Below are 105,801 nucleotides of genomic sequence, written 5' to 3'. Positions count from 1 at the left end.
TGCGGCTTCAGCTAAGAGGATTTTGCAAACTTTGGCACATAGCCATTAGAGTTCTATACTGGCTATGATGCTGAAATTTGGCATACTAGCTCAACTTTTGCTGCTAAACACGATAAAATTATTACTGGCTATGACAAAACAATATTTCGGTCGCAATTTTGTATCAAAGTAGCTTGAAAAACGCGTCGCATAAAATTTATGCCAAACTTTGCCCATATATAACTCAAGACCAAAAACCAATAGTAACTGGTGCTTTGCCCTTTACACCAAACATCTACATGACTTTGCATTGCTGCAATATCATGGTCAAAGCATATGTATTTGTGGAAATATTCACACCCACATATGATGAAAAACTTAAAAAAAACACATTTTACCTATTTTTAGGTCAAATTTCTCAAAGGGTACTCCTAAAATATATTAATTCTGATATAATTAGAAAGAGCACATTTTTCTCTACAAGGATCATTGGGTTTTTTTTTTTTGGAGTCTCTCAGTTTAAGAAATGAGAAATGCCACTGAACATGGTGTTATTTATTAATACGCAATGAATGGTAACTGCACCATTCAAACCCTTGCGTTGGTCCACGGTGGTTATACCACAACCAGTTCCCTAAGAATTGGTATTATAATCCTGTTAAGAATTGTAATAATGCTGTCTTTCGAGAATTGGCAGCCCCATCGCCTAGGAGCCATGGCCGATAGCCGTGCAAGGCGAGCCTCAGGCGGTCTCTTTATCGCAGGTTCCGAAGCCTGAGGGTGGGTGTCTTTGCCTAGGATCCCAAGCCTAATATTGGGTATCTTTTGTTGGTTCCCAAGCCATAATGTTCAGTCTAAGTGGTCTGGAATTGTTGCTGAATTTGCAACATAATCGGTTCAGAGAAGCTGTATTGTCGGCCCATTGCTGTTGCAGCTGGTGCTGGAATTATTGCAATTATTGACTGCTCGGGAATCCAGCATGTATCATTTCTCACAGGCCAGTGAAAGAAGCTAGCTGGTCCATGAGGATGCATAAAATTTATTAATGCATCATGCTCGTCGACTGAAATTTCAGAAATATTTCCAATCCACCAGTTCCTATCGTAAATGCAGGCAATGTATTGCCCTGGCTGGAGGTTTGCAATTGGCACAAAAGGCATTTCTGATCTGACAGATCTATCTACATGGGCAATGAAAGATGATGGGTCATTTGACACCCTTGAAATGCGAATCTTTTTGTCATCAATTGGCACAAACTGGTGATTTTCTCTTGTTCCAGCAATTGTATGTCCATCTTTGAACCTTTCCTCTTGAACTACCCATATTTCGTCAATTTTTTCTTTTGGAAAAAAACTTGATTCCATGCAGTTGCTCGTTGCAAAAGTTGAATAAATCCACCGGGGTCAGTATTTGGTTTTCAGTTGGGCGTTGAAGACTGACACAAGCTGCCAACCTCTTTGCTGTCCCTCCAATCCCATCACAGGGCGACTTTCCATGATTGGTACCAAAAAAATTCCATTCAGCGCTGATACTGAAATCAGCATTGTGGTGGCACAAGTTGAGAAAAATTTTGAAATTTTTGTACTGGGCTGCAGAACCATCGCTGAAATATTGTTTTGTCATAGCCGGTAATAATTTTATCGTGTTAAGCAGCAAAAGTTGAGCTAGTATGACAAATTTCAGCATCATAGCCAGTATAGAACTCTAATGGCTATGTGCCAAAGTTTGCAAAATCCTCTTAGCTGAAGCCGCAGGCTTGGTGGAACCTCCAGTGAAAGGTCAACAGTGCCCAAAGTATTTGAGATCTGGCCCTAAAAATTTACAGAACCTCTTTTCAAACATACATGTACATCCTTATAAATTTTCAGCAAAATCGGAGAAGGTCGAGTGGGGACGATTTTTAAAACTGGTCCACTTGATGTGGAATGACCCTATATATAATTAAACCTCTCAACCCATGTAAATTTTTATAAATGATCTAAATAAGTGAACTGGAGATAAACTAATCAAATTTGCAGATGATGCAAAGCTAGGAGGGACAGCTAACACTAGAGAAGAAAGAGAAAGGATTCAAAAGGATCTAGATAAGCTTGAACAATGGGCAAGATTCTACGTTTGGGTAAGAAAAACTAAAATTACATCTACAGAATGGAAGTAATAGAACTAAGCAACAGCACGTGTGAAAAAGACTTGGGTATACTAATAGATCACAGACTGCACAGGAGTCGTGATGCAGCAGAAAAAAGGGCAAACACAGTTATAGGATGTATTAAGAGAAGCATAGAGTCTAGATCACATGAAGTTATTATCCCCCTCTACTCCTCCTTGGTCAGGCCTCATCTGGAATAATGTGTCCAGTTCTGGGCACCACATTTTAAAAAAATGACCCTGAAAAACTGGAGCAAGCTCAGAGAGGAGCTACGAGGATGGTGAGCGGACTGCAAAGTATGTCCTACGAGGAACAGTTACAGGATCTGGCAATATTTAGGTTGCAAAAAAGAAGGCAAAGAGGAGACTTAACAGCTGTCTACAAATATCTGAAGGGCTGTCAGTGTAGAAGGATCATCATTCTCATTTGCACATGGAAACACGAGAAGCAATGGAATGAAACTGAAAGAAGATATAGATTAGATATTACCAAAACGTTTTGACATTGAGTGTGATCAATGAGTGGAACAGGCGGCCACGAGAGGTGGTGTGTTCTCCTTCAGTGAAAGTCTTCAAACAGAGGCTGGACAGACATCTGTCTGAGATGGTTTAGTGGATCCTGCATTGAGCCGGGGGTTGGACATAACCCTGTAGGTACCTCCCAACTCATAACATTCTATGAAATGAGCAGTCACCATAATCAATTAAACTGGATCCACATCAGGGACTTACAGCACAGACGTCATCAATGTGCTGATATGGGAATGTCTCGGCTGGAATGCGTTCATTTACTATAATGGGGGCATCACACTGGCTGGTGCATAGTACAAGGGACATTGTGTGCTCAGTCTGACCTGGGAGTAATGTTGTCTATACTGAGTTGCTCTTCATACACCGGGAGCAATGATCGCATACACTTGTCATGACTGTTTTCTACACTCAGCCGAACACTTGTCTATACCAAGCTCTCCTCATACATACACATTTAATTACATCTTCCCACCTACTTGTTTTTGTATCTACTCTACCTCCACCCTCCACTGGATTTATCAAGCCAAAGCTGTCAGTTGAAAAGGGGAGGGTGTACATCAGTGTTTCCCTAACTCCAGTTCTCACGGACCCTGTTGTGAATTCTGTTCTCGAGCTCCCTCCTGTGGTTATGAATGGTACTTCGGCGAGTTCTGTTCATGGACTCCCTCTGGTGGCTGTGAGTGGAGCTGCTGGTTCTGAGATTCATTCTCCAGCTGATCTCGTTGAGGCCTTGGCTGGCTGCTCTATTTAACTCCACTCAGATCGTTACTTGATGCCAGCTGTCAATGTCCTAGTACTGGTTCAGTTCTCTTGGATCTTTCAGATGACCTAGCTTTTGCTGAAATAGACAAGTCCTTGCTAGCTTATTTGTTACCACTGTGTTTTTGTCCAGCTTTCTATTATGAGTTTATCTTGTTAGCTGGAAGCTCTGGGATGCAGAGTGGCACCACCGCGCCGTGAGTCGGTGCGGTGGTTTCTTTTGCACACTCTGCGTGGTTTTTTGTTAGTTTTTTATGCTGACCGCAAAGATACCTTTTCTATCCTCAGTCTGTTTAGTTAAGTCTGGCCTCCTATGCTGAAACCTGTTTCATTCCTGTGTTTGTGACTTCCATCTTAACTCACAGTCAATATATGTGGGGGCTGCCTATTTCTTTGGGGAATTTCTCTGAGGCAAGCTAGGCTGTATTTTCTATCTTTAGGGGTAGTTAGCTCTTAGGCTGTGAAGAGGCGTCTAGGCAGAGTCAGGAACGCTCCACGGCTATTTCTAGTTGTTGATAGGATTAGAGGCTGCGGTCAGCAGAGCTCCCACTTCCCAGAGCTCGTCCTGTATTGCTAGTTTGCTCATCTGGTCATTTCTTGTGCTCCTAACCACCAGTTCTATCATAACAGGACCCCACGGGTCATGTTTTCAGGATTTCCGTAGTGTTGCACAGGTGAGACAATTCCTGATGCCTTGATGATACTTCCACTACTTGCACAATACTAAAGAAATCCTGAAAACATGACTTGTGGGGTCCGTGAGGACTGGAGTTTGGGAAACACTGGTGTACATCGATGGAAAGTAAGCAGGGCAAAAGGTGTAGTTGTACTGATCTTCCCTCATACAGCCATCAGAAAGGTCATCTACACCTTGCTCCCATCATACAACCGTGAGAAAGATCATCTATATTGAGGACTACTATACTGCGATTTCCTCATACACCGATCAGAAAAGTTGTGTATACTGAGCTTCCTTTCATACGCCTGACGGAAAGGTCCCCCTTGCCATGCACCCCTCATATACTTGTTAGGTTGCCAGTACAGAGCTGGCTTCATATACCTACTAGAAAGGTTTTCAACAGCAAGCTCCCCTCATGCATCAGAAAGATGTTCAATACCGTGCTCCCCTCATATTTGTCAGGTCGTCTATACCATGTTCCCCTCATACATCCATCAGAAAGATAGTGTACACAGTTCTCAAAGACCAGTCATTTCTTCTATATAAAACTCCATTCAAACACCCATCAAAAAGGACATCTACAGCAAGATCTTCTCCCACAACCATCAGAAAGATTTTCTATACCAAACTCCAATCATATGCCATCCAAAAGGTCATCTCCACTGAGCTCCCATAATTAGAGATGTGTGAACCCGAACTTAAAAGTTCTGGGTTCGTACTGGACATTTAGTGCCCGGTGCTAAACTCCAAACACATAACTTCTCCCGAATGTCCGATTTAATGTTCGGAGTTTTCGAGGAAGTCTGGGGACGAGAGATTTTTTCCAGATCCAAAGTTCGGGTCTTCATTGTTTTCAATGGGGTTCAGGTGCAGTTTTGGTACCTGAACCGAACTTTGGACTAAAGTTTAGGTCAGGTACCAGAACCCAAACTCCACCGATCCGCTCAGAGCTACCTATAATACACACGTCAGACAAGTCTATACTTGCTCCTTTCATTCACCCAGCAGAAAAGTCATGTATATTGACTCGTACAACAGTCAGCAAGGTCATCTAAACCAAGCCCTGTAATACTCCCGTCAGAAAGGTCGTCTATACCGCACTCTCTTCATACAAGAATCAGGAAGGTGGTATGAGGGCGGACGGTCGGCGACTGGCCGATTGTTTTTCAGAGGTATACACGATAGGTCTGGGTTGTGTAGGTTCCACTCTTACTTCATATTACAAGGAACTCACTGAAAAGGACATCAAATACCTCTAAAAAAAAGAAAGCCACAGGAAAAAGTGTCCTCCATAAGATGCAGCACAGGTGCAAAATACTGGTGAACAAGCACTCGCAGCCCGACCATCTCTGGAGGTGAGCTGAATTTTGTCGTTGCTGATGAATTTATTTTTTGCTTGTCGGCCCAACTGATCTCATGGTATGGATGTCACTAATAATCTATAAGTTGACATGGTGCACTTGACGTATCTGTGTGACCTGTGCCGTGTACTAGCCTCATCTGTGCACTTCTAATATTCGGCAGTAAGTTTCTGGTGTGAAGAAACCCATAGTCTCGTCTCTGCCAGGCGTTGGTATTGCTTGTGAAATAAGTGAGTCCAGTTCTGTTGTGGAGCTGTATGGGGCGGGTCTGGTTGTGTGGTGGAGAGCTGTATGTAATGGGTCCGATTCTGTGGTGGAGAGCTGTACAGGGCGGGTCTGGTTGTGTAGTGGAGAGCTGTACGGGGCGGGTCCGGTTGTGTGGCGGAGCTGTACAGGGCGGGTCCGGTTGGGTGGTGGACAGCTGTACGCGGTGGGTCCCGTTGTGTGATGGTCCGGTTGTGTGGCGGAGCTGTACGGGGCGGGTCCGGTTGTGTAGAGTGTAGCTGTACGGGGCGGGTCCGGTTGTCTGGTGGAGCTGTAAGGGGCGGGTCCGGTTTTGTGGCGGAGCTGTACCTGTCGGGTCCAGTTGTTTGGCGGAGCTATACAGGGCGGGTCCAGTTGTGTGGCGGAGCTGTACGGGGCGGGTCCGGTTTTGGGGCGGGTCCGGTTGTGTGGTGGAGCTGTACCTGTCGGCTCCGGTTGTGTGGCGGAGCTATACAGGGCAGGTCCGGTTGTGTGGCGGAGCTGTATGGGGCGGGTCCAGTTGTGTGGCAGAGTTGCATGGGGCGTGTCTGGTTGCGTGGGTGGAGCTGTATAGGGCGGGTCCAGGTGTGTGGCGGAGTTGTACGGGGCGTATCCGGTTGTCATGGGTGGAGCTGTACCTTGTGGGGTCCGGTTGTGTGGCGGGGTTGTACGGGGCGGGTCCGGTTGTGTGGCGGAGTTGTACGGGGCGGGTCCGGTTGTGTGGCGGAGTTGTATGGGGCGGGTCTGGTTGTGTGGCGGAGTTGTACGGGGCGGGTCCGGTTGTGTGGCGGAGCTGTACCTGGCGGGTCCGGTTGTGTGGCGGAGTTGTATGGGGCGGGTCCGGTTGTGTGGCGGAGCTGTACCTGGCGGGTCCGGTTGTGTGGCGGGGTTGTACGGGGCGGGTCCGGTTGTGTGGCGGAGCTGTACCTGGCGGGTCCGGTTGTGTGGCAGAGTTGTATGGGGCGGGTCCGGTTGTGTGGCGGAGCTGTACCTGGCGGGTCCGGTTGTGTGGCAGAGTTGTATGGGGCGGGTCTGGTTGTGTGGCGGAGTTGTATGGGGCGGGTCCGGTTGTGTGGCGGAGCTGTACCTGGCGGGTCCGGTTGTGTGGCGGGGTTGTACGGGGCGGGTCCGGTTGTGTGGCGGAGCTGTACCTGGCGGGTCCGGTTGTGTGGCGGAGTTGTATGGGGCGGGTCCGGTTGTGTGGCGGGGTTGTACGGGGCGGGTCCGGTTGTGTGGGATGGAGCTGTACCTGGCGGGTCCGGTTGTGTGGCGGAGTTGTACGGGGCGGGTCCGGTTGTGTGGCGGAGTTGTACGGGGCGGGTCCGGTTGTGTGGGATGGAGCTGTACCTGGCGGGTCCGGTTGTGTGGCGGAGTTGTACGGGGCGGGTCCGGTTGTGTGGCGGAGCTGTACGGGGCGGGTCTGGTTGTGTGGCGGAGCTGTACGTGGCGGGTATGGTTGTGCGGCGGAGCTGTACGGGGCGGGTCCGGTTGTGTGGCGGAGTTGTACGGGGCGGGTCCGGTTGTGTGGCGGAGTTGTACGGGGCGGGTCCGGTTGTGTGGGATGGAGCTGTACGGGGCGGGTCTGGTTGTGTGGCGGAGCTGTACGTGGCGGGTATGGTTGTGCGGCGGAGCTGTACGGGGCGGGTCCGGTTGTGTGGCGGAGTTGTACGGGGCGGGTCCGGTTGTGTGGCGGAGTTGTACGGGGCGGGTCCGGTTGTGTGGGATGGAGCTGTACGGGGCGGGTCCGGTTGTGTGGCGGAGCTGTATGTGGCGGGTATGGTTGTGCGGCGGAGTTGTATGTGGCGGGTCCGGTTGTGTGGCGGAGTTGTATGGGGCGGGTCCGGTTGTGTGGCGGAGCTGTACCTGGCGGGTCCGGTTGTGTGGCGGGGTTGTACGGGGCGGGTCCGGTTGTGTGGCGGAGCTGTACCTGGCGGGTCCGGTTGTGTGGCGGAGTTGTATGGGGCGGGTCCGGTTGTGTGGCGGAGCTGTACCTGGCGGGTCCGGTTGTGTGGCAGGGTTGTACGGGGCGGGTCCGGTTGTGTGGCGGAGCTGTACCTGGCGGGTCTGGTTGTGTGGCGGAGTTGTACGGGGCGGGTCCGGTTGTGTGGGATGGAGCTGTACGGGGCGGGTCCGGTTGTGTGGCGGAGCTGTATGTGGCGGGTATGGTTGTGCGGCGGAGCTGTACGGGGTGGTTATGAGTTGGGATCTGACAGGAAAATGTGCCTATAACGTGACATTTTCAAAACAGTGTTAAAACAAAAAACACATAATGAAGCCACATCACTTGGAGCAGAAACTTTTTATAGAATACAATGTTATGAGCTTGCAGGTGTTTCTCGTGGATTTTGGCACAGAAGTTTTGCAGCTTCTGATCTAAAATATTGCCGCACTCACCTGCAGCCTGAGAGCCCGCTGCCCCCGCCCTTATAGTTGTCCCCCCGCGCAGGTATTTGGTTTAGCCCTTGTTTACCCCCGCGCAGGTATTTGGTTTTCTCCCCACCCTTATAATTGGTTGATCCCTAGTGTGAACCATCACTCTGGCATCCATCATGCTTTGCGGCATGTTCGCCGCCGTTTTTCTGAAGACCCTATGTTAGCTCTATGTCCGGGTCATAGGTCACAGCAGCATCACATGACTTCACCTCGTTTTTATTTTTCCTTGCCAGAAACAAAAATGGCGACCGGACAATCGTGAACACCTACAGCATATCTTTTGCCAGTGTGTGCCCCCTAAGTAGCCAGTCAATGTAAAGAAATATCGGTGCACGTGACCTGTGGTAGAGGCGGAGTCATCGGCAGCAATGAAGTAAGCGGTGAAATGACAAAATGTGTCAATTATTCAGCTCAATATACTGTATACCCCTATATACAGCTCTCTGTATACTGTATACCCCTATATACAGCTGTATTATACTGTATACCCCTATATAAATATCTATATACCCCATATATACAGCTCTCAATATACTGTATACCCCTATATAAATATCTCAATATACTGTATGCCACATATATACAGCTGTATTATAGTTTATACCCCTATATACAGCTCTCTATATACTGTATACCCCTATATACAGCTGTATTATAATGAATGTATACCCCTATATAAATCTATATACTGTATACCCCTATATACAGCTGTATCATACTGTCTACCCCTATATACAGCTGTATTATACTGTATACCCCTATATACAGATCTCTATATACTGTATACCCTTATATACAGCTGTATTATACTGTATACCCCTATGTACAGGTCTCTATATACTGTATACCCCTATATACAGCTGTATTATAATGAATGTATACCCCTATATAAATCTATATACTGTATACCCCTATATACAGCTGTATCATACTGTCTACCCCTATATACAGCTGTATTATACTGTATACCCCTATATACAGATCTCTATATACTGTATACCCTTATATACAGCTGTATTATACTGTATACCCCTATGTACAGGTCTCTATATACTGTATACCCCTATATACAGCTGTATTATAATGAATGTATACCCCTATATAAATCTATATACTGTATACCCCTATATACAGCTGTATTATACTGTCTACCCCTATATACAGATCTCTATATACTGTATACCCTTATATACAGCTGTATTATACTGTATACCCCTATGTACAGGTCTCTATATACTGTATACCCCTATATACAGCTGTATTATAATGAATGTATACCCCTATATAAATCTATATACTGTATACCCCTATATACAGCTGTATTATACTGTCTACCCCTATATACAGATCTCTATATACTGTATACCCTTATATACAGCTGTATTATACTGTATACCCCTATGTACAGGTCTCTATATACTGTATACCCCTATGTACAGCTGTATTATATTGTATATCCCTATATAAATCTCTATATACCCCATATATAAATCTATATATACTGTATACCCCATATATACAGCTCTCTATATACTGTATAACCCTATATACAGTTGTATTACACTATGTACCCCTATATACAGCTCTCTATATACTGTATACCCCTATATATAGCTGTATTATACTGTCTACCCCTATATACAGCTGTATTATACTGTATACCCCTATATACAGATCTCTATATACTGTATACCCTTATATACAGCTGTATTATACTGTATACCCCTATGTACAGGTCTCTATATACTGTATACCCCTATGTACAGCTGTATTATACTATATACCCCATATATAAATCTCTATATATACTGTATACCCCATATATACAGCTCTCTATATACTGTATAACCCTATATACAGTTGTATTACACTATGTACCCCTATATACAGCTCTCTATATACTGTATACCCCTATATACAGCTGTATTATACTGTATAACCCTATACAGATCTCTGTATACCCCTATATACAGCTGTATTATACTGTATACCCCTATGTACAGCTCTCTATATACTGTATACCCCTATATATAGCTGTATTATACTGTATATCCCTATATACAGGTCTCTATATACTGTATACCCCTATATACAGCTGTATTATACTGTATACCCCTATATAAATCTCTATATACCCCATATATACAGCTCTCTATATACTGTATACCCCTATATACAGCTCTCTATATACTTTATAACCCTATATACAGTTGTATTATACTATGTACCCCTATATTCAGCTGTCTATATACTGTATACCTCTATATACAGGTCTCTATATACTGTATACCCCTATATACAGCTGTATTATACTGTATACCTCTATGTACAGCTCTCTATATACTGTATACCCCTATATACAGTGGGGCAAAAAAGTATTTAGTCAGTCAGCAATAGTGCAAGTTCCACCACTTAAAAAGATGAGAGGCGTCTGTAATTTACATCATAGGTAGACCTCAACTATGGGAGACAAACTGAGAAAAAAAAATCCAGAAAATCACATTGTCTGTTTTTTTATCATTTTATTTGCATATTATGGTGGAAAATAAGTATTTGGTCAGAAACAAAATTTCATCTCAATACTTTGTAATATATCCTTTGTTGGCAATGACAGAGGTCAAACGTTTTCTGTAAGTCTTCACAAGGTTGCCACACACTGTTGTTGGTATGTTGGCCCATTCCTCCATGCAGATCTCCTCTAGAGCAGTGATGTTTTTGGCTTTTCGCTTGGCAACACGGACTTTCAACTCCCTCCAAAGGTTTTCTATAGGGTTGAGATCTGGAGACTGGCTAGGCCACTCCAGGACCTTGAAATGCTTCTTACAAAGCCACTCCTTCGTTGCCCTGGCGGTGTGCTTTGGATCATTGTCATGTTGAAAGACCCAGCCACATTTCATCTTCAATGCCCTTGCTGATGGAAGGAGGTTTGCACTCAAAATCTCACGATACATGGCCCCATTCATTCTTTCATGTACCCGGATCAGTCGTCCTGGCCCCTTTGCAGAGAAACAGCCCCAAAGCATGATGTTTCCACCACCATGCTTTACAGTAGGTATGGTGTTTGATGGATGCAACTCAGTATTCTTTTTCCTCCAAACACGACAAGTTGTGTTTCTACCAAACAGTTCCAGTTTGGTTTCATCAGACCATAGGACATTCTCCCAAAACTCCTCTGGATCATCCAAATGCTCTCTAGCAAACTTCAGACGGGCCCGGACATGTACTGGCTTAAGCAGTGGGACACGTCTGGCACTGCAGGATCTGAGTCCATGGTGGCGTAGTGTGTTACTTATGGTAGGCCTTGTTACATTGGTCCCAGCTCTCTGCAGTTCATTCACTAGGTCCCCCCGCGTGGTTCTGGGATTTTTGCTCACCGTTCTTGTGATCATTCTGACCCCACGGGGTGGGATTTTGCGTGGAGCCCCAGATCGAGGGAGATTATCAGTGGTCTTGAATGTCTTCCATTTTCTAATTATTGCTCCCACTGTTGATTTCTTCACTCCAAGCTGGTTGGCTATTGCAGATTCAGTCTTCCCAGCCTGGTGCAGGGCTACAATTTTGTTTCTGGTGTCCTTTGACAGCTCTTTGGTCTTCACCATAGTGGAGTTTGGAGTCAGACTGTTTGAGGGTGTGCACATGTGTCTTTTTATACTGATAACAAGTTTAAACAGGTGCCATTACTACAGGTAATGAGTGGAGGAAAGAGGAGACTCTTAAAGAAGAAGTTACAGGTCTGTAGGAGCCAGAAATCTTGATTGTTTGTTTCTGACCAAATACTTATTTTCTACCATAATATGCAAATAAAATGATAAAAAAACAGACAATGTGATTTTCTGGATTTTTTTGTCTGTTTGTCTCCCATAGTTGAGGTCTACCTATGATGTAAATTACAGACGCCTCTCATCTTTTTAAGTGGTGGAACTTGCACTATTGCTGACTGACTAAATACTTTTTTGCCCCACTGTATAGCTGTATTATACTGTATATCCCTATATACAGGTCTCTATGTACTGTATACCCCTATATACAGCTCTCTATATACTGTATAACCCTATATAGAGTTGTATTATACTGTATACACCTATATACAGCTCTCTATATACTGTATACTTCTATACACCGCTGTATATACAGTTTTGCTCATAAGTTTACATACCCCGGCACAGTTTTTGCTTTCTTGGCCTTTTTCAGAGAATATGATTGATAACAGCAAAACTTTTCCTCCACTCGTGGTTAGTGGTTGGGTGAAGCCATTTATTGTCATCTACTGTGTTTTCTCTTTTTAAATCATAATGACATCCCAAAACATCCAAATGACCTTGATTAAAAGTTCTCATACCCTGATGATTTTGGCCTGATAACATCAGGGGCTCTGTAAAAACAAAACCACGGTTAGGTAGAACAACAAAAATTTCATCCACAACTGCCAGGAAAATAGTTTGGGATGCAAAGATAAACCCACAAATAACATCAGCTGAAATACAGGACTCTCTGAAAACTAGCGGTGTGGGTGTTTCAAGATGCACAATAAGGAGGCACTTGGGCTGCATGGTTGAATCGCCAGAAGAAAGCCATTACTGTGCAAATGCCACAAAGTATGTCACCTACAATATGCAAAACAGCACAGAGACAAGCCTCAAAACCTCTGGAACAAGGTAATTTGGAGTGATGAGACCAAAATGGAATTTTTGGGCCAAAACCATAAACGTTACATTTGGAGAGAGGTCAACAAGGCCTATGATGAAAGGAACACCATTCCTACTGTAAAGCATGGAGGTGGATCGCAGATGTTTTGGGGATGTGTGAGCTACAAAGGCACGGGAAACTTGGTCAAAGTTGAAGGAAAGTTGAATGCAGCACATTATCAGCAAATACTGAAGGCAAATTTGCACTCATCAGCCCGGAAGCTGCACATGGGACGTACTTGGACGTTCCGACATGACAACAATCCAAAACACAAGGGCAAGTCAACCTGTCATTGGCTGCAGCAGAACAAAGTGAAGGTCCTGGAGTGGCCATCTCAGTCTCCTGACCTCAATATCATTGAGCCACTCTGGGGAGATCTCAAGCGCGCAGTTCATGCTAGACAGCCCAGGAATTTACAGGAACTGGAGGCTTTTTGCCAAGAAGAGTGGGCAGCTTTACCATCTGAGAAAATAAAGAACCTCATCCACAACTACCACAAAAGACTTCAAGTTGTCATTGGTGTTAGAGGGGGCAATACACGGTATTAAGAAATGCGGTATGTGAACTTTTGATCAGGGTCATTTGGATGTTTTGGGTTGTCATTATGATTTAAAAAGAGAAAACACAGTAGTCTGACAATAAATGGCTTCACCTGACCACTAACCATGAGTGGGGAAAAAGCTTTGGCGTTATCATTCATATTCTTGGAAAAAAAAAGCCAAGAAAGCAACAATTCTACCTGGGTATGTAAACTTTTGAGCACAACTGTATATACTGTATACCACTATATACAGCTGCATACACTGTAGTAATGTGCTTTGTGCCCTCTTCCAGGCTGAATATTGAGGGGCTGCTGGTGCACTTCCCCTATGAGTACATCTATCCGGAGCAGTACTCCTATATGCTGGAGCTGAAGAGGACCCTTGATGCCAAGGTGATGCGGGGGAGGGGTGTTCTTGGTGGCAGAGATCGCAGGTAGTGATGATGATGATGGTGGCATTACTGACATGTGTAGTGATGACGATGATTTGCATCTCTTTTGTTTTTCTTCCGTTTTTTTCCTTTTATTCTCCTTTATCGTTCATTGAGAGTTTAGATTATGAGCAGCTCTGGGGATAATGATGATTTCTGTGCGGAGCTGCCGAGTAAATATATAATAAATAACGGCTGATCCAGGATCATGTGATGGGGGCACACACTTATCCTGTGTTTTTCCTGCAGGGTCATGGGGTCCTGGAGATGCCATCGGGGACTGGCAAGACGGTGTCACTGCTGTCACTGATTGTGGCCTATCAAAGAGTTAGTGTCTGTATTGTACTCTGCGTGTGTGATAGGTACCGGGCCCTCCTCGTCCCTCTGTGTGTATGATAGGTAATGGGCCCTCCTCATCTCTCTGTGTTTATAATAGGTACTGGGCCCTCCTCATCTCTCTGAATGCACTATATACTGAGCACATCATAGGTACTGGGCCCTCTTTGTCCCTCTGCGTGTATGATATGTACCGGGCCCTCCTCGTCCCTCTGTGGTCACTGTATACTGAGTGTATGATAGATATTGGTCCTTTCCTCATCCTTCTGTACGCACCTTATACTGACTGCATGATGGGTACTGGGCCCTCTTCATCCCTCTGTGTGCACTGTATACTGTGTGTATGATAGATATTGGTCCTTTCCTCATCCTTCTGTACGCACCTTATACTGACTGCATGATGGGTACTGGGCCCTCCTCATCCCTCTGTGTGCACTGTATACTGTGTGTGTGATAGATATTAGTCCTTTCCTCATCCTTCTGTACGCACCTTATACTGACTGCATGATGGGTACTGGGCCCTCTTCATCCCTCTGTGTGCACTGTATACTGTGTGTATGATAGATATTGGTCCTTTCCTCATCCTTATGTACGCACCTTATACTGACTGCATGATGGGTACTGGGCCCTCCTCATCCCTCTGTGTGCACTGTATACTGTGTGTGTGATAGATATTAGTCCTTTCCTCATCCTTCTGTACGCACCTTATACTAACTGCATGATGGGTACTGGGCCCTCCTCATCCCTCTGTGGTCACTGTATACTGAGTGTATGATAGATATTGGTCCTTTCCTCATCCTTCTGTATGCATCTTATAATGAGTGCATGATGGGTACCGGGCCCTCCTCATCCTTCTGTAACAAGGATGGGGCCCTTGTTTTTGCCTGTTTTCTTAATATCTGATTTTATTTTCCAGACGTATCCTTTGGAAGTGACCAAGCTGGTCTACTGCTCACGGACCGTCCCAGAGATTGAGAAGGTGAGGTCCGGCGGTGGCCGTCATGCCTGGGCAATGTTGGTCGTCTCACTCATGACATGGTCACCACTTGCAGGTGGTGGAGGAGCTCCGGAAGCTGACGGACTACATACAGGCCCAGACAGGGGAGAAGCTGAATTTCTTGGCTTTGGCTCTGAGCTCCAGACGTAATTTGTGTGTGAACCCGGAGGTGGGTGTTCGCTCCTGGTGCTTCCGGCCGCTCTCTCCTCGTTATTCCCGTTTCTTCTCTTTATAGGTCAGCGCTCTCCGGTTTGGCAAAGAGATTGATGGTCGTTGCCACAGCCTCACGGCTTCCTTTGTGAGGGCACAGAAGCAGCGAGACCCCAACGTCCCCTCCTGCCGCTTCTATGAGGTAATGTAGAGGTTGGATGAGGCCGGGGTTTGGGTTGGCTGGAGCTGAAGTCTTGGCTCTTGCTCAGGACGTTTACTCTTCCTTGTGCGCAGGAGTTTGATGCGATTGGCAGGGAGTCTCCACTTCCCCCCGGGATTTACAATCTTGATGACCTCCGGACTCTGGGGAGGCAGCGGGGGTGGTGTCCATACTACCTGGCCCGCCATGCTGTGAGTATGTGGCTCTGGGGGTCCCGTACAGCCCCTCCGGGCCGCTGCTTATCCTGCCTGTCTTCCCTCAGCTGTCTCAGTGCAATGTCATCGTGTACAGTTATCATTACCTTCTGGATCCCAAAATCGCCGATCAGGTGTCCCGGGAGCTGGCCAAGAAATCTGTGGTTGTTTTTGATGAGGCTCATAACATTGGTGAGTTGGATCTTCTTGTTTATCCCCCTCATTGTGATTCTCACTAAACCTTCCTGTCTCCTCCGTAGATAATGTCTGCATCGACTCCATGAGCGTCACCATCACACGCCGGACCCTGGAGCGCTGCCAGAACAACATCGACACCCTGAACACTGCCATCCAAAAGTGAGCGATCGGGTCACAATGCAAGCCGTGAGGGGAGTAAATGGGAAAGTGGGTGAGGTGGGCGGTCATAGTGGGGAGAACGAGGCAACGGAGGAGGGTAATGGGGGATCACTGAGGGGTCTCTCTGAGTCTCAGATTTACTTTTAGGATTAAAGAAACTGATGAGCAGAAACTGAAACAAGAATACGCCCGGTTGGTGGAGGGTCTGCGCGAGGCCACGGTCGCCCGTGAGACGGATGTTTATCTGTCGAATCCTGTACTGCCGGATGAGATCCTGCAAGGTGAGACGGGTGGGGGTGACTATATACCCCTGTATACGGTGGTATGCATGGTGGTGCGGGGTCCACACTTCCTGCAGATCTATATTTTCAATGTGAGGTCACCCTCATTTCTCTGGCAGAGGCCGTCCCCGGTTGTATCCGCAATGCCCTGCACTTCCTGGGCTTCCTGCGGCGTCTAATTGGCTATGTCAAGTCTCGTCTGCGTTCGGGACATGTGACCCAGGAGGGGCCGGCCGCCTTCCTGCGTGACCTTTATGAGAAAGTCTGCATTGAACGGAAACCGATGAGGTGAGTAGGTCTGTTGTGTCATGATGTTTGAGATCGGACATCAGGCCGTTCCTCTGTCCCTGACCCTCTGCTGCACGTTTCCTCCCACGTTACTGCATCCTCCCGCGTGTTCCCCCGTCCTCCCGCGTGTTCCCCCGTCCTCCCGCGTGTTCCCCTGTCCTCCCGCGTGTTCCCCTGTCCTCCCGCGTGTTCCCCTGTCCTCCCGCGTGTTCCCCTGTCCTCCCGCGTGTTCCCCTGTCCTCCCGCGTGTTCCCCTGTCCTCCCGCGTGTTCCCCCGTCCCCCCACGTGTTCGCGTGTCCCCCCACGTGTTTTTGTGTCCTCCCAAGTGTCTCCGCATCCTCGTTCCCACAATCGCCTGTCTCTGATGCTGTAGGTTCTGCGCGGAGCGGCTGCGCTCTCTCACACGGACGCTGGAGATTGCAGACATCACGGACCTGTCTCCTCTCACCCTCATCACTAACTTTGCCACACTCGTCAGCACGTACACCAAGGGTGAGAGTCCTGGTTCCAGTCCATCCCCCAATATTTGCCTCGTCCGTGCCCCTCTCACTTGGACCTTTGTCCCCCCAGGTTTTATGATCATCATTGAGCCATTTGAAGACCGGACGCCAACTATCAGTAACCCCGTGTTACACTTCAGGTGACCCCCGCCTGTTGCCTCCTATTACCGGTCATCTGACGGGGGGTGTACAGTTGTCACGACTCGGGGGCACCAGTGGGCTGTGGTGGGGTATTGTATGTCTTCTGGCTGCTCCTCTTCCCTGATCCTTGGGTCTGAGCTTCCTCTCCCGGCCCCCTGTACGGCCTGGAGCCTCCGTGGTCTCGTCACACTGTGGGTGATATCTCACAAGTTCCATCTTTTCGCCCACAGCTGCCTGGACTCATCGCTCGCTATAAAGCCGGTGTTCCAGAGGTTTCAGTCGGTCATCATCACATCCGGGGTACGAGGCGCTCAGCTTTCTCGCTCTGCTCCGCACCCCAGCATATGCGCGTGGCCTCACCCCTAACTCCTGTCTCCCCCAGACTCTCTCCCCACTGGACATCTACCCTAAAATCCTGGACTTCCGGCCTGTAACCATGGCAACGTTCACTATGACACTGGCCCGGGTCTGCCTGTGTCCGATGGTAAGAAGTGCGTCATGTGGTCAGATGATGGGGCCCCGCCAGGAAGGGCGGTAACCATGGCCATGATAGTGGAAACCTCTGTGCCATCTCCGCAGGTTGTCGCCCGAGGAAACGACCAAGTTGCCATGAGCTCCAAGTTTGAGACGAGGGAAGATCTGGGTAAGAGATCGTGTCCTGTATCTCCATGGTTCTCTCTGCGCCACGTGACTGACCTCTGACCCCACAGCCGTCATGCGGAATTATGGGAACCTTCTCCTGGAGATGTCCGCTGTGGTCCCTGATGGGATAGTGGGATTTTTCACCAGTTACCAGTATATGGAGAACATTGTGGCCTCATGGTATGAGCAGGTAGGTGCCTTCTAATGTGAGGGGTCAGGAGACGCGCCTCGTGGCAGTGGCAACACCCCCGTGGTCAGCGAAGACCTCTCACCATTATCGCCATCCACCGTGTCCCACTAGGGAATCCTGGAGAACATCCAGAGGAACAAGCTGATCTTCATAGAAACCCAGGATGGGGCTGAAACCAGTGTGGCCCTGGAGAAGTATCAGGAGGTGAGGCCGGGGCTGGGACAGGGCCCAACGCTCCAAAGGAGACTGACTTCTCACCTTCATTTATAATTCCAGGCCTGTGAGAACGGACGGGGAGCCATCTTACTGTCTGTCGCTCGGGGAAAAGTGTCTGAAGGAATTGATTTTGGTGAGTGGTAGATGGGTGTCATGTGATCAGTACCTCCGTATTACGTCGCATGACCAAGGCCCTCCATATTATGTCATGTGACTGGGGGGCCTCCATATTACGTGACATTACCGGGGGGACTTCTATATTACGTCACGTAACCAGGGGCCTCCGTATTACGTCACATGACCAGGACCCTCCATATTACATCATGTGACTGGGGGGCCTCCATATGATGTCATGTGACCTGTGACCTCCATATTACATCACATGAGCGTGAGCCCCGTAATATGTCACGTGGCCTGGGAGACCCCGTATTACGTCACGTGTTCAGGTTCCTCCTTATTACGTCACATGACTGACGGCCTTTGTGATACGTCATGTGACTGAGGCCTTCTTATTATGTCTCCTGATCAGTCTGTATTACATCCTGGTGACCCTGTGTCTGCTCCTCCCCAACAGTCCACCATTATGGCCGAGCTGTGATCATGTTCGGGGTCCCGTACGTGTACACCCAGAGCCGGATCCTGAAGGTGCGTGCTCGGACCCTGCGGCTGATGGCGCCTCCTCTCGCAGTGTAACGTCTCCTCTCCTCCTCCAGGCTCGTCTCCAGTTCCTACGAGACCAGTTCCACCTGCGGGAGAATGATTTCCTGACGTTCGATGCGATGAGACACGCGGCGCAGTGCGTCGGCCGAGCGATCCGCGGGAAGACTGACTACGGGATCATGCTGTTTGCTGATAAGGTGATGTGATCCCTCCCTGCTGGTGACTGATCCGCTACATGTGATATAGGTGCTGACAAGACAGGCTCCGCCCTGGTGTACATGTGATATAGCTGCTGACAGGACAGGCTTCGCCCTGGTGTACATGTGATATAGCTGCTGACAGGACAGGCTGCGCCCTGGTGTACATGTGATATAGCTGCTGACAGGACAGGCTCCGCCCTGGTGTACATGTGATATAGCTGCTGACAGGACAGGCTCCGCCCTGGTGTACATGTGATATAGCTGCTGACAGGACAGGCTCCGCCCTGGTGTACATGTGACGATCTGTGTCTCCCTCACAGAGGTATGCACGCTCCGATAAGAAGGGAAAGCTTCCGCTGTGGATTCAGGAACATCTGACAGACGCCAACCTGAACCTGACGGTGGACGAGTGCATTCATCTCTCCCGACACTTCCTGAGGGAAATGGCGCAACCATTCCGCAGGGCAAGTTCGTTTTCCTGCAGCTCCTCCTAAATCGCAGCCATCAGCTGAGAACTGATCACATGATGTTTGGCCTCGTATGTCTTATTAATGGCCGGGCGGAGAGAAGTCCTGTCCCCAGACAGCCCACAGTGACCCGGTCTTCAGGACTCAGCCAGACTCCTCTTCTCATGTCCCATGTCCTCTGCTCATGTCCTCTATGTTCATGTCTCCTTTGTCTCTGCTCATGTTCTCTGTCTCTTCTCATGTCTCCTCTGTGTCCTCTGCTCATGTCCCGTGTCCTCTGCTCATGTCCCTTGTCCTCTGCCTCTGCTCATGTCCTCTGTTTCTGCACGTCTCCTTTGTCTCTGCTCATGTTCTCTGCCATCTGCTCATGTCCCGTGTCCTCTGCTCGTGTCCCGTGTCCTCTGTTCATGTCCCGTGTCCTCTGCTCATGCCCTGTGTCCTCTGCTCATGTCCCGTGTCCTCTGTTCATGTCCCGTGTCCTCTGCTCATGTCCCGTGTCCTCTGCTCATGACCCGTGTCCTCTGCTCATGACCCGTGTCCTCTGCTCGTGTCCCGTGTCCTCTGCTCGTGTCCTGTGTCCTCTGCTCCTGACACGTGTCCTCTGCTCGTGTCCCGAGTCCTATGTCACCTGCCTCTGCTCATGTCCTCTTTCTGTTCATGTCTCCTCTGTCTCTTCTCATGTCCTCTACCATCTGCTCATGTTCTCTGTCTCTGCTTTTGTTCTCTGCCTCTGCTGATGTCCTCTGTTTCTGTTCATGTCTCCTCTGTCTCTTCTCATGTCCTCTGCCATCTGCTCATGTTCTCTGTCTCTGCTGATTTTCTCTGTTTTTGCTCATGTCTCCTCTGTCTCTGCTCATGTTCTGTCTCTGTTCATGTCTCCTCTGTCTCTGCTCATGTTCCGTGTCCTCTTTCTGCTCATGTCTCCTTTGTCTTTGCTCATGTCCTCTGCCACCTGCTCATGTCCTCTGCCACCTGCTCATGTCCTCCGACACCTGCTCATGTCTTCCGTTCATGTCTCCTCTGTCTCTGCTCGTGTCCTCTGCCCTCTGCTCATGTTCTCTGTCTCTTCTGTAGGAGGACCAGCTCGGCTTGTCTCTGTTGACGCTGGAGCAGCTGCAGTCTGAGGACATGCTGCAGAAGATCCAGGAGATCGCTCATCAGGTGTGACCTCCGCAGACGTGACCTGGATGTGAGGGTCCTCGGCTGCCAGCCCTCAGGTTGTCCTCCAGTCCTGACTTGTGTCCAGGATGTGACCTGTGGGCAATGGTCTCTGTGGGGGTCTCTGTATAGGTTTTTACATATAGAATAAATTACTACATTTCGCACCGGTGCTGCACGTATCATTACTGGGAAGCTTATGATTGGTGCAATCTGTGTGTGACCGATCGTGTCCGACCCCAGGAGTGAAGACGTCACCACCGATCCCACCCCGTCCCTCTGTCACTCTACATTTTTCTATCTCTCTGACCCCGTGATATGTTCGGATGTATTTATTATTGATCCCTTCTGCACTCAGTGCACTATTACTAAAATTCTGATTAGTGCGGCACTATTACTGACACTTCCTATTAGTGCAGCACTATGACTGACCCTTCTCATTAGTTCGGTACTATTACCAACACTTCTCATTAGTGTGGCACTATTACTGACACTTCTCATTAGAGCAGCGCTATTACTGACCCTTCTCATTAGAGCAGCACTGTTACTGACCCTTCTCATTAGAGCAGCGCTATTGCTGACTCTTATTAATGCAGCACTATTACTGACTCTTCTCATTAGTGCGGCACTATTACCAACACTTCTCATTAGTGCGGCACTATTACCAACACTTCTCATTAGTGTGGCACTATTACTGACTCTTCTCATTAGTGCAGCACTATTACCAACACTACTCATTAGTGCAGCACTATTACTGACTCTTCTCAGTGCAGCACTATTACTGACTGTTCTCATTAGTATGGCACTAATACCGACACTTCTCATTAGTGCGGCACTATTACTGACTCTTCTCATTAGTGCAGCACTATTACTGACCCTTCTCATTAGTGCGGCACTGTTACTGACTCTTCTCATTAGTGTGGCACTATTACTGACTCATTAGTGCGGCACTATTACTGACTTCTCATTATTGCAGCACTGTTACTGACTCCTCATTAGTGCAGCACTATTACTGACTCATTAGTGCGGCACTATTACTGACTTCTCATTAGTGCGGCACTATTACTGACTCGATAGTGCGGCACTATTACTGACTTCTCATTAGTGCAGCACTGTTACTGACTCTTCTCATTAGTGCGGCACCATTACTGACTCTTCTCATTAGTGCAGCACTATTACTGACTCTTCTCATTAGTGCGGCACCATTACTGACTCTTCTCAGTAGTGCGGCACCATTGCTGACTCTTCTCAGTAGTGCAGCACTGTTACTGACTCTTCTCATTAGTGCGGCACCATTACTGACTCTTCTCATTAGTGTGGCACCATTGCTGACTCTTCTCAGTAGTGCAGCACTGTTACTGACTCTTTTCATTAGTGCAGCACTATTACTGACTCTTCTCATTAGTGTGGCACTGTTACTAACTCTTCTCATTAGTGCAGCACTATTACTGACTCATTAGTGCGGCACTATTACTGACTTCTCATTAGTGCGGCACTATCACTGACTCTTCTCATTAGTGCGGCACTATTACTGACTTTTCTCTCATTAGTGCAGCTCTATTACTGACTTCCATTTAGTGCTACACTTCTTAATACTGTGACGCCTCTCACTAGTGCAGCACTTTTCTTCCTTTTGGAGAAAGCAGTGGTTCATGGGGTTGCAATGTCCAATAGGTGGCAGTAGAGAGCCGCGTCCTCCTCCTTCCTACGATCCGCACCCCCAATAGTCCAGCGATCGTCACTTATCCGACGCTTCTCATTACTCCAAGGTTTCATTGTTGCTAAGATGTTTATTAGCGGCGGACTTCTTACTGCGGTGACTTCTGATCATCGACTCCTCTCACTGGTGCTAGTTTCTAATTGCACTACGCTTCTCCAGTGTGTGACACTTCTCACCAGTGCCACGCTGGTCATTACTGGAATGCTTCTCATTGCTGTCCATCAGCGTGACACTTGTTACTAACAATTCCAATTAGTGCCTGCCTTTTCAGTATTGGGATGTTTTTCACCTTTGTGACTCTTACTTGTTAATGCGACTATCCACTTGTCATCAGCGTGACATTATGGCCCATCAGCTCGATAACATCAAGAGTGACACAGGGATGAACATCAAGCAACTGAAAGAAGCCATGGAAAACACAGAAGCAAATGGTACGGTAAATGGCATAAAGTGTGTACAAGGGTCAGACATGACTGAATGGAAAGAATCGGAGTCAATTTAGAGGCACCGATTCTGGAAGCAAGTTCTGGACAGAAAGTCTCCTTCCCCTTCTGGCAGCTGTGGGATCTAGAGTACTGAAGATATATTAGAAGGCAGCCATTTAGAAAGATATTTCTAAATGCTGTCCAGTCAACGGAGGTCAAGATGTGTTACCCTAAACACTGAGCAGGTGGAGGTGAACTGAGCATGTGGGTCCTCTAACACTTGGCTCTTTAGGAAGACATGTCTGAGCTTGCGTGACCCCAGCACTTGGCTCAGAATAAAGGGAACCTGTCACCCCCAAAATGGCTGGTGAGGTAAGCTCACCATCATCAGGGGCTTATCTACAGCATTCTGTAATGCTGTAGATAAGCCCCCGATGTTACCTGAGAGGAGAAAGAGAGGTTATATTATACTCACCAGGACTCTGCTCATTAGGAGGACTTGTCTGGGCATGCGTGTTCATCGAGTCTCAGCTTATTAGGTGGACAAGACTGAGCATGTTTGTCCTTCAGGACTCTGCTCATTAGGAGGACTTGTCTGAGCATCTATGTTCACCAGGACTCGGCTCATTAGGACTTGTCTGAACATGTGTGTTCACCAGGACTCTGCTCATTAGGAGCATTTGTCTGAGCATGTGTGTCCACCAGGACTCGGCTCATTAGGACTTGTCTGAACATGTGTGTTCACCAGGACTCTGCTCATTAGGAGCATTTGTCTGAGCATGTGTGTCCACCAGGACTCAGCTTATTAGGTGGACGAGACTGAGCATGTGTGTCCTCCAGCACTCAGCTTATTAGGCTATGTGCACACGTCCGGAAAGTATGCAGAAATTTCCTGAGAAAATCCTGAGGTTTTCCACAGGAATTCTGCATGCGTTTTTATCACGTATTTTCTGTGCGGATTTTGCGAGTTTTTTTCCGGAGGTTCCCAATGCAATAATATAGTGGGAAATCCGCTTAAAATCCGCAAAATTAATGAACATGCTGCGTATTTTTCTGCATGCGTTTTTTTTTGCGGAAAAAAATGCAACGTGCACAAAAAATTGCGGAAACCATTAAACATGATGGGATGCTTAATGTATGCGTTTTTATGCGTTTTTGCCGCGGAAAGCCGCCGAAAAAAACGCGCAAAATCAGCGAATAATCCGGAGCGTGTGCACATACCTTTAGGATGACTTGTCTGAGCATGTGTGTTCACCAGGACTCGGCTCATTAGGAGGACTTGTCTGAGCAGGTGTGTTCACCAGGATTCGGCTCATTAGGAGGACTTGTCTGAGCATGTATTTTCACTAGGACTTGCCTCATTAGGTGGACATGACTGAGCATGTGTGTTCTCCAGCATTTAGCTTGTTAGGAGGACTTGTCTGAGCATGTGTGTCCTACAGGACTCGGCTCATTAGGAGGACTTTAAATTTAATTTATGGGATAAAATAACTAAAACTTGGGATGTACATATGTAATCACCCCTTTTGTGATGAGGCCCCTAAAATGTTATTGTGCAAGCAAATGCCTTTTTAATTCCATGCTTAGTGACAGGATGTCCCCATGTGTGTAATGTAAGTGTCACATGTCTGTCAGTATATACACTTAACCTTATCTGAAAGGCCACAGAGGCTGCAACACCATTACCAAGAGGCACCACTAACCAAACACCACCATGAAGACCAAGCAGATCTCCAAACAACACCATGGAGACCAAGGAGATCTCCAAACAACACCATGGAGATCTCCAAACAAAGCCATGGAGACCAAGGAGATCTCCAAACAACACCATGGAAACCAAGGAGATCTCCAAACAACACCAGGAAGAACAAGGAGATCTCAAAACAACACCACGAGGACCAACGAGATCTCCAAACAACACCATGGAGACCAAGGAGATCTCCAAGCAACACCAGGAAGAACATGGAGATCTCAAAACAACACCATGAAAACCAAGGAGATCTCCAAACACCACCATAGAGACAAAAGAGATCTCCAAACAAGTCAGGGACAAAGTTGTTGAGAAGAACAAGTCAGGGTTGGTCTATACAGAAATCTCCCAATCTCTGATGAACCCCCCATGCACCATCAAATCCATCATCATCAAATGGAAAGAACATGGTACCACAACAAATCCAAGAGAGGGCAGCCACCAAAACTCTCATCTTGGGCAAGGAGGGCATTAATCAGAGGGGCAGCATAGAGACCAGAAGTGACCCCGAAGGAGCTGCAGAGTTCCCAGCAGAGACTGGAGTATTTGTCAATACGACCACAATAAGCCGTACACTCCACAGAGGTGGCCTTTATGGAAGAATGGCCAGAAAAAAAAGTATTTAATTACACACAAAAATTGTAAGGCTCGTTTTGAGTTTGCTAAAAGAGATGAGATAAACTACTCAAATGTATGGAGGAAGGTGCTGTGATCAGATGAGACCAGAATTGAACTTTTTGGCCACCAAGGTAAACGCTATGTCTGGCTCCATAGAAAACCACCCTTCTACTGGCATGTGAGTGGTTTTCTACGGTTTCTAGAGCCTTTTCTATTTTTGCTGACTGGACTGTGCAAGGTTCTGGAACAGGTGTGATTAGAGGGGTAAGGTAAATATTGGGCATCAATGGCTCTAACATTTAGCACCGCAGTGTAATGAATAATCATCTCGTCAATCAATGTTACGCAATAAAAGAGTGAAATCTTTTCTGCAGTATGTGGTGTATATTGTGTGGGCTGTCACTGGTTGGCACCCACCGGACACTAAATACTTGGCAGAGTCAGGAGTCTAAATTAAGCCCCAAGCAGACAGATACAGATTGCAGGACTTAGAAGGAGGATCACAGCTGAAGGCTGAAGTGCAAGCTCAGTGCCCCCCACATGCCCGACCCGTACCCCCCCAGCCATCCGAACCTCAGACACATTCACAGGATAAATCTGCACTGGTGAAACAGCAAAAAGTTCAGAGGTCGGGTCTGTGTGCGGCCTCCGCCGGTGTGTAGGGTGGTGAGCCATGTAATGTAATATGGTCTATGGGACTCCATTATAATTTACAAGCTGGCGAGCCTCCAGAAGAGTCCACAGAGAAGAAGGATCAGGGTAAGCTGGAAGATCACAGATGAATTAACAGCACGATGCCAGGCGGGGTCAAACCTGCAGGATAGTGTCATGGATGAGCAGGAGAGCGACAAAATATTCCAACGTCATAAAGCTGTAAAGGCATCACCTCAGGAAAGGATGAGAAGATTCACTATGAGGAATGCATGGTTGTCTCCGGAAACTACATGTCTCCTTTACTGTAAGAGCAGTAAATCTGCGGAGTAGTCACCTTAAGACCTACAGTGTAAACGTTTGGGCATATATATACATATTTTCATCTTTTACATTTTAAAAATTACATAAAAGAAAAATGGGCCGATGCAAACGTTTGTGCACCCTGCATAGTAGCTCCCCCTTTTGCAGGTATCACAGCTTGTAAACGCTTTTCGTAGCCAGACAAGTCTTTGAATTCTTGTTGGAGGGATTTTCATCCGTTCTTCCATGGAAAATTCTTCTAGTTCTGTGAGATTCCTGGGTCATCTTGCTTCCTCTGCTATTTTGAGGTCTGGCCACAGATTTTCAATGATGTTCAGATCAGGGGACTGTGAGGGTCATTGTAATGCCTGCAGCTTGCACCTTTTGAGGTTGTCTATTGTGGATTTTGATGTGTGTTTAGGATTATTATCCATTTGTAGAAGCCATCCTGTTTTCACCTTCAGCTTTTTTACAGATGGTGTTATGTTTGCATCAAGAATTTGTTGAAATTTTATTTAATCCATTCTTCATTCTATCCGTGAAATGTTCCCTGTGCCATTGGCTACAACACAACCCCAAGGCATGATTGATCCCCAGGCTTAATGGTTGGCGAGATTATCTTTTTCTGAAATTCTGTGCCATTTTTCTCCACACATACCTTTGATCATTGTGGCCAAAGAGTTATATTTTAACCTCATCAGTCCACAGGACTTGATTCCAAAATGCATACAAGAAGAAACTCCGTGTGCACTGCTATAGACCGGTGCAGAGACTAGGTACCCAAACCATGAAGTGCAATATGAAAAAAGTCTCCCTTAAGGGGTCATCTCCTTCACTGATGAAAGCCCGTTGTGGGGCTGAAACGTTTCCAGTGCTACCTCTAATAATAAATCTACAAAATATACTGAATTTGAGTGCGAGACTTTTTTCATATTGATTCCAAAATGCATCAGGCTTATTTAAATGTTCTTTTGCATACTTGTGACCCTGAATTTTATGGTGAGGACGCAGGAGAGGTTTTCTTCTGATGACTCTTTTATAAAGGCCGTATTTGTGCAGGTGTCTCTGAAAAGTTGAACAATGTACCATAACTCCAGAGTCTGCTAAATCTTTCTGAAAGTCTTTTGCAGTCAAGTAGGGGTGCTGATTTGCCTCTCTAGCAATCCGACAAGCAGCCTTAAAGGGAACCTGTCACCCCCCTCAGGCGTTTGTAACTAAAAGAGCCACCTTGTGCAGCACAAATGCTGCATTCTGACAAGGTGGCTCTTTTAGTTATGATGCCTGCACACGCTGAAATAATCACTTATAAAATGTGCCACCTCTTACCCTGAAATCGCCAGGGAGGCGGGTCTTACCTTCCTAATCAGACGCAGCACAGCCATCACTCCAGACCTGTGCACGCCGGGCGCTGCCTCCTCAGCATTGTTTGAATCTGTCCCGGAGCCTGCACTGTGTTGTTAACCCTTCGGCATGCGCAGTGAGCGCTGCCCATCCTCTGTCCTCATTTGCAGTCTAGCTGACTGCGCCTGTGCGGCCGCCCTGCCAGACATCCCGCCCCGCAGTGTCTTCTGATTTATTCACACTTCTTATAGCCTTCTGCTTTGGGGGCCTCCACCATTTTCATTTTCAGAGTGCTAGGCAGCTGCTTAGAAGATTCCATGGCTACTGTTTTTTGGCACAAGGTTAGAGGAGGCTGGGTTTTTATAAAGCTGAGAAATTTGCATCACCTGGCCTTTCCTAGCAATGACAAGACATAACCTTAACAGTCTAATTAATGTCTGAAATCTTGGTCAAAGTTATCTGAGCACACAAGTCTCCAAAAGTGCAGAAACTTTTGCATTGACCCATTTTCCTTCATTTTTTTAAGTGGGAAAAAAAAATATATATAATTTTTTTTGTCTAAAATACAAAGGAAATGTGTCATTTTTAACTTCAGCCCTTTTAGAGATTTAATCTTCAAGTTGCTTAGCTCTTCACAATAACAGTAATTTTGACCCGGGGTGTCAAAACTTTTACATGCCACTGTATCTATATAGTGGAGGATGAGGGGATTAATTAATAAACTGTGGTGTGAATGTAAAATAATACAAGAGTGACCTTTCCTATTGGGGAAATGAAGGTTTTTGACTATAGAAAAGTACAAGTCTTCTTTACTGTTAGAGCAAGGATGTTTCCGGGCGCTTCCTTCAAAGGATCCTTAACCCAATTTGGAATAAGAGGATTATATAGCCTAAGAACCAAGTATCTCTGATGTTGAATCAGATGATATTCTATTGGCTAAGTAAAATGCTAAATTTTATAAAAGAAAAAAACTTGTAAAAACTAAAAACACAACGCTTTTCGCCCATGTAGGCCTTCATCAGGTGTATAATAAAATTATTTTGGTGTAAGCTATTTATACCCCATTTTCATTGCTAATGGGTGCGGTTGTACTAACTGAGGAACCAATTGCTATCTATCAAACTCTTTAGTAGTTAGAATACCTATATTATAACTTCATCCCCAAGAAAATAATGTTGTACACATATATTATATAACATCACTCCTCATTCACCCCTATCCCAGGGTTAACCCCTTAACGACCGCCGATACGCCTTTTAACGGCGGCCGCTAAGGGTACTTAAACCACAGCGCCGTTAATTAACGGCGCTGTGGAAAAAGTGAATAGCGCCCCCCAGAGTCGGATTTTCTCTGGGGTCTCGGTTGCCGAGGGTAGCCGAGACCCCAGAGAACATGATTCGGGGGGTTTTTACCGACCCCCGAGTTGCGATCGCCGGTAATTAACCGTTTACCGGCGGTCGCAACAAAAAAAAAACAAAACGCGATTTGCCGTTTAATTTCTCTGTCCTCCGATGTGATCGCACATCGGAGGACAGAGAAATGTGGTCCCCGATGGCCCCCAATAGCCCCCCCGATACTTACCTACCTCCCCCGGTGCTCCTCGTGGCTCCCGATGGGCGCCGCCATCTTTTTTCCGGGAAAAAATGGCGGGCGCACGCGCAGTGCGCCCGCCGCCCGGCACCCGGAAGATCTTTGGGGTCTCGGCTGCCGGGGGTAGCCGAGACCCCAAAGAACATGATCGGGGTCGGTTTGCACCGACCCCTGTTTTGCGATCGCCGGTAATTAACAGTTTACCGGTGACCGCAAAAAAAAAAAAAAAAAAAAAAGCGATCTGTAATTCTCTGTCCTCTGATGTGATAGCACATCAGAGGACAGAGAAATAGGGGGATTCGGGGACCCTATAATACTCACCCGGTGTCCCTGGGTCCTCCTGTGTCTTCTCTTGCCGGCCGGCTTCTTCGTCGGGAAAGAAAATGGCGGGCGCATGCGCAGTGCGCCCGCCATCTGCTGCCATCTGCCGGCCGGCAGGAGAAGACGAGTTGGGGCTAAAATTAGGGTTAGGGTTAGAGTTAGGGTTAGAGTTAGGGTTAGGGCTAAATTTAGGGTTAGGGCTAGGGTTAGGGTTAGGCTACTTTCACACTAGCGTTTTTTGGCTTCCGTCGCAATGCGTCGTTGGAGAAAAAACGCATCCTGCAAAAGTGCTTGCAGGATGCGTTTTTTCTCCATTGGTTTGCATTAGCGACGCATTGCGACGGATTGCCAAATGTCGCATCCGTCGTGCGACGGATGCGTCGTGCGACGGATGCGTCGTGCGACGGATGCGTCGTGCGACGGATGCGTCGTGCGACGGATGCGTCGTGCTTTGGCGAACCGTCGGCACAAAAAAAGCTACATGTAACTTTTTTGTGCGACGTGTCCGCCATTTCCGACCGCGCATGCATGGCCGGAACTCCGCCCCCGCCTCCCCGCACCTCACAATGGGGCAGCAGATGCGTTGAAAAAACAGCATCCGCTGCACCCGTTGTGCGGCGCTTACAACGCTAGCGTCGGTACGTCGGCCCGACACACTGCGATGGGCTGAGTACGACGCTAGTGTGAAAGTAGCCTTAGGCTTCTTTCACACTTGCGTCGGTACGGGGAGGTCGCAATGCGTCGGCCCGATGTACCGACGCACGTTGTGAAAATTGTGCACAACGTGGGCAGCGGATGCAGTTTTTCAACGCATCCGCTGCCCAGTCTATGTCCTGGGGAGGAGGGGGCAGAGTTACGGCCACGCATGCGCGGAAATGGCGGACGCGACGTACAAAAAAAAGGTAAAAAAGTCAAATGGTACTCCCTCCCATCTGAGCTCTGCCGTGCGCCCAAACAGTGGTTTACCCCCACATATGGGGCATCAGCGTACTCAGGATAAATTGGACAACAACTTTTGGGGTCCAATTTCTCCTGTTACCCTTGTGAAAATAAAAACTTGGGGGCTAAAAATCTTTTTTGTTGGAAAAAAAAATATTTTTTTATTTTCACTACTCTGCATTATAAACTTCTGTGAAGCACTTGAGCTTTCAAAGTTCTCACTACATATCTAGATAAGTTCCTTAGGGGGTCTAGTTTCCAAAATTTGGTCACTTGTGGGGGTTTCTACTGTTTAGGTACATCAGGGGCTCTGCAAACGCAACATAACACCCACAGACAATTCTATCAAAGTCTGAATTCCAAAATGGCGCTCCTTCTCTTCCGAGCTCTGCCGTGTGCCAAAACAGTGGTTTACCCCCACATATGGGGTACCAGAATACTCAGGACAAATTGGAGAACAAATATTGGCATCCAATTTCTCTTGTTACCTTTGTGAAAATAAAAATTTGGAGGCTAAAAAAATCTTTTTTGTGGGGAAAAAAAAATATTTTTTATTTTCACTACTCTGCATTATAAACTTCTGTGAAGCACTTGGGCATTCAAAGTTCTCACCACATATCTAGATAAGTTCCTTGGGGGGTCTATTTTCCAAAATGGGGTCACTTGTTGGGGGTTTCTACTGTTTAGGTACATTAGGGGTCTGCAAACGCAACATAACGCCCGCAGACAATTCTGTCAAAGTCTGCATTCCAAAATGGCGCTCCTTCCCTTCCGAGCTCTGCCGTGCGCCCAAACAGTGGTTTACCCCCACATATGGGGTACCAGCATACTCAGGACAAATTGGACAACAACTTTTGGGGTCCAATTTCTCTTGTTACCCTTGTGAAAATAAAAACTTGGGGGCTAAAAAAATCTTTATTGTTAAAAAATATATATTTTTTATTTTCACGACTCTGCATTATAAACTTATGTGATGCACTTGGGCATTCAAAGTTCTCACTACACATCTAGATAAGTTCCTTGGGGGGTCTAGTTTCCAAAATGGGGTCACTTTTGGGGGGTTTCTACTGTTTAGGCACATCAGGGGCTCTCCAAACGCGACATGGCGTCCGATCTCAATTCCAGTCAATTTTGCATTGAAAAGTCAAATGGCGCTCCTTTGCTTCCGAGCTCAGCCATGCGCCCAAACAGTGGTTTACCCCCACATATGGGGTGTCGGCGTACTCAAGACAAATTGTACAACAACTTCTGGGGTCCATTTTCTCCTGTTACCCTTGGTAAAATAAAAATTTGGAGGCAAAAAGATCATTTTTGTAGAAAAAATGCGATTTTTTTATTTTTATTTTCACGGCTCTACGTTATAAACTTCTGTGAAGCACCTGGGGGTTTAAAGTGCTCACCACACATCTAGATAAGTTCCTTAAGGGGTCTAGTTTCCAAAATGGTGTCATATGTGGGGGGTCTCCACTGTTTAGGCACATCAGCGGCTCTCCAAACGTGACATGGCGTCCGATCTCAATTCCAGCTAATTCTACATTGAAAAAGTAAAACGACACTCCTTCTCTTCCAAGCTCTGCGGTGCGCCCAAACAGTGGTTTACCCCCATATATGGGGTATCGACGTACTCAGGAGAAATTGCACAACAACTTTTGTGGTCAAATTTCTCCTGTTACCCTTGTGAAAATAAAAATTTGGGGGCAAAAAGATCATTTTTGTAGAAAAAATGAGATTTTTTATTTTCACGGCTCTACGTTATAAACTTCTGTGAAGCACTTGGGGGTTCAAAGTGCTCACCACACATCTAGATAAGTTCCTTGGGGGGGTCTAGTTTCCAAAATGGTGTCACTTGTGGGGGGTTTCCACTGTTTAGGCACATTAGGGGCTCTCCAAACGCGACATGGCATCCGATCTCAATTCCAGCCAATTCTGCATTGAAACAGTCAAACGGTGCTCCTTCACTTCCAAGCTCTGCGGTGCGCCCAAACAGTGGTTTACCTCCACATATGGGGAATCGGCGTACTCAGGAAAAATTGCACAACAAAATTTGTGGTTAAATTTCTGTTTTTACACTTGTGAAAATTAAAAAAAATGGTTCTGAAGTAAAATGTTTGCAAAAAAAAGTTAAATGTTCATTTTTTTCTTCCACATTGTTTTAGTTCCTGTGAAGTACGTAAAGGGTTAATAAACTTCTTGAATGTGGTTTTGAGCAGCTTGAGGGGTGCAGTTTTTAGAATGGTGTCACACTTGGTTATTTTCTATCATATAGACCCCTCAAAATCACTTCAAAGGTGATGTGGTCCCTAAAAAAAAACATGGTGTTGTAAAAATGAGAAATTGCTGGTCAACTTTTAACCCTTATAACTCCCTAACAAAAAAAAAATTGTTTCCAAAATTGTGCTGATGTAAAGTAGACATGTGAGAAATGTTATTTATTAACTATTTTTTGTGACATATCTCTCTGATTTAAGGGCATAAAAATACAAAGTTTGAAAATTGCAAAATTTTAAAAATTTTCGCCATATTTCCATTTTTTTCATAAATAATCGCAAGTAATATCGAATAAATGTTACCACTAACTTGAAGTACAACATGTCACGAAAAAACAATCTCAGAATCAGCGGGATCCGATAAAGCGTTCCAGAGTTATAACCTCATAAAGTGACACTGGTCAGAATTGTAAAAATTGGCTCGGTCATTAAGTACCAAATTGGCTCTGTCACTAAGGGGTTAAAACAATATGTCTGTAAAATCTAGGTAATCTTACATGTCAATATACATGTTCACAAAATAACCTGCACCTGTACATATGCCTGATTAAACACCTCTCTTAGGGTATGTGTCCACGTTCAGGTTTGCTTCGGGATTTGGTCAGGATTTTATGCAGGTAAAATCCTGACCAAAACTGCACCTGAGGTCACTGGCAGGTCACCTGCGGTGTACCTGCGTGTTTTGCTCATTGTAGCAACATGCTGCATTCTGAAAAAACGCAACACATGTGCGTTTTCGCGGCAAAAACGCATGCATTTTTTAACGCATAGTGGAGTCGGGATTTCATGAAATCCCATCCACTATGCTGTAACATCTGGACGCTGCGTTTTTGACGCTGCGGAAAAACGCAGCGTCAAAAACGCAGCGTTTCCTGAACGTGGACACATACCCTAAGGGTATGTTTCCACGGTCAGGAAACGCTGCTTGTTTGACGCTGCGCAGAGCTGCAGCGTCAAACAAGCAGCGTCCAGATGTTCCAGCATAGTGGAGGGGATTTTATGAAATCCCGTCTCCACTATGCGTGGAAACCCGCACGCGGCGGCCCTGCGACTACGGACATGCTGCGCGTCTTTTCAGATCGCAGCATGTCCGTACACCTTGCGGGGACGCAGCGTCCCCGCAAGGCATATCACAGGGCGCTATGGGAGAGAACGATCATCCCGGATGTGAAGAGTTAACACATCCGGCATGATCGCGTCCCAGAAAGGGGGCGGGGCTTAGCGCCGAGCAGCTTCGCCGCTGCGGCGATACCGCCGGCCATGCTGACAGTGGAAACATACCCTTAGGGTATGTGTCCACGTTCAGGATTGCATCAGGATTTGGTCAGGATTTTTCATCAGTATTTGTAAGCCAAAACCAGGAGTGGGTGATAAATGCAGAAGTGGAGCATATGTTTCTATTATACTTTTCCTCTAATTGTTCCACTCCTGGTTATGGCTTACAAAAACTGATGAAAAATCCTGACCAAATCCTGATGCAATCCTGAACGTGGACACATACCCTTAGGGTATGTCTCCACGTTCAGGTTTGCATCAGGATTTGGTCAGGATTTTACTCAGGTAAAATCCTGACCAAATCTGCACCTGAGGTCACTGGCAGGTCACGTGCGGTGTCCTTGCGTTGTTTCAGCATTGTAAGGACATGCTGCGTTCTGAAAAGACGCACCGCATGTCCGTTTCCGCGGGTGTGCCGCATGCGTCTTTTAATGCATAGTGGAGACGGGATTTCATAAAATCCCCTCCACTATGCTGTAACATCTGGACGCTGCGTGTTTGATGCTGCGGCTCAACGCAGCGTCAAACACACGGCTCAACGCAGCGTCAAACACGCAGCGTTTCCTGAACGTGGAAACATACCCTAAAGGTACCTTCACACGAAACGACTTTGTAACGATATCTCTAGCGATCCGTGACGTTGCAGCGTCCTGGCTAGCGATATCGTTTAGTTTGACACGCAGCAGCGATCAGGATCCTGCTGTGATGTCGCTGAATAAAGTTCAGAACTTTATTTGGTCGTCCGATCGCCGTGTATCGTTGTGTTTGACAGCAAAAGCAACGATACCAGCGATATTTTACACTGGTAACCAGGGTAAACATCGGGTTACTAAGCGCAGGGCCGCGCTTAGTAACCCGATGTTTACCCTGGTTACCAGTGTAAAATGTAAAAAAAAACAAACAGTACATACTTACATTCGCGTCCCCCGCCGTCTGCTTCCCACACTGACTGAGCGCCGCAAAGTGAAAGTGAAAGCACAGCACAGCGGTGACGTCACCGCTGTGCCCTGCTACTGCCGGCGCTCAGTCAGTCAGTCAGTCAGTGCAGGAAGCGGACGCCGGGGGACGCGAATGTAAGTATGTACTGTTTGTTTTTTTTACATTTTACGCTGGTAACCAGGGTAAACATCGGGTTACTAAGCGCGGCCCTGCGCTTAGCAACCCGATGTTTACCCTGGTTACCCGGGGACCTCGGCATCGTTGGTCGCTGGAGAGCGGTCTGTGTGACAGCTCTCCAGCGATCAAACAGCGACGCTGCAGCGATCGGCATCGTTGTCGCTATCGCTGCAGCGTCGTTTCGTGTGAAGGTACCTTAAGTGTAAGCGGTAAACTGGAAGAACTGCAGGCACTAATGATAATAAAGAAAAAAAAATCAAATAATTTTTTTTTTTTTTTTTTTTTTTTTTTTTTTTTTAACACCCGGACCATTTTCCTTTTTTGCGTTTTCGTTTTTTGCTCCCTGTCTTCCCAGAACCATAACTTTTTATATTTTTTTTGGTCAATATGGCCATGTGAGGGCATTTTTTTTGCAGGACGAGTTGCACTGTTGAACGACCCCATTGGTTTTAACATATTGTGTACTGGAAAACAGGAAAAAAATTCCAAGTGCGCTAAGGCGTTGATCCAGGGAACTAGTCTGATTGCCTTATGTGGAGTCGGGAAGGAATTTTTTTCCCCATGGTGGAGTTACTCTTTGCCACATGGGTTTTTTTTGCCTTCCTCTGGATCAACATGTTAGGGCATGTTAGGTTAGGCTATGGGTTGAACTAGATGGACTTACAGTCTTCCTTCAACCTTAATAACTATGTAACTATGAAATTGCAAAAAAAAGTGCAATTTCACAGTAGTTTTTTTTGTGTTTTGTTTTTTTACCATGTTCACTAAGTGCTAAAACTGACCTGCCATTATGGTTCTCCAGGTCATTACAAGTTCATAGACACCTAACATGTCTAGGTTCTTTTTTATTTTAGTGATGAAAAAAAAAAAATCCAAACTTTGGTAAAAAAAAAGCCATCATTTTCTGAGACCTGTAGTGTCTCCATTTTTCATGATTTGGGGCTGATTGATGGCTTATTTTTAACATGCCAAGCTGACGTTTTTAATGATACCATTTTGGTGCAGATACGATCTTTTGATCGGCCGTTATTACATTTTATTGCAATGTAGCAACGACCAAAGAAACGTAATTCTGGCGTTTTTTTTTTTTTTTTTTTGTTACGCCGTTTAGTGATCAGGTTAACTCTTTTTTTCTTTATATATATATATATATATATATATATATATATATATATATATATATATATATATACACACTCACTGGCCACTTTATTAGGTACACCTGTCCAACTTCTTGTTAACACTTAATTTCTAATCAGCCAATCACATGGCGGCAACTCAGTGCATTTAGGCATGTAGACATGGTCAAGACAATCTCCTGCAGTTCAAACCGAGCATCAGTATGGGGAAGAAAGGTGATTTGAGTGCCTTTGAACGTGGCATGGTTGTTGGTGCCAGAAGGGCTGGTCTGAGTATTTCAGAAACTGCTGATCTACTGGGATTTTCACGCACAACCATCTCTAGGGTTTACAGAGAATGGTCCGAAAAAGAAAAAAAATCCAGTGAGCGGCAGTTCTGTGGGCGGAAATGCCTTGTTGATGCCAGAGGTCAGAGGAGAATGGGCAGACTGGTTCGAGCTGATAGAAAGGCAACAGTGACTCCAATCGCCACCCGTTACAACCAAGGTAGGCCTAAGAGCATCTCTGAACGCACAGTGCGTCGAACTTTGAGGCAGATGGGCTACAGCAGCAGAAGACCACACCGGGTACCACTCCTTTCAGCTAAGAACAGGAAACTGAGGCTACAATTTGTACAAGCTCATCGAAATTGGACAGTAGAAGATTGGAAAAACGTTGCTTGGTCTGATGAGTCTCGATTTCTGCTGCGACATTCGGATGGTAGGGTCAGAATTTGGCGTAAACAACATGAAAGCATGGATCCATCCTGCCTTGTATGGAGCATCTTTGGGATGTGCAGCCGACAAATCTGCGGCAACTGTGTGATGCCATCATGTCAATATGGACCAAAATCTCTGAGGAATGCTTCCAGCACCTTGTTGAATCTATGCCACGAAGAATTGAGGCAGTTCTGAAGGCAAAAGGGGGTCCAACCCGTTACTAGCATGGTGTACCTAATAAAGTGGCCGGTGAGTGTATATGTATATATATATATATATATATATATATATATATATATATATATATATATATATATATATATATATATATATATATATATATATATATATACAGTTAGGTCCATATATATTTGGACAGAGACATCATTTTTCTAATTTTGGTCATAGACATTACCACAATGAATTTTAAACAAAACAATTCAGATGCAGTTGAAGTTCAGACTTTCAGCTTTCATTTGAGGGTATCCACATTAAAATTGGATGAAGGGTTTAGGAGTTTCAGCTCCTTAACATGTGCCACCCTGTTTTTAAAGGGACCAGAAGTAATTGGACAGATTCAATAATTTTAAATAAAATGTTCATTTTTAATACTTGGTTGAAAACCCTTTGTTGGCAATGACTGCCGGAAGTCTTGAACTCCTTTTTGATGCTCTGCCAGGCCTTCACTGCGGTGGTTTTCAGTTGCTGTTTGTTTGTGGGCCTTTCTGTCTGAAGTTTAGTCTTTAACAAGTGAAATGCATGCTCAATTTGGTTGAGATCAGGTGACTGACTTGGCCATTCAAGAATATTCCACTTCTTTGCTTTAATAAACTCCTGAGTTGCTTTGGCTTTATGTTTTGGGTCATTGTCCATCCGTAGTATGAAACAACGACCAATCAGTTTGGCTGCATTTGGCTGGATCTGAGCACACAGTATGGCTCTGAATACCTCAGAATTCATTCGGCTGCTTCTGTCCTGTGTCACATCATCAATAAACACTAGTGACCCAGTGCCACTGGCAGCCATGCATGCCCAAGCCATCACACTGCCTCCGCCGTGTTTTACAGATGATGTGGTATGCTTTGGATCATGAGCTGTACCACACCTTTGCCATGCTTTTCTCTTTCCATCATTCTGGTAGAGGTTGATCTTGGTTTCATCTGTCCAAAGAATGTTCTTCCAGAACTGTGCTGGCTTTTTTAGATGTTTTTTAGCAAAGTCCAGTCTAGCCTTTTTATTCTTGATGCTTATGAGTGGCTTGCACCGTGCAGTGAACCCTCTGTATTTACTTTCATGCAGTCTTCTCTTTATGGTAGATTTAGATATTGATACGCCGACCTCCGGGAGAGTGTTGGTCACTTGGTTGGCTGTTGTGAAGAGGTTTCTCTTCACCATGGAGATTATTCTGCGATCATCCACCACTGTTGTCTTCCGTGGGCGCTCAGGTCTTTTTGCATTGATGAGTTCACCAGTGCTTTCTTTCTTTCTCAGGATGTACCAAACTGTAGATTTTGCCACTCCTAATATTGTAGCAATTTCTCGGATGGGTTTTTTTCTGTTTTCGCAGCTTAAGGATGGCTTGTTTCACCTGCATGGAGAGCTCCTTTGACCGCATGTTTACTTCACAGCAAAACCTTCCAAATGCAAGCACCACACCTCAAATCATCTCCAGGCCTTTTATCTGCTTAATTGAGAATGACATAACAAAGGGATTGCCCACACCTGTCCATGAAATAGCCTTGGAGTCAATTGTCCAATTACTTTTGGTCCCTTTAAAAACAGGGTGGCATATGTTAAGGAGCTGAAACTCCTAAACCTTTCATCCAATTTTAATGTGGATACCCTCAAATGAAAGCTGAAAGTCTAAACTTCAACTGCATCTGAATGGTTTTGTATAAAATTCATTGTGGTAATGTCTATAACCAAAATTAGAAAAATATATATATATTTTTTTTTTTTTTTTTTTTTTTTTTACTTTTTGGCATGCTTCAGTAGTCTCTATGGGAAACTAGAAACTGCAGTTGTCCAATCGGCTCTGCTACATACAGGCGATGATCAAATCGCCTGTGTGTAGCAGAAATGCTCACTAAAGTCAGCGTCACACTAGCGAGTTTTACGGACGTATGAGAGGTGCAGAATATACAGATTGCATACGGTACAATGATTCTCTATGTCCCAGCTCCTATCTGCCGTATTTTACTGATCCGTATTATACGGTCTTGTACGGCCGTAGAAAATCGCAGCATGCTGCGTTTGTCACCGTATTGCGCAAAAAAAATCGCCAATGAAAGTCTATGGGGGCGAGAAAAATACGGATTACACACTGACCAGCAGTGTAACTTGCGAGAAATACGCAGCGGTGTTCTATAGAAATGCCGGTAATTCAATTGCCGGCTTTTTCTTTCTCCTTCACAAACCCGACATGATATAAGACATGGTTTACATACAGTAAACCATCTCATATCCCCTTTTTTTGCATATTCCACACTACTAATGTTAGTAGTGTTTATGTGCACAATTTGGGCGCTGTAGCTTGTAAAATAAAGGGTTAAATAGGGGGAAAAATTGGCGTGGGCTCCCACGCAATTTTCTCCGCCAGAGTGGTAAAGCCAGTGACTGAGGGCAGATATTAATAGCCTAGAGAGGGTCCATGGTTATTGGACCCCCCTGGCTAAAAACATCTGCCCCCAGCCACCCCAGAAAAGGCACATCTGGAAGATGCACCTATTCTGGCACTTGGCCACTCTCTTCCCACTCCCGTGTAGTGGTGGGATATGGGGTAATGAAGGGTTAATGTCACCTTGCTATTGTAAGGTGACATTAAGCCAGATTAATAATGGAGAGGCGTCAATTATGACACCTATCCATTATTAATCCAATAATACGAAATGGTTAATAAAACGCACATTATTTAAAAGTATTTTAATGAAATAAAGACACAGGGTGTTTTAATATTTTATTATACTGGTAATCCACCTGAAGACCCTCGTCCTGTAAAAAAGGTAAAATAAAAAATCAACAAGATCCCATACCTTCCGTCGTTCAGTCAGTCCCACGATGTAAATCCATCTGAAGGGGTTAAATCATTTTACAGCCAGGAGCTGTGCTAATGCAGTCGCTCCTGTCTGTAAAATGTTGTGAATGAATGGAGTGCAGGGGAATGTCCTGTAGTTACCTTGAGTCGCGGTGATGCGCCCTCTGCTGGATGTCCTCATATGAACTCGAGCCTGGGAAAAGTTCCCACCTCTTGAGGATTGTTTTTTCAGGCAATCATCCTGTGTGAGAGTGAGATTGCGTTGATACGCTGCATTTACTAATGATTTTGGATACCTTTTTTCTTTAAACCTGGAAAGTAAAACCTGTGATTGTTGTACATAGTCTGTATTGGACGTACAGTTACGTCTAGTACGATGGAATTGACTAGATGGAATATTCATCTTCCATTTGAAGTAGCGTGAACTTAAAAAATCCAAATAGCCATTAGTGTCGACTGGTTTAAAATATCCATATCGCCGATCAGATCCAAAATACTGTGATAATATCAAATATTATCGACGTTATATAGATGGTCTGTTCCTCATCTGGTGTGGTACAGAACAGGAGACTTCCCTCTTTTTTGAAGAACTCAACACCAACAATTAGGGGCTCTCATTCACTGCAAACATTTCCAAGGAAAGTATTATCTTCCTGGATTTAGACCTATACCATGAAGATAATAACATTTTTTATCTTTATTATCATTAGTGCCTGCAGTTCTTCCAGTTGACCGCTTGCACCAAGAGGAGAGAGGTGTTTAATCAGACATATCTACAGGTGCAGGGTTTTTTGTGAACATGTATATTGACGTGTGATTGCCTAGATTTTACAGACATATTGTTTTAACTCTAGGATAGGTTTTAACTCTGGGATAGGGATGTTATATAATATGTGTGTACAGCATTATTTTCTTGGGAATGAAGTTATAATATACGTATTCTAACTGCTAAAGAGTTTGATAGATAGCCATTAGCAATGAAAATGGGGTATAAATAGCTTACAACAAAATCATTTTATTATACACCTTATGAATGCCTACATGGGCGAAACGCGTTGTGTTTTTTTAATAAGTTTTTATTTTCTTTTATTAAATTTTGCATTTTACTTAGCCAATAAAATATGATCCGATTCAACATCAGAGATACATGGTTCTTAGGATATATAGCCCTCTTATTCCACATTGGGTTAAGGGTCCTCTGAAGGAAGCGCTCTGAAACATCCTTGTCACAGATCCTCCGTGCTGTCACTAATTTGTCACGTAACCGCTCTCGGCACGTGACTTGAGGTTGTGCCTGCAAGGGTAAATCTATCTCCCCTCTCTCAGCCCAGCATTCAACCTCTGTCCCATGCTGTAATGGGAGCATAAATCACACACCGACCCAGGCCACACACCTGCTTATACGATGAGGCGATGAGTCCCGGAAATATTAATAATACTGTCTACCACTCATACGGATCATACAGTTTAAGGCTATGGGTTCTTTTAAAACATTCAAGGTTCAACTTGTTAAAGTTTTATGCTTTAATACAAAAAGTACAGTGCTTACAGTAAGGAAAAAGATATAAAAATATGGTAATAAAAAGACATACAGGTATGCAAAACAGTATAAAATAAACAGGAGAAAACTTACAGAAAATAGCTAACTTTGTAGCCTGCTTTCTGCTCCCTGAGGGAGGGATGAATATAGACTTGAAAACATCAGCTTCCCAGGCTGCCCTCACATTTGAACACGATTCTATGTATACAGGCCTAATTTATAGATTTACTCTGGAGGTCAGATTTCTAGACCAGCCCCTCAGGTTAATATCATAATTGCTTGTTTTTGATTGGACCGCGGCCGCTCCCCCAATGAATATATTATTTGCTCTCAGATTCCCTGTGTAAAAGTTCTCACAGATAGATAGTGGCAGGCTGTAATTGACATCTCTCTTCAAAGAGCTAGGAGGTGTCAAAAGTTTCCCTTTTTTTTTTCTTGGTTCCCAGCACGACCCCAGGCAAGATTGGAGACAAGAGGTCTGCTGTCTCATGATAATACATATTAACATCTGGGTGAGACCTGCAGCCTCCAGGACAGATTTCAAAGCATTACTAGTCACACAATAAACCTATACATAGTTCACTGCACATATATACACATATTTCACCACACCTCCCTCCTTATGAACGTGCATGGGGGTTGACTTAGAGGTTAGCTCCCGAGCACGTATCTGGTTCTGCCCCACCTTGGCGAGATAGGCCATCAGCATTGCCATGATCCCTTCTTATGCTGAATTGTGACATCATATTGCTGCAATATTAGACTCCATCTAAGCAATTTCCCATTGTCCCCAACTACTCTGTGGAGCCAACTCAATGGGTTATGATCTGTGATCACAGTGAAGTTGCGCCCATAGAGGTATGGTTGCAGCTTCTGCAGAGCCCACACAATTGCCAAACAATCCTTCTCAATGGTGGCATAAGCCACTTCTCTGGGCAGGAGTTTCCTGCTTAGGTACAGAATTGGGTGCTCCTCACCTTGATGGTTCTCCTGGCTGAGAACAGCACGTAGCCCATAGGTACTGGCGTCTGTCTGCACTACAAACCGGTGAGTGAAATCTGGGGCCTGAAGGACGGGTGAACTAACCAATGCCGACTTTAGGGCAGAAAATTATTCCTCACACTGAGGACTCCAGGAGACAATTTTGGGAAGTTTCTTCCTGGTCAGATCAGTTAACGGTTTGGCCAGAGCACTGTAGTTTGGTACAAACCTCCTATAGTAGCCAGCCATACCCAGGAAGGACAGTACCTGCTTATTGGTTCGTGGGGTGGACCAGGCTGTAATGGCTTTTACCTTCCCTGGCTCAGGTTTTAGCAGTCCTCCCCCCACCCGGTGTCCTAGGTATTGTACTTCCCGCATGGCTACCTGACACTTCCCTGGCTTAACAGTAAGACCTGCAGTTTTAAGCCTTTGCAACACCTGAGAAAGATGTACGAGGTGTTCCTCCCAAGAATTACTAAAAATGGCTATGTCATCGAGATAAGCGATGGCAAAACCATGACATCCTTCCAATAAGCGATTGACCAACCTCTGGAAGATGGCAGGGGCATTATTCATACCAAAGGGCATCACCAGAAACTCAAACAGCCCGAATGGCGTTATAAAGACAGTCCTCTCCTGAGCTTCTCTGGTCAGGGGTATCTGCCAATATCCCTTACTTAGGTCCATGATGGTGAGGTACGATGCTTTAGCTAGCTGCTCTAACAGCTCGTCTATCCTCGGCATGGGGTAGACCTCACATGTAGTCAGTACATTCGATTTCCTGCAGTCTACACAGAACTGGGTAGTATGGTCCTTTTTCGGGACAAGAACCACAGGCGAGGCTCATGCACTCTGGGATTTTTGTATTACCCTGAGGTGTAGCATCTCCTCTACCTGTTCTCTCATGTGTGCCTTCACCTCTGCTGACACCCGGTATGCAGACTGCTGTACTGGGGGATTAGTACCAGTTTCCACATAGTGAGTTGCTAAGTGTGTCCTCCCAGGCTCCCCTGTGAAGACTTCGGTAAACTCGCTGAGCGCCCCCATCAGCTCAGACCGCTGACTGTGGGATAGCTCAGGGTTAAACTCTGCTGACTCCAGGGACTCCATGTACTGAGTACCAGCCCCCACATCTAGTAACAGATCAGCCCCCCCCCGTTCAGGCAGGCTACAGACAGGTAAGACACAGGTCTCGCTGTCATAATGAGCCTTCAACATATTTGCATGAAATACCTTCTGACGCTTTGCATGCTCATCTAGTGTCACCACATAGTTAATATCATTTAGCCGCTTGTGTACAGTGTATGGTCCCTCCCATGCGGCCTGCAATTTATTCTGTAACATAGGGACCAACACCCAACCCTTCTGCCCCTCCTCATAGGCCCTCAGTCTGGCATTACGGTCGTACCAGACCTTCTGGTTGATTTGGGCCTGGGTCACGTTCTCATGGGCCAGGTTGCTCAGTTTTTGCATTCTCTCTCTGAGCCGCAGTACATATTCGACCACTAAGACGCCCATAGTTTTGGGGTTGTCCTCCCAACAGTCCGTAATCAAATCAAGTGGCCCCCTGACCCTCCTCCCATAAACCAGTTCAAAGGGGGTGAATCCTGTAGACGCCTGGGGTACCTCTCTGTTGGCAAACAACAGATGGGGGAGGTACTGCTCCCAGTCTCTCCCTTCAGTCTCCACCAGCATTTACAGCATTTGTTTTAATGTTCCGTTAAAATGCTCACAGAGTCCATTGGTTTGGGGGTGGTAGGCGCTGCCCACAAAATGCCGCACTTATGTTTTCTCGCAGAGGCTTTCCATCAGACTGGACATGAACTAGGTTCCCTGATCGGTCAACATCTCCCTGGGGAAACCCACACAAGAGAAGACAGTCAGTAAAGCATCCGCCACTTTGTCTGCTCAGATGGAGGACAGTGCCACAGCTTCCGGGTATCGTGTAGCATAGTCCACCACTGTGAGGATGTACTTTTTGCCAGAGCTGCTAGGGATTGCAAGTGGCCCTATGATATCCACAGCCACTCGCTGGAAAGGCTCATCGATCACAGGCAGTGATATCAATGGAGCTTTCTGTATATTCCCAGACTTTCCAACTCTCTGACAAACTACATATGATCGACAGTAATTGGCAATATCTGTCCCCATCTTGGTCCAATAGAAGTTATGTGTCAAGCGAGCTTTAGTCTTTTGTATTCCAAGGTGTCCGGCCAGAGGAATTTCATGAGCAATTCACAATAATTGTTCCCTAAATGGATAAGGAACGACCAGCCGCTTTTCACAGTCCCAAGATTCTGTAGTGTCCGTGGGGAGTGTGTCCTTATACAGTCTGCCCTGGTCCCAGTATACTCTCTCTTTGTCAGAAGCAGCAGAGGGTCGGTCTGCAAGACATCTGAGCTCCCCCAGACTGACATCTGTCCGCAGGGCCTCCTGGAAGCTGTCAGTCTGCAGGCGCTGGCCTAGTGTGAATGCCAGGCCCTGGTCTGAAGCGGAGTCTTCAGTGTCTGTTATCAGGGACCTTGTTGGGTCTGCCATGTGAGGAGGCTCTGGGGCCACAGCATGGGCCTGAGTCTGAGCCACAGCCTGACACCGGGTCATAGCTGCCACATAATTACAGTCCTGTGCATTGGGACATTTTCCCTCCTCGCACGGGATCTCAGGTGGGTCACTTGCTTCCACCTTCTCTGTAGCATTTACTTGCAAGGGAGGAACATAGTGGGACACCATCCAACCCAGGTCCGTGCCTAGCAACACATTGGTGGGAATAGCCTCTGATACTCCCACTTCTCTCCATCCCTTCCCTACTCCCCAGTCCAGGTACACACGGGCCATGGGCACGGCAGGGCTGACCCCTCCAATCCCGGTTATAGACACAGTTTTTCCTGGTATGATATCGGCAGGGGTTATCATGGCTGGACGCAACAGGGTCACCTCATCCCCAGTGTCCCTGAGACCAATGCTGACTTTATTGCCAACAGTGACAGATTGACAGTTCTCATTAGCCCTCGCATCAGAGCCGGCCACAAAGAGGACAGACGGTGGGGACACCGACGGCTTTGTGGTTGTAGTTGGGTGTTTCTCCTTATCAGGGCAGACAGCGCTAACATGTCCCACTTTGTTGCAGGAGAAGCACCGGCGTGCATTACCTAGAAAATGTCTATTCCCCGGGACCCCATAGGAGGTGGGCTTGGACAGCACTGGTGATCGGCCGGCAGAGGGAGAAGGGTCCCCGTTTGGCTTACCTCCCTTCCAGCTGCAGCCTGTCGGTACTGTAGAATAAGCTGCATGCGCAGATTGGGATCACTTGTTCCCAGCTGTTGTAAGTCCATTTGTAAAGTACAGTCCATAGGCTCCTCAGCACTGGCACTTCCATCAGATACCTCCGGTGCAAGAGCTGGCATTGCTCGATCTCTCTGAGATGAACTCTCTCCTTGCCCAGATGTCCCAGCACTTTGCTCCATGTCCTGCTCGACCAATGTGCGTATTGGCAGTTTCTTGGATTTGTCAGCTGTCTCTATTCCTCTCTGCTCACAGAGGTTGGTCAGAGCCTCTTTGCTCTGCTTCTTGTACTGGGCTGCCATATCGATGAACAACCTTTGCCAAATAAAAGATAGCAAAGAAAAACGGGGAGGGGAAACTGTTTGCAAGTATATCTAAGTAAGCACTGAGTTGAACCTTGTAGAACTGGTGCACTCCTTGCAAGGATACCAATTCTTTAGTAAAGGGAATAATTGCTTAAACTATGCACTAATGCTCTAATAGAAATAATTCTATCCCACCGCTCTGCCAATTGTCACGGATCCCTCTCTGTGCTCTCACTAATATGTCACGTAACCACTCTCGGCACGTGACTTGGGGTTGTGCCTGCAAGGGTAAATCTATTCTAAGCCCAGCATTCAACCTCTGTCCTATGCTGTAATGGGAACATAAATCACACACCAACCCAGGCCACACACCCGCTCATACACGCTGCCACCACTCACCGAACACACGGGCGATGAGTCCCGGAAATATTAATAATACTGTCTACCACTCATACGGATCATACAGTTTAAGGCTATAGATTCTTTTAGAACATTCAAGGTTCAGCTTGTTAAAGTTTTATGCTTTAAAGCAAAAAGTACAGTGCTTACAGTAAGGAAAAATATATAAAAATACAGTAATAAAAATACATACAGGTATGCAAAACAGTATAAAATAAACAGGAGAAAACTTACAGAAAATAGCTAACTTTGTAGTCTGCCTTCTGCTCCCTCAGGGGGGGTTGAATGTAGACTGAAACACATCAGCTTCCTAGGCTGCCCTCACATGTGAACACGATTCTATGTATACAGGCCTAATTTACTCTGGAGGTCAGATTTCTAGACCCTCAGGTTAATATCATTATTGCTGTTTTTTTATTGGACCGCGGCTGCTCCCAAAATGAATATATTATTTGCTCTCAGATTCCCTGTGTAAAAGTTCTCACAGATAGATAGTGTCAGGCTGTAATTGACATCTCTCTTCAAAGAGCTAGGAGGTGTCAAATGTTTCCCTTTTTTTTCTTGGCTCCCAGCACGACCCCCTGGCGAGATTGGAGACAGAAGTCTGCTGTCTCATGATAATACATATTAACACCTGTACCTATACATAGTTCACTGCACACATAGATATATACATATTTCACCACAATCCTTATTCACAATATCCACGTGGAGGAAATTTTTTTTCTGGGAGAGGAAAATCATCTCCATGTTATTACAGAGGGGCAGCATACCAGTGGAAGGATCACCCTTGTTTGCAAACTTTTCCCAGTGTTATGCCTCCTTGCACAACCACAGCAGGTGAGCAAGATTCAAGTTGTACTCTTCTCACGAAGAAAGATTGACTCATCTACTACGCTTAGGCTACTTTCACACTTCCGTCTTTTAGAATCAGTCACAATCCGTCAAAGTGTTGAAAAGACGGATCCTGTGCAGATTGTAAAAAACAGATGCACTGGATCCTGTTTTTTGACGGATCCGTCGATGCAGCAGCTGCAGGAAAAATGGGTTAAATTAAAGGAATAGAAATCCTTCCAGGCATGCTCAGTGTAAAAAAACGGAATCTGTTGCTGGATTCCGTCATTTGACGGACAGCAACGGATCCTGCGCCCATAGGCTTCCATTCTAGCCAACGACAGACGCCGCAGGATCCGTCGCTGTATGTTTTTTCGACACAGACAAAAAACATTACATTGAACGTTTTTTCCAGACGACGGATCCATCGCACGACGCATGCGACGTGTGGCCATCCGTCGCTAATACAAGTCTATGGGAAAAAAATGGATCCTGCGGGCACATTTGCTCAACACAACTAATGGTCCCAACCCCAATTATAAGGCAAGAAATCCCATTTATTAAAGGGAACCTGTCACCTGAATTTGGCGGGTCCTTTTTTGGGTCATATGGGCGGTGTTTTTGGGTATTTTATTAACCCCTTTTTTTCCCGCTGGTCGCGAAATTGACTTGACATTGATTCGCTTTCCTCCCTAGTTAACGCGTGCGCAAAGCTATCTTACCTTGCGTACGCGCAGTATGCTTTGCCCAACTGCGGGCAAAGCCGAAAACCATTAGTGCGCATGCGCCGGCGCACTATGTCCCGGAAGTATTTCGCTGTGTTCCGGGACATAGTGCGCCGGCGCATGCACACTAATGGTTTTTGGCTTTGCCCGCAGTTGGGCAAAGCATACTGCGCGTGCGCAAAGCAATCTTGCCTTGCGCACGCGCAGTATGCTTTGCCCAACTGCGGGCAAAGCCGAAAACCATTAGTGCGCATGCGCCGGCGCACTATGTCCTGTTAACTAGGGAGGAAAGCGAATCAACGTCAAGTCAATTTCGCAACCAGTGGGAAAAAAAGGGGTTAATAAAAGACCCGAAAACACCGCCCATATGACCCAAAAAAGGACCCGCCAAATTCAGGTGACAGGTTCCCTTTAATAAATGGGATTTCTTGCCTTATAATTGGGGTTGGGACCATTAGTTGTGTTGAGCAGAAGTCTGGTGGATACACAGCTGATAGTCCTACTGAGTAGACTGTTAGAATTTGTATTATGGCAAGAAAAAAGCAGCTAAGTAAAGAAAAACGAGTGGCCATCATTACTTTAAGAAATGAAGGTCAGTCAGTCCGAAAAATTGGGAAAACTTTGAAAATGTCCCCAAGTGCAATTGCAAAAACCATCAAGCACTACAAAGAAACTGGCTCACATGATGACCGCCCCAGGAAAGGAAGACAAAGAGTCACCTCTGCTTCTAAAGGATAAGTTTATCCGAGTCACCAGCCTCAGAAATCGCAGGTTAACAGCAGCTCAGATTAGAGACCAGGTCAATGCCACAGAGTTCTAGCAGCAGACACATCTCTACAACAACTGTTAAAAGGAGACTTTGTGCAGCAGGCCTTCATGGTAAAATAGCTGCTAGGAAACCACTACTAATGACAGGCAACAAGCAGAAGAGACTTGTTTGGGCTAAATAACACAAGGAATGGACATTAGACCAGTGGATATCTGTGCTTTGGTCTGATGAGTCCAAATTTGAGATCTTTGGTTCCAACCACCGTGTCTTTGTGCGACGCAGAAAAGGTGAATGGATGGACTCTACATGCCTGGTTCCCACCGTGAAGCATGGAGGAGGAGGTGTAATGGTGTGTGGGTGCTTTGCTGGTGACACTGTTGGGGGTTTATTCAAAATTGAAGGCATACTGAACCAGCATGGCTACCACAGCATCTTGCAGCGGCATGCTATTCCATCCGGTTTGCGTTTAGTTGGACCAACATTTATTTTTCAACAGGACAATGACCCCAAACACACCTCCAGGCTGTGTAAGGGCTATTTGACCAAGAAGGAGAGTGATGGGGTGCTACGCCAGATGACCTGGCCTCCACAGTCACCAGACCTGAACCCAATCGAGATGGTTTGGGGTGAGCTGGACCACAGAGTGAAGGCAAAAGGGCCAACAAGTGCTAATCATCTCTGGGAACGCCTTCAAGATTGTTGGAAGACCATTCTCGGTGACTACCTCTTGAAGCTCATCAAGAGAATGCCAAGAGTGTGCAAAGCAGTCATCAAAGCAAAAGGTAGCTACTTTGAAGAACCTAGAATATGACATATTTTCAGTTGTTTCACACTTTTTTGTTAAGTATATAATTCCATATGTGTTAAGTCATAGTTTTGATGCCTTCATAGTCATGGAAATACAGAAAAATCTTTAAATGAGAAGGTGTTTCCAAACTTTTGGTCTGTACTGTAAATGCGTGCACCTTCCTGTTGGAGGAACGAACAGTCTATCTCCAAAAATGTCTGGCCTTCTTTACTGTAAGAGCAGTGAATCTGTGTAATAGTCCTCTCCAGAGTGGATCACCACAGGAGGGCTTGGGATGAATACCTGATGATTCAGAATCCATTTGTCTGACAACAGAAGTGCAGTCCCCAGCCTCTCTCCCCTCCATTCCTTTCATTCATCCATGCCCTTTCCCCTCCATCTACCCCTTAGATTATTCTCTTCCTCTGCTTTCCCTTTTCACATCCTTCTTTTTCCTTCCTCACCCTTTTCTTGTATTCTTCATGCTGACTACTCACCTTTCTTTGCCTACCATCTCCCTGCCAAAATTCTTTCCACCACCTGTCCTTTTCCCTTCATCTCTGTACCCTCCTTCCATTATCCCGGACCTCTCATGTTCCCCTTGCTTCATTCTTTTTCTTTCCCCTTTACCTTTCTTTACTCTCTAAACTCCATTCTTTACTCTCCCACTTTCTACCTTCTTTACTCTCACATTTACCCGTCCTCAGTGATACCCATTTTTTTTACCCTTGTCCTTTCCACTTTCTTCACCCCGTCCACTCTCCTTCCCTTTCTCACGTTTTTTCACCCAATCCCATCTACTTTCCAGTTCATCTCCTTTCACCTCCTCCCTTTCTCTTTCATTCGACTCATCCACTGTGCCTCAAACCCTTCCTCTTCTTCACCTGCTCTCTTACCCATGATTCCATTTTTTTCTCCACTCCTATTCTTTTGACCTATTCAGCCAACCATCTTCCTATCTTCACCCTCTCCTCTCCTCCTTTCCTTCATCCTATCCACTCCTTCCTCCACCTTCACCCATGTCCTTTCTATCTTACTTCACCTCTGTTCTGTCTCTTCCCTTTTCCTTCACCCCATCCACTGTCCCTCTTTCCTCCATCTCCTTCCCCTTCACCATTTTCCTCTTTCCTTTTCACTTCACTCGCTTGCCTTAATCCCTTCTCTCTTTCCCATTCTCCTTCCTTCACCCTTGTCCTCTCTTCTTATCACTCTTTCACCCTCTAACACCATCCTTTCTCCCATTTCCTTTCACCCTCTTACTTCAATCCCCTTCCCCTCTCCTGTTTCCCTTCGTTCTCCCTTGTCCCCTCCCATTTTCACTCTTTCATCCTCTTTCCACTATCCCCTCTGCCATTCCCCTTCCTTTCACCCTCTCGCCTTCATCCTCTCTACCGTTCCTCTTCCTTTTACCCTTTTGCCTCCATTCTCTTTCCCATTCTCCTTCCTTCACCCTCTTGCCTCCATCCCTGTCCCCTGTTCCCCTTTCTAAACTCTTGCTCTCACCCCTTTTCACTCCTTCACCCTCTTGCCTCCATCCCTGTCCCGTTCCCCTTCCTTCAGTCTTGTTCTCACCCCTTTTCACTCCTTCACGCTCTTACCTCCATCCCTGTCCCCTCTTCCCCTTCCTTCACTTATGTTCTCACCCCTTTTCACTCCTTCCCCCTCTTATCTCCATCCCTGTTCCCCTTTCTTCAGTCTTGTTCTCACGCCTTTTCACTCCTTCACCCTCTTGCCTCCATCTCCGTCTCCTGTTCCCCTTCTTTCATACTTATTTTCACCCCTTTTCACTCCTTCACCCTCTTGCCTCCATCTCCGTCTCCTGTTCCCCTTCTTTAAGTCTTGTTCTCACCCCTTTTCATTCCTTCACCCTCTTGCCTCCATCCCTGTCCCCTGTTCCCCTTCCTTCAGTCTTGTTCTCACCCCTTTTCACTCCTTCACCCTCTTGCTTCCATCCCTGTCCCCTCTTCCCCTTCCTTCACTCTTGCTCTCACCCCTTTTCGCTACTTCACCCTCTTGCCTCCATCCCTCTTCCCCTTCCTTCACTCTTGTTCTCACCCCTTTTCACTCCTTCACCCTCTGGCCTCCATCCCTGCCCCCTCTTCCCCTTCCTTCACTCTTGTTCTCACCCCTTTTCACGCCTTCACCCTCTGGCCTCCATCCCTGTCTCCCGTTCCCCTTCTTTAAGTCTTGTTCTCACACCCCTTTTCATTCCTTCACCCTCTTGCCTCCATCCCTGTCCCCTGTTCCCCTTCCTTCAGTCTTGTTCTCACCCCTTTTCACTCCTTCACCCTCTTGCTTCCATCCCTGTCCCCTCTTCCCCTTCCTTCACTCTTGCTCTCACCCCTTTTCGCTACTTCACCCTCTTGCCTCCATCCCTCTTCCCCTTCCTTCATTCTTGTTTTCACTCCTTCACCCTCTGGCCTCCATCCCTGCCCCCTCTTCCCCTTCCTTCACTATTGTTCTCACCCCTTTTCACGCCTCCATCCCTGTCTCCCGTTCCCCTTCCGTCACTCTTATTCTCACCCCTTTTCACTCCTTCACCCTCTAGCCTCCATCCCTGTCCCCTTCCTTCAGTCTTGTTCTCACCCCTTTTCACTCCTTCACCCTCTTGCCTCCATCCCTGTCCCCTGTTCCCTTTCCTTCTGTCTTGTTCTCACCCCTTTTCACTCCTTCACCCTCTTGCCTCCATCCCTGTCCCCCTTCTTTCTGTCTTGTTCTCACCCCTTTTTACTCCTTCACCCTCTTGCCTCCATCCCTGTCCCCCTTCCTTCTGTCTTGTTCTCACCCCTTTTCACTGCTTCACCCTCTTGCCTCCATCCCTGTCCCCCTTCTTTCTGTCTTGTTCTCACCCCTTTTTACTCCTTCACCCTCTTGCCTCCATCCCTGTTCCCCTTCCTTCAGTCTTGTTCTCACCCTTTTTCACTCCTTCACCCTCTTGCCTCCATCCCTGTCCCCTCTTCCCCTTCCCTCACTCTTGTTCTCACCCCTTTTTTACTCCTTCACCCTCTTGCCTCCATCCCTGTCTCCTCTTCCTTCAGTCTTGTTCTCACCCCTTTTCACTCCTTCACCCTCTTGCCTCCATCTCTGTCTCCTGTTCCCCTTATTTCAGTATTGTTCTCTTCCCTTTTCACTCCTTTACCCTCTTGCCTCCATCCCTCCACTCTTTCTTCTGTCTCCTCCTTTACCCCCGGGTGCTTTGTAGACAGGTGTCTTTATCGTCCTTGCTATGTGAAGTTCTTGGACTATTCTTTCTTCTTCTGGTTAGTTTTCTCCCTTCCCCCGATCCTGTCATGTTTCTTAAAATATCACAAAAAGTGAACAACTGTGAAAAAGACCTCGCACTACAAATGAAACATTAAAAAAAGCAACCCTTGTAGTACTGACCCCTGCCTGGGCTAACTACTTATATATAAATCCTTGTGTCAGTGTCTCTGCTCCTGTTAGTTACTGACCTTTAACCTTTTGGATTCTGGTGTGCAACACCAGGGAGACAAAGCTTGAGGTACAGCCCCATGTAAACCTAATTATAGCCTTTCAAATACCCATCATGCATTGCTGAAGGCAGACATCAGAGAGCTGCCATTGGAGTCACCCATAGGGTCTGAGCTGAGACCCCACAGTGGACACCTTTACCTGCACTAAATTGAGAAACCTGAAATTAAACCGAAAAAAAATGGACTGGAGTATAAGTTGGCATGCATGCAAAATAAGAGCATGTTCACACTGGTCATTAAACAGACTGTTGTCAGCGGATTTATCTCTGTACTGTCCAGTCGTTCAACAGTGAATATATATTTATTCTGGAATAAAGGAAACACAGCTTACAACTGGTATTTCTTATAGCATAGGATTTTAGCATCTTGTCTGCCAGCTTGCAAAGTGAAAGTAAAACTGTGCTCCAGCTGCACACAGTGTGAGCAGGAACTTGCTGTTATTATTAGCAATACAACACTATTGCTGGAGACAGAATCTCATGCACTATTAAACAGAAGTAAATAGTAGTTCATGCAATATATACAATAATAAGCATTATTCCAACACTGACAAAACCCAAGGCAGAAACAAAATGAACATATGCCCTGCTGTAATTAAATAAAAGCAATAGTGCATATAAATAAACAGGGTACTTAGTAAACTGTTTTTTTATTTTAAAAAAAGCGTAAAAGCCATCCCACCAGTGTCAAGGTGTAGCCAAATTCGGGACGGTCCTAACCTCTAGTATTAAAACCTTACCATGTGTCATAGTGATGATGGGAAGCTCTATAAACGTATTGTCCAGCTCATATTTACTTACAGCAGGGTACATGGTCATTTTGCTTCTGTGTTGGGTTTTGGCTGCTTAATATCCAGTGTGAACATGCTCCTATTTTACATGCATACCAACTTATACTCCAGTTCATTTTTTTTGGTTTACCCTCCTATACAGACCTAGCCAGCTCTCCACCCACCACAGGGTCATCTCTCTGGATCCCTACTGTTCACATGGAGGAATAACAATGGGTAAAACTCCACCACCCTAACAACACCAGTGGGGGAACAGTCCTCAGTCCCTATTTGGGGGCCTCCGCCCTGCTCTTTGCATTGGTCAGAGCTTCTGTTGTCCTCCATGTGAGATGGGTGAGTTCACAGCACAACTTTGAAAGAGGAACACAAACTGCGGCTCCAAACTACTTACCTAACCTCATTTAGAAGTGGAATGGCACCAGGACACCAACAGCCCTTTTTTTTTTTTTTTTTTTTCTATTTAATGCTGCAATTCCTCTCACATGCGGTTTGCCAAACTGGATTCTGGTGCTCAGCTTAACAAAACAGTGATAATCCCATTTTCTATATCGCAGAAAGATGAAAGACAGCGGCACTCACCAGTTTGCTGAGATATACGTCTTTAATGTGCCTTCAGTCCATAACACGGATTATATTAGACACATACCAGGCTATAGTGAGGGAGCGGGGAGTGCAGGTGGACCCACAGGTGGTTTAGTTTCTGCCATGCTCTATGACCTGGGTTTGGCTTCTGCCATGCTCTATGACCTGGGTTTGGCTTCTGCCATGCTCTATGTCCTGGGTTTGGTTTCTGCTATGCCCTATGACCTGGGTTTGGTTTCTGCCATGCCCTATGACCTGGGTTTGGTTTCTGCCATGCCCTATGACCTGGGTTTGGTTTCTACTGTGCTCCATGACCTGGGTTTGGCTTCTGCCATGCTCTATGACCTGGGTTTGGTTTCTGCCATGATCTATGACCTGGGTTTGGTTTCTACTGTGCTCCATAACCTGGGTTTGGCTTCTGCCATGCTCTATGTCCTGGGTTTGGTTTTTGCCATGCTCTATGACCTGGGTTTGGTTTCTACTGTGCTCCATAACCTGGGTTTGGCTTCTGCCATGCTCTATGTCCTGGGTTTGGTTTTTGCCATGCTCTATGACGAGGGTACAGAGACAGACAGAGAGCACGTATAGAAAAACACATCCGGATGTGACCGTCCCGAGAATTCACACCTCGGCCTCATGAAAAGACTGATGACATCGCCTGTGTAATGACGAGGAACTCCGACCTCAGTACATGGAAGCGGCGAGATGAAATCATGTGACGCGGCGACTGTTCGGATTTAAGAAAGTGAAAATGTCCTTCCGTCACTAAACCTCGAACTGTGCTCTTCTCTGTGAGAAACACAACCCCCCCCCCCAATGCAATACAGGAGGACGCTGACCCCATCCCCCGCTGGTGGCAGCTGCTAGGATATAATGGATTACAGGAGACCTGGGGACACAACCCTCAGTCCGAGGGGGGGGGGGGGGGGGCAGGGACGGAGCTGGCAAGACTGACAGCCCCATATCTGTGTGTCAGTATAAAATATGTGCTCACAAGTGGTGCCGGTGTCAGCATTACAGTACCCCGTCCTTAACCCCGCGCCGCCCGGTCTGCACAGGAAAATCAGCAATAAGGGATCTCTCTCTTATGAAATGAGAGTTCATATGGTTAGTGGGGTCCTCTCTCTCTCCTGTAGGGTGTCAGCAGGGGCTTCTCTCTTTTCTATTGTCACATCCAGAGCTTCAGTTTTAGTTGCTGAGTCACATGTAGATCATAGATTATATAACAGTATCAGTCTGCTGCTTCTATGGCCTGCGGGAAAACCTGCGATATATTACCACTTAATAAAGCATTAGTGTCGCCTCATCAAAAGTTTGTTGCTCGGTTCTAGATGCCTTGGAAATTGGAACACAGATACAAGAATTGATGATATATGATAGCAACTTGACTTCCTACGCCCATCATTATAGGGGATTCTATGTATGTAGATACATGATAATATTCTGTCTGCAGCCACCACTAGGGGGAGCTCCCTGTATACAGAGATACATGATAAGATTCTGTCTGCAGCCACCACTGGGGGAGTTCCCTGTATAAAGAGATACATGATAAGATTCTGTATGCAGTCTCCACTAGGGGGGCTCCATGTATACAGCGATAGATAAGATCCTCTCTGCAGTCACCTCTAGGAGGAGCTCACTGTATACAGAGATACATGATAAGATCCTGTCTGCAGCCACCACTAGGGGGAGCTCCCTGTATACAGAGATACATGATAAGATTCTGTCTGCAGTCACCACTAGGGGGAGCTCCCTGTATACAGAGATACATGATAAGATCCTGTCTGCAGCCACCACTAGGGGGAAATCCCTGTATACAGAGATAAATAAGATTCTGTCTGCAGCCACCACTAGGGGGAGCTCACTGTACACAGAGATACATGATAAGATTCTGTCTGCAGCCACCACTAGAGGGAGCTCACTGTATACAGAGATACATGATAAGATCCTGTCTGCAGCCACCACTAGGGGGAGTTCCCTGTATACAGAGATACATGATATGATCCTGTCTGTACCCACCACTAGGGGAGCTCCCTGTATATAGAGAGACATAAGATTCTGTCTGCAGCCACCACTAGGGGGAGCTCACTGTATACATAGATACATGATAACATTCTGTCTGCAGCCACCACTAGGGGGAGCTCCCTGTATACAGAGATACATGAAAAGATCCTGTCTGCAGCCACCACTAGGGGGAGCTCCCTGTATACAGAGATACATAAGATCCTGTCTGTAGCCACCACTAGGGGGAGCTCCCTGTATACCGAGATACATGATAAGATCCTGTCTGTAGCCACCACTAGGGGGAGCTCCCTGTATGCAGAGATACATGATAAGATTCTGTCTGCAGCCTCCACTAGGGGGAGCTCCCTGTATACAGAGAGACATGATAAGATTCTGTCTGCAGCCACCACTAGGGGGAAATCCCTGTATACAGAGAGACATGATAAGATCCTGTCTGCAGCCACCACTAGGGGAGCTCACTGTGTATAGCGAGACATAAGATTCTGTCTGCAGCCACCAATAGGGGAGCTCACTGTGTATAGAGAGACATAACATTCTGTCTGCAGCCACCACTAGGGGGAGCTCCCTGTATACAGAGATACATGAAAAGATTCTGTCTGCAGCCACCACTAGGGGGAGCTCCCTGTATACAGAGATACATGATAAGATCCTGTCTGTAGCCACCACTAGGGGGAGCTCCCTGTATACAGAGATACATGATAAGATTCTGTCTGCAGCCACCACTAGGGGGGGCTCCCTGTATACAGAGATACATGAAAAGATCCTGTCTGGAGCCACCACTAGGGGGAGCTCCCTGTATACAGAGATACATAAGATTCTGTCTGCAGCCACCACTAGGGGGAGCTCCCTGTATACAGAGAGACACGATAAGATTCCGTCTGCAGCCACCACTAGGGGGAGCTCCCTGTATACAGAGATACTTGATAAGATCCTGTCTGCAGCCACCACTAGGGGAGTTCCCTGTATACAGAGATACTTGATAAGATCCTGTCTGCAGCCACCACTAGGCGGAGCTCCCTGTATACAGAGATACATAAGATTCTGTCTGCAGCCACCACTAGGGGGAGCTCCCTGTATACAGAGATACACGATAAGATCCTGTGTGCAGCCACCACTAGGGGAGCTCCCTGTATACAGAGAGACACGATAAGATTCCGTCTGCAGCCACCACTAGGGGGAGCTCCCTGTATACAGAGATACATAAGATTCTGTCTGCAGCCACCACTACGGGGAGCTCCCTGTATACAGAGATACACGATAAGATCCTGTGTGCAGCCACCACTAGGGGAGCTCCCTGTATACAGAGAGACACGATAAGATTCTGTCTGCAGCCACCACTAGGGGGAGCTCCCTGTATACAGAGATACTTGATAAGATCCTGTCTGCAGCCACCACTAGGGGAGTTCCCTGTATACAGAGATACTTGATAAGATCCTGTCTGCAGCCACCACTAGGGGGAGCTCCCTGTATACAGAGATACATAAGATTCTGTCTGCAGCCACCACTAGGGGGAGCTCCCTGTATACAGAGATACACAATAAGATCCTGTGTGCAGCCACCACTAGGGGAGCTCCCTGTATACAGAGAGACACGATAAGATTCCGTCTGCAGCCACCACTAGGGGGAGCTCCCTGTATACAGAGATACATAAGATTCTGTCTGCAGCCACCACTAGGGGGAGCTCCCTGTATACAGAGATACACGATAAGATCCTGTGTGCAGCCACCACTAGGGGAGCTCCCTGTATACAGAGAGACACGATAAGATTCTGTCTGCAGCCACCACTAGGGGGAGCTCCCTGTATACAGAGATACATAAGATAAGATCCTGTCTGCAGCCACCACTAGGGGGAGCTCCCTGTATATAGAGAGACACGATAAGATCCTGTCTGCAGCCACCAGTAGGGGGAGCTCCCTGTATACAGAGAGACATGACAGTAGGAGTATGTGGCTCGGGCCCTCTCTGCAGTCACTAGGCCTGCTCTATGGTAGGTACCACATTAGCTACCGGTATATAGCAGGATGGAGTGTGACGGGGCCACAATGCTAATGAGGAGGTTCTCTGTCCCCAGAGAGGTTGCGGTCAGTCCCTTAGGCCCTGGTATTATGTGGCCCTGCAGGGTGTATGTGTTTAGGGCCTCACTTCCAGAGGTTTTAGTTGAAGCTGCCTGCACTATTGTTATCGGTGTGCACAGGCCTCATGTAGATTGTCATCTCTTTGGGTTGGCATCATGCCAGTGCCATTAATACTGCCAATGTTAATTGCATGGATATTTTCTGCTCGCAGTTATCAGCCCCCTCTCTAACATGTAACCCAGAAGGTATCAGCACATGAGCCCCCCAGTGGCCCCAGCTCTCTTGTACCCCTGCAAGGTGACAGAGTGGGCATCCTCTGTGGAGATATTACCCTGCAGGGGAGCTCCCCCCCACTGTCCCCTCTAATAATAACTCCCTGTAAGCTGAGCTCTTCTCCTCCAGATAAAGGCATCTTCACAGGCAGAGCAGCAGCCAATCAGATCGTGGCCGCCCTGATGACATCACTGTGACGCGCTTCACACCTCTCCGCTGTGGCCAATAGGGCGGCTCTGACCATTATATATTGGGGGATTTGGGGACAGACTGATGGGTCACCCTGAAGTTTGCTCCGTCTCTACAACAGGTAATGCTTCTTAACCCCTTTCTTGCCAGGGACATCCACTACTTAATGCTTTGTGGCCGGAGAGGACACAGAAAGCTGCAGAACTTCATAACTACTTTTATTACAAAATTAACAGGAACCTGCAGATTTACAAAGTAAGATGGACATCGAGGGGGTGCAGCCCCCGAATACTGCAAACAGTGCTCTTCTGTCCAACAGAGAAACACTGACTGCAGAGCGAGCCTTGATCCAACATTAACCCCAACCTGCACCAACAGGTAGCAGACACCAACCCCAAACCTGACACCGTCACCTACTGTAGATCAAATTCTGCATGAATCCCGGCACCGATAATAACCCCAGCACTGACTGCACAGCTAACACCGGCACCCTGAACTGCAGACCACCAACCCATGCCCCAACCCCAGCACTGACTGCAAAGCTAACACCGGCACCCTGCACTGCAGACCACCAACCCATGCCCCAACCCCAGCACTGACTGCAAAGCTAACACCGGCACCCTGCACTGCAGACCACCAACCCATGCCCCAACCCCAGCACTGACTGCAAAGCTAACACCGGCACCCTGAACTGCAGACCACCAACCCATGCCCCAACCCCAGCACTGACTGCAAAGCTAACACCGGCACCCTGCACTGCAGACCACCAACCCATGCCCCAACCCCAGCACTGACTGCAAAGCTAACATCGGCACCCTGAACTGCAGACCACCAACACATGCCCCAACCCCAGCACTGACTGCAAAGCTAACACCGGCACCCTGCACTGCAGACCACCAACCCATGCCCCAACCCCAGCACTGACTGCAAAGCTAACACCGGCACCCTGAACTGCAGACCACCAACCCATGCCCCAACCCCAGCACTGACTGCAAAGCTAACATCGGCACCCTGCACTGCAGACCACCAACCCATGCCCCAACCCCAGCACTGACTGCAAAGCTAACACCGGCACCCTGCACTGAGACCACCAACCCATGCCCCAACCCCAGCACTGACTGCAAAGCTAACATCGGCACCCTGCACTGCAGACCACCAACCCATGCCCCAACCCCAGCACTGACTGCAAAGCTAACATCGGCACCCTGAACTGCAGACCACCAACACATGCCCCAACCCCAGCACTGACTGCAAAGCTAACACCGGCACCCTGCACTGCAGACCACCAACCCATGCCCCAACCCCAGCACTGACTGCAAAGCTAACACCGGCACCCTGAACTGCAGACCACCAACCCATGCCCCAACCCCAGCACTGACTGCAAAGCTAACATCGGCACCCTGCACTGCAGACCACCAACCCATGCCCCAACCCCAGCACTGACTGCAAAGCTAACACCGGCACCCTGCACTGCAGACCACCAACCCATGCCCCAACCCCAGCACTGACTGCAAAGCTAACACCGGCACCCTGAACTGCAGACCACCAACCCATGCCCCAACCCCAGCACTGACTGCAAAGCTAACACCGGCACCCTGCACTGCAGACCACCAACCCATGCCCCAACCCCAGCACTGACTGCAAAGCTAACACCGGCACCCTGCACTGCAGACCACCAACCCATGCCCCAACCCCAGCACTGACTGCAAAGCTAACACCGGCACCCTGCACTGCAGACCACCAACCCATGCCCCAACCCCAGCACTGACTGCAAAGCTAACACCGGCACCCTGAACTGCAGACCACCAACCCATGCCCCAACCCCAGCACTGACTGCAAAGCTAACACCGGCACCCTGCACTGCAGACCACCAACCCATGCCCCAACCCCAGCACTGACTGCAAAGCTAACACCGGCACCCTGCACTGCAGACCACCAACCCATGCCCCAACCCCAGCACTGACTGCACAGCTAACACCGGCACCCTGAACTGCAGACCACCAACCCATGCCCCAACCCCAGCACTGACTGCAAAGCTAACACCGGCACCCTGCACTGCAGACCACCAACCCATGCCCCAACCCCAGCACTGACTGCAAAGCTATCACCGGCACCCTGCACTGCAGACCACCAACCCATGCCCCAACCCCAGCACTGACTGCACAGCTAACACCCTCCACTACCGACCCTTGTCCGAATCACTAACTGCTGCACCAACCCCAAAAATGCACCAACACTAACTGCTCTGCCAACCCCAATAGTAACTATCACTAACCCCGACACTGGCTGCAGAGCGGACCCGCCATTAGACCTCGCTTCAACACAAAGATCCACATTTACCTCTACATCATCTACTACATTACACCTAACCCTGACCTGCAGAGCATTTTCTATTCCTACATCCTGAAAAAAGAATAATATTGCAGAGCATTTCACCCCCACTGCAGAGCACTCCACCGCCACTGCACAATATGTCTCTTCCACTGCAGAACATGTCACTTCCACTGCAGAACTTGTCTCTTCCACTGCAGAACGTCACTTCCACTGCACAATATGTCACTTCCACTGCAGAACTTGTCTCTTCCACTGCAGAACATGTCACTTCCACTGCAGAACATGTCACTTCCACTGCAGAACTTGTCTCTTCAACTGCAGAACTTGTCTCTTCCACTGCAGAACATGTCACTTCCACTGCAGAACATGTCTCTTCCACTGCAGAACTTGTCTCTTCCACTGCAGAACATGTCACTTTCACTGCAGAACATGTCACTTCCACTGCAGAACATGTCACTTCCACTGCAGAACATGTCACTTTCACTGCAGAACATGTCACTTCCACTGCAGAACATGTCACTTCCACTGCAGAACATGTCACTTCCACTGCAGAACATGTCACTTCCACTGCAGAACATGTCACTTCCACTGCAGAACTTGTCTCTTCCACTGCAGAACCTGTCACAAGTTCCACTGCAGAGCACTCCAACGCCACTGCAGAACCTGCCACTTCCACTGTAGAGCATGTTCTGCCTATGACTTGAGACTTCTCCATCTCAATGTTCCTGCTGCCTCTTATGGGAGAATTTAATAGTTGGGGGAGTTACCAGAACCCCACCCCAAACCTCTTGCTGTTTACCACCATTTAAGACCCCCTTGCACCCCCCACCCGGAACCAGCCTCTCCTGCCCATCTCCTGTCACCAGCTGCCACCACCTGTCAGCTGGCTGAGAGGTCTATATATACTGAGAATGTGCTGTCACTGCACGGATACCGTGGCACTTGTGGGGGAACTCGCGCACTGGGTGACACTCTACACCACAACTGTTACATAACATGACCCTCCGGCTACTACAAAGAGTGAAGGGTCTCACGTACTCCTGTGCAGCTGCCAGGGGGGGGGCGCCGGGTGCCCAAAATGCACCAGGTCGTTTTACTAATAGAACTTTGTGGATCTCTACCCAGCCTCTCCCGCTCCCTTCCATTCACCGACCTGCACTAACCCTTCCTTTCCGCAGGTCCAGCCCGAACTCTCACCATGCCTTTCGGAAACACCCACAACAACTTTAAGCTGAACTATTCAGTGGAGGAGGAATTTCCCGACCTCAGCAAACACAACAACCACATGGCCAAAGCCCTGACTCTTGACATCTACAAGAAGCTCAGAGACAAGCAGACACCCAGCGGCTTCACCCTTGACGATGTCATCCAGACCGGTGTGGACAACCCTGGTGAGTTGTACTGTTCTGGTTTATAGGCATCCCACACCGTGCAGGACCAAGAGCAGTAAGGAGGGTCCTCAACCCTGAGACCAAGGGCCGACCAGGGCTCCCAGACCCTGCTCCGTGATGGACAGATTTATCACTGTCTACCACTTAGAGACCATGGGCCAAATTTATCCCAGAGGTGCTCGAAGAATGATAGATGTTGTTCAGCTTGCTAGATAAGATGGGAGACTTTTTATTTCTGTATGCCACCTCTTGGTTGAGCTACGTTCTGCTCACTGATTTGGCCTGACCCGCCACCCTCGCTGGTGATTGACAGAGTACTGACTTGGCTTGAGCCTGAGCTCCAGGCACGGCCACGCTGTCAATCATCAGTGAAGGTGGCGGGCATGCAAAATCCGAGAGTGGATCTGTGAAATGAGCTTTTTGGCAATGCTCAGGGTGCACCCAGCATATCCCATACAAGAATCCCTTTAAGTCACCTATTTTCTAGACATGAAAGCACTAAAACATGTGTTAAACATAATAAATCTGGAAGAAGACGGGTCTGCTAGTTTGTTGCATTACTTAAGTCTTTTTAGAAATCGCTTCTACTCTTCTTGAGTTCCACCAGGTCTTATAATGCAGTCACATCCAGAGCTGCTGTCATGGAACTGAAGCTTGCACCTTTGGTAGTGACAGGAGGATAAGACTAGATAACAATAAAGGTTGTATCTGTCAGATGTAGAAGATGTAGTGTCCTGTTACAGCATGGAGATAATGTCACAGGATAGAGGTGAAATCTTCCTTCAGGATTCACCCAGGATGAGCCTCTAATGTAGCAGTAGTAGAATAGGATTCCACCAGGTCCCAGGAGCTCACACATCTGACTTCTTCCCCCTCCCACTTCAGGACACCCTTTCATTATGACTGTCGGCTGCGTTGCTGGAGATGAAGAATCCTACGAAGTGTTCAAGGATCTGTTGGACCCAGTCATTGAGGATCGTCACAACGGCTACAAGCCCACAGACAAGCACAAGACTGACCTCAACTTCAGCAACCTGAAGGTAAGAAGCTGCGGTGGCTGTACGGTACAATATGTCCAGCTCCGGGCGTTATAATCCTATAATGCGGCAGCACAGGACTGACTGCCTTTTAGCATTTTATGCCCCATAAAATCCCCAATTTTATGAAGTCCAGTTGATGGAGAAGCTGGAGAGGGAGCGAGAAGAGGCCACAAACTGAATCGGCTGCTTGTCTTTTCAGGGAGGTGATGATCTGGACCCAAACTACGTCCTGAGCAGCCGTGTGAGGACTGGTCGCAGCATCAAGGGATACACCCTGCCCCCCCACTGCAGCCGCGGTGAGCGCCGCGCCATTGAGAAGCTGTCCATCCAGGGTAAGTGATCAGGGGATGGTGGGTCACAGTGTGTGCTCATAGCTAGCCTGTGGCCACCGAAATGATGTCTATCTCTCTTCACAGCTCTCAACAGCCTGACAGGAGAATTCAAGGGCAAATACTATCCCCTGAAGGACATGACAGACGCCGAGCAGCAGCTGCTCATTGATGACCACTTCCTGTTTGACAAGCCTGTGTCTCCCTTGCTTCTGGCTGCTGGCATGGCTCGTGACTGGCCCGATGCCCGCGGTATCTGGTACGTGACTGCACAGCTCGTCTGGGAGACAATCCAGGTCATTAAATAGCTGCTTGGGGACAGGATTTGTTTGGTGGCTGCTCGTTGTCATTCTGCCCCATATGTGAAGGCTTCCAGAAACATAGATGGTACCGGCATGTGTTGCCTACCTTGTCTGGACACCTGTGTCTCATCAGTGGCCGTTCTATAGTTGCCCCGTCAGATCAGGGAGGACTTCTGGCCACAAAGGCTCATTGTATCCTCATCGCTTCCAGGCACAATGATAACAAGACTTTCTTGGTCTGGGTGAATGAAGAGGACCATCTGAGAGTTATTTCCATGCAGAAGGGTGGTAACATGAAGGAGGTCTTCCAACGCTTCTGTGTTGGTCTCCAAAAGGTAAGACGAAAACTTCCATTCTCCTTTACAAACACATGATTTATGGCTTCTGGTCTCACCTCTGGTTATCCGTCACAGATTGAGGAGATCTTCAAGGCCGCTGGACATCCCTTCAGCTGGAGCGAGCATCTTGGTTACATCCTGACCTGCCCATCCAACCTGGGCACAGGTCTCAGGGGGGGTGTTCACGTCAAACTCCCCAACCTCAGCAAGCACGCCAAATTCGAGGAGATCCTGACCAGACTCCGTCTACAAAAGAGAGGCACTGGTGAGTGTGGTTTTTCAACTACTGTCCAGTCATCCTCGGGACAGGTATATGTAAGAGGATGATCGGGCCCTATAGTGGTTCATATAAGAAGATCATGGGGCCCCGTACTGGTTCATATAAGAGGATCATGGGGCCACATACTGGTTCATATACAGGGAAGATAAGCCCTCATACAGGGAAGATGGGACCCATACAGATTCATATACAGGGAAGATGGGGCCCGATACTGGCTCATACACAGGGAACAAGGGGCCCCATACAGGTTCATATACAGGTTCATATATAGAGAAGATGAGGCCCCATACAGGTTCATAGACAGGGATGATGGGCCCTCATACAGGTTCATAGACAGGGAAGATTGGCCCTCATACAGGTTCATATACAGGGAAGATGGGTCCTCATACAGGCTCATACACATGGAAGATGGGGCCACATACAGGTTCATATAAAGGGAAGATGGGGCCACATACAGGTTCATATACAGGGAAGATGGGACCCCATACAGGTTAATATACAGGGAAGATGGGGCCCCATACAGGTTCATATACAGGGAAGATGGGGCCACATACTGGTTCATATACGGGGAAGATGGACCCTCATACAGTTTCATAGACAGGGAAGATGGGCCCTCATACAGGCTCATACACATGGAAGATGGGGCCCCATACAGGTTCATATACAGAGAAGATGAGGCCCCATACAACTTCATATAAAGGGATGATGGGGCCCCATACAGGCTCATACACATGGAAGATAGGGCCACATACAGGTTCATATACAGGGAAGATGAGGCCCCATACAGCTTCATATAAAGGGAAGATGGGGTCACATACAGGTTCATATACAGGGAAGATGGGGCCCCGTACAGGTTCATATACAGGGAAGATGGGGCCACATACTGGTTCATAGACAGGGAAGATGGGGCCCCATACAGGTTCATATACAGGGAAGATGAGGCCCCATACAGGTTCATATACAGGGAAGATGGGCCCTCATACAGGTTCTTATACAGGGAAGATGGGGCCCCATACAGGTTCATATACAGGGAAGATGGGGCCACATACAGGTTCATATACAGGGAAGATGGGGCCCCATACAGGTTCATATACAGGGAAGATGGGCCCTCATACAGGTTCATAGACAGAGATGGGCCCTCATACAGGCTCATACACATGGAAGATGGGGCCCCATACAGGTTCATATAAAGGGAAGATGGGGCCACATACTGGTTCATATACAGGGAAGATGGGGCCACATACAGGTTCATATACAGGGAAGATGGGGCCCCATACAGGTTCATATAAAGGGAGGATGGGGCCGCCTACTCGTCCACATAAAGGGAAGATGGGGCCACGTAAAGGTTCATATCCAGGGAAGATGGGGCCACATACTGGTTCATATACGGGGAAGATGGGCCCTCATACAGGTTCCTATACAGGGAAGATGGGGCCCCATACAGCTTCATATAAAGGGAAGATAGGGCCACATACTGGTTCATATAAAGGGAAGATGGGGCCACATACAGGTTCATATACAGGGAAGATGGGGTCCGATACAGGTTCATATAAAGGGAAGACGGGCCCCATACAGGTTCATATAAAGGGAAGATCAGGCCCCATACTGGCTCATACACAGGGAGGATGGGCCCCATACTGGTTCATACAAGAGGAAGATGGGGCCCCATACTGGTTTGTACACAGGAACGATGGGGCCCCATACTGGTTCATACACAGGGTGAATAACGCCCGTAGTATGTCAGTCAGTATCCATAACTCTAGCTGAGTACTAATGAAGCAGAGCGGACTCTGTAGCTGCTCGCATCTTGGACTGAGTGTCCCATTCACGGCTCTCACCTCCATCTTCTCTCTTCACAGGTGGAGTCGACACTGCCGCCGTCGGAGGCACCTTTGACATTTCCAATGCTGACAGACTGGGCTTCTCCGAGGTGGACCAGGTCCAGATGGTGGTGGATGGTGTGAAGCTGATGGTTGAGATGGAGAAGAAGCTGGAGAAAGGAGGATCCATTGATGACTTGATTCCAGCACAGAAATAAATTGCGCAGCAGAGACAGAGCCCTACAGGTCCCCGCACCACCGGGCGGGCCCAGGAGACCCCACTGAGATCACTAGAGGTTGGAAGAGACGTCTTCATAGGAAGGCATTAGAAATGGGGAGAGAGAGGGGGAATCACCGGCCATGGCACAGCCCCTCGATATGCGGCATCACATCCTGATGGTTTCATTGTATATATTGTAAAACACCAGGTCCCACCCATTTACTATGTGCCCCCCGATATCAGCAGAAGGCAATAAAGGAGAATTTCACCTCTGATTCTTCTATATGTGATGGTGAAGTGAATGTGAGCACAGAGAGATGTATGAGTGATGGGGCTTATGCACCTCGAATGTGCGCAGTCCCAGTGTGACACCTGTAGAGGGTGCGCTATACCACGGTGACACCCGTAGAGGGGCTCTTTACCAGGGTGACACCTGTAGCGGGGGCTCTATACCAGGGTGACAGCAGTAGAGGGGCTCTATACCAGTGTGATACCCGTAGAAGAGGCTCTATACCAGGGTGACACCTGTAGAAGGGGCTCTAGACGAGGGTGACATCTGTAGAAGGGGCTCTATACCAGTGTGATACCTGTAGAGGGGGCTCTACACCAGGGTGACATCTGTAGAAGGGGCTCTACACGAGGGTGACACCTGTAGAGGGGGCTGTATACCAGTGTGACACCTGTACAAGAGGCTCTACCAGTGTGACACCAGTAGAGGGGGCTCTATACCAGGGTGACACCTATAGAGGGGGCTGTATACCAGGGTGACACCTGTAGAGGAGGCTCTATACCAGGGTGACACCTTTAGAGGGGGCTGTATACCAGGGTGACACCTGTAGAGGGAGTTGTATACCAGTGTCACACCTGTGGAGGGGCTCAAATTCAAAGAAGCTTTATTGGCAGGACCAAATAAACATTAGTTTTGCCAAAGCACGTGTACAATAGGGAGTAGGGGCTGTGGGGATAATGGGTGGGTACTGCGGGAACGATGGATGGGGTACAGGGTGGGGGCTAAGGAAGTCCATGGCATATCATGGTTGTCTTTCTCGCAGTCTATGGCAAGCGCTCACATACTGGGCTGCTATCTCCACTGCTCTCTCTTCTTCTCCCAGCAGGATATATGTTTTCTCTTCCTCCTTCATGGTGCTGAAATCCAGGAAGAGATCGGATAGTCTCCTGAAGTGAGTGTGCCTCACTGCTGAGTATTTGGAGCAGTGTAGCAGGAAGTGGGTCTCATCCTCCAGGGCCTCCAGGTCACAGTGTAGGCACAATCTGTCCTCCCTGGGCTTGTAGCTCTGTCTGTGTCGGCCGACCTCGATGGCCAGATTGTGGGCACTGAGTCTATATCGGCTCAGGATCTTGCGATCTCTGGGGTCCGAGAGTTTCTCCAGATATGGGGCCAGTCTGTAGTCTCTCTGTAGACTCCGGTACATGATCAGTTTCTGTGAGCTGCTGATCTCGTTCCTCCAGACACTGACATACTTCTCCTGTCCCTCCTCTACCATCTTCCTGATTGTGGCTTTTGTCAGATTGTTTTGGTTGACAGTTCGGTCACGTTGGGTTTGGGCGAGATGTTCCGGGGTCCTGGTTTGTGGGGACCACCTATATGTAGCAGGGCTTTATGGTGATGGGAGCTTGGGTTGCTACTCTAGGTGAGCCTGGAAGGACAGTGCCCTCTTCAGGACTGCTAGGTGCAGAGGGAATCTGCCCAGCTCAGCCCGAGAGGCACTGTTGGAGGTGCTCCGATGGACCTGGAGAAGGCGTTTACAGAATTCCAGGTGGAATATTTCTGTTGGACTGAATGGCTCTATATCAGGGTGACACCTGTTGATGGGGCTGTATACCGGTGTGACACCTGTAGACGTGACTGTATACCAGGGTGACACCTGTAGAGGGGGCTGTTTACCAGTGTCACACCTGTAGATGGGGCTCTATACCAGTGTGACACCTGTAGACGTGGCTCTATACCAGGGTGACACCTGTAGATGGGGCTGTATACCAGGGTGACACCTGTAGAGGGCTCTATACCAGTGTGACACCTGTAGAGGGGGCTGTATACCAGGGTGACACCTGTAGAGGGGGCTGTATACCAGGGTGACACCTGTAGAGGGGGCTGTATACCAGGGTGACACCTGTAGAGGGGGCTGTATACCAGGGTATGCATGCTGCGGATGCTTATGCCACGTGGTACATGCAGAGATGAGTATCTCACTTTTTGGCATCGCACCGTCGCTCTCTCTTTCCCCCTCGCTGACTGCACATTACACACAGACCATGACTGGATTTCATAGGGTGATTTTAATAAATAGTTTTGGGGTACATTGTCTGGAGGAGGGTTCACTGCTGACGTTCTACACTACGAGCGTGTGCTGGGTACATGACACCGCCTGCGCTCTGGTTTCTAGTTTCGACACTGTGTGGGTGTCAGGAGCTTCAGGACCCCATTCTGAACACTGTAGTTGTCGGACTGCTACCCCCATCATTGGGTGACATCTGGAGAGGTTTAGATTAATAACATTACGAGGCGCCTGTAGATCATCTCCTCAAGAAAGGAAGGACGTGATGGGAACATTATAGTGTAGGCTCCATTATGAAATATTTACAGCGGCTCCCAGGTGGCACTTTACTGCACTCATGCGGTGTAGATGGTGCTGGGACCGGACAGCAGTATCGGGCATGAGGCTAAAATGGTGCCAGGACTGGCTGCAGTGATGATGAGGGCGCAGTGCAGCAGTATCAGGTGTGGGGTGTACATAGTGTCGGGGGGCTGGCTGCAGTGATGAGGGAGCAGTGTAGCAATATCAGGTGTGGGGTGTACATAGTGTCGGGGGCTGGCTGCAGTGATGAGGGCGCAGTGCAGCAGTATCAAATGTGGGGTGTTCATAGTGTCGGGGGGCTGGCTGCAGTGATGAGGGCGCAGTGCAGCAGTTTCAGGTGTGGGGTGTACATAGTGTCGGGGGGCTGGCTGCATTGATGAGGGCGCAGTGCAGCAGTATCAGGTGTGGGGTTTACATAGTGTTGGGGGGCTGGCTGCAGTGATGAGGGCGCAGTGCAGCAGTATCAGGTGGGGTGTACATGGTGTTGGGGGCTGGCTGCAGTGATGAGGGTGCAGTGCAGGAGTATCAGGTGTACATAGTATTGGGGGGCTGGGTGCAGTGATGAGGGCGCAGTGCAGCAGTATCAGTTGTGGGGTGTACATAGTGTTGGGGGGCTGGCTGCAGTGATGAGGGCGCAGTGTAGCAATATCAGGTGTGGGGTGTTCATAGTGTCGGGGGGCTGGCTGCAGTGGTGAGGGCGCAGTGCAGCAGTATCGGGTGTGGGGTGTACATAGTGTTGGGGGGCTGGCTGCAGTTATGACGGCGCAGTGCAGCAGTATCAGGTGTGGGGTGTACATAGTGTCGGGGGGCTGGGTGCAGTGATGAAGGCGCAGTGCAGCAGTATGAGATGTGGGGTGTAGATGGTGTTGGGGGGCTGGCTGCAGTGATGAGGGCAAAGTGTAGCAGTATTGGGTGTGGGGTGTACATAGTGTCGGGGGGCTGGCTGCAGTGATGAGGGCGCAGTGCAGAAGAATCGGGTGTGGGGTGTACATGGTGTTGGGGGGCTGGCGGCAGTGATGAGGGTGCAGTTCACCAGTATCAGGTGTACATAGTGTTGGGGGGCTGGCTGCAGTGATGAGGGTACAGTGCAGCAGTATGAGATGTGGGGTGTACACGGTGTTGGGGGGCTGGCTGCAGTGATGAGGGCGCAGTACAGCAGTATCAGGTGTGGGGTGTACATAGTGTTGGGGGGCTGGCTGCAGTGATGAGGGCGCAGTGCAGCAGTATCAGGTGGGGTGTACATGGTGTTGGGGGGCTGGCTGCAGTGATGAGGGTGCAGTGCAGCAGTATCGGGTGTGGGGTGTACATAGTGTCGGCGTCTGGCTGCAGTGATGATGGTGCAGTTCACCAGTATCAGGTGTACATAGCATCGGGGGACTGGCTGAAGTGATGAGGGCGCAGTCCAGCAGTATGAGGTGTGGGGTGTACATGGTGTTGGGGGGCTGGCTGCAGTGATGAGAGCGCAGTGTAGCAGTATCGGGTGTGGGGTGTACATAGTGTCGGGGGGCTGGCTGCAGTGATGAGGGAGCAGTGTAGCAATATCAGGTGTGGGGTGTACATAGTGTCGGGGGCTGGCTGCAGTGATGAGGGCGCAGTGCAGCAGTATCAAATGTGGGGTGTTCATAGTGTCGGGGGGCTGGCTGCAGTGATGAGGGCGCAGTGCAGCAGTTTCAGGTGTGGGGTGTACATAGTGTCGGGGGGCTGGCTGCATTGATGAGGGCGCAGTGCAGCAGTATCAGGTGTGGGGTTTACATAGTGTTGGGGGGCTGGCTGCAGTGATGAGGGCGCAGTGCAGCAGTATCAGGTGGGGTGTACATGGTGTTGGGGGCTGGCTGCAGTGATGAGGGTGCAGTGCAGGAGTATCAGGTGTACATAGTATTGGGGGGCTGGGTGCAGTGATGAGGGCGCAGTGCAGCAGTATCAGTTGTGGGGTGTACATAGTGTTGGGGGGCTGGCTGCAGTGATGAGGGCGCAGTGTAGCAATATCAGGTGTGGGGTGTTCATAGTGTCGGGGGGCTGGCTGCAGTGGTGAGGGCGCAGTGCAGCAGTATCGGGTGTGGGGTGTACATAGTGTTGGGGGGCTGGCTGCAGTTATGACGGCGCAGTGCAGCAGTATCAGGTGTGGGGTGTACATAGTGTCGGGGGGCTGGGTGCAGTGATGAAGGCACAGTGCAGCAGTATGAGATGTGGGGTGTAGATGGTGTTGGGGGGCTGGCTGCAGTGATGAGGGCAAAGTGTAGCAGTATTGGGTGTGGGGTGTACATAGTGTCGGGGGGCTGGCTGCAGTGATGAGGGCGCAGTGCAGAAGAATCGGGTGTGGGGTGTACATGGTGTTGGGGGGCTGGCGGCAGTGATGAGGGTGCAGTTCACCAGTATCAGGTGTACATAGTGTTGGGGGGCTGGCTGCAGTGATGAGGGTACAGTGCAGCAGTATGAGATGTGGGGTGTACACGGTGTTGGGGGGCTGGCTGCGGTGATGAGGGCGCAGTACAGCAGTATCAGGTGTGGGGTGTACATAGTGTTGGGGGGCTGGCTGCAGTGATGAGGGCGCAGTGCAGCAGTATCAGGTGGGGTGTACATGGTGTTGGGGGGCTGGCTGCAGTGATGAGGGTGCAGTGCAGCAGTATCGGGTGTGGGGTGTACATAGTGTCGGCGTCTGGCTGCAGTGATGATGGTGCAGTTCACCAGTATCAGGTGTACATAGCATCGGGGGACTGGCTGAAGTGATGAGGGCGCAGTCCAGCAGTATGAGGTGTGGGGTGTACATGGTGTTGGGGGGCTGGCTGCAGTGATGAGAGCGCAGTGTAGCAGTATCGGGTGTGGGGTGTACATAGTGTCGGGGGGCTGGCTGCAGTGATGAGGGCGCAGTGCAGCAGTATCAGGAGTGGGCTCTTAGCGGTGCATTTGCAGTGATGGCGGTGCAGTAATATTCCCAACATAGGCGGTGGTTTTGCAGCAGTGAGGATGCAGTAAAGCGAGTGGCTTTAGATGGTGCTGGGGTCTTGCTGCGGTGATGAGGGGACGGCACGGTCCGGTGCTGGTTTGGCGAGTGGACACCACTCCGGGCGATAGGACATGTGAGAACAGCAGCCAAATAACCCCTCCCCCCACCAGGAATCTGCGTGACCTGCACATGTCATTATATACACTGACCCCCGGATGATGGGGGTCTCTGAGCACAGGGGGAGGAGCATCCGATTCATCAGGGGGTGGCGAGAAGCAGACCGGTGATACGTGGGGTGGATGCCATGACGGGCAGGGACGTGTCATGGAGAACAGGATAACATAGCACATATGTCGGGGGAGGGGCTAATATAATGTCAATAATCAAGTGGGCGGAGCCAGAAATGGGAAATAATTTGGGAAGGAAACTGTTAATAAGGTCTTGGATCCGGCGTCTGGTCCGCACTGTGCAGAACCCCAAGTAAAAATCACCGCCCCTCCCCCGCGATGGCACAGCTCTCAGGAGACGAGTGGGCATGGCACAACCAGAAGGGGCGTCTCATGGGTGGAGTGGACGTCGTCCTCCTGCTTCCACCATAGATCCTCAGACAAAGCCCTACAGGTGCAGCATCCAGACCAGGAGGCGTCCGTCGTAAAGGCACAGCGTCCCGACAGTAAAGGAGGGGGTGACTGCCCGGACGGGTCGTGCTTCACCCCCGATGGGGCTCGTCCCAGCTTCAAAAAGCTACAGCAGCATCCTACAGGATATCCACAGAACGAATATATCCCCTTCTTAAAGTCCCAGCGTCCCAACGGTGACAAGTGGGCGGAGCTTGCCTGGTAAGGGCCGAGGTCTTCCCACTGGGTAAGATTCACTGGGAGCAGTTGAGGGGGCTGGCGAATTCAAGGGGGGGCGCCGGGTGGATTTCGTCACATCCCCGGAAGGTCGGAGCAGGCCTGAGTGGGCCGACGCTTTATACCAAGGTATATAGCTACTGCAGAAAGAGAGAGAAAGAGAAGTGTAAAGAAGGGAGCACAGAGGGGAAAATGGCTGCCCTGCCAGACACATTGGCCAGCCGGGCTCTAAGGTGGAGGTCGCCATCATCTCCAGACCTCACCACCTGCTCCACGGTGGAGATTGCCAACATCTCCTGACCTCACTACCTGCTCCATGGTGGAGGCCTCTGTCATCTCCTGACCTCATTAACTGCTCCATGGTGGAGGCCTCCATCATCTCCTGAACTCACTACCTGCACCATGGTGGAGTCCTCCGTCATCTCCTGATCTCATTATCTGCTCTATGTTGGAGGTCGCCATTATCTCCTGAACTCACTACCTACTCCATGGTGGAGATCGCCATGTCCTGACCTCACTACCTGCTCCATGCTGGAGGCCTCGGTCATCTCATGACATCAATACCTGTTCCATGCTGGAGGCCTCTCATATCCTGACCTCACTACCTGCTCCATGGTGGAGGTTGCTGTCATCTCCTGACCTCGCTACCTGCTCCATGGTGGAAGTCATCGCCATCGCCTGAGTTCACTACCCACTTCATGATGGAGGCCGCTATTATATCTCCTGAACTCACTACCTGCTCCACGGTGGAGGTCGCCAACATCTCCTGACCTCACTACCTGCTCCATAGTGGAGGCTTCGGTCATCTAATGATCTTACTACCTGCTCCATGGTGGAGGCCTCTGTCATCTCCTAACTTCACTACCTGCTCCAAGGTGCAGGCCTGTCATCTCCTGATCTCACTACCTGCTCTATGTTGGTGGCAACCATCATCTCCTGACCTCAATACCTGCTCCATGGAGGAGACCTTCGTCATCTCCTGACCTCACTACCTGGTCCATGGTGGAGGCCTTCGCCATCTCCTGACCTCACTACCTGCTCCATGGTGGAGGCCTTCGTCATCTCCTGACTTCACTACCTGCTCCATGGTGGAGGCCATCATCATCTCCTGACCTCACTACCTGCTCCATGGTACAGGTCGCAATCATCTCCTGACCTCACTACCTGCTCAATGGTGGAGGCTTCGGTCATCTCCTGACCTCACTACCTGCTCCATGGTGGATGCCTCTGTCATCTCCTGATCTCACTACCTGCTCTATGTTGGCGGTAACCATCATCTCCTGACTTCGCTACCTGCTCCATGATGGAGGCTGCCATCATCTCCTGACCTCACTACCTGCTCCATGGTGGAGGCCTTTGTTATCTCCTGACCTGACCTCACTATCTGCTCCATGGTGGAGGTCGCTGTCATCTCCTGACCTCACTACCTGCTCCATGGTACAGGTCGCCATCATCTCCTGACCTCACTACCTGCTCCATGGTGGAGGGCGCCGTCATCTCCTGACCTCACTACCTGCTCCATGGTACAGGTCGCCATCATATCCTGACCTCACTACCTGCTCCATGGTGGAGGTCACCTTCATCTCCTGAGTTCACTATCTGCTCCATCATGGAAGCCACGGTAATCTCTTGAACTCACTACCTGCTCCATGGTGGAGGTCACAGTCATCTCCTGACCTCATTACCTGCTCCATGATGGAGGCCACCATTATCTCCTGAACTCACTACCTGCTCCATGGTGGAGAACGCAGTCATCTGCTGAGTTCACTACCTTCTCCATCATGGAAGCCACGGTAATCTCTTGAACTCACTACCTGCTCCATGGTGGAGGTCACCGTCATCTCCTGACCTCATTACCTGCTCCATGATGGAGGCCACCATTATCTCCTGAACTCACTACCTGCTCCATGGTGGAGAACGCAGTCATCTGCTGAGTTCACTACTTTCTCCATCATGGAAGCCACGGTAATCTCTTGAACTCACTACCTGCTCCATGGTGGAGGACGCCATCTCCTGACCTCACTACCTGCTCCATGGTGGAGGTCGCCGTCATCTCCTGACCTCACTACCTGCTCTGTAATAACCAGAATCTTCATCAGATATACCAGCCAGAGCCATCAGGACCCGGCAGGAGAACCCTGTGTGACATCCTGAGGCTGCACAGACCTTCTCACTCTTTATATACTGACAATGAATCAGGTCAGGAATGATGGGAGTGGTAGTCAGCAATAGATGAATACTTGCCTTGTGACCTCAGGTCTCCGGACTCTCTCAGATTCGTCTGTGACCCTGAAAATAAAAGTGATGATACCATGAAGAAACAGAGTAGGTGAATGGACGCGGCCTCAGAGCTTGGCCCTCACACCGGGCTGCTATATGGGGGCAATGCAGGGGAACCGCAGTACCCCGGCTGGGCACTGGGGGTCATCAAAGGATTTAATAGAGCAATGATGACACCATCAACCACCACAGCAGACCAGCCCACAGCATCCTCACACGTCCACTGCATCCAAAGTCACAGCAACCATCATGGGATCCATCATCTAATCCCAAATTCACCAAGAACTCTATGATGACCACTACCAGTTTAATGGTGAAGGGAAGAGGAGGTGTGATAGTATAATGGTGCAGGGAGGAGGAGGTGTGATACTATAATGGTGCAGGGAGGAGGAGGAGGTGTGATACTATAATGGTTCAGGGAGGAGGAGGAGGTGTGATAGTATAATGGTGCAGGGAGGAGGAGGTGTGATACTATAATGGTGCAGGGTAGAGGAGGAGGTGTGATACTATAATGGTGCAGGAGGGAGGAGGAGGTGTGATACTATAATGGTGCAGGGAAGAGGAGGAGGTGTGATACTATAATGGTTCAGGGAGGAGGAGGAGGTGTGATAGTATAATGGTGCAGGGAGGAGGAGGTGTGATACTATAATGGTGCAGGGTAGAGGAGGAGGTGTGATACTATAATGGTGCAGGAGGGAGGAGGAGGTGTGATACTATAATGGTGCAGGGAAGAGGAGGAGGTGTGATACTATAATGGTTCAGGGAGGAGGAGGAGGTGTGATAGTATAATGGTGCAGGGAGGAGGAGGTGTGATACTATAATGGTGCAGGGTAGAGGAGGAGGTGTGATACTATAATGGTGCAGGAGGGAGGAGGAGGTGTTATACTATAATGGTGCAGGGAGGAGGAGGAGGTGTGATACTATAATGATGCAGGGATGAGGAGGTGGTGTGATACTATAATGGTGCAGGGAAGAGGAGGAGGTGTGATACTATAATGGTGCAGGGAAGAGGAGGAGGTGTGATACTATAATGGTGCAGGGAGGAGGAGGAGGTGTGATGCTATAATAGTGCAGGGAGGAGGAGGTGTGCTACTATAATGGTGCAGGGAAGAGGAGGAGGTGTGATAGAATAATGGTGCAGGGAGGAGGAGGAGGTGTGATAGAATAATCGTGCACGGAAGAGGAGGAGGTGAGATAGTATAATGGTGCAGGGAAGAGGAGGAGGCAAAATAGTATAATGGTGCAGGGAAGAGGAGGAGGTAAGATAGTATAATGGTGCAGGGTAGAGTAGGAGGTAAGATAGTATAATGGTTCAGTGAGGAGGAGGAGGAGGTGGTGTGATAGTATAATGGTGCAGGGAGGAGGAGGTGTGATACTATAATGGTGCAGGGTAGAGGAGGAGGTGTGATACTATAATGGTGCAGGAGGGAGGAGGAGGTGTTATACTATAATGGTGCAGGGAGGAGGAGGAGGTGTGATACTATAATGATGCAGGGAGGAGGAGGTGGTGTGATACTATAATGGTGCAGGGAAGAGGAGGAGGTGTGATACTATAATGGTGCAGGGAAGAGGAGGAGGTGTGATACTATAATGGTGCAGGGAGGAGGAGGAGGTGTGATGCTATAATAGTGCAGGGAGGAGGAGGTGTGCTACTATAATGGTGCAGGGAAGAGGAGGAGGTGAGATAGTATAATGGTGCAGGGAAGAGGAGGAGGCAAAATAGTATAATGGTGCAGGGAAGAGGAGGAGGTAAGATAGTATAATGGTGCAGGGTAGAGTAGGAGGTAAGATAGTATAATGGTTCAGTGAGGAGGAGGAGGAGGAGGTGGTGTGATAGTATAATGGTGCAGGGAGGAGGAGATGTGATAAGATAATGGTGCAGGGAAGAGGAGGAGGTGTGATACTATAATGGTGCAGAGAAGAGGAGGAGGTGTGATAGTATAATGGTGCAGGGAGGAGGAGGTGTGATAAGATAATGGTGCAGGGAAGAGGAGGAGGTGTGATAGTATAATGGTGCAGGGAGGAGGAGGTGTGATAGTATAATGGTGCAGGGAGGAGGTGTGATAGTATAATGGTGCAGGGAGGAGGTGAGATAGTATAATGGTGCAGGGAGGAGGAGGAGGTGTGATATAATGGTGCAAGGAGGAGGAGGTGTGTTAGTGAAATGGTGCAGGGAGGAGGTGTTATTTGGCATTATGTGGATGAAGGGAGGTAGTGGAGGGGTGTCATGTAATGGTGTGGGGAGGCGACGGTGGTAGAAGTGTCATGAAGCAGGAAATAAAGGCGGTCATGTACCTGTATGGACCAGACTCAGCGCTGACCACAAAGCCGGACACCACTAATACCTGTAAGGACCTGACTCAGCGCTGACCACAAGGCCTGACACCACTAATAAATGTAAGGACCATACCCGGCGCTGACCACAAGGCCGGACACCACTAATACCTGTAAGGACCAGACCCGGCACTAACCACAAGGCCGGACACCACTAATACATGTAAGGACCATACCCGGCGCTGACCACAGGGTCGGACACCACTAATACCTGTAAGGACCATACCCGGCACTAACCACAGGGCCGGACACCACTAATACCTGTAAGGACCAGACCCGGCACTAACCACAAGGGCGGACACCACTAATACCTGTAAGGACCAGACCCGGCACTAACCACAAGGCCGGACACCACTAATACCTGTAAGGACCAGACCCGGCACTAACCACAAGGCTGGACACCACTAATACCTGTAAGGACCAGACCAGGCGCTAACCACAAGGCCGGACACCTGTAATACCTGTAAGGACTAGACCCGGCGCTGACCACAAGGCCGGACACCACTAATGCCTGTAAGGACCAGACCCGGCGGTGACCACAAAGCCGGACACCACTAATGCCTGTAAGGACCAGACCTGGCGCTGACCACAAAGCCGGACACCACTAGTATCTGTAAGGACCAGACCCGGCGCTGACCACAAAGCTGGACATCATTAACACCTGTATGGACCAGACCAGGCACTGACCACAAAGCCGGACACCACTAATGCCTGTATGGACCAGACCCCGCACTAACCACAAGGCCGGACACCACTAATACCTGTAAGGACCAGACTCAGCGCTGACCACAAGGCCTGACACCACTAATGCCTGTAAGGACCAGACTCAGCGCTGACAACAAGGCCGGACACCACTAGTACCTTTAAGGACCAGACTCGGCGCTGACCACAAGGCCGTACACCACTAATACCTGTAAGGACCAGATCCAGCGCTGACCAAAAGACCAGGCGGTATCGGCCCACACACAGGCCTATACCTTCCTCATCATGAATACCTGGCACAGAGCTGACTTCCCTTCCTCACCGCCCATCACACAGTCACTATAAAGTGGCCGGAAACAATCACTACAACCTTCAGCAAGTTTTCAGCCGCACATCCCATGGCCATGGCTGCAGCACAACGGTGACCATCACACTGACGACTCGCCCACGGGTAAAGGTTATTAGGGGGATAGGGAGACACTTACTGATCTTGCTGTCCTGAGGGAGAGACACTCCAGACACACAGCGGTGAGACGCCTGTCTCTTAGAGGGGTCAAGAGCGACCCTGGCGAGGAAGCCAGAAAGAGAAAGGGAAGAAAGACAGAGGGGGAGAAAAACTATGAGAAGACGGGTGATAGGAAAGGAGGACAGCAGAAAGTAGAGCAATAAAAACTACAGTCCACTGGTGTCCTCAACTGTGTTACCCATCCACAGATACAGAGGACTCAATGCAACTGAGCGCAACAGGTACAACACAACTGAGCACAGCGGGAACAACACAACTGAGCGCAGCAGGCACAACGCAACTGAGCGCAGCAGGCACAACGCAACTGAGCACAGCGGGAACAACACAACTGAGCGCAGCAGGCACAACGCAACTGAGCACAGCGGGAACAACACAACTGAGCACAGCGGGTACAACGCAACTGAGCGCAGCAGGCACAACGCAACTGAGCACAGCGGGAACAACACAACTGAGCGCAGCAGGCACAACGCAACTGAGCACAGCGGGAACAACACAACTGAGCACAGCAGGAACAACGCAACTGAGCACAGCGGGAACAACACAACTGAGCGCAGCAGGTACAACGCAACTGAGCGCAGCAGGCACAACGCAACTGAGCACAGCAGGTACAACACAACTGAGCACAGCGGGAACAACACAACTGAGCGCAGCAGGTACAACGCAACCGAGCGCAGCAGGCACAACGCAACTGAGCACAGCAGGTACAACGCAACTGAGCGCAGCAGGCACAACGCAACTGAGCACAGCAGGTACAACGCAACTGAGCACAGCGGGAACAACACAACTGAGCGCAGCAGGCACAACGCAACTGAGCACAGCGGGTACAACGCAACTGAGTGCAGCAGGCACAACGCAACTGAGCACAGCAGGTACAACGCAACTGAGCGCAGCAGGCATAACGCAACTGAGCACAGCAGGTACAACACAACTGAGCACAGCGGGAACAACACAACTGAGCGCAGCAGGTACAACGCAACTGAGCACAGCAGGTACAACGCAACTGAGCGCAGCAGGCACAACGCAACTGAGCACAGCAGGTACAACACAACTGAGCGCAGCAGGCACAACGCAACTAAGCACAGCAGGTACAACACAACTGAGCACAGCGGGAACAACACAACTGAGCACAGCAGGCACAACGCAACTGAGCGCAGCAGGTACAACACAACTGAGCACAGGGTGAACAACACAACTGAGCGCAGCAGGTACAACGCAACTGAGCACAGCAGGTACAACGCAACTGAGCGTAGCAGGTACAAGACAACTGAGCGCAGCGGGTACAACGTAACTGAGCACATCAGGAACAGTGCAACTGAGTGCAGCATGTACAACTGAGCGCAGTGAGTACAGTATAACTGAGCGCAGTGAGTACAGTATAACTGAGCGCAGCAGGTACAACACAACTGAGCACAGTGGGTACAATGCAACTGAGCACAGCAAGAACAGTGCAACTGTGCGCAGTGAGTACAGTACAATTGAGCGCAGCAGTTACAACGCAACTGAGCGCAGCAGGTACAACGCAACTGAGCGCATCAGGTACAACGCAACTGAGCACAGCGGGTATAGCGCAACTGAGCACAGCTGGTACAACACAACTGAGCACAGCGGGAACAGTGCAACTGAGCATAGCGGGTACAACGCAACTGAGCGCAGTGGGTACAGTGCAAATGAACACAGCGGATACAACACAGTTGAGCACAGTGGGTGCAGTCCAACTAAGCATAGTGGGTACAACTCATCTGAGCACAATGGGTACTACGCAACTAAGCGCGGAGGGTACAGAGCAACTGAGCGGAGCAGGTACAATGTAACTGAGCGCAGTGGGTACAACGCAACTGAGCGCATCGGGTACAGTGCATCTGAGCACTGAGGGTACAACGCAACTGGTACAGTGCAACTGAGCACATAGGGCACAATGCAACTGAGCGCAGAAAATACAATGCAACTGAGAGCAGTGGGTACAAGGCAACTGAGCACAACGGGTACAACGCAACTGAACGCAGCAGGTACACTAGAACTGAGAGCAACGGGTACAGTGCAACTGAGCATAGCGGGTACAATACAATTGACTGCAGAGGGTCTAAGGCATCGCAGCACAGCAGGTACAACGCAACTGAGCGCAGCGGATACAACGCAACTGAGAGCAGCTGGAACAATGCAACTGAACAACTGAGCGCAGCGGGTACAGTGCGGCTGAGTGCAGAGAGTACAACACAACTGAGCACAGCAGGTACACTAGAACTGAGAGCAATGGATACAGTGCATCTGAGCACAGAGGGTACAACGCAACTGGTACAGTGCAACTGAGTGCAGCAAATACAATGCAACTGAGACAACAGGTACAGTGCAACCGAGCGTAGCGGGTACAACACAACTGAGTGCAGCGGGTACAGTCCAACTGAGCATAGTGGGCACAATGCATCTGAGCACAACAGGTACTAGGGTACGAGGGTACAGAGCAACTGAGGGTAGCGGGTAAAACGCAAGTGAGCGCAACAGTTACTGAGCAACTGAGAGCAGCGGATGCAACGCAACTGAGCGCAGAGTGTACAATGCAACTGAGCGCAGTGGATACAAAGCAACTGATTACAGCAGGTATATTAGAACTAAGAGCAGCAGGTACAATGCAACTGAGCGCAGCGGGTACAACGCCACTGAGAACGGCGGGTGCAGTGCAACTGAGCAAAGCGGGTACAACGCATCTAAACACTGCCTGTACAGTGCAACTGAGCACAGTGGGTCCAACGCAACTGAGCACAGCGTGTACAGTGCAACTGGTACAGTGCAACTGAGTGCAGAAGGTACAATGCTACTGAGCATAGCGGGTACAAAGCAACTGAGGGCAGCAGGTACAATGCAATTGAGTGCAGAGGGTCCATCACATCTGTGCGCAGCGGGTACAACGCAACTGAGAACAGCGGGTCCAGTGCAACTGAGTAAAGCAGGTACAACACATCTGAACACAGTGGGTACTACGCAACTAAGCGCAGATGGTACAGAGCAACTGAGCGTAGTGGGTACAATACAACCGAGAGCAACGAATACAGAGCAACTGAGTAAAACAGAACGGAGAGCAGCGGGTACAACGCAACTGAGTGCAGCAGGTACAACGCATCTGAGCACAGTGGGTACAATACAACTGAGCGAAGTGGGTGCAACGCAACTGAGCGTAGCAGTTAGAACGCAAATGAGTGCAGCAGGTACAAAGCAAAGGAGAGCAGCAGATACAATGCAACTGAGTGCAGAGTACACAATATAATTGAGTGCAGCGGGTACAATGCATCTGAGTGCAGCAGGTACAACGCAACTGAGCACAGTGGGTACAATGCAACTGAGCACAGCAGATACAATGCAACTGACAGCAGTGAATACAATGTAACTGAAAGCAGCTGCTAAAATACAATGGAGTGCAACGTGTACACTGGAACTGAGAGTAACTGGAACAACTCAACTGAGTACAACAAGTACAATGCAACAGAGAGCAGCATGTACAGCACAACTGAGTGAACAATGCATCTGAGCGCAGCGGATACAACGCAACTGAGCGCAGCAGGTACAATGCAACTGAGAGCAGCAGATACTGAGTGCAGCGTGTACAACGTAACAGTGCTGTGGGCAAAATGCATCTGAGTGCAGCAGAAACAATGCAACGGAGTGCAGAGTGTACAATGTACAATGTAACTGAGTGCAGTGGGTACAATTCATCTAAGTGCAGCAGGTATATTGCAACTGAGTGAGTGGGTACAATTCATCTAAGTGCAGCATGTATATTGCAACTGAGTGCCGTAGGTACAATGCAACTGAGTGCAGCAGGTACAACGCAACTGAGTGCAGCAGGATCAACGCAACTGAGAGCAGTGAATACAATGTAATTGAAAGCAACAGCTACAATACAATGGACTGCAACGTGTACACTGGAACTGAGAGCAACTGGAACAACTCAACTGAGTTTAGTGGGTACACTGCAACTGAACCCAGCAGGTAAAACGCATCTGAGTGCAGCCAGATGGGCATCATACCTACATCTAAACTCACTCGTCACCTACTTTGTCGGGGTCGGTCTGTCAGGGTCTCCCGATCCCCCCATATTCTGCCTTACCTGCGGGTCAGTTTGGAGGTCAGCTTGCTGAACAGGTTGGAGGTGGCTCGGGATCGGCTCTGGTTTAGCCCCTCGTGGGGGTGTGTGGGCGAGCTGGGAGGTGGATTCTGACCCCTCCGATCTCTGACGTGGCCGCCATGGAAAGTGCTGCGGACATTGGATCCTCGGGAGAGGCTGCTGCGCTCTGCAATGCTCTGCGTTGAGGGTGACGGTGCGGGTGGTCGAGAAGGAGTGGAGCTGAGTGACAAGACAGAGCTGGGGGTCAGAGGGGGCAGCGTCATCCGGTCACGTCCCGCCAGCCCAACACCTACCTGTTCTCCTTTCCATTGTGGAGCAAGGAGTGGCGCTCTGAAGCGTGGCGGTCTGTGCACACATACGTGTTCCTGCGGCCCATAACACCCGGAGGAGTGTTCATCTGTCAGACAGATAGAAATCAGCACATGCCGGAGCCCGAGAACCTGCCCCAACCTTCTCACAGCTGAAGGTTTATTACAATGTGTCTACGCAATCCATGAAGAGCTGGATCCCGAACTGACACATTGTAGCAAACCATAACTTGGATCAGATCAAGGCAGGTTTTCGGCTCTTGGCAGCAAGCAGAGTTCTTGAAAATGGTGGGAAGTGAGCAAAAACCGAGCCTTACAGTTGTGGGTGGAGCCTCTTTGCGCGGCTCTGGAATTTCCGCCTTGTTTGGGTTGTGAGCGTGGCTAACCATAGGGCTGGAGGGAGGGGGAGGCCGGCTACCCCCACTCACAGATCCACTGCCCCTCCTGGGGGCAAGACGCTCCCCAACTGTGCCGTCATCAACTGCCCCAGGAGGACTGCGCTTGGCTTGAGAGGGAGTGGGTGCAGGACCACCTACCAAGGAAAGAGGACATCATCATAGGGAAGCCCACCCACGTAACATGGCAGCTGTGATCCGACGACCCAAGTGTCAGTATCCTGTACCCCGAGTGTCAGCGTCATTATCCCGTACCCTGAGTGTCAGTGTCCTGTACCCTGAGTGTCAGTGCCGGTATCCTGTACCCCGAGTGTCAGTGTCATTATCCCGTAACCCAAGTGTCAGTGTCATTATCCTGTACCCCGAGTGTCAGTGTCATTATCCCGTAACCCAAGTGTCAGTGTCATTATCCTGTACCCCGAGTGTCAGTGTCATTATCCTGTACCCCGAGTGTCAGTGTCATTATCCTGTACCCCGAGTGTCAGTGTCATTATCCTGTACCCCGAGTGTCAGTGTCGGTATCCTGTACCCCGAGTGTCAGCGTCATTATCCCGTACCCCGAGTGTCAGTGTCATTATCCTGTACCCCCAATGTCAGTGTCATCATCCTGTACCCCGAGTGTCAGTGTCATTATCCTCCTGTACCCCGAGTGTCAGTGTCATTATCCTCCTGTACCCTGAGTGTCAGTGTCATTATCCTCCTGTACCCTGAGTGTCAGTGTCATTATCCTGTACCCCCAATGTCAGTCATTATCCTGTACCCCGAGTGTCAGTGTCATTATCCTCCTGTACCCCGAGTGTCAGTGTCATTATCCTCCTGTACCCTGAGTGTCAGTGTCATTATCTTGTACCCTTAGTATCCGTGTAATTATCCTGTACCCCGAGTGTCAGTGTCATTATCATGTACCCCGAGTGTCAGTGTCATTATCCTGTACCCCGAGAGTCAGTGTCATTATCTCATAACCCGAGTGTCAGTGTCATTATCCTCCTGTACCCTGAGTGTCAGTGTCATTATCCTCCTGTACCCTGAGTGTCAGTGTCATTATCCTTCTGTACCCCGAGTGTGTCATTATCCTCCTGTACCCCGAGTGTCAGTGTCATTATCCTCCTGTACCCCGAGTGTCAGTGTCATTATCCTCCTGTACCCTGAGTGTCAGTGTCATTATCATGTACCCCGAGTGTCAGTGTCATTATCTTGTACCCTTAGTATCCGTGTAATTATCCTGTACCCCGAGTGTCAGTATCATTATCATGTACCCCGAGTGTCAGTGTCATTATCTTGTACCCTTAGTATCCGTGTAATTATCCTGTACCCCGAGTTTCAGGGTCATTATCCTGTACCCCGAGTGTCGGTGTCATTATCCTGTACCCCCAGTGTCAGTGTCATTATCCTGTACCCCGAGTGTCAGTGTCATCATCCTGTGCCCCGAGTGTCAGTGACATTTTCTCCTGTCTCTCCTCTGGGTCTCTAGGTGGATCTTGGTGGCCATGCCTGAATGGTGGGGGTACTCACAGAAGTCGCTGTGCCTCCTCTGCCTTTGGTAGCCTCGCTGGTTCTTACTGTGGGAGGTTGATGATGACTTGGTGGCACCATTGGTGACATCGGAGGTGACTCGGGTCCGAGACAGTGAAAGAGTGCTGTCTGAGCGAGACTCGCCCCCTTCATTCTGCAGGACACAGAGGGGAGATGTCAGCGCCGTCTCACCAGGCCTCGGCTGGCGATGTCAGGACTGCGCCTGTGGCTGGTCTCACCTCGGCTTTCCGCCCCAGCAGCAGGTAGGTCGCCATCACTTCATTGTACTTATTAGAGTTTAAAGCGTCTTTGATCTCCTCCCTGGAATATCCCATCTCCAGCATAATCTCTGAGGAAGACGAGGAGACACTCGAACGACTGACACACACATACATGGACAGGGCTGGACTGGGAATGGACCCTGGGGACCCCCTGCCAGGGATGCAATAAATCAGCCACCCACAGAAAGGCCTAGGGGTCTGGGGCTCTCCTATGGGCAGATAGAGCGGAAGCCATTACATTTAATGATTTCACTAGACAAGATTGGGAGGAGTAGTCCAGTGTCACTGTGGGTGATTAGTAAGGGAACAGGAGACATGTTATGGACAGTATCCGGGTGTGTCGCCCTCACCAATGCGCTTGGGATCAGCGTGATCTTCCTCCGGCTCCTTGTATGGCTTCAGATCATCACTATCAAACCCGATATTCATCCATTTATCATTCATTATTTGCTAAAAAAAAAAAAAAAAAGAGAGAGAAAAAGAGTCAGGATATCGATGGTTAAACAAGGACATGATTGGGATAAGAAGCGGAAGTGGTGTGGTCACCTCTAGGGTGCAGCGTTTGGTGGGGTTCAGCACCAGGAACCTGCGCAGGACACTCTCACAGTCTGTGCTCATGTAGAACGGAACCCTGTATTTACCACGAAGGACGCGTTCCCTCAGCTCCTGCAGAACAGAAGAAGAAAAAACATTATAGTCTGGACAGCTTCATTCATCCATCAGAAACAACATCCTGGGAGCCGCACACCAGGGAACTAATGAGCTGCACCCAAGAGAACAACAATCAGCTTCTGAGGACCCGCACCCCAGGAGACAAATGATAAGCATCTGAGGAGCTGCACTCCAAGACACCAAAGAACAGCAATCGAGGACCTGCACCCCAGGAGACCAAAGAACAGTATCTGAGGACCTGCACCCCAGGAGACCAACAATCAGCATCTGAGGACCTGCACCCCAGGAGACCAACGATCAGCATCTGAAGACCTGCACCCCAAGAGACCAAAGAACAGCACTCGAGGACCTGCACCCCAGGAGACCAAAGAACAGTATCTGAGGACCTGCACCCCAGGAGACCAACAATCAGCATCTGAGGACCTGCACCCCAGGAGACCAACGATCAGCATCTGAAGACCTGCACCCCAAGAGACCAAAGAACAGCACTCGAGGACCTGCACCCCAGGAGACCAAAGAACAGCATCTGAGGACCTGCACCCCAGGAGACCAACAATCAGCATCTGAGGACCTGCACCCCAGGAGACCAACAATCAGCATCTGAGGACCTGCACCCCAAGAGACCAAAGAACAGCATTCGAGGACTCACACCCCAGGAGACCAACGATCAGCATCTGAGGACCCGCTGCCCAAGAGATCAAAGAAAAGTACGGTATCTGTCGTCCCGCACCCCAAGAAATCAAAGAACAGCACCTCTGTAAACGATCAGCATCTAAGGACCCGCAACCCAAAAGACAATGATTAGAATCTGAGGACCCGCACTCCAAGAGACAACGATAAGCATCTGAGGACCAGCATCCCAAGAACAATGAGCAGCATCCAAGGATTCGCACCCCAGGAAACAACGATCAGCAATCGAGGATCCGCACCCCAGGAGACCAACTAACAGCATCTGAGGACCTGCATCCCAAGCAACCAAAGAACAGCATACGAGCACCTGCACCCCAGGAATCCAAGGTTGAGCATCTGAGGATCAGCAACCCAAGAGGCCAAAGAAGAGCATCTGAAAACCCACACCCGAGAGACTAAAGAACAGTATCCGAGGATCCGCACCCCAAGAGCCAACGATCAGCAATCGAGGACCCAAACCTAAGGAGACTAACGATCAGCATATGAGGACCTACACCCCAGGAGACTAACGATCAGCATATGAGGACCTACACCCCAAGAGACCAACTAACAGCATCCGAGGACCCGCACCCCAAGAGACCAACTAACAGCATCTTAGTATCTACACCACTGGAGACCTTCAATCAGCATCCGAGTACCCACCTCCTAGCAGACCAACGATCAGAATTCGAGGACCCACACCCCAAAAGACCAACTAACAGTATCCGAGGAAACCAATTATGGACACGCATCACAAGAAATCAAAGAACAGCATCTGAGGACCTGAACCAACAGTAGACCAATGAACACCAACTGAGGTCTCGCACTACAGAAGACCAAGCAATTAATTAGGAGGACCCGCACTCCAAAAGACCGAAGATCAGCATCCGAAAACCCGCACGCAAAGAAAGCAGGGAACAGCATCTGAGGACCGTTCCTGAAGAGACCAATGAACATCATCTGGGGACTTGAACCCCAGGAGACCAATGAACACCAACCAAGGTCTTGAACTTCAGAAGACCAAGCAAGAGAATCAAAGGACCCACATCTCAAAGACACCAATGATCAGCATCCGAGGGCCCGAGCTCCAGAGGATCAGACAATGGAATCACAAGAGCCGCACTCCAGGACCCCAATGAACTGCATCATGACAGCTTCACTCCACGAGACCAACGAGCAGCGGGAGCTGCGCCCCTGTAGACTAAAAACAGCTTCACAGGAGTCACACCCCAATAAATTAATGAGTGGGGTCCCAAGGAAACCAATGAGAAGCATCATGGGAGCATCACTCCAAGAGACAAACGAGCAGGGTCCCAAGAGCCGCACCCCAGGATACTAACGAGCAGTCTCACATGAGCCGCACCCCAATAAACTAATGAGTGAAGTTGCACGATCTGGACCCCAACGAGCAGAGTCATAGAGCCACACACCAGGAGACCAAAGAGCAGTGCTGATGGAGCCACTCACCAGGAGACCAAAGAGCAGCGCTGATGGAGCCGCTCCCCAGGAGACCAAAGAGCAGTGCTGATGGAGCCGCTCACCAGGAGACCAAAGAACAGCACTGATGGAGCCGCTCACCAGGAGACCAAAGAGCAGCGCTGATGGAGCCGCTCACCAGGAGACCAAAGAGCAGCGCCGATGGAGCCGCTCACCAGGAGACCAATGAGCAGGGCTGATGGAGCCGCTCACCAGGAGACAGGGGACGCTTTGCTTCCACTTGCCGTTTTTCCTTCATTCTCCCCCTACAGTTGACCTCATGGACAAATCACAAAGGCTTACCTTAAGATTCTGTCCATCAAATGGCAAGGACCCACTGACCAGCGTGTAGAGGATGACCCCCAGGCTCCACACATCCACCTCAGGACCATTGTACCTCTTGCCCTGAAATAATTCAGGAGCGGCATATGGGGGGCTCCCACAGAACGTGTCCAGTTTTCCTCCAGGAGTAAATTCATTACTAAACCCAAAGTCTGCAATCTTTATATTGGCCTCAGAGTCGAGTAGGAGATTCTCAGCCTGAAAGAGCAAGCGGGAGGAGAAGGACATGATACAAAAGTGGAGGCAACCGCAGCAGACCTGGGGCCTAGGAAAGCTTCTCACCTTGAGATCTCGATGAACGATGTTCTTCTGGTGACAGTAGTGGACGGCGGATACAATCTGTAAAAAGAGATGAGGCATATGGTCACCATTACCGGATACACCAGACTGCCATACATCACTGTGGCCCAGGAGGAGTGATGCACAACGAGAAGCTCTAGAGAAGTCAGTGCATCGCGGCCCTGGCACCACTTGCAGCCTTCAGGCTTATAGGATAGTCCTTGGTCAGCTCATGTAGTGCCCAGTTTGCCGGAATCAGATGCTCTGTTAGCATCGTAGGTAGTTGTTAGCAAATAGCAAACAAACGTGCTAACCACAGACTGCCCATGGCTGTGGAGGGAAAGCCAGGACCACCTAGGACTGTAGTAGGGCCACAGTACAGATGCAGCTGCGCCCTCCATGGGGGCCGAATTGATACAGGATTTGGCAACAAAATTGTGCGGCAACTTGCCATCAAGGTGGGCAGAGCTTTGGCGCTGCTGCTGGCCGCATCATATGACCATGTCTAAAATGTAAAAGGCGTCTCATTAAAAGAATTGTGTAAAGTTTTGTAGTTATTCCTCAACAAGAAAGCAGACAATCTATTGATCTATTGGGGGTCAGACTGCTGGGACCACCAGCCATCCCGAAAACTCTGAATGGAGCAGAGGTCGAGCATGAACATGTCCATTACATTCATTGTCTCTGGGACTGTCAGGGATGGCAGTCTCCCAGAATGTGAATGGTCGGACTCCCAACAATCAGAAAGTAAGGCTAAGGGATAAAAACTCCTACATATATTCTATTAGGGCATGTGAACATCACTGACCTCCTCCTTGTACCAAGGAGGAGAGGAGCTAAATAAAGGTGGCAATCCACGTAGGGCTGAAATACACAAAGTGGCCACCATCTGTACAACGACTGGACCTTCCCATACGTGACTCCGGGGTGCAGTATGAAATCCCATCCTTAGTTTACCACAGCAAGTGGTAAAATCACGAGGTCAGAGCGGCCTTGAATGGGGCCTGGTGCTAGAGAAGTCTACGAAAAGGGGTGAGAGGAAAAGCATCCAAGGTCAGGTACATGGAAATAAGCAGTCACAGAAAGTGATCAAAAGAGGGTATATAGAATTGTTCTGGTGAAAGGATCAGAGGAGGATGTGAAGGAACGTTCTGGTGAAAGGATCAGAGGAGGATGTGAAGAAACGTTCCGTGAAAGGATCAGAGGAGGATGTGAAGAAACGTTCTGTGAAAGGATCAGAGGAGGATGTGAAGAAACGTTCTGTGAAAGGATCAGAAGAAGATGTGAAGAATTCCTTAGCACAGAGCCGATGATAACATTTCCATGGTTGATGTAAGTATAGTGACCATTCCTCCCTTAATGGCGGCTGTTTCCCCCATGGCAGAAAGACAATGCCGTAGTGATCGCATAGTTATTGCTTAAAAAAAACACGACGATGAGTTTTCCGCACTTCCTCGGCCATTACTGTCTCCTGACGTTATTTCTATAGAGCAGTAGAAGGAGTCGTTGAGAGCATGTCAGCACCTCCACCGAATGATCCAGTCTGCACGGGCTGATATTCCCGCAGAACGACCTCATCGCCGAGTGAAATCTGTGCCACCAGGAATCCAGCGCTCTACGGGATAGCTGTGTACTGAAGTGGCCACTCAGTGGAAACACATCAGTTGTCAGAGTAGAGACGGAGGGGGAGACTCCGCTTACCTGACGAAATTTGGCACGAGCTTCCTTCTCCTTCATCCGACCATGAGACACCAGGTAATCAAACACTTCACCTGAAGGAGGAGGAAGACGATTAGATGAAAGCGAGGATCGGGAGAATCAATGGGAGGAGGGAATAGAAGAGTTCGCGCACCTCCACTGGCGTACTCCATAATCAGGTAGAGCGTCTTCTCCGTCTCAATCACTTCAAACAGTTTCACTGTAAGGAAGAGACAGGAGAGTGAGCGATGGAAGGGAGAGGAAAGCGGAGGCTGCGCCTCGTGGGGTCTACACTCACCAATATTTGGGTGGTTCAGTCCCTTCATGATTCGAACTTCACGGAAAAGCTGCAAAGACACAAAATGGAAGGAAAGGGTAAAAAAAAGGTTACACAAATGATCTCCAATTATAGAACATACTAGATCTTGTATGCGATTTAGTAGGAGGGGCCAGACGTACGCGACCTTGTATGAGGGGTCAGGAGTATGCAAACCTCGTAAGAGGGGCCAGGCATTTGCGAACCTCGTAGGAGGGGCCAGGTATTTGTGAACCTCGTAGGAGGGGCCAGATGTTTGCGAACCTCGTAGGAGGGGCCAGGCATTTGCGAACCTCGTAGGAGGGGCCAGGCATTTGCGAACCTCGTAGGAGGGGCCAGGCATTTGCGAACCTCGTAGGAGGGGCCAGGCATTTGCGAACCTCGTAGGAAAGGCCAGACGTGTGCAAACCTCATAGGAAGGGCCAGACTTATGCGATCTTGTAGGACAGGCCAGACGTACACGATCTCGTAACCGACTTAACTCTCCATATATGATCTAATCACATGGCAGATTTTACATACATGGTCACATATAACAGGCAGGGGTCTGCATACATAATCTCATAACAGAGCAGTGTCTACATACGTGATCCTATATAATGCGCACAAGCCTACACTACCGTTCAAAAGTGTTTAGGATCACCCAGACAATTTTGTGTTTTCCATGATAACTCATACTTTTATTAATCCAATGAGTTGCCAAATGAATGTAAAATCTCGTCCGGACATTGACAAGGTTCGAAAAAAAGATTTTGATTTAAAATAATAATTTTCTCATTCAAACTTTGCTTTTGTCAAAGAATGGTACCTTTGCAGCAATTCCAAGATTGCAGACCTTTGGCATTCTAGCCGTTAATTTGCTGAGGTAATCTGGAGAAATTTCCCCCCATGCTTCCAGAAGCCCCTCCAAAAGTTGGTTTGGCTTGATGGGCACTTTTTGCACCATACGGTCAAGCTGCTCCCACAACAGCTCCATGGGGCTGAGATCTGGTGACTGCGCTGGCCGCTCCATTACAGATAGATACCAGCTGCTGCTTCTTCCCTAAATAGTTCCTGTATAATTTGGAGGCGGCTTTGGGTCCTTTGTCCTGTTGTAGGATGAAATTGGCTCCAATCAAGCTCTGTCCACAGGGTATGGCATGGCGCTTCAAAATGGAGTGATAGCCTTCCTTATTCAATATCCCTTTTACCTTGTGCAAATCTCCCACTTTACCAGCACCAAAGCAACCCCAGACCATCACATTACCTCCACCATGCTTGACAGATGGCGTCACACTCTTCCAGCATCTTTTCAGTTCTGCGCCTCACAAATGTTTTTCTGTGTGATTCAAACACCTCAAACTTGGAATCGTCTGTCCAGAATACTTTTTTCCAATCTTCCTCTGCCCAATGTCTGTGTTCTTTTGCCCATATTAATCTTTTCCTTTTATTAGCCAGTCTCAGATTTGGCTTTTTCTTTGCCACTCTGCCCTGAAGGCCAGCATCCCGGAGTCGCCTCTTCACTGTAGACGTTGACACTGGCGTTTTGCGTGTACTATTTAATTAAGCTGCCAATTGAGGACCTGTGAGGCATCGATTTCTCAAACTACAGAATCTAATATACTTGTCTTGTTGCTCAGTTGTGCAGCGGGGCCTCCCACTTCTCTTTCTACTCTGGTTAGAGCCTGTTTGTGCTCTTCTCTGAAGGGAGTAGTACACACCGTTGTGGGAAATCTTCAGTTTCTTGGCAATTTCTTGCATGGAATAGCCTTCATTTCTAAGAACAAGAATAGATTGTCGAGTTTCATATGAAAGTTCTTTTTTTCTGGCCATTTTGAGAGTTTAATGGAACCAACAAATGTAATGCTCCAGATTCTCAACTAGCTCAAAGAATCAACTAGCTCAACGAATGGTCAGGTTTATAGCTTCTCTAATCAGCCAAACTGTTTTCAGCTGTGCTAACATACTTGCACAAGGGTTTTCAAGGGTATTCTAGCCATCCATTAGCCTTCTTACACAGTTAGCAAACACAAAGTACCATAAGAACACTGGAGTGATGGTTGTTGGAAATGGGCCTCTATACACCTATGAAGATATTGCATTACAAACCAGACGTCTGCAGCTAGAATAGTCATTTACCACATTAACAATGTATAGAGTGTATTTCTGAATCATTTAATGTTAGCTTCATTGAAAAAAACTGTTTTTCTTTCAAAAATAAGGAACTTTCTAAGTGACCCTAAACTTTTACACGGTAGAGTATATACAGCACATGATCACATATAACAGTCAGTATCCACATAGGTGATCTCCTATAACAGACTGTACTACTTTACACACATGGTCTCATAGATTACATTTCTGTACACATACAATTCCCTATACTAAACAGGAGATCTAAAAAGTTTACACCCCTGGTAAAATTCCAGGGATTTGTCATGTAAACAAAATTCTACCAAGAAGAATTATTTCAGAATTTTTCCTATTTTTAAACTTTTAGGCTAAGTTCACACAGGGCATTTTTGCAGCTTTTTTAATGCTTTTTTTAATGCAAATTTTCAGCTGCGTTTTACAGTACCAGCAAAGTCAATGAGATGTCAGAAATCTCCTGCACACACATTGGCTTTTTGTCATCACGATTTTGTGCTTTGCATGTATTTTGGCACAATGGAGCATGTCACTTCTTTCCGCTTTTTTTCAGCATTTTTCACCCATTGAAATGAATGGGTGGTGAAAAAATGATTCTCTAGAATAGGACTTTTCTTTTCAACACTAAACTTTATCAGCACGAACAAGAGACAAATCAAGCATGCCAAAATCGCAGTAACACTTGTGCAAAAACGCATGACAAAAACAAGGAAAACCTGCTAGTGTGAACTTACCCTTAATATGTACAAATCCATTGAGAAACAAACTGAAATCAGGGAAAATAAACCCAAAATAACGTGGCTGCATAAGTGTGAGCACCTTTTTATAATTGGGGATGTGGTTGTGTTAAAAAATAGCATTTACATCACATTTACCCTCATGTTACACAGTCATCGCACAGCCGCCAAAACATTTACAGCAATTCTGATTAACGACAGTAAAAGTGTAGCTGTTCTAGGAGGATTTTCTGGTCCGTTAACAGCTGACAACCCAGCAGAGCGATCTTGCTGTAGAAAGGGGACAAAGCATTTCCAAGGCATTAGATCTACTGTGGGCACTGTGAAAAATGGGGCTTAAATTTGTCACAAAAGTGACATTACCTAGATCTGGACATCCCAGATGGCCATACTGACTGAAAAATAAACAAGTTATGGCTCTAGGAAGATGGGGAGCAAAAACGAAAATGCAAAAAAATGGAAAATCGTAAGGTCGTGAAGGGGTTTAAAGTGCTGCCATAATTTCAATAAAGTCCTGGTTGTGTTCTGTAAATTGGCACCAATCTCCCATATTCTAGATATATATCCGGCCTGTGATGTCAGGTGGCACAACCAAGCCTGGCTATGTTTTGCTAAAACTTTCTTCACATCTGTAAAAATAATGTGGTAAACATGTTCTGTCCAATGAGACCAAGGGGGGAACTTTTTGGCCATAATTCCAAAAGGTGCAAAGCCAACACTGCGCTTCACCAGAAGATCACCATCCCCACAGTAAGGCATGGTGGAGGTAGCATCATGTTTTGTCACTGTTTTTCCGAGTCTGGAACTGGGGATTTGGCTTTACTCAAGGAGAAGGGAATTATGAATAGTCCTTATATCAGTCAATTTTACATGAAAACCTTCCGGCCTCTGCTAGAAACCTGAAGATGAAGAGGAATTTCACCTTTCAGAACAACAACGACCCTAAGTGACCTCCAAATCACCAAAAGAACAGCTTCACCAGAAGAAGATGGAAGTTTTGGAATGGCCCAGCCCTGAACCCAAGCGACAATCTGTGGTGACCTGAAGAGGGAGCTGTACACAGGAGAAGCCCTCACAATCTGTCATATGTGCAGCTACTGCAAGGAAACGGCAAAGATCGCCAATTCTAGATGTGCCGCGCTGATGGACCCCGACCCCAAAAGACTGAATGTGATTAGAAGTTCCTAGGGGACTTTACCAACGTATTAGTGTAAGGGTGTGCAGATTTATGCAACCACATTATCTTACTTCTTTATTTTTCTTTTGTTTCTCAATTGATTTGTTTTGTACAGAAAAAAGGTGGAAAAAGTTCTCAAATTATTCTTTGTAGGATTTTTTTTTATGATAACGGTGGTGTGTGTGTGTGTGTGTGTGTGTGTGGACTTCTTATATCCACAGTATTACACGCTACATATGGGATCACATATAACAGATGGACTTTACATACAGAATCTCGTGTATGATCAGTGATGACAGCAGAACACTCCTAGGTGCAGGAATGTGATCCTCACCAGGGATAGGTATGATGTATGGTGTGATGTCCGACAAAGCCTCGGCAGTGACATCACACATCATACAATAGCCTGACAGTGTCATCACACATCATACAAGAGCCTGGCAGTGACATCACACATCATACAAGACCATGGCAGTGACATCACACATCATACAAGACCATGGCAGTGACATCACACATCATACAATAGCCTGGCAGTGACATCACACATCATACAATAGCCTGGCAGTGACATCACACATCATAAAAGCATCGACAGTGACATCACACATCACACAAGAACCGGCAGTGACATCACCCATCATACAGGCATCGGCAGTGACATCACACATCATACAAGAGCCATCAGTGTCATCACGCATCATACAAGAGCCGTCAGTGTCATCATGCATCATACAAGAACCGGCAGTGACATCACACATCATACAGGCTGTAGGTCATCACTCATCATACAAGCATCGCCAGTGACATCACTCATCATATAGGAGCCGGCAGTGACATCACTCATCATACAAGCATCGGCAGTGACATCACACATCATACAACAGGCGCCAATGACATCTCAAGTAATAAAATTGCCGTCAGTGATATCACTTCATAAAAAATCCAGCACTGACATCACTGGTCATACAAGAGCCGGCAGTGATGTCTGATAGGAGCTGGTAATGGCATCAAGACACGATGCAAGAGGGGACAGCGACCCTGCCAGTGATGGGTGAGGGGACAGCGACCCTGCCAGTGATGGGTGAGGGGACAGCGACTTTAATGGTGGTGGTGGGAATCTGTGACTCTGCCGGTGGTGTTGAGGGAACACAGAATCTGCCGTTGGTGATGGGGGAACAGTTACTCTGTCGGTGGTGGTGGTTTATCAGCGACTCTGCCGGTGGTGGTGAGGGAACAGCGACTCCGCCGGTGGTGGTGAGGGAACAGTCATTGCCGGTGGTGGTGAAGGGACAGTGACTCTGCCGGTGGTGGTGAAGGGACAGCGACTCTGCCAGAGGTAGTGAGGGAACAGCGACTCCGTCGGTGGTGGTGAAGGGACAGCGACTCTGCTGGAGGTAGTGAGGGAACAGCGACTCCGTCGGTGGTGGTGAGGGGACAGTGACTGTCGGTGGTGGTGAAGGAACGGCAACTCCGCCGGTGGTGGAGGAGGAGGAACAGTTACTCTGTCGGTGGTGGTTTATCAGCGACTCTGCCAGTAATGGTGGGGGATCAGTGACTTCACTGGTGGTGGGGGGTGACTCTGATGAGCATCGCATGAGGGGGAAAGCCGCCCACATGATTTATTCATTGTACAGCGGGTTCCATCCGTGCACCCGCAAGTGATCCATAAATAAGTGATGAAGCAGAAGCAATATAAAGAGATCGGCAAGATGCGGAAAGTTCAGCCCACCTGTCCCGCCCCATGACACCTGGCTCATTGCTGACAGGGCAACTATGACCGGAGCAGATCATCCAAATACAGGAAAGTGAAAAGAAGGCTCCTCAATGATGTTTAGTGGGAGAGTCCATATTGTGTACATCTTGCTCCATGGTGCTCCTTATCCCCGTGCTCCCCTATAGTCCTGAAATCCAGGGCTCTGGAGTCGGTAAGCAAAACCTTTGACTCCGACTACTCAATTTCCCTGACCCCCAACACCGACTCCACAGCCCGGGTCACTACTGAGCAGGAGCATAAAGTGCAGGACAGATTTATCTCCACTAAACGCTGAGATACTGAGATCAGGAACAGAACAGACATTTATAGGACATTTCATCACTTGAATTGAACTACTGCACCAATCTACTATATAATTGTCTAAGGGTCACATCCGTCTTTCTGTCTGTCTGTCACGGAAATCTCAAGTCGCTGATTAGTCGCGGCAAAACAGCTACGACCAATCAGCGACGGGCACAGTCCGGCGGCAAAATGGCCGCTCCTAACTCCCCGCAGTCAGCGCCTGCTCCATACTCCCCTCCAGTCAGCGCTCACACAGGGTTAATGGCAGCGTTAACGGACCCGTTATGCCGCGGTGTAACGCACTCCTTTAACGCTGCTATTAACCCTGTGTGACCAACTTTTTACTATTGATGCTGCCTATGCCTACGCAGCATCAATAGTAAAAAGATCTAATGTTAAAAATAATTAAAAAAAATAAAAAATCATTATATACTCACCTTCCGGATCCAGCCCAGGCCTTTCCCGCTCCTTGCGACGCTCCGGTGACATTGCATTGCTCCATGCAATGCGGTCTCGCGAGATGATGATGTAGCGGTCTCGCGAGACCGCACGTTAACATCTCGCGAGACCGCAATGCACTCTTGGGAGCGACGGGCACAGTCCGGCCGCTCCCTACTCCCCTGCAGTCAGTGCCCCCTCTATACTAGCCCCCCAGTCAGCGCCCGCCTCCCACATAGCGTTGTAGCAGTCCGTTAAAGCGACTGCGCTACACTGCGGCATAACGCGGTGTAACGCAGTCTGTTAACGCTGCTATTAACCCTATGTGACAAACTTTTTACTATTGATGCTGCCTATGCAGCATCAATAGTAAAAAGATATAATGTTAAAAATAATAAAAAGAATAAAAAATTGTGATATACTCACCTTCCGTCGCCTCCGCAGCAGCTTCTCCTGCAGCACGCGATGCTCCGGTCCCACCGCTTCGCTGATTGGTCGCTACCAGCCAGCACGACCAATCAGCGACATTGGCGTGGGATCTAATGTTAAAAATAATAATTATTAAAAAAAAAATCATTATATACTCACCTTCCGGATCCAGTCCAGGCCTTTCCCGCTCCTCACGACGCTCCGGTGACCGGTCCATGCATTGCGGTCTCGCGAGATGATGACGTAGCGGTCTCGCGAGACCGCTACGTCATCATCTCGCGAGACCGCAATGCACTCTTGGGACCGGAGCGTCGCGAGGAGCATCGGTAAACGCCTCGGCTGGATCCGGGGCCAACGGAAGTTGAGTATATAACTATTTTTTATTTTAATTCTTTTTTTTAACAGAGATATGGTGCCCACATTGCTATATACTACGTGGGCTGTGTTATATACTACGTGGGTTGTGCAATATACTACGTGGCTGAGCAATATACTACGTGGCTGAGCAATATACTACGTGGCTGGGCAATATACTACGTGGCTGGGCAATATACTACGTCGCTGGGCAATATACTACGTCGCTGGGCAATATACTACGTGGCTGGGCAATATACTACGTGGCTGGGCAATATACTACGTCGCTGGGCAATATACTACGTCGCTGGGCAATATACTACATCGCTGGGCAATATACTACATGGCTGGGCAATATACTACGTGGCTGGGCAATATACTACGTGTTTGTGCTATTTACTACGTGGCCTGTGCTATATACTACGTGGGCTGTGCTATATACTACGTGGGCTGTGCTATATACTACGTGGGCTGTGCTATATACTACGTGGCTGTGCTATATACTACGTGGCTGTGCTATATACTACGTGGCTGTGCTATATACTACGTGGGCTGTGTTATTTACTATGTAGCTGGGCAATATACTACGTGGCTGTGTTATATACTACGTGGCTGTTATATAAACATGGGCTGTGTTATATACTACGTGGGCTGTGTTATATACACGTGGCTGTGTTATATACTACGTGGGCTGTGTTATATACTACGTGGGCTGTTATATAATATGTGGGCTGTGTTATATACTACGTGGGCTGTGTTATATACTACGTGGGCTGTGTTATATACTACGTAGGCTGTGTTATACGCTACGTGGCTGTGCTATATACTATGTGGCTGTGCTATATACTACGTGGCTGTGCTATATACTACGTGGGCTGTGTTATTTACTACGTGGTCTGTGCTATATACTATGTGGCTGGGCAATATACTACGTGGCTGTTATATACTACGTGGGCTGTGTTATATACTACGTGGCTGTGTTATATACTACATGGGCTGTGTTATATACTACGTGGCTGTGTTATATACTACGTGAGCTGTGTTATATACTACGTGGCTGTGTTATATAATATGTGGGCTGTGTTATATACTACGTGGGCTGTGTTATATACTACGTAGGCTGTGTTATACGCTACTTGGCTGTGCTATATACTACATGGCTGTGCTATATACTACGTAGCTGTGCTATATACTACGTAGCTGTGTTATATTTCTCTGCTGTATCTGTGGATCATGAATCGTGGTATGTGTTAAAGAGGGGGGCCCACTGAGACTCTTTCGCCCGGGGCCTTCAAAAACCTGGAGCCAGCCCTGGCTTCACTGATTGGTCACACCCGGCCGCGAACAATCAGCGACAGTCGCAGTCCGCCCGCGAATTGGCGCGGAATTTGAACCATGCTTCGCTAATTGGTCGCGCCCGGCCGGCCGAATCCTGTGTATAAATTGCATTATTCTGAAAACTTCATAAATAAACTACATACATATTCTAGAATACCCGATGCGTTAGAATCAGGCCACCATCTAGTTTATTATATATTTTTGGAGTCGGAGTTGGTCCATTTTATACAGACTCCACCAAAATGGACACTGACTCCACAGCCCTGCCACAATCCCACCGGACCCTGAATGTGGCGCATCATTTGTGGGCTGCATGTGGACATCTAGGTTCTGTCTGATGAGTCAACGTCTCGTCAACACATTCTTCCATTAATCAATACACACTAATTAATGATGGTTGATTCCAGACTATAATTTATTTTGGGGTGACATGCGCCTCACAGCTTCACCTCTACATGCCCGTTCTGTAACACAACATGTCAGAGTCACCGCCTCTCATCACAGAACAGAGCACAAGACCTTGACCTAAATATCCTCTTGGAGTAAATATCCGTCCTAGATATTCACAACTGATGTTCAATAAAGCAAACGTTGTCCGAGCCGGAAACAATCAGCAAGGACGAAAGAGTAGACATTACAGTCCATAAAATTCTACAGCACGAGGAAATAGGGCACAACTGCTCCACAACAAACCTCCATCATCTCCACAACTAACCAATCCCCATCAGCTCCAGCCATGAGGGACACAACTATCCAACCCCAACATCTCCTGCCACCCGGGACTCAACTATCCAACTCCCATAATCTCCTGCCACCATGGACACAACTATCCAATCCCCATCTCCTGCCATTAGGGACACAACTATCCAACCCCGTCATTTCCTGCCACCATGGACACAACTATCCAACCCCCATAATCTCCTGCCACCATGGACACAACTATCCAATCCCCATCAGCTCCAGCCATGAGGGACACAACTATCCAACCCCAACATCTTCTGCCACCCGGGACTCAACTATCCAACTCCCATAATCTCCTGCCACCATGGACACAACTATCCAATCCCCATCATCTCCTGCCATTAGGGACACAACTATCCAGCCCTGTCATTTCCTGCCACCATGGACACAACTATCCAACCCCCATAATCTCCTGCCACCATGGACACAACTATCCAATCCCCATCATCTCCTGCCATTAGGGACACAACTATCCAACCCCATCATCTCAGTCTCCATGGACACAACTATCCAACCCCCATAATCTCCTGCCACCATGGACACAACTATCCAATCCCCATCATCTCCTGCCATTAGGGACACAACTATCCAACCCCGTCATTTCCTGCCACCATGGACACAACTATCCAACCCCCATAATCTCCTGCCACCATGGACACAACTATCCAATCCCCATCAGCTCCAGCCATGAGGGACACAACTATCCAACCCCAACATCTCCTGCCACCCGGGACTCAACTATCCAACTCCCATAATCTCCTGCCACCATGGACACAACTATCCAATCCCCATCATCTCCTTCCATTAGGGACACAACTATCCAGCCCTGTCATTTCCTGCCACCATGGACACAACTATCCAACCCCCATAATCTCCTGCCACCATGGACACAACTATCCAATCCCCATCATCTCCTGCCATTAGGGACACAACTATCCACCCCATCATCTCAGTCTCCATGGACACAACTATCCAACCCCCATAATCTCCTGCCACCATGGACACAACTATCCAATCCCCATCATCTCCTGCCATTAGGGACACAACTATCCAACCCCATCATCTCCGTCACCATGGACACAACCATCCAACCCCATCATCAGAAAGCTTTGGCCCGCAGCCCCCAATGCCCCTCCTCTTCGCTTCTCAGCCCTGTTCCTGGAAAAAACAGCTTCTCCACCATGACAGAAGATCAGCTCTCCACCCTCCTGTCAAGATCACACCTCACCACTTGCACGCTTGACCCACTCCCGTCCCACCTCATCCCTAACCTCTCATCTTGCTCCCTCTTTGACCGGTTACAATCTGGCTTCCGGCAGCATCACTCCACTGAAACTGCCCTAACTAAAGTCACCAACGACCTATTAACTGCCAAGAGCAAGCGACACCACTCGTCCTCCTTCTCCTGTACCTGTCTTCTGCCTTTGACATTGTGAATCGTTCCCTCCTGCTATAGATTCTATCATCTCTTGGCATCATATACTTTGTCTTATCCTGGATCTCATCATATCTAACAGACCGCACATTCAGTGTCTCCCTGTCCCACACCACCTCCTCACTTCGCCCCTTTTCTGTCGGTGTTCCCCAAGGCTCAGTCCTAGGACCCCTGCTCTTCTCCATCTGCACTTTCGGCCTGGGACAGCTCATAGAATCCCATGGTATGCAGTACCATCTCTACGCCGATGACACGCAGATCTACCTATCCGGACCTGACCTCACCTTCTTACTTACCAAAATCCCTCACTGTCTGTCTGCTATTTCATCTTTCTTTTCTGCTCACTTTCTAAAACTGAACATGGACAAAACAGAATTCATCATCTTTCCCCCATCTCACTCTACCCCTACACCAGATCTATCCATCAATGTCAATGGCTGCTCACTTTCCCCAGTCCCGCATGCTCGGTGCGTCGGGGTGATCCTAGACTCTGCCCTCTCTTTCAAGCCACATATCCAAGCCCTTGCCTCCTCCTGCTGACTCAAACTCAAAAATATTTCCCGTATCTGTGCATTCCTTGACCATGAAACCACAAAAACACTAGTGCATGCCCTTATCATCTCCCACCTTGACTACTGCAACCTCCTACTCTCTGGCCTCCTCTCTAGCACTCTGGCACCACTCCAATCCATCCTACACTCTGCTGCCCGACTAATCTACCTGTCCCCCACTATTCCCCAGCCTCTCCCCTATGCCAAACCCTTCACTGGCTTCCTATCGTCCAGACTCCAGAGACTCCAGTTCAAAACCCTAACAATGACATACAAAGCCATCCACAACCTATCTCCTCCATACATTTGTGACCTCGTCTCCCGGTACTTACCTACACGCAACCTTTGATCCTCACAAGATCTCCTTCTATATTCCCCTCTTCTCTCTTCTTCCCACAACCGCATATAAGACTTCTCCCATGCTTCCTCTGGAACTCTCTACCCCAACACATCAGACTCTCACCTACCGTGGAAACCTTCAAGAAGACCCTGAACACCTACCTCTTCCGATAAGCCTACAACTTGTAGTGATCCTCAACCTACTGAACCGCCGTACAACCAGCTCTACCCTCTCCTAGTGTATCCTCACCCATCCCCTGCAGATTATGAGCCCTCGCGGGCAGGGTCCTCCCTCCTTCTGTACCTGTTAGTGCCTTTTATTGCTCATGTTTATTGTACCTATAATTGCCCCTTCCACGTGTAAACCGCCATGGAATAAATGGCGCTATAAAAATGAATAATAATAATAAAAAATAAATAATAATAAACCCGTCATCTCTTGCCTCCATGGACACAACTATCAAACCCTCATGATCTCCTTCCACCAGGGACACAACCATCCAACCCTCATCATCTCCTACCACCAGGGACACAAGCATCCAACCCTCATCATATCCTGCAACCAGGGACACAATAATCCAACCCTCATCATCTCCTGTCGCCAGGGACACAACTATCCAACCCCATCATCTCCTGCCTCCATGGACACAACCATCCAACACTCATCATCTCCTGCCACCAGGGACACAACTATCCAACCCCATCATCTCCTGCCACCATGGACACAACTATCCAACGCTCATCATCTCCCTACCATCAGGGTTACAACCATTCAACCCCATCATCTCCTGCCACCATAGACACAACCATCCAACCCTCATCATCTCCTGCCACCAGGGACACAACCATCCAACCTTCATCATATCCTGCCACCAGGGACACAACCATCCAACCCTCATCATCATGTCTCTGCAGGAAGATCAGCTTAAAAAACTGTGAAGCAGAGGAAAAGTGATGGAAGTCGCTTAAAAGGGATGTGACCATCCGGAAACTACTGTGGTCACAGGAAGTGGCACAGAGATTCTAGGAGGACTAGATCCTGTACAGTATTTATAGACTTCAACGGGACGATGTATCCTGTACAGTATCTATAGACTTCCATGGGACGGTGTATCCTGTACAGTATCTATAGTCTTCTATGGGGCGGTGTATCCCGTACAGTATCTATAGACTTCTATGGGGGGTATATCCTGCTCAGTGTCTATAGACTTCTATGGGGTGGTGTATCCTGTACAGTATCTATAGTCTTCTATGGGGCAGTGTATCCTGTACAGTATCTATGGTGAGTGGTCAGAAGTGATTCTCTGACGTGTCTCGTCATCAGCATCAATAAACACATCCCGGGACCCTCATGGGTCAGGTCTAAGGAGGTCAACCAAAGCAGCCAATCAGAGCCCACCACCAGCGAAGACTGAGGCGCCCTGCAGTGATATGCTCCCCACACCCGTCTCACCTTTTGAAGGCTGCTGGGGTTCAGCTGCGTTTTATCGATGATCTTTATAGCAACCTGAACGCAAAAAATGAGAAAAAGATGAGAGATTACATGACGGGCACAGGCGGCGTGTAGCCGGCGGCACACGTCAGGACTCTCACCTCTCGCCCGGTCAGGACATGTCTCCCCAGCTTCACTTTTGCAAAGTTTCCCTTTCCAATGGTCCTCAGAAGCCTGTAATTGCCGACATGAGGCTCCTCAGGGGCGGAGCTCCGGGATCGAGCACCTGGGGGGCGGGAAGGCCAGGAGGCGGAGGAGGAAGAGGTGGTGGAACCTTTCTCAGAGCGGGCAGAGCCAGTCTGAAAGATAAAAATAAATCAGGAGCTATGAATGGAGCCGCTATAAATAAGACGCTGAATTAAAACTTCCGTTCACAAATTATCCTCCCCCGGGCGCTGGCAGGAGAGCGCCTCCGCTTACTAATTACCCGCGCCTCCCCCTCACAGAATGCTCATTGAATTGTATGATGGAGGTGCCACCATGTGGGGGACCCCCGAGCGGGCGACAGTATATATATATATACAGACCCCTCAGTGTGGAACAAGCCCCCGCCCCGAGACAGTGTCTCCATCACCGGCAACATGTCCAGATCACACCCACCGCAGCGCGCAGACCAGGCCCAGGTGTGACACTCACCGTCTCATTTATCCGCTCGCTGCCAGTAGAAGGACGAGACATGTTCAGGCCACAAGAGACGGCTCCAGCCCGGGGTCAACGAGACATCCTGCCCCAGCGGTGGCCGAGCCGGCGTCCTCACAGCATTCCTCTGCACCCCAGCAGGGGCTGTCAGGAGGATGGGGGTGAGGATGAGGAGGATGGGGGTGAGGATGAGGAGGATGGGGGTGAGGATGAGGATGAGGAGGAAGGGGGTGAGGATGAGGAGGACGGGGGTGAGGATGAGGAGGATGGGGGTGAAGATGAGGATAGGGATGAGGAGGATGGGGGTGAGGATGAGGAGGACGGGGGTGAGGAGGATGGGGGTGAGGGCAGAGAGGAGGATGAGGATGGGGGTGGCCTTCTCAGCAGCAGGGAGCTCTCCCCATCATCCGCGCTCTGTGCTCCTCTACGTCTCTGAGGCCTCGGCTCTCCTCCAGGACGCTCACTCCCTGGCTGTCTCCGGCTGTCTCTCCATGGTGCCCTGGCAGCTGTCTCTCTGGGCGGGGTCAGCTCTCTGACTGCCCCCTCCCCCTCCTGCCTCTTAA

General features: G+C 48.5%; 3 protein-coding genes and 1 long non-coding RNA gene across 8 annotated transcripts; 3 read left to right on the top strand and 1 right to left on the bottom strand.

Annotated features, from left to right (window-relative positions):
- The first annotated feature begins 8,366 nt into the window (after positions 1–8,366).
- Positions 8,367–20,961, top strand: ERCC2 (ERCC excision repair 2, TFIIH core complex helicase subunit). 2 transcript variants are annotated; one of them, XM_077286373.1, is made up of 23 exons: positions 8,367–8,506; positions 13,654–13,753; positions 14,041–14,118; positions 15,044–15,106; positions 15,180–15,293; positions 15,360–15,476; positions 15,569–15,685; positions 15,757–15,880; positions 15,949–16,045; positions 16,193–16,326; positions 16,446–16,614; positions 16,989–17,107; positions 17,186–17,255; positions 17,487–17,556; positions 17,639–17,740; positions 17,836–17,899; positions 17,967–18,088; positions 18,200–18,292; positions 18,365–18,437; positions 18,879–18,949; positions 19,018–19,161; positions 19,485–19,628; positions 20,706–20,961. In XM_077286373.1, exons 1-23 carry the CDS (start codon positions 8,502–8,504, stop codon positions 20,796–20,798), a joined length of 2,283 nt encoding a protein of 760 aa, XP_077142488.1. In that variant the 5' UTR covers positions 8,367–8,501; the 3' UTR covers positions 20,799–20,961. The 2 variants fall into 2 exon arrangements, with proteins under 2 accessions (XP_077142488.1, XP_077142489.1); XM_077286374.1 differs by lacking the exons at positions 16,989–17,107; positions 17,186–17,255 and having other exon boundaries at positions 20,706–20,960.
- A 22,699-nt stretch (positions 20,962–43,660) lies between these two features.
- On the top strand, positions 43,661–50,787 carry LOC143806223 (uncharacterized). Its single transcript, XR_013221411.1, has 3 exons — positions 43,661–43,675; positions 45,625–45,681; positions 49,308–50,787. It is a non-coding gene; the product is annotated as an uncharacterized LOC143806223 (long non-coding RNA).
- An 8,141-nt stretch (positions 50,788–58,928) lies between these two features.
- Positions 58,929–67,355, top strand: CKM (creatine kinase, M-type). Its single transcript, XM_077286372.1, has 8 exons — positions 58,929–59,147; positions 62,539–62,751; positions 63,637–63,791; positions 63,991–64,123; positions 64,208–64,379; positions 64,634–64,757; positions 64,836–65,025; positions 66,900–67,355. Exons 1-8 carry the CDS (start codon positions 59,111–59,113, stop codon positions 67,076–67,078), a joined length of 1,203 nt encoding a protein of 400 aa, XP_077142487.1. The 5' UTR covers positions 58,929–59,110; the 3' UTR covers positions 67,079–67,355.
- Positions 67,356–69,359: 2,004 nt separating this feature from the next.
- Positions 69,360–105,420, bottom strand: MARK4 (microtubule affinity regulating kinase 4). Of its 4 annotated transcripts, none has more exons than XM_077286369.1 (18): positions 105,236–105,420; positions 104,701–104,898; positions 104,561–104,614; positions 91,365–91,413; positions 91,221–91,286; positions 91,070–91,140; positions 89,372–89,428; positions 89,051–89,287; positions 86,477–86,596; positions 86,281–86,380; positions 85,889–85,998; positions 85,650–85,803; positions 84,060–84,274; positions 83,728–83,831; positions 83,417–83,671; positions 79,277–79,356; positions 75,720–75,764; positions 73,416–73,615 (listed from the first exon to the last, which is right to left on the bottom strand). In XM_077286369.1, exons 1-18 carry the CDS (start codon positions 105,275–105,277, stop codon positions 73,551–73,553), a joined length of 2,022 nt encoding a protein of 673 aa, XP_077142484.1. In that variant the 5' UTR covers positions 105,278–105,420; the 3' UTR covers positions 73,416–73,550. The 4 variants fall into 4 exon arrangements, with proteins under 4 accessions (XP_077142482.1, XP_077142483.1, XP_077142484.1 ...); XM_077286371.1 differs by having other exon boundaries at positions 83,417–83,653; XM_077286367.1 differs by lacking the exon at positions 79,277–79,356 and having other exon boundaries at positions 69,360–73,615.
- Positions 105,421–105,801: the final 381 nt, after the last annotated feature.

Source organism: Ranitomeya variabilis, chromosome 2 (assembly GCF_051348905.1).
Source record: "Ranitomeya variabilis isolate aRanVar5 chromosome 2, aRanVar5.hap1, whole genome shotgun sequence".
Classification (NCBI taxonomy): domain Eukaryota; kingdom Metazoa; phylum Chordata; class Amphibia; order Anura; family Dendrobatidae; genus Ranitomeya; species Ranitomeya variabilis.
The sequence above is the reverse complement of the archived record's forward strand: the minus strand, read 5'-3'. Positions and strand labels throughout refer to the sequence as shown.

Excerpts from the sequence above, each read along its gene's own strand:
- ERCC2 (XM_077286373.1), top strand. Across the intron at positions 16,327-16,445 it reads GCCGGATGAGATCCTGCAAG|AGGCCGTCCCCGGTTGTATC; the intron begins GTGAGACGGGTG and ends TTTCTCTGGCAG. Across the intron at positions 17,557-17,638 it reads CGGTCATCATCACATCCGGG|ACTCTCTCCCCACTGGACAT; the intron begins GTACGAGGCGCT and ends TGTCTCCCCCAG.
- CKM (XM_077286372.1), top strand. The coding sequence starts at position 59,111 with ATGGGTCACCCTGAAGTTTGCTCCGTCTCTACAACAG. Across the intron at positions 63,792-63,990 it reads TCAACTTCAGCAACCTGAAG|GGAGGTGATGATCTGGACCC; the intron begins GTAAGAAGCTGC and ends TTGTCTTTTCAG. Across the intron at positions 64,758-64,835 it reads TCTGTGTTGGTCTCCAAAAG|ATTGAGGAGATCTTCAAGGC; the intron begins GTAAGACGAAAA and ends TATCCGTCACAG.
- MARK4 (XM_077286367.1), bottom strand. The coding sequence starts at position 105,277 with ATGTCTCGTCCTTCTACTGGCAGCGAGCGGATAAATGAGACG. Across the intron at positions 91,414-104,560 it reads ACCCCAGCAGCCTTCAAAAG|CTTTTCCGTGAAGTTCGAAT; the intron begins GTGAGACGGGTG and ends GTGTCTTTGCAG. Across the intron at positions 91,287-91,364 it reads ACTGAACCACCCAAATATTG|TGAAACTGTTTGAAGTGATT; the intron begins GTGAGTGTAGAC and ends TCTTCCTTACAG.